Raw genomic sequence first — 144,179 nt, 5'->3', positions numbered from 1 at the left:
CTGTCCTCCGAGGTGTATTTGTCAGTTTCATTATGATTGTCTTCAAGGGTAGGAGGAGTTACTCATGGAGAAAGTGTTTTTTTCCCCTTCTATTTTGAAGGCTGCAATTCATGACTGCTGTCTAATTAAACGCTCACTGCTTTGTGTAATGGGAGCAGCGTTCTTTCAGTTTTATTTTGGCTTTTGTCCTGATCCCGCTTGTCTTACAGGCTCACAGACGTGAGACAAGATCGGGTTGGCTGTCGGGTAGACATACTTTGGAGAATCTTGATCCCATTGCAATTACAGGACCGTTTGGTCACTGAGGAGTTCTATGGTAATTTATTCACATGCAAGAGTCCTGTCACTTAGCTGTTTGTCTAACAGAATCCATTGAGTCTTAGGATAATGGGTTGTGCCCTCCCAAATGACGAGAATAACACCTTAATGCACTTGAGGGAAATACTGAATTTTATTTTGAGGTTTTGGTGGTGACTGCAGTGGTGTTTGCTCCTTTCTCTCACATTTCCCTCTCTTCCCCCAAACACTTCTACTGCCTCCAGCCCAATGGTAAAAAATGCCTGAACATCCAAATTCTTTTTCTTAATTATCCTCCTGAGGAAAGCAGGCCAAGCACCAGGGTGCAAAAAATTTAAACCATAAATAACAAGCCGAGAGGAAATAAAAGAAATGACACCAGAATAAACTGAGCTATTAACTGAAAGCTCTACATCATCGTCCTCCCTGGGCCTGAAAACACATAGAAGGGAAGGTGGTTAAGTACTTATTTCCCAAAGAATGTAATTATAATCTGCTGCAATTAAAAATGGATGAAGGAAACATTTCCTCATCATTTCCGGCCGGGGTTGGGGGCGGGTACTTCAGACACTGGAGCAGGAAACATTTTGGAGAATGTAGTTCTACTCCTTCCCTGAGGTCAAGTGAAGCTGAAGGACAGAGCTGGCTCGTGCCAGGGGCATCACTGCTGCCTGGGTCTTAGGGGTGGGGGCAAGGATGGGAGAAAGGAGGTGAGCAAAAAAATGGGTAGTGATCGATTTCCAAGATGAATGAGGGTCCCTCTCTGGGCCCACTGCGTAATTGTTCCATTCGACTCAGTACACCTGGTGTGAAGAACTCCAGTCACACCTGCAAACCTGCCAGGTTTTCAATGAGTGGCTTGAGTTTCAATTTCCTGGATGCTCCCTGAATCTTGGGGATGGGGAGAAGTTGTGAGTATACTGCAACACAGAGCACTGAAGATGAGGGATGGGGGCGGGGCATGGGAAGTGGGGCTGCTGGCCAGGCTGGCTGACATGTGAAGAATCACACTCCCAGCCACTTTGAAGCCTGCGAAGTCCTGGTGATGATTTCTCCTCTGTTTTGCCAAGGGAGCCAGTCCTGCTTTGGCAGCGAGGATTAGCAGAACCCCTGAGGACATGTTGCAAGAGGTGCATACCTTCCAGTGATGTGGTCTGTCTCCTGCCAGCCCACCAGGCTAGGGGCAGAGTGGGGATAAGTGGGAAATAGAGTCAGAAGGCTCTGCTTTCTCATCCAGCTTAAAGGGAGTTAAGTGAGAAAAGCAAGGTGCAGGAGAGCGTGTATAAGAAGATCTCTGTTTTGTAAAACGGACCATGACAAGCTGCTCAAACTCCGCGTGTGTGTGTGTATATAAAGGGCTGTACTGGATTATACAAGCACAGATGAAAATCTGGGACACAGGCGGAGTTCTTAAAATGAGTTACTGGGGTGAGGGTATGCAATGAGGTGAGGATGCTGATGGGAGAGGGGTAAGGTGTCTATGCTAACAGCATTTATCATAGGATCCCATTCATGTACAACTACTATTTCTATGTGTATTACAGTTTACCAGTTTCACCTACTCTGCTCACCTTTTCCCCAAAAATGCCCTATCTGAAAACATCTGCTGCCAGATACTGAGGGCTCAGTGTTTTGCAGGCTCTTTCCCTGTATTCCGGGTCAGTGCTGTGCAGCTTCTTTTTATGGTGTGAGCCCAGTGTGAGCAGAGCCACTTTGCCTCAGGGAAAAGCTGTTATTAACTGCTCCTCTGATCCAACCTCCCCTCTGTCCTGATCAAGGGGACAGCAATGAGAACGAGTTTCTCAAAGAGGCTGACTCCTCTTAAATGGATGTGGCGCCCTTTGGGCAGACAGATTTGTAGGAAGGAGACCTCAGGAGAGCCAGCTGGGAGTGTCTGGGCTGCGGGAGCCCTGGGGCTGGCTGGGCTGTGGGATTTCTTTCATCACCCCATAGGGAGGGGGACAGACTCTGGGAAACATACCTGGGGTATGAAGATGGAAAGGACAGGGCAGTAGTTTTCAGCTCAAGACAAAGGAAAAATTTTCTAACAGCCTGAGCTCATGACTGGCTGAGCTGCCTCTGGGGAGGAGCAGGGGCCTCATTGCTGGCAGGCTTCAGAGCCTGTTGTCAGCTTGGACTATAAGACCTGTGTCTGTGCTGTGAGGTAGCCTAGTCACATGTAACAGCTGAGTAGTTGAAATGTGGCTGGTGCAACTGAGAAAATGAATTTTTAACTGTAATTAAAATTTAAAAACTGAAGCAGTATAAAAATTTTTTTCTATTAAATAAAATGAGTATTTTATTGTTCTAGTAGGACTTTATAAAAAATGTTTTTGTTTTTGTTTTTTAGAAATTGGGGTCTTGCTATCTTGCCCAGGCTAGTCTTGAACTCCGGGCCTCAAGTAATCCGTCTGCCTCAGCCTCCTGATTAGCTGGGATTACAAGTGTGAGCCATCACCCTCAGATATTTCTCTTTACCCATCAAAAATTTAGTGGCAGAATTGAGATGTGTAAAATACTAGATCTTGAAAACTTAGTATGATAAAGGGGTAATATGCTGCATTAATAATTTTTACATTAGTTACATGTTGAAATAATATATTGAAAATACTGGGTTCAATGAAGTACATTGTTAAAAATCAATTGCATGATTTTTTAAAAAATGTGGCTAATAGAAAAAGGGAAATTACACATGTGGCTTATGTTGTATTTCTATTGGATGGTACTCTTCTAAGTCTCTGTGAGCATTGGGAGTTTGTGATTCTATGTAATTGTTCTTGCTCCTGGTATGGATTCTTGCCTCCTATAGATGGAAAGATACTCCATGAACACTTGTGGCTTCCACAATGGTCACCTGAGACAATTTTTGTTGGTGACGGTGGTAGGAATCATGTGACAAGTACCCAGACTTCAGAGAAATGACCGGAGCAATTGTGTCTGGAGCTCTGGGAACTTCTGGTGAAATTTATTACAGGAGAGTTTAGCTTACATGTGCAAAAGCTGCTATTTAAAATAATAGGAAGTTTCTTTTAAAAACCAGAATATATGACCTGACTTTTATTCACTGCTTTTCTCAAGCACTTAAAGTTGAATAAAAATCTTTCACTGTTCTGTATCATTAAAGCATATCCTGAGAAAGGCCTAGAAACACAGTGGTAGACTCTAAATTAAGCAATAAGATATGCACTTTTAGTTTCCCTAATTACCTACCATTGAAAGTGGGTTGGAACTAAAATAAACATGCCGCCTTGAAATGAGAATTAATATGTGCTAGTGCTGCTGGGGAAAAACCCTATTAAACAATTGAATTTTAGAAGATTTTGCTTTGTCAAAAAACCTAAAGGCATTCCTCCCTTTGGAATTGAATCTTCATTTTGAGTTTTGAAAAATCACTTGTTCCATGTGTTTTACGAAATGCCTTTAAGGAGCTATTATGACATTCTGTTCATTACATTTTGAACTCTGTCACATGCTGTGAAGGAAACCACCCTCTCTGTTGCTCCTTGAGAAGGCAAGCGTAAACAGTGCCATGATTCCATGGGGAAAGAGCTGTATTCATTATGGAACATATTGTTGGGAGTTGTGGAAAGACACTTCTTTGTCATTCCACCAGGGGCAGGTTAGGGGAGATGGGAGAGGGGAAATGGAAGCGCTGAGGGCAGGAGGAAGATGGGGTGGGGTGGGAGGCACGGTAGTATTTAAAGCAGATGTCACTCAAATTCCCAATCTAGGCTTTCAGTTTAGCTCTGCTAGACCTGTTAATCCTGGATCATATGTTTTTCCAATTAGAGGTGAATTCTAATCTTATTGTCTAAGAAATATATTCTCAATTTAGAGTAGGGTATATTACAGACTAATCTCATTATAAATGGAGGCTGCTAGAATCATAGTATAAATTCATATCCTAGTTCATGATCCCCACAATAAGAAGAGGTCATGATCTGATGTCGCCTCTTCTAGGGGTGAGGATGAATAGACTGGAACAGAAACAAATCTGAAAGAGTCTTGAGCAAGTCTTTATTTGGGAGAAGAGGAGAAGGAGAAATGCAATGCAAACACAATCCCAGACCTTATTATGAGGGCTGGAATGGGGAAGGTGTGGATGTTAGGGCTGAAGGAAGGAAGACAGTTTAACTATCACCTTTTGCCATGAAAGTTTAAAAAGACAATTTAAGTATCGACTTTTAAAATGAAAATGCTAAACAGTTTAGCCTAGGCTGTTATCAGGACCACAAGTGACATCTCTTTTTAAAGAGATGAAATAAAAACACCGGTGCAGAATACCTGACCACAAAAATAATCATGTAGCTCAAATTGTGACCTCGTTCTGGACAGGCTAATTCCCACAGAGGGAGTCTAACAGCCTCACCCCGAGCAGCCCTTAATGCTCTATTACACAATAAACATGAAGGATCCAGTGGCCCCATGGAGGTCCTGGAACCCATCCTCTTGTTTTAAGCTAGGGTTCTTCTAAACAACTGATGTTCAATCTAACTTTGAAAACTGCAAGAGGGATTTTCTTTAGTTCTGTGCTGATTTAGGAGAAGTAACTACTATGTGCCAAAGGCTTTATATGTTCTGCTTTTTATTTTTTTGAGAAAGAGTCTGGCTCTTGTCACCCAGGCTGGACTGTAATGGCACGATCTCAGCTCATTGCAACCTCTACCTCCCAGGTTCAACCTGAGGCCCAGGTTCCCTCAGCCTCCTGAGTAGCTGGGATTACAGGCTCATGCCACCATGCTCGGCTAATTTTGTATTTTTAGTAGAGAGGAGTTTCACCACAATGGTCCGGCTGGTCTTGAACTCCTGACCTCAGGTGATCCACCTGCCTCAGCCTCCCAAAGTGCTGGAATTACAGGTGTGAGCCACCGTGCCTGGCCGTGTTCCACTTTTTAAATCTCCATGGACATATAAGGTAGGTGTTATTATGTTCATTCTAGAAATGAGGACACTGAGCTATAAGAGCATGCCCAGAGTTAAACAGTCATCGAGCAGAGGAGTTGGGTTCTATAGTCAGGTCTGTATGACTCCAAAACCATACTCTCCCACTATAGTATGTTGCTCCTAAGTTTTTTTCAGTATCTAATCAGTATCTTTCCAGCTATAATTTAAGCACATTATCTCAGTGCTTGGTGGAAATGGAGCAGTTGTTCTCAATTCTCCATCCAAAACCCTTTCATATGTTTGAAGATGGTTACCTCAGCCTTCTTAAAATAAAATTTCTTATCTGTTGCACAAGAGCTAAGGAAGAGTGGCCTTCATGCCCCTGAAATAGCTTATTTTATTTAATTGACATTTCATGTGTAAAAACAGGTCCTGCTTATAGGCAAGCAGCTATATGCTCTGTTTCATTCCTTCCTTCATCGGATGAACTCAATGGAGTAGAGACTATGACTCATGCACTAGGCTGGATGCTGGACATCCAAGGAGTAAGATCTGTGCTAAGGGATATACAGGGGAACACCTGGCTCTGAGCAGGATGGAGAGCACCTCATGGGGGAGGTGGCAGTAGAACTGGCATTGAAGGACAAGTGAGAACATTGCTAGCAGACGTGGGGTTCTTGAGAGGCAGGACAGGCCACATTTGACTATGTGCAAAGTCATGGAAGCTGGTCACACTATTGTGTGGCGAAGAGGAAGCGGTTTGATATGACTGGAGTAAACAGGGTGTGCAGAAAAGAAGATGATTCAGGGCAAGCATCAGATCCCAGAGAATTTGTATGTCATCTTCAGGAGCTTGTAGTTTGCTTTTAATTTTAAGAACTTAAGAAATGCAAGAAAGTATAAAAAGTAATTTAATAGGTACTCATAGCTGTATTCCTAACACCCAGAATTAAAAATTGTTGCAATTTTGCTATTTTTTCTAGCCTCAAAAAAAAAAAAAAAATCGAACACTACAGATTCACTTAAAGTCCCCTTAATCATCGTACCTGGTCTAACCCCTTTCTTTATACCCCTCCTCCAAGGCAATTATTGTTCCTTTGGTGTTTATCCTTTCAGATCATTTAAAGCACAGTTTACACATATATGTAGTATACTGTGTAACGCACTATTCTGTGTCTTGCTTTCCCCCCTCAACATTGTTTTTGAACTCTATCCATGTCGATAGATAAGCCTTGTTTATTTTAACTATTGCATAAAATCCCATTTTGTAAATACCTCATTTTATTTGTTTCCCAGATGATGGAGATGTTGGTTGCTTCCAGTTTTGTGCTATCAAAAAGAATGTGGCAAACAGCACCCTGACCCTTATTTCTCTAGAGCAGTGTCCAGTTTCTCTTGATGATGAATTAATCATGTTGGAGAGTGGGGGGATTTATCAAGGAGGACAAGAATAATGAAACAAGAAGGAAAAACAGCTTCTGCCCCCTCAACCCCACCCCAGGCCTTAACTCTGGAGATGCTCATTCAGAAGGTCTGAGTTTTAGTGAGGGAGTGTTTTGGTAACAAGTTCCCCAAGTGAGTCTTTTCTTTAGAGATATTGTGAATTGGATATAGATTACATATATACCCACGTATTCCTTCTCTCTACTGAAAGAGGTGTAGGCACTGTCGGATTTTATGTCAAGAAGTGCCACGATGAAGTTTGTGTTCAGAAACATTACTTTGGTGACAATATGAGCAACATACTGAGGCACAACTCCATTTGGAAGGTGGTCCTCTTTTAGGGACACAAAGTAGAGTGAGACGTGATTCCTTAAGTCAAGCAGCCTGCGATCTGCTGAAGGAGTTTATAGAAATGTGGGCAAATGGGATCCAGAGGCTGGAGGCTTCATATCCATGGATGAACTGTATCTTGGTGGAGGTTCCTGAAAGCAGCAGGGCCTGGCTCACAGCCTCCAGGCCTGGCTGACCACCTAGGGGCTGATTCTTCAAGTTTTCCATATCTTTCTTCTTCCCCTAAGTTTCTTTTCTGGTGCTGTGGGAAGCTGTTTTACCTACTGTATTGGTTTCCCAGGGCTGCTTTAACAAATTACTCCATGAGATGGGGTTTCGCTCTTGTTACCCAGGCTGGAGTACAAGAAACAAAAAACAAATTACTCCAAACGTGGTGGCTTAAACCAACAGAAGCTTAGTTTCTCATAGTACTTGAGGTCATAAATCCGAAATCAAGGGTTGGCAGTGCTGTCTTCTTTCTGAGGACTCTGTGGGTGAATTCTTTCTGCCTCTTGTACCCTCTTGCCACCCCTGGAGGCTAGAGGTCCCATGTGTTCCCTGACTTGTGGCTGTATTACTCCAGTTTCTGCCTCTGTCTTTACATGGCGTTCTTCTCTAGGTCTCTTTTTCTTTTCTGTTATTAAAGACACTTGTCATTTGATTTAGGGCCCCACCCTAATCCAGGATGATCTCATCTCAAGATTCTTAACTACATGGGCAAAGAGCGTTATTCCAAATAAGGTCACATTCACAGGTTCTGGGTGAGCATATCTTTTGCAGCCATGATTCAATCCAGTATATCCACTGAAGAGAACCAGTGGTGACACTGGTGTTTGTGGGGTAGTGGGAGAGACGAGGCTCTCCTGACTCGATAGTGGGAATTTTTACTTCTTGCTGGCCAAGAAATAAGAAGTGGGAGAGGTGAAAACATGGGATCTAAGGTGAGCGGATGTGCTAGTAAACAATTTGATGGGGATCTTTAGTCTCTCACCTCTGCTGTAGTTTTGGGGCCCCCACATTGCTGATTTTTTCTGCCCTCTTTTCCATTTCTCTGCCTGGCTTCCTCTGCTCATCATGGCTTATGTAGGTCTTGCCATGGTGCCAGGTCTAGCACCAATTTCACATGATACCCATCCACTGACAATATACAGTCTCTGCGTTCCTTGGCTCTGGTCTTGGAGCCAGTCTGACTGGTCACTGACAAACCAATGGATTGCCTTTCCCTTGGCTTAGGTCTCAAGCCTTGATTCAGTCTGCTATGGCCAAGGTCACATGATATAAAATGGCTGCCTGGCATACTGCAGTAGGTTGAAGAATGGCCTCCCCTGAAGGTACCCGTACCTTAGTCCCCTGAATCTGTGCATATATCATTACCTAACATGGCAAAAGGGACTGTGCAGATGTGATTCAGTTAGGGATAGTATTCACTGCTCAGGGCTGCTGTCGTGAAGTACCACAAACTGGGCGCTTCTAGAGGCTGGAGGTCCTGAGATCAAGGCTTTGGCAGAGTCAGTTTCTTCTGACAGTTGTGAAGGAGACTGTTCATTGTCTGTCTCTTAGCTCCTGTGGTTTGCTGGAAATCTGTGGCATTTCTTGGTTTGTTGGTGTGTCATCGAAATCTCTGCCTTCACGTTTGCATTGTGTTCGTGTATGTAAATTGTGTGTGTTCAAATTTCCTCCTTTTATAAGGACACAAGTAATTACGGATTAGGGGCCCACTCTACTCCAGATGACCTCATCTTATCTAATGACATCTGCAAGGACCTTACTTCCAAATGAGGTTGCATTCTGAGGTACTAGGAGTTGAGATCTCAACATATGAATTTTGATGAACACACTTTAACTCATAACAGATCTTGAGATGGGGAATTAGCCTAGGTTATTCAGGTGGGCCCAATGTCATCACAAAAGTCCTTATAAGAGGCCAGATATGGTGGCTCATGCCTATAATCCCAGCACTTTGGGAGGCTGAGGCAGAGACTGGGAGTTTGAGGCCTGCCTGGGAAATGTGGTGAAACCATGTTTCTTCAAAAATTTTTTTTAAACGTTAGCTGGCTGTGGTGGTATGTATCTGAAAGCTTAGCTAATTGGGAGGCTGAGGCAGGAGGATGGCTTGAGCCCAGGAGGTTGAGGTTGCAGTAAGATTGTGTCACTGCACTCCAGCCTGGTTGACACAGTGAGACCCTGTCTCATTAAAAAAAAAAAAAAGTCCTAATAATAGAGAGGAAGGAGATGAAAATTAGGTGGTAGAATGTGACATGGAAGCAGAGTTTGGAGTGGTGTGCTTTCAAGATACAAGAAGGGATTATGAGCTGAGGAATGCAGCAGCCTCTAGAAGCTGGTGGAAGCAAGGAAACAGATTCTCTCCTAGAGTCTCCAGAAGGGATGCGGTCCTGCCAACACTTTCATTTGAGAACTTCTGACCTCCAGAATTATATGGTAATAAATTTATGTTATTTTAAGCCATGAAATTTTGTGGTAATTTTTTTAATAGCAGCAATAGAAAACTAGTACATACCTCTCTACCAGAGGCTGTAGATGAAGTTACCAGAGGAACAGCCATGTACTGGGCAGACTGCCCCAAATTTGACCACTTGTATTAATTAAGGATCTTGCATTCACTGCTCAGCGCTGCTGTAATGAAGCACCACAAACTGGGGACTTCTAGAGGCTAGAGGTCCTGAGCTCAAGGCTTTGGCAGAGTCGGTTTCTTCTGAGAGTTGTGAAGAGGTACACAATTTCTTCTTCACAATGGGAAGAAAGTTGGAAGAACTACTTAAAAGGGGTCTGTTATATATATATTTCATATTTCCCCATTGCCTCTGAATATTAAAATACAGATCTGTGATGGTTTTAGGAAGTTTCCAATTCACCCAAAAGCAATAGAAATAATTCAATTCCTTTTTTAAATGTTTTATTAATTCAATTCTTAATACTATAACAATTCATTTTGATATCAATACATTTTTTTTGAAGCCTAAAGAAATGTTATTTCTAACCTACTGCATGAGGGCAGATATTAGGGATTATAATCATAGAACAGGTGTCTTAGAGGCCACCCTGTCTCAACTCTCATTTTACCAGAAAGAAAGCTAATAGCAGCACAGGCTTGTCCAAGGCCACTCAGAGGGTTAGTGGTAGACCAGGACTGGAACGATGGTCTCCTGACCTCTGTGCCATTGTTCTATCTACATCACATTTGCAAATCACCAGTAATTTTCTGCTTCAACAAATAAGCCCATTTCTAAAAGACAGTGGTGGAGAAGTTACTCTGTTACCTTCTGGATGAACGTGTAGTAACTCTGATATCATTCTCCACTCAGAAAGGGCCCAGGCAGAGTTCACCAGACTGCCTGAGGCAGCTCAACGTCTATACACACACAGCTCTCCTGGTAGCCTGTGCTTGCTCCAAGACCAACTAACCATTTCTCATCATGTTCCTGCCTCCTGTGGCTAATGGAAGCTCAAAGACTTTTTTTTTTTTTTTTTTTTTAAGTCAATGGAGGAGCTCTGCTCGGAAAAGATTTGAGGGAAATGAAGCAAGGAACTACAGAGAAACAGACCACAACCTGCCAAGGAGAGGGGCTATTTTTAACCCAGGAAAGGAGGCATTACTCTCAAGGGAAGAAATCCTTTGAGCCTTTATTATTGCCTCTTAGAGGACATTCTTTTATGTTGAGTGTATTGATACACATTCAGTGCCCATGTCTAGAACTTATATTTTCAGAGAGCAAAGGACATTTCAGTGTTTCTTTCTCCACTATTCATCATATAACACTAGCCTCTCAGAAAAAAGTAATACTCCGAGTAGTGACAAAGATAATTTATTTGATTTGGCATCTGAAGAAGAGGGCTGGATTCGCTGCTTAATAGATGTGTGATCATTGGCAAGTCACTTCACCTCCCCATATCCAGCTCAGTTTCCTGAGTCTAAAATAGCAGTGGTTGAGACCTGCTCATTACAATTGTTCATTCATCTATTCATTTGTTTATTTACCTGCTATCCTAGGCACTATGCTGTGTGCTAGAAATGTAAAATAAGGCATGGTCTCTGCTTTCACAAGGGTACTGTATAGTGAGAGAGACTGTTTTAGTCCACTTTGTGCTGCTATAACAAATACCACAGACTGGGTAATTATAATAAATAGAAATTTACTGGCTCATGATTCTGGAGGCTGAGAAGTCCACAATCAAGGGGCTGGAATTGATGAGGGCCTTCTTACTGCATCATCCCATGAAAGAAGGGCAAAGAGTGGATGAGAGAGAGCAAGAGATCAAACTTAAGCCTCCAGCCCTTTTGCAAGCAGCATTAATCCATTCATGAGGGTGGAGCCCCCATGACCCAAACGCCTGCCGTGAGGTCCCACCTCCCAACAGGGTTGCATATGTGATTAAGTTTCCAACATTTCCAACACATGCTTTCTGGGGGACACACTCAAACCATATAGCAGAGACAATGAAGGAATCACAGTAATGAGGGCGTGATTCTAAACTGAGTGTACTTCCTAAGGGTTAAGAGCATAGCTCTGTGAGAGAGTACAGTAAGGCAGTCTGACCTACATGGAAGGGTGGAGAGAAAGTGGAGTGGAAAAATAGTTTAGGGAAGGGTTCCCCGAGGAAAAGAAATTTGACCTTGGAGCAGGTAAATATCACATTTAAGAGCGGGTTACATTAAGGGTTAGTGTGATCACATTCAGGGTTAGTGTGTTCCTAGTATAATAAACAGCATGTGCAAAGCCCTTTGGTGGGAACATGTGCAGTGCATTTTGGTCAAGGGGCTGAAAACAGTGCCAGCATGACCGGAGCTGAGAGAGTGAGCGAAGAGTAGAATGACAGGAAGCTGGGAAAGCAAACTGGGGCCAAACCAGATGGGGATTTTCAGGACACAGCAAGGATGTTGGTGTTTATCCTAATAGCAATGGGGAGTGACAAAAGATTATTAAACTCTGTGTGTGTGTGTGTGTGTGTGTGTGTGTGTGTGCGCGCGCGCGCGCATGCGTGCATGCAATGACTACAGATGAGGATTGGTTGAAAAGGAGACAGCATACATGTTGAGAGGCCATTGCAATGCGTTGCAATAGTCAAGGCAAAAGATAACAATATGTTGAACTTGGTCGGTGGCAGTAAAGAAGGTGAGGACTTGATGCTTTTGAGATCTCTTGCTTATCTACTTAGGAGATAAAATTGACTAAGCTGAAAGGTCAACTAGATGCAGGGGGAGATGGGAGGGACAGCGTCCTTGGTTTCTGGTTAGTGGGACAGGATGAATGATGGTGGCACTGTCTGAGATGGAGAACTATGTAGAGAACCCAGTTTTGCAGTGGGAAAGAGAGATTTTAAGTTCAGTCTTAGGTATGTTGGACTTAAGAACTTTTGAGACATCCAAGAGGCAGTGTTAAGTAGGCAGGTGGAAACGAAGGTCCAAAGCTTAGAAGTGAGGTCTGACCTGGAGATGTAAATTGGAGAGTCAGGAAGTGGTTATGGAACTCATGGATGTGGATTGAGAAGGAATGGTCAGAGATAGGAAGAAAGTCAGGCAAGTATGTTTCACAGAAGCTGGGGAACCAGTGTTTCAGAAAAGAGGGCATGGTTAACAGGGTCAAATGCTGCTGGCAGGTGAGATAGGCTATGTCTGTTTGATGTAATGGTGGTGATAGTTTACGTTACTGACAACTATTCTAACACATTTTTGTGAATGTAACTCATTATCCCCATTTTCCAGATGAGGAAACTGAGGCACAGGTAGCATACATTACTTGCCCAAAGTCACACAGTAAATAATTTGAATTGAGGGAATATGGCTCCAGATCCCATATCCTTAATTGCCACTGTCTGCTGCTCCTTCCTAGTTTCGTAGAGGTCATTGCTAACTTCGTTGAGAGATTTTTAGGCTGCATAAATTGGGAAGATGCTAGACTGAATTCCCCAAAGGCCTTCATGCTGCAGCCTCCTTTTTCATGAGTTTGAGGCCCTTCCAATCTGCTAGATCATATAAAATGGCTCTGACATCTTCCACTATGTAGGAGAGTATTTTATTGCTCCCTGAGCCCTGGTAAGGCACAGGGAAGTCTGTACGGCAGATTTTGGTATCCCAAAGATATGATGATTCTGTGTTTCAACTTGCCTGTGACTGAGTTCATCGTTTTCCTGGCATTATTACAAATAGCTCCCCCTTTCATTCTTAAGAGTGTCTCAGTTTGAATGGTAAATTATATGGTCTCCCATGATGGTCAGTTTTATGTATCAACTTGGCTATAGTATAGTGCCCAGTTATTCAGTCAGAGACTGACCTAAGTATTGCTGTGTAGGCATTTTGTAGGGGTGATTAAAGTCTATAATCAGTTTACTTTAAGTAAAGAAGATTATCCTAGATAATCTGGATGGGCCTGATTCAATCAGATGAAAAGCTTTAAGAGCAGAATCCAGGTTTCCCTGAAGAAGAATTTGTCTGTGGACAGCAGCATCAGCTCATCCCCAAGAATTCTAGCCTGACCTTCCTGACAGGCTGCCCTGAGGTTTTTGAACTTTCCTCGCCAGTCCCTACAGTTGCAAACACCAGTTCCTTGAAATCAGTATCTTAACATGTATCCCCTGGTTTTGTTTCTCTGGTAGAATCCTGACTGACACATCTGCCTCCCCACAGAGCCATCCCTGCCTGTGCCACAGTGGTCCAGGGAATTGGGGTGAGCTGGGGTTGCTGTCTTCCAAGGCTCTGGACTGGAGGCACCTGGAATTTGGAAGTTATGGGGGTTGTTACGATGATGGAGGACACTATTGAGACTTAGTGCCCAGGTGCTAGGATGCTAAATGCCCCGCTCTGCACAGCAGCCCTATGCAACAGAGAGTTGTCTTGCCTAAAATGCCAATAACACTCCACTTAGAAACATGGGAGATTTTGTAAAATGGGAATGGTAAAAAAGAGAGGGACAAGGGAATAGAGGGCTCTGGCAGAGGGTTGCTGACATGAAGGTCTATAGACCCTGGGTAGATTAGGAGGGAAACGAAGAAAAGAAAGCACTCAGAGGGGGTGAATGAACTGGAGGTCCTAATGAGATTGACAAATAAACAAGAAAGAAAATAAAGCAAATGCAGGGGAAAAATCATAGTAGAGAAAAAATAAAAGCTACACACACACACACACCTTAAACTAAACCTTTTCTATGAGTATAATGACATAAATTAAAAAAAATCGAAACAGTTTGATTTGCTGGGGGTGGCAGGATTGTGGGTGAATTGTGGGGAGCCCATAAACAAGAAAGGTGGTTGGAGAGGAGGTTGTCATCTTGGAGTAGGATGCTGGAATGAGTGATTGTGTAGGTGAAGCGGTTCCCATTGGTGACAAAGTCCATGTGTGACCCGGGAGCTGCTGGTCTCTCACAGCACTCCTCTGAGTGACAATGAGGTGATATACTTTGTGAGCTCATGGTAGAGAGTCTAAATGTAATTGTAATAAAGTTTCCTTCATGGCAGCTTAACATACTAAGGATAGTAACATCACTTCTCAGCTAAGGAGCTAAGTGCAGAGAAGGCCATTGTGACTCAAATGAGTTCAACAAGTCAGTGGCTTGCGCTGGCTCTGAAGTTGCAGTTGTTGTCTAAAGATAATGGTATTTGAGTGTTTACTATAAGTGAGGTGCTTTGCATGGTTTATTATTATTTTTTATAGAGACAGAGTCTCACTCTGTCACTCAGACTGGAGGGCAGTGACGTGATCATAGCTCACTGAAACCCTGAACTCCTGGACTCAAGATCCTCCCACCTTAGCCTTTTGTGTAGCTAGGACTATCAGCATGTGCCATCATGCCTGGCTAATTAAAAAAAAATTTTTTTGGTAGAGATGGAGTCTTACTATGTTGCCCTGGCTGGTCTCAAACTCCTGGCCTCAAGTGATCCTTCCACCTCAACCTCCCAAAGTGCTGGGAGTATAGGTGTGAGCCTCCACACTCAGCCAGCATGGTTTATTTTTACCATTCCTAACAACTCTCCTATCATCATCATCACCATCATCATAATCAACTCTGCATACTACGGGACAAGAAACTGAAAAACAATTGAAATTAATTTTCTTGGAGTTGGATAACTGGCAGATGGTGGGACTTAAATTCAAACCATCTGGCTCCAGAATGGGCGTGCTGAACTCTTGTCCTGTGCTGCTCTGCTTTGTCCTGTCTGCTTGTGCTAATTCACTGCCAGTCCATAGCAATTCCCCTCTGCTAGGTGCTGTGTTGGGATCAGAGTTATGAGCATCAGCAAGGTACCAGATAAAGTGATAGAAATTGATGGGCACAAATATGGGAATAATGCCAGGTTGCTGCAGTGTAGCCACACCCAGTAACTGCACGTGAGCCTCTTTTACGTGAATGTCAAGATTGTGTCATGGGGTGTTCTGATATGGCTGCCTTGTTGGGGCCTGTGAGATTAAGATAGCCCCCTCTGGGTAGGCATGACCTTATCTGTAGGGAGAAATTGTTCCTGTGTCTATCATTTTGGAAAGAAATAGATTCTTATGAATCAAACCATGGGGATGGAGAGAACTCCACTCTGTCTTTTTGCTCATACGCTACAGACTCTGAGGAATGACAGTGCTGGGAGTACACCCTGCATGGGAGATGTTGAGGGTGGTGGCTTTCATGCTGAGGTGAGGGAGAGAAGGGAGGAGGTGAGTGCTATGGTGCTTGCCAACTGAAGAGGAATAAGCAGTATTGTACCAGAGGGATGACCTAGATTTTTTTATATGCTTTGTGCTTTTCCATTTTGTGACCCCCAGTCATTAGTAAAGACTTTTTGATTATTTCATCTCAGAGCCAGCTGTGCTACCATGTGTAAGGGGAAGAGGTAACTTATGAACACTTGGGTTTGACATGAACAGCGGACTGCAGTGCCCCCTTGAAACAAACATGGGGCTTGTTTGGAAAGCCCAGGAGGAAGGTGCAGGTCTCTGCATAGAGTCCCAATGTCCTAATAAGCGTTCCCTCCAGAAGTGGCACCTCAAGGGTCACACCCGGAGGTTTGGAATTTTGTGTGAGGGTGGTGGCATTTCCTTCATCCTCCAGACTAAGCCCTGTCCCTCTCGATGCCTGACAGTTCTTTGGGAGGAGTGAGCTGCCCTGGAGCTGTAAGGGCAGAATTCTATCATGATTCATAAAATCCCATAGATGCCCACCACTCACACAGCTCTCCATCACTGTTGCCATCAGCGAGAGTTGTTGCAGAGAGAGTTAAAAAATGTAATTACTTTCCCATACAACTTCATAACAACATGAAAAGATTGAAACAGAAAAAAAATTCACCCACAATCCTGCCACCCCCAGCAAATCAAACTGGTTTTTAATGTCATTATATTCATAAAGAAGGTATAGTTTAGGGTTTTCGTGTGTGTGTGTGTGTGTGTGTGTGTGTGTGTGTATGTGTGGTGTTTTTGTTTTTTTCTTGACTGTGATTTTTTTTCCTCCCTGTATTTGTTTTCTATACAAGAAAACATCTCTATTTTTGCTTTTTTCTCACATGTTCCAGATTTTCTGGAACAATCCATCCTCATTTATTTCAAATCATTAAATGTATAACAAAATGTGAATTAGTTGTATATACCTCTGTAAGGTGACAGAAATAAATTCATTCATTAGGAAGAAATTTTTTGTCACACTCTTACTTTTTTATTATTGAATTTTTCCCATATTTCTGCAAAGTGTTTATAATTAGAGTGCCCAGATTCTTAACTGGAGGGTCATATTGCCCTGCAGGGGACATCTGGCCATGTCTAGAGACATTTTTGGTCATTGCCACTAGGGAATGAAACCCTACCGCCTAGTGGGCAGAGTCCAGGGATGCTGCTAAACCATCCACGGCGTCCGCCAGGAAGAATTTTCTGGCTCTAAACGTCACTAGTGGTGAGGCTGAGAAATCCTGTTGATTTCTCAACGTGAAATGGTGACTTCACTGAGCTAAGAGAGAGGCCTGCTTTACTTCAGATGCCTCTTTCCTCCTTGCTGGACATTAGTTGTCTCCCAGTTTTTCAGTGTTGTAATGAGCATATTCGTATGTGGAGTTCCGTCTTGCTTTGGAATTGCAGTGGATTATTGCAAAGGGGATTGCCAGCCACCACCTGGCTCCTCTGAGGGTGGGACTCAGACCAGGTGCTCTGGCTTTCCTACAAACAGCTCAGACCGATTATAATTTCAGTTACTGAAATCCAGAGGAGCACATTCCCAGGCAGCAGGAACACAGTGGTGCAGGAATGAAACTGGGAGGAGAGGCAAAAGCTGGAAGGCAAAACTTTGGGAGCAGTGGGATTCAGAGATTAGGAAAGTGAAATGGATTTACACTGATTCTGAAAGCATTCACTTAGGGAAGTCAGTGCAGGCCTACCAGTGCCTCGCTGCACCCAGCTAACATTGCAGCTTTCTCTCTCCACGCTTCTTATCCATCTTTTCTGTTTCATTTTTCTCTTCAGCAGTCACTGCTATCCGCATGCTATCTATTTTGCTTATTGATCTGATTTATCTTATGTCTGCTTTGTGTACAGCTGTTTCCCAGCACCTAGGCAGCACCTGGCTTATCATAGGATCTCAGTGCCTACAGGGTGAATGAATGAATAAATAATTCACAGACACATGGAAAAGTTTTGCTTTTAAAAGAGCCTCACCACACTGCTCACTCCCAGACCTGGTTTCTGTCTTCACTTTCAGTGGGAGAAGGATCAAGAAAAAGACTGGAACAGGGATCCCAGGTGGCAGCCCCTCGCCCTCTCTGGGGACCAAGGCAAGTGAGGCCATGAGAGGGCGGTGCAGGTGGGAACAACTGCAGGCTGGCAGTTGTGTACCCTCATTCCTGAGGCCCTGTTCCTCCATCCTGGGAGCTGTGTCCAGTGTCACAGGGGCTGCCCTGGCCCTTCCTTGTCAGGTCATCCTGGATGCCATGATTACTTGTAGCCCTGTCCAAAGATGGCAGCCCTATTCGCCAATTGTCTTGTGCCAGCCTTGGGGATCCTCCCTTGGACTCATTATGGGCCAGATTCCAGGGACCCTCAAGCTAGACATCTCCGGCATCTGTGTGAAGAGTGGTTCCTCTTAAGTGTTCACAATCACGCTTGATCTGATGTTTCTGGAATTCTGTACATTCTTGGCTCATTAAGAAAAAAGGCTGCCAACCACCTCTGAGCACATGTAGCCACATCTTTATTAAAACGTCACCACTCCCAGGTAAACAGGGGTGGTGGGAGTGGGATGGGGAGAGGCCATCTGGAACCAGTCAGGTGAACGGTGGCGGCCCTGCCTTGGGCCTCTGCAGCCTTGAGGTTGGCAGCTCTGGAGGCCGGCATAATGTTTCACGTCACTCAGGGCAGGTGAGCTGAAGCCATGTCTTGCTGGCTGCCTCTGCAGCTGCTGCTCCAATCAGGTGGTCCTGCCTGCCTCGGCTTGGCGGCTCTGGGTCTTGAAAAGCGGGTGACAGGGGCAATAATATGCACTTGGCAAAGCAAACCCGAACACACTCTGAAAGGCACAGCTGGGCCAGGCTCAGCAGCTTGATTCATTAGGCAGTAATCTCAAGGCTGTCAGCCTAGGCCAGAAGGGCAGGCCCAGGCGGGGGAGCTGTGTTTTCAACAATTCAATCTATTTCCACAAATATTATGGAGCCAGTGTAATGCATGAGGCCTGGCGAGGGGCTGCAGAGGAAACAAAGATGAGAAAGGGACAGTTTCTTCTTCAAGGACCTTACATTCTAGCTTCTCTGAGAGCCACAGGAGAGAGAAGACTGAGGGTGGCTGGGTTCAGAGTTGGACGAGAGAACAGACAGTTGAAAAATCAGGACAAACGTCATGGAGGAGGAATCCTCTGTAGAATTTTTCTTCCTTTCCTCCATCCTTCCTTGTGGTAGACAGAATAATGCCCCCTTACCCCCCACCACGCCAAGATATTCACATCGTAATTCCTAGAAGGTGAATATATTACCCTATATGGCAAAGAATCTTCACAGATATTATTAAGCAAAGGATCCTGAAATGGGCAGAATCAGGCTGAATTATCCAGGTGGGCCCCAAATGTAATCACAAGTGTCCTTGCCAAAGGGAAGGTGGAAGACTGGGTGTGATGGCTCACATCTTTAATCCCAGGACTTTGGGAGGCCAAGGTAGGTGGATGACTTGAGGCCAGAAGTTTGAGACCAGCCTGGTGACACGGCAACATGGCAAAACTCTGTCTCTACCAAAAATACAAAAATTACCCTGGCCTGTAGTCCCAGCTACTCGGGGACTGAGGCAGGAGAATCGCTTGAGCCCAGGAGGTAGAGGCTGCAGTGACCCATGATCATGCCACTCCACTTCAGCCCGAGCAACAGAATGAGACACTGTCTCAAGGAAAAAAAAAAAGCTGGAGGGGTCAGAGTTAGAGAGAGGTTTAGAGGTTTGAAGGTTCTGCATGGCTGGCTTTGAAGATGGAGGATGGGGCCATGAGTCAAGGATTATAAGCAGACTTTAGAAGCTAGAAAAGGAAAGAAAATGAATTATTCCTTAGAGCCTCCAGAATGAACTGGAGGAATTCTCCTGCTGATCCATTTTGGACCTGTGATTTCTAGAACTATAAGGTGATACATTTGTATCTCTAAGCTGCCAAGCTTGTGGTAACTTGCTATAGCAGCAATGGGAAACAAATGTACTTACTTTGTCCTTCTGTCCTTTCTCTCTCCTTCCATTCATCTCCCCCACTTCCTCCTTCCTTCTCCTTTTATCCCCTCTTCTATCTTGTCTTCCCTCCTTTCTTTTCCTCTCCTCTCCTGTCCTCTTCTTTGAATCTATATATACAAACAATATAGGTGGGCTTGTTTTTACTAAGACAATGTATTATACATATTATTCTGTAACTTTGACAGAATTATTTTAGGTAGGGTGATGGGTGAGAAGGTCATTCCAGGTGCACAGGTGCCTGAGCAGAGACATGCTGATGTGAGATTGTTCAGAAGAGAGTAAATTGAGCAGTTTTATGAGACAGAGAGAAGAAGGAGAAAGAGGGGAAAAAGAAAGAGCAGCTCCTTAGGCTACTGAGGACAGAGGAGGGTCAGGATGCTGTAGAATGAAAGATAGACAAGAACACAGTGGCAGCTTGTGCTGAGGATGCAGGGAAAGGAAAGCGAGGACGGCTTTACAGACAAACATGAGAGTATCATTTCTTTCTTTTTTTTTTTGAGATGGAGTTTTGCTCTTGCTGTCCAGCCTGGAGTGCAATGGTGTGATCGCAGCCCACTGCAACCTCTGCCTCCCAGGTTCAAGTGATTCTCCTGTCTCAACCTTCCAAGTAGCTGAGATTATAGGTGTGCACCACCATGCCTGGCTAATTCTATACTTTTAGTAGAGACAGGGTTTCCCCATGTTGGTCAGGCTGGTCTTGAACTCCTGCCCTCAGGTGATCTATGAGAGTGTCATTTCTTGAACTATAGGTTGGTAGGGGTTGAGGGAAGAGGAAGTCAGCATGGCTTTGAGATTTGAGCACTGGGTGCCTGGAAGAGTGGTGGTGCTGGACTCTTGGGTCTCATGCTTGACTTCTCTTTGTCACTGCCAACCAACAATCAATCAATAGGAACTATCAATACGTTCTGTCTACTAATGCCCTTAGAGTTCCTCCTAATCATGTCTTTATACTTATTCTTCAGAACTTAATTCAGACATCCTGTCTTCTGAGAAAGCGTCCAGGTTCCCTCTTCCCCAGTCTGGGTGGGGATTCTCACTTAAGTGCCTCTCTTCAATGCACTCATAATACTTGTGTCTTCTCTCTCTGCATTTTCACATTGTCCTAGAATTGCCTGATTATAAGTCTGTCTCTTCCACTATATTATGAAGGCCTTGAGGGCAAGGATTGGATCTTATTAATCTTTGTATTTTTAGTGCTTAGCCCACTGCCTGGCATCTGGTCCACACAAATCTGTGCTGAAGAAAAGCCTGGATGTTGAATGTGCTACTGAACATGTTTTGAATGTGTTTGACTAGAACATCTTGATGGGAATGTCCATGAGGCAGCTAGAAATTGGGATCTGGGGCTCTGGGCAGATGTAGGAGATGCAGAGATAGGCTGTGGGTCATCTGCAAAGAGATGAGGCAATGAGCCTCATCTAGAGGAGAGGACTGAGGGTAGGATCCTGGGGAGTCCTCAGATTTAGAGAGTGAGAAAGAGACACTGGTGAAAGCACCATGAAGGAGCAGTCAGAAAGGCGGGGGACACCCAGGCTGCTGAAATGGCAGAAAAACCAAGAACATTTGAAGAAGTTAGGATGGTCAGCAGGTTCAAAGGCTGCCTGGAAGTCAGAGGGATGAGTGAGGAAAGGCCTTTCCTATAGCATTTGGGAGATGGTTCCTGAGCCTTGTGAGATGAGGCTGGTGGACAGACAATAAGGGTTCAAAGAAGACTGAGTGGGGAGGCAATAGACACAGTGCCTCTTTCAACCTATGTGGAAGGGAAGGAAAAGGAGGCACATGAAAACAGGACCTGAGCAAGTAGCAGAGTGACATCACCTGATTGAAAGGAAGTGAGGGGGCTCATTGTGGAAGTGACTGAGCATGGACTCCAGGCTGGGCTGGGGTTAGAAGGAAAATGAGAGATGAAAAAACAGAGAGGGCTGGTACCTGAAGATCATGAGAGGTCACAGCAGGTCTCCATGGCATGGGATAAATCTCCTTTAGTGCACTCCACCCCAGCGATCTCATTTCTCCTGATTGGTTTGGAAGGAAAAAGAATGCTTGCTAGAAAATGTCTGTGGGCCCTTTGTTTCCAAAAGAGCCTCACAACTGCTGTTCCCTGATGGAATTCAGGTCTTAGGGACCTGAAGATCTCTAAGGGGAAATTCTAGCCTGTCTACATCCATGAGCCCTTGCCCATGTTTGAGTCTGGAGGATTCCAGTACTGTCATTTCTCTGTATCTGTGGGTTCTGCATCTATGAATTCAACCAACTGCAGATCAAAAATATTCAGAAAAATTTCTGCAAAATTCTAAGAAGCAAAACTTGAATTTGCCTAGTGCTGAGCACTATGTTGAATCCATGCAAATGAAGTGATGTGTAGGCATTGTATTAGATATTATAAGTAATCTAGAGATGATTCAAAGTACTTGGGAGGATGTGTGTAGGTTATATGCAAATGCTGTGCTATTTTATATAAGGGACTTGAGCATCCATAGATTTTGGTACTCGCAGGGGATCCTGGAACCAATCCCTCATAGATACAGAGGGATGACTGTACTCAGATTTCTCTCTGTGGCTTATGCTTCAGTATCTGCAGTTTCTTTCTCCTCCTTCCCATTTCATTACCATTTGTCAATAAAATGACTCTAAGGGTGGTACAGGAACTCAGAGAGCTGCTCCACACATCTGGGATTGTCAGTCTGGAAGGCATGCATGGTGCAACACCATGGTCTGAGCAGCTGAACAAAGATGGCCTTTGTCCATTGGTAACAGCTGTTAGAGAAGCTATTTCCTTTTTGGGGATTTGGTAGTGGGGCATCTGGGGGTCTTTGAGGAGCCTACAAATGTCTGCCTCCAAGGGGCATCTCTAGTTGGCTGATTAACCTGTATGGGTCAGGAAAACATATACATGTGCATTTTCCCCACGGAGGAAGTCAGGTCATTGACTTCAGTCCATGAATGCTGTCCATGGTTATATCATCTGGAGTTACACATGCCCATGAGTGCCAAGAGGCAGTCGGGTGGAAGCTCCACAACATTCTTACCACCCCGCTGCTCTTTGGGCCTGTAGCTGCTTCTCACTCTGATTTTTATTTTTATATTTTTTCCTCTCATGCTTTTACATTCTTTCTGGGCAAGGGCTAAGCCATAAGCATTAAAGCCAGGATCATATTTGTGGAAGCTTTTGCTTAGGAAGTTGCTTTTGGGGTGGAGGTAGAAGGGGAGGGTCTGCTCTAAGGGTTCAGGACCCTACTCTGTATGGGGCCCTCCTCTTCTTGTCCCATAATTTGGCCATGTTCCAGGCCTGCCATCCACTTGAACCAATTCCTCACCTGAGGTGCAGACACTTGTGGGATTGGAAACACCAAACTCTGGTTTTAAAATATGCTTCCTTCCCAGAGTACAGATGACTCAGATAAAGCATCTACCTGGAATTTTTCCTATTCTCTCCTTTTCTATTGATTCCTTACACTTCACAGAGGGGGCTTATTTGATTTGGAGAAGGATTATGCAATTACTTTACATTTTATCTGAGCAACACAATACAGGCAGAAGTGAATTTTATTTATAAAGTCTGAATTGTCAGGATGATGCCACCCGTGGAGACCTAACTTTGGAGAAGACAGGGCCGTGGGGGACAGGCAATGAGAACCCCAGTTCTCTGTGTGCCAGGGACCCTGTCCTGGCAGGAGCTTGGAGAGCAAGGCTTGTATTGCAAAACAAGGGCTTGTCTTTCCTTCCACCTCAGCCTGATCCATTTGTCACTTTGGATTATTTCTCTGATACCTGCCTGCCCAGAGCAGCAACGTTGTGAATTTCGAGGATTCCTAGCATGCTTTGTTGTGTCACGAAATGCAAATACCATTTTCTTTCAGCTCTGGCTTTCACAGGGTCTGACCGAATACAGTTGTGTTGTCTCCAAACCTGGCACTTTAAAACAAATGAAAAGGCCCCTGAATGACAAACACAGCACACACAGTGGGAGGGCCATTTGCAGGGAAATGGTTGCAAGGAGAATCGGTACTTTATGAATATTCACTGAAGTGTAAACCTGCACATTGCTCATACGCTTTTCTGCATTCTAATTTGCCCATGAATGCAAATGAGTCCTGTGTAAAATAGAGAGGGGGAGAGCAGGCTCCTCACAGAACACCTAATTGAAAGATGTTTGTACATCATGTTTGGTATTTAGTAAACAGAGGGAAAAATCCAATCGTTTTCCAAATGAAACCTCAGAAACAATAAAAAATAATGATCACAAAAACCTGGAGAGTAGAAATGTGCAGAACTAACTGCTTTCCTAAAAAGGGGGACGTAATTACCCTGTCTCACAGTGCAATTAGTGTCCTAATTACACAAAGGTGTATTCTGCTTAGCTCTCCAGTAGACCCTTTGTCAAGATTTAGCTGTCTCCAGGAGCCATACCGAGAGCGGATGGGTTCTGCACTTGGGTAGGCAATGGATGTACTGTGGGAGAGAGGCCAGATAGATGGTACTTTGAGAAGTACCTTTATCTTTCTTTTAGACTGACAGATGGTTTCAGTCCGGGTTGGACTGCCTGCTGCTGCTTTCAATGCAAGAGTGTTACCTTTTTGGATTCATGAAAGCTACTCAATCAAAGATAAAAAGGCAGGCCAGTGTGGGGAATCAATAAAATCTCCACTTTCAGCTGGAGTGTCTAATAGTAATTCTTCTCGTGTCACTGCCTGGTTAAACAGTCATACTCCTGCTAAAAGCCCTATAAGACATAATAGATTCATGTGGCTTTGCTCTATTGTGTTGCATTTGGCCTGGAAAAGGGGAAAGGGGCTCCTGTTTTTCTAAAACAAACCAGACACTGAGGCATTGTGTAGCAAAATATATTCAGCCATTGCAAATTGTCTCATCAGAGCAGAGGGGATTTCTTTGCATACCTCTTGTGGAGCTATTTCCAGACATCACATGTATTCATTGCAAACCCTCCCTTGGAGATGTTTTAGTACCAATTCTAAGTCATTCTGCTCACGTTTAAATGCATTTTTTTTAGTGGTAGTGGTAGTTGTTCTGGAAAAATCATAAAAATAAGTACTTTTGATTTCAAATGGCTCCAGTTGTGCACATTGAGATCTGTCCCTGAGAAGTGGAGAGCAAATGTCACCCATCTCAGAGCTGGACTGGACAGCACCCATGGCTGAGTCATAGCAGACAGTCTCAGGAAGGGCCTTTGGTGATGGCTTCTCATGAAACAAGTTTACCTTGGGCTGGGAGGCAGGGTTTTCCTTAGTCTGTGAGTGGCAGCATGGTCAAGATCTGTGTGTAATTCTCTCACCCCAACCCAGCACACTTGTGGGCCCTTGAATGGTCCTGAACCCATGGCCAATATGGCGGTGAATCATGGAGATGTCGGGTGCTTTTCCTTCCAATCTTTCCTCCTTCAGTCTTACAGAGAAAAAAAATGCCTGAATTGAGAGGCATTAAATGAAATTGGCTGGGTCACCACCCACACATTGGTGTCTGGGGATTTTGAGTGAATGAGAATCACAGAGCATGTTATTCACCATCTGGGGTGAGAAAGAAGTGATGGGACAAGTGACGCTCTGCTGGCCATTCCAAGCAGGCCCTTTGATCGGGAGTGTTCTTTGTGAAGACTTCTCCTAAACCCTCCTCTCCCACGTTCCTCCAGACCCAGGCCCCCCCCCCACTCTGCTACTATCCTCGGGACGTTTGTTGCCTGCTGTTTGGTCACACCTGAGCCCTTTCTGGCATATCATGTGAGCCTGCAGAAGAGAGGAATATATCGAGCGTCTTTCCCTTGGCTGCCCCCTCAAGCTCCTCACCAGGAAAACTTCAGCAGATGTAGACAAGATTTTAATAGCTACGTAAAAAGAAATGCATGACAATCTCATTAGGGGAGCCATAATGGGCTGTTGGAAGATCTCAGAGCGGACAATAGATCAACGTCCAGCTTGCTGCGGCATCCCTAATGATGGCAGTTGGCCCCTCCTCATAATGGCCCATTCATCACCCATTTGACCTTGTTTCCAATAATACTTTGCTCTCACTTGCATCAGTCTCCCTTTGAGGCCCTCCACAATTGCTGCCACCACTCTTTAAGTGGGGCTAAGTCAGAGCCAGTAAGTGACAATCATAAAAAAGCAGTTAGTGGGCCACCCCACGGCTTTCCCGATACGGCACATTAGGGCTCTTTCTTTTCTTTTCCCAGCAGTCTTCGTTTGCACCTCATCCCAAGCCTAGCATCTGTAGGAGGCCAAGGCTGGTGGACCGGGTGTCTGGGGATTTCCAACCACCTGCCAAGGAAAAAGGAAGTCAGTGCTGGAGGAGGGAGGAGGAGGAATCTAAATATTCTGCAGGCCTTCTTAAAGTTATTTATTACGAACAAGGGCAGGAGAATCGTTATTAATGGTATGGGGCCATTGTCTTTCTTATGTGCCTCTGAGGGCAGCGGACATAATTAAAGTCTAAGCTGAGTTCATTTTTCCCCCTGGAGGCTTAAGTGGCCTGGAGTCATTTTCCATTCTTCCCTTCCCACTAGCGGCAGTCCTCCCTGGCTGCTGAAAAATTCAACATTCCTATAAACTACAGTAGTTTGTAAAGGTCACGCGCCAGTTAATCTGAACCTAGGGTCTGGCACCAGCCCTGCTCACGGTGGCTGGGACAACGGCCACGCAGCCCAGTGACGTGGGGCCCGCCTGCAGAGAACAGAGAGGGGCACGAGGCAGGCATGCAGAGCTCTTTAAATATTGCTGAGCATTTCCTGGATCAGCATGATATTTAAAGATTTTTGTTCCACCTGCCTGCGAAATATAGAGTCCAGCCGAGAGGCAAGAAAATGAATATGGATTTCTTGCCCTTTCAGTGTATTCACTCCAGAAAATAGCCACTTCTTTTTTCCATTTTGCTGAGCCGGGGACTACAGTCTTCAGGCAGCCACGATTACAATCGTGCATCATGAATGAAATGTGCCATTTGGAGAAAATCAGCCACTCATTCCATTTCAAAACTCTACACAAATCAATAGCGCTAGCGGAGTTTTCAGGCTGAGCTGGACATTGTGCTTGAACTAAAGCACTTTCTCTACATACTTCTTATACTCAGAGCAGCAGCCAGGGGCAGGCTCTGAGCCTGGGGCTCCATTGAGTGGAATATCAGCCTCGAAAAGCTGGGTCTGTTTGGGCACATGATGCAGAAGGGAGACTTAGTGCTGATGGATGGAACTCCAGCAGGGCCAGAAGAAATGCTTCCTAGCTTGAGTTCTGCCTGAACTAGCTTTCTAGTCACTCTTCATTCAAAAAACATGTACTGTGGCCAGGCACAGTGGCTTATACCTGTAATCCCAGCGTAACTTTGGGAAGCCGAGGTGGGTGGATTACTTGAGGCCAGGAGTTCGAGACCACCCTGGCCAACATGGTGAACCCCCCCCCCCCCACCACTGTGTCTCTACTAAAAATACAAAAATTGGCCAGATGTGGTGGCACACAGCTGTAATCCCAGCTACTTGGAAGGCTGAGACACAAAAATTGCTTGAACCAGGAGGCGGAAGTTGTAGTGAGCCAAGATTGTGTCGTTGTACTCTAGCCTGTTCAATAGGGACTCTGTCTCAAAAACAAAACGAAACAAAACAAAACATGTATTGTATACTTTCTGTGTGCCAGGCACTGTGCTAAGCCCTTGGGATACAAGAACACCTAAGATAGACACAAGCTCTGCCTTCATATGGCTCTAGAGGTTAATGAGGGAGATGGAAAAATTACTGGGCAGTTATGAGGCAGTATGATAATCTTAGGACATTGGGAAAATTTTCATCTCTCTTTGATTCCCCATTTTCTTATAGGTGAAATGAGGAGGTTTAAATAGATAAATCCCCAAGGCATTCTCCCATTGCAGGATTCTAACCAATCATTAGGGTAATTAGACAATTGGGCATTCTGATCTTACTTCTGCTCCCAGTGCTGGACAAGGCTCTTGATGTCCTTGTTCTCAAGGTCACCACAACCTAGTTACAGACATGAAACTCATGCAAATGAAATGTAAATTCACAGTTGAGGTGTCAGATAAATGTTAGGGACTTTGAGAAGTTTTTGGCCATCCAGAGTGTTTCCTGGGATTTCAGAGGAGAGAGAGAAGGTAAAGCACCTTATCAATGTCAGACATACTTTTCTCTGTACCTTCTCTGTGTTTCCTGGGAGTTCAGAGGAGGGAGACACTCCCTTGGCTCCCATGACTTGTATTACTTATATATAGCCAAGACTCCTAAATCTGTGTTTCCATAGATATTTCCCACGAGGTTTTCCCTTGGCTAATTCCTTCTCATTTTTCATTTCCCATTTCAGTACTGTTTGCTCCAAAAACCTTCTTCATTTCCTTGGACCAAGTTAGGTCTCCTATCACATGTTCCTGTGATACCCTGGTTTTTAGTAGAGTACTTACCACAAATTTTTGTGACGATTTAATCAACTCTCTCTTCCACAAGCCTGCAAGATCCTCAAGGGCAGGACCATGTATGTCTATCCAACTCACTGTTTTTTTTCCCTAGGCTTGTCATTTTACCAGTGTTTGGTAAGGACTTTGTTATACAAATGAATGATGATCTAATCCTTCTAGAGGTGTATTTACCTTTCTTTAAGGCACGTATCCAGGCCATTTCAGCGTATTTGGGTGGTTCATGCCAGAGTAAAGTGAAACAAAAGTGGCACTGTACCAATATATTTCCAACAGAGTGTGGTGTCTTAGGGACAGTTTCCCAAGAACCAGAGGTTGAAACAAGGCTTGGTCTGGGCACTGTGGCTTACATCTATAATCCCAGAACTTTGGGATGCCTAGATGAGCAGATTGCTAGACTCTAGGAGTTCAAGACCAGCCTGGACAACATAGGGAGATCTTGTCCGTACAAAAAAACACAAAAAACTAGCTGGTGGTATGTACCTGTCGTCCCAGCTAGGACTCAGGAGGCTGAGGCGGAAGGATAGATTGAACCTGAGAGGTCGAAGCTGCAGTGAGCCATGATTATGCTACTACATTCCAGTCTTGGCAACAGAACAGGATGCTGTCTCAAGAAAAAAAAAAAAAGAAATGAAATAAGGCTTAAGTGCTAATGTGTTATTTGGGAGCACAATCCCAGGGCAACAGAAATGAAGGAAAAGAGAAATGAAGTAGGCAAGGACAGGAAGAGATACAAAGTGTTGAGTTGCTGTGTTGGCCACTGCTTCATGGTGTGTATGTGGGCACATATACACACAATGGCAACAACAACAGGAACAACTAAACAATAACAAACCCCACAGCCAGTTGCTCAGCCACGCAGAAGGTTTCTAGACAGACCAGACAGGAAAAATGTGCCTCAAAACAGTCCTTGAGAGGAGGAAAGGAAGGGGTTTTGTCCTCCCATTGCTACCTCTATCAGTCAGAGTTAAGCCAGATGGGGAGAGAACTTCCCTGTATTTATGATCTGCTTTAACTGACCCTGTTGAAAGCCACTCAAGAAGTCTAAGCCCATGTGGTATGAAGTGACATTTCATCCAATTCACACGTATGCAGAACAGAATAAATATAGCAAGTCAGAGACAGTAATCCTTAAAAAGCCCTGCTTATAGTGTTGACTGTTGGCTGGCATCTGGGATCTTAGATTTCAGGAGGATTCTTACTATTCATTGCTAAGAATGGCTCACCATGCCTAAAATTTTGGGTGCATGCCATGCACTTTACACTGAACACCTGCTTTTCTTCTGGGAGTCTGGAATTTTGGTATTCAAAAGTGCTGGCAGAGGGTACTTATATGGCCAGTCCCCACTAAAAGTCCCCAGGCACTGAGTCTCTAAGGTACTTCCCTGGTAGACATTTTTCACGTGTCATGTCACAACCTACTGCTAGAGGAATGAAGTGAGTCCTTTGGGACTCCATTGAGAGAGCACTGTTTGAAGCTTGTGCCTGCTCCTCCCTGGACTTCACCCCATGTGCCTCTTTCCTTTGTTGATTGTGCTTTGCATCCTTTTGCCATAGTAAATCCTAACCATGAATACTATATATGCGGAGTGCTATGAGTCCTCTTAGTGAATCATCAAACCTGGGGGTGGTCTTGGGGACCCCTAACACAACTTATGTGGCTGGTTGACTCAGGTGGAAGAGCCAAGCAGGCCTTGGGGAATTGGTTTGCCAAGGCAGTGACTGAGACGAAGCAAGAAACTGAGGGTCAGGGAGACAGCCAAAGCTGAGGAGGCACAAGGTATGCCTGATGCAGGCAGAACTAAGAGCCCCGATGGACTTGGCTGCTACCAAACGTGCAAACTGCTGAGTTGGTGTTACTTTGATAAAATGGTAACAATTTGATCTGTCTTGCCGGGTTGTAAGGATTTGCCTAATGTATGACTTTCTTCAGCCTGTTGACTTTCAGGAAAAAGCATCTCGATCCCTTACCTTTAGGCTGTAGTGTTTGGATGGACAACGTGGAGTTAGGGGGAGGAGGATGGAGAGAGAAAACATGCAGCAGGGAGTAAAGATTGCCGCTGTGTGTGAGAACTTCATCTGCGTTGGAATGGAATGTCTGGCAAGATGGTGCCAGTTTCTAGGAGATGTACTACTAGGTTTTTCTGGATATAGAAGTGTTCCCAAGAGAGTTCTCTTGGAGTAAGTCCAGCAGATTATTATATTGCCCAGTTGCCACTTCCAGATATTGGCCATCTTGGACTTGACCAGCCCCAAATCATACAGTACATTCTTATCAGGCCCACATTTCATTTGTCAATGAGTAGTGGAATTATTTAGCTGCAAGCAACAGACTTCAACTAACTTAAGCAGGAATCCATTATTGGATGGCTTTAGAGTGGCTTGCAGAGAATAGTAACTGAACAACTAGGCCTCAGGCAGGGCAGAAACCAGGGCAGGTCTTGGTCCCTCAGCAGGTGGATAAATCCCCTAGAGAACAATCCTTGGATGACAGCTATAATTGCCTGGATCTCCTGCTTGTCAAAGCTCAAGGTTCAGATTCCCTGGAGATGGGCTGTGATTGGCAGCTCAATAGAAATACACCATAGGAGAGAGATTTCTCCAAAGGAAGGAGGATGCCATTAACAGGAACAGGTAAGATGTTGACTCAGACCTGCTTTTCTGGCAGGGATTCTGCCCTATGTCCAAGCTACCAGGTCACTCTGCTTCTGTGACATCTGAAGCCTGATGCTATGAGGCTGCCTTGGGACTTTGTCAGATTGGATCTTTATTCTTTTCTTTTCTCTTTCTTGATAGGGTCTCTGCTGCCCAGGCCAGGGTTCTGTGGCACAATTATTACTCATTGTAGCTGCAAATTCTTGGGCTCAAATGAGCCTCCTGCATCAGCCTCCTGAGTAGCTGAGACTACAGGGGTGTGCCCTGTAATTTTTTTACACCCCGCTAATTTTTTTAAAAATTATTGTTTGTAGAGATAGTATCTTGCTATGTTGCCCAGGCTGGTCTCAAACTCCTGACTTCAAATGATTCTCCCACCTTGGCCTCCCAAAGTGTTGGAATTATAGGTACTGTGCCTGGCAGATTTGGGCACACCTGAGTGTTTGCCTTGTCTTCTTGGTTCCTCCATGCTTGCCAAATCTATGCAAAACATGTTTTGGGGAAACCCCCTATGGATGGTACCGATCTCTTGTTACCCAAGGGTATACCTTTGTAGAGCCTCAATGGCATTGTCAACATTAGTGCTTATATTTTTCATGCCTTTCTAGGCCTTTGAGGATACACTGCCCTCTGCTTGGGGTGCTTTTTACTGTGCTACAAATGCCTACTCACCTTCAAGCTCAAATGTCACCCCTTCTGTGAATATCACCCTGCCTGAAATTTGTAGTTTAATGGCAGAGGCTCATGTAGAATCCAGATGCCCTGGCTTTCAGTTACAGTCATTACAATACAGGGGCTAGTAATTAGAGCTTTGAGGTCAAATAACCCTTGGTTTGAATCCCAATTCTGCATTTATGTTTTGGTAACCTTGAAAGTGTTCCTTACCATCTTGGAGACTTGAATTTCTCTTCTTCTAAGGGGATATTAACAGTACCGACTTCTTGCGGTCAGGGGAAAATTAAACAAGGTAATGTATGTAAAGTGGTTTGCACAATGCCTGGCACGTAGTAAGTGCTCAGTAAATGTTAGCTATTATTATTGTATTGTGTTTTGGTACCAGGAGGATTATGTAAATGAATTAAAGTATAGAAAGCTTTAAAATCCTTAGGGACAAGTAGAGTAACTATAACATGCAAAGACTCAAAAGCCCCAGGGAAGAGTCAGCATTGAAAGTCTGTTATTGCAAAAGTTGTAAACAAACCTGAAAATACTAATTAGGCAACTGTATAACTCACTATCTTAAATAATGGAATATGTGTAGCTGTTGTTCATGGTTCAAAATAATAAATTCTAAATAAATCACTCAGAGCATTATTAATAACTAAACACAGTCTGCAAAGAAGTTAATGTTGTATTTTTTAAATGCTCATGAATTTTATAAAAAGAGAAAATATAAAAATCAGACCCTTTTGAGATTATAATGGATTGCTAAGATAGTCTGGTTTTGTAGGAAGATTATTGGAGTTAGAATTGGAACACCTGTTTGAGATCTGGCTCTGCTTGGTCATTAGCTGTGAGATTTTGGGGAAGACAGCCTTTCTGTGTATTTCCTCACATAGGTAGTCTACATGAAAGGACCTTAACCATTGCAAAATGCTTTTTAGATGATAAAATGCAGTTTGATTCAAAAATATGAAAACAAAGCATTCATTCATTCGTTTCTTCCTTTTTTCTTTCATTCATTGATGAACACCTATTACAAGCTTAGCATGGTAGAAGTTGCAATCTGCGATCAAAAGGCAGAAAAATGTTACGTCCACTCTTAAGAAACCAGTAGGCTAGTTAAAAAGACAATATACATACAGCATGTCTAAGTAAATGCATCCTTCTAAGCTTTTCCTGCATTTAAATCCAGGGAAACACAAAGTGAGTAGGAGAAAGTTTAGGACTTACTCAAGGAAAGCCATTTTGAAGGAGGTCTTAGATTGTGTCCTGTAGTACAAGGAAGAGGGTGGGAGTGGAGAGGAGGAACAGTTTACATGGCTGGATCACCATGACTCAGACAGTTGGGGAAACAGTGAAGACAACGTTGGGTAATGGTCAGTCAATAATAAATCACAGGACACATTTTCATTGGGTATGGTATGAGTCTAGCACTGTCCTAGGTGCTGTGGGGAATGTGGGAGGAGGAAGAGGCTCAGTCTCCATCCCCTGGGAATTTTAGCCTGAGGGGAGGTGAGATAAATACTGGCAAAGCCCCTGAAAAAGAGATAGGGCATGAGTTCAGTGCTACAAGTTGTGAAACTGAACCGCGGGGCTAAGCCATCTGGTAACGTCTGGCTGATATTTTTCCATAGAGAAAGACTGTACCTTTAAATCCACAGCTCAGGAAAACATGTCAGTTTGCCAAGTTTCTGCTAAGCCATCCTGAAAAAAAATATTCAACAGCTTTCACCAGCCAGAGGCCCCAATATCCAATCTCTGTCTCAAATGATAAATGACATTTGTCAGTTGACAAAGCAAATGGCCTCGACCATTTAAGGACATGGTCCTGCTGTGCATAGCACTCCTGTTGAACCAGCCAAGAGCACCTTGAGGTGAGAAAAAGTCTTTTTGTGCATGAACCCTTCAGAGATGGTCTGGAAACAAGCAGCCATTGTCACTCCGGGGTCAGTTCCTCATTAGGAGCGGAAACCCTGGTAGGAAATAGCTATCTCGGCAGAAGAGGATTTCTCAGGTCTGGTGGCTGGACTGGCCAGAGGATGGCCTGGAACCTTGCTGATGGGCATGCACTTTGGCTAAATTTCTGCTGAGGTCTTTGTCCTTCTTTTATAGTATCCCCTGGATCCTATTGCTTTAGAGCAGAAGTTAATGTTGTTATTGTGAGACAACATCCAGGGGTGGTGCTCACATTGATACTAACAGCACAGTTGATGGTGTTGTGCATGGGGTGGTGCAGGTGTAAGGTAAGCAATTTTGGCATTGTGGATGGTGGTGCTCTCAATTTCCAGGTGTTTAACCTCCCTGGTTCCCACCTACTGAATGATAGCGTCATCCCCAGTCATATGACTGTTAAAACTGTCTCCACATTTCTAACCTCCACTGCCAGGGTTTGTGCAGAACCCAAAAGCACATGGGGTGACGGGTGCTTATGGGAACCTGTCCTCCACCTGGTGCCAGCCTGCTCTGCTGTTCTCTAGAAGCCTGGAGCAGGGTTGGATCTCTGCCTTTTAAAACGGATCCCTGGGGGCTGGGGTATTGGGGGTGGTGGACTGTGAGTTAGATTTGGTGTGCTCCTCACTTTGGTTTTTGAGCTAGGTGTTTACTCCATGTCCTCTGGAAGAATCCCTCAGCTTTACAGAAGGAGGTGAGGCCATGGCACCCAGCTCAAAGGAGCTGGAAAAGCAAATGGAGGAGGTTGATTGGGTAGATATGGGAACATTACTGAGGTCTCACTGAAAGCAGTTCCTAGCAAGAAGGGCTTTCCAGTTTCATCCAGTCCAAGCTGAGGGCCAAGCAGGGAGAGAACCCCAAGGTCAAGTTTTTTCTAACGTGTGGTCCATTGATGATTCACATTAGATTGACCTGGGGTCCTTGTGAAAAATGCAGATTTGGGGCCTCTACAGCCTTCTATGTCAGATTATCTGGATTTTGGGTTGAGAATCTGAATTTTCGAAAGCACCCCAGGTGATTCTTCTTCAAGCTGAATGTTTAGAGAACTAAGGATCTAGTCAATGCTTGAGATCCTTAAGAACTCTTATTAATAATAGTCCATCTTTGATTATCTTTAGTGGAGGAGGCCTCATTTTCTTTGGAGACAGCCCATTGCCTGTCTGGATAGCTCTGGTCAGCAAAACTTCCCAACAGGAAGGATATGATCTCATTGATGGGGAACCCCAAGCCCAAACTGTATGTGTGAATACATGCGTTTCAAATAGTCTTGAAAGTATACATACTTTTAAACTAAGTGTGGCTCCTTATGGGAGGGAGGGTGAAATGTGGATGAGTGGGGAAGTTAAATGGGGAACTGTGACTTTTAATTTTGTGTATGTATGTATTGTTCCAATTTTTCTTTTATACTGTACATGTACTAGTATGTAATTTAAAAAATAAAAGACAAAACAACACCAATATTGATGTTTTTACACTGAGCCAAATCTATTCCCCTCTCTATCTTCCCTTCCAGCTCTAAGGGATCGTGTAGAATGCCGTTTCTTCCCCATCTGCTAAACGTTTTGGAGGAGCCAGGCTCAGTGGCATACTCTTGTATTTCCAGCTACTTGAGGAGATCACTTGAGCTCAGGAGTTTGAGACTAGCCTGGGCAACATAGCAAGATCCCATCTTAAAAATTTTTTTTATTTTAAAAAAGAAAGTCAATGGAATTTTTAGAAAAAGTTTTAAAATGCTGCTAGCTTGTTTCTTTTGTGGCACCAGCTCTCTAGGCCAAGTGGTCCTGGTTCCTTGACCCTTGCACTGTGACCTGGAACGTGAGCCTTCCAGGAAACTGTCCCTATGCTTGGTGATGCTGTTCAGCTCGACTGTATTCTGTGAAAATGATGCTCTGTGCCCTGTACTGAGAGCAGCATCCTGGGTGTGCTTGGAGCAGTATGGAGGGAGCAGGACAGTCATTTTCTTCTCTTCTGTCTTTCCATGGATGCTGTTGCAGCCTTCTTGGCAGCGGTGTCACAGTGATGACTCCTACTGAGCAAAGAGTCAACCAAAACCTCTCAATCTTTTTCACACTGGCTGCTGCCAGGGCTTATTTGCTCCCACCCTTATTTGCTTCAGTTGGCTTTCTGGACCATATTGGAGAACCTTAAACTAATTCCTGTTAACTTCATCTTGTTAGGCTTGGCTCATTGATTCAGGAGGCTGAAGCCAATCTTGAGTTTGTTCTCAGCAGAAACCTCTTTTTGCAAAGTATTTTTTTTTTTTTAATTTGACTGCCTGTGTTGGGGGTGCGGGGAGAAGCTCTCTTTGTTTTGAACAGGAGACTCTTAGAAAATCAGCCTGAGCTTGGCGTTTACTAGTACCCTGAACAAATGCAGAATTTGCTGTCAGTCTGATTAGACAAGGCTCCACTTCAGGGTCTGCTACCTGCAGGCTCCTAAGGCAGGTCCCATGACATATGCTGCCAGGCTAGAAGAAGCTCCGCAGACAGCAGGTCCCCTTCCCAGACAGATGGGGGTCTCTCTTTTTCTGAAACATCCCCTGGGAAGGCTTGATGGGGAGCATCTTCCCAAAATGGGATGTCTGTGTATTGTGAGTGGCTTTATTGCTCAGAGCATCTGGATATGTTGTGATAAACAGCATGATAGATGATTTTAATGCTTCTGGAATGGGTTGCCCAGACAGAAGGAACAGAACAGAGAACATTTGCCTCCCTATTGCTTGGAACAGAGCAGGGTTGCTCACAAAAACTTCGTCTGAGAGGCTTTTCTGTTCATTGCAGTACCAATTTCAGCACTGTGGGCCCAAGGGGGGACTTAGAGAAGGGGATATTTACTTGAGGTAGTGAGCTGGATGGAGAGAGTGTTCATTTATTAGTTCAGCAAAGATTCTTTGAGGTTTGAGGGTCACTGTGCTAGGGCACTGGGGATAAATGGCAAGAAAACCAGACATGAGTCCCGTGCTCACATGCTCTCAGGTTAGTCAAAGAGGCATATGTTAATGGAATGATCGCTCAAGTACAAGTATAATTACAATGGTAAATGAACAAAGCGAACATGTTGTTCTTCTGAGTATTCTAATTTCAGTCTAGAAGGTCAGGGAAGGGTTCTCTGAATAGGTGACACATCAGCTGAAATCTGCAAGTTGAGTGGGAAGTAACTTGGCAAAGAGGTGGAAGGCATGACAGCTCTATGCTAAGCATGTGCTAAGGCCCTCTATTAGTCTGTTTCCATCCTGCTGATAAAAATATATCAGACTGCGTAATTTATAAAGAAACAGACGTTTAATGGACGCACAGTTCCATATGGCTAGGGAGGCCTCACAATTATGGTGGAAGGTGAAAGGCACATCTTACAGGGTGGCAGGCAAAAAGAAAATGAGAGCCAAGTGAAAGGGGAAGCCACTTATAAAAACATTGGATCTCATGGACTTATTCACTATTGCAAGAATATTATGGGGGAAACTGCCCCCAGCTCTCTCCCACTGGGTCTCTCCCATAACATGGGAATTTTGGAAGCTACAATTCAAGATGTGATTTGGGTGGGGGCCCAGCCAAACCATATGAGGCTCTGTGGCAGATGGGGGCATAGGATGGTTAAGCACAGGAAAGAAGGCCAGTGTGTCTGGGTAAGGAGAGCAAGGAGGGATCATGTTGCAGCATAAGGTTAGAAATATTAATACAGATTATGGTAATAATCATACGACAATAATCATGTTTTTACTGAAGGTTTATAGTGTTCCAGGTACCATAAAATACTTGCTATGTATTAATTCATTTATTGTCTCTGTCAAACTTATATGTACTCTTATTTCCATTTTACTGAAGAGGAAACTGAGACACAGAAAAGTTAAGTAACTTCTCTAAACTGGTGAGGAACAGTGCTCTGCAAGGTCTTAGGGTTCCCTTTTGGGATTTATTCTTGATCTTAAGAACTATGGAAAGTTATTGAAGATTGTAAGCAGGGTGGAGAGATGATAAGATTTGTGTTTTGAGGTTGCTCTGGCTGCTAGGTGGAGGATGGATGAAAAGGAACAAAGGGGGAGCTGGGGAAAGCAAGAAGAGACAGCTGTCACCAGGGTTCAAGTGAGAGATGCCACTAGCTCATGCTGGCATCGGGGCCATGGTGTTGGAAGGAAATGGACTAATTGGAAAGGTGAAATGTTTTTAAAGTAAATCAAGATCTGGTAAGGGATTGGACAGAGGATGAAAGAGAAGAAGATGTCAAGGATGACTCCTAGGTTTCCATCAAATCTAACTGGATGGAAGGGGAAGATGAGGAGTTGGGCTTTTGGCACAATTGATTTGATCAGCTGAGAGACAGCCAAACAGGCAGTAGGGCATGAGCTTCTATTGCTCAGAGAAGAGGACTGGACTCTGATTCTGGGAGTAATTAATGAATAGGTGGTAAATGAAGTTGTGGCTTGGACGAGATGGCTTAGGGAGAGAGTAAAGAGGGAGAAGCCTAGTGGGCCTGGGGCAGACCCAGCCTTAATTAAATCTAATGTGCTAGTCAGATAGAGGAAGGTAAGCTTACAGAGGGGACAGAGAAGGAAGTGGCCAGAAGATGCACACCAGGAGAATGTATGGGCAGTTTTTCTAGGAGAGAATGCATTTGTAGGAGGAAGCAGGGTTGCTAGTGCTGTATGCTGCTGAGATGTCACATAATATGAGGAATAGACATTGTCCATGAAATCCAACAAAAAGGAGATTGTGTTCATTTTCTAGGGCTTCATAGCAAATTACCACAAGCTAGTGGCTTAAAACAACAAGAATTTATTCTTCTACAGTTCTGGAGGCAAGAAGCCTGAAATCAAGTTGTGGGCTGGGCTGTGCCCTCTCTACAGGCTCAGTGGGAGGATCCTTCCACTCCTCTTCCAGCTTCAGGTGGTTGTCGGTGGTGTTTGGCATTCCTTGGCTTGTAATGCATTGCTTCATTCTCTGCCTTCGTCTTCACAAGGCCTTCATAGGCTTCTCCTCTGTGTGTCTTCATGCCTTTCTGTCTTCTTATAAGGACACCGCTCACATCAGATGGGGACCACCCTGCTCCAATATGACCTCATCTGAACTTAATTATGTCTGCAAAGAACATATTTCCAAGGTAGGCCAAAGTCTCAGATCCTGGGGGTTAGGACTCAAACACAACTTTTTGGGATACGTAAGTCAATTTATAACAGATTTCATCCATGACTTTGAGAGCTGTTTTTGTGGCAAGATGAGGGAAGATGACCAGAGCGTGTTGAGAAGAGATTGAGAAGTGGAAAATACGGGCTAGCACAAGAAAAACAACTCTTTTAAGAAATTTGGCTACATGACTGTTCACAGTAGCCAAGGTTTGCAGCAACCTAAGTGTTTATCAACAGATGAACGTGGTGCAACTTCTCTGTAAGTGGGAAAAAATGCGGTGCATGTACATAATGGAGTACTATTCAGCCATGAAAAAGAATGAGATCCTGTCATTTGCAAGAACATGGATGGAACTGGGGTCATTATGTTACATGAAATAAACCAGGCACAGAAAGACAAACATTGCATGTTCTCACTTATTTGTGGGAACTAAAGTTCAAAACAATGGAACTCATGGACATAGAGAGTGGAAGGATGGTTCCCAGAGGCTGGGAAAGGTAGTGGGGGGTGCAGGAAAGTGGCAGTGATCAATAGGTACAAAAAAAATGGGAAAGGATGAATAAGATCTACTACTTGATAGCACAACAGGTGACTATAGTCAATAATAACTGTACATTTAAAAATAAAGGAGTATAATTGGATTGTTTAAAAAACAAAGGATAAGTGCTTGAGGGAATGGATACCCCATCCTCCCTGATGTGATTATCATGCATTGCATGTATCAAAACATCTTTATAAAAATGAAACCACAGAAATGAAAAATGAAACATTAAAAAAAAAAAGAAATTTGGCTGCCTGGAGCACTAGAGCGGTAGACCAGTGTCAGAAAACCTCTGTCTGAGCACCAGCTCCACCACAACCAGTGTGACCTTGGGTCAACCACTTCGCCTCTCTGAGCCTTGGTTTCTCATTTGGGGTATGACCATGTTCAATTGAGAGTGAGTTGGAGCTCTTGTGAAACTTCAAGGAGATGAGGTACAGTAAGGTTTGCAGACTCTGAAAGCAATAGGAGATGCAAGTGATTATGGTTATGTGGTTTTAGGGAGACACTAGCCCATATTTGGCAATATGTATAAGGCAGGAGGCTGAGGTAGAACATCGGGGTTGGGTACTTCCTTCCTTCACTGGGTCTTCTGACCCACACAGATGACACGAAGACCTCCCTGTTGAGCAGGGTGGGCTTCCTGGCTACACTCAGACAGTCTTCGTGGAGGAACTGTGTGTGTGTGGTTGTGTAACATGGTGTTCTACTGAGACCAGCTCAGTCGTGGAGACCTCCACCCAGGCGGTGCTGAAGGAACTAAGAAGCAGACACCCAGATAGAACAGCGGAATTATCGGGGGCCTTCCGAGCTGAGAGCCTGGAGCAGACGCTTACCCACGTATTTTTTTTCTCTCTGAAGAGGTGATTATTATTAACAAACAGGCGTCCTGTGTTTTCTCAAAGAACCAAGATAAACTAGGTAGGCAGCTGGTGCCTGCTTACCACTGATCAAAGACAAACTAGAAAGCATCCTCCACGATGGAGCCTCAGGGCAAGGTCACATATCCCGTGCTCAAAGAATTGTTTTAACCTGTGTTAAACAATTTACCATCTGTTTTCCTACTCTAGAATGTCCCAAGTAGTTTTCTACTTGGGGGTGGGGTGCAGTTAGGTTTTCCTTGCTGCTGCTCTTGACAAACAATATACATACGTATACATATATATATGTATATATATATATATTTTTTGAGACGGAGTTTTGCTCTTGTTACCCAGGCTGGAGTGCAATGGTGTGATCTTGGCTCACCACAACCTCCGCCTCCTGGGTTCAGGCAATTCTCCTGCCTCAGCCTCCTCAGTAGCTGGGATTACAGGCACATGCCACCATGCCCAGCTAATTTTTTGTATCTTTAGTAGAGATGGGGTTTCACCATGTTGACCAGGATGGTCTCGATCTCTTGACCTCGTGATCCCCCCGCCTCGGCCTCCCAAAGTGCTGAGATTAGAGGCTTGAGCCACCGCACCCGGCCGACAAACAATATATTTTATCATACACTCAGCATTTTTCAACAGTGTTTCTTTGTCATTTCCCATAGGAGGCTTCCCATCAGTCCAGTATCTTCCACACTCAATCTTGGAACCTCTGACACAGGCAGAGAAGTTGCAGCCTAGAGTCTTGGCTCTCGGGTGTCGATGGGGGCCTAGAGGACTCTACATGCTTAGGTCCAGTGTCTGCCATTGGGCTTGCAGCTGAGCCTCAAGACCTTCTTGTGGGTTGACAAAAAGGGGGACACTTTGCCCCAGGGGTTGGGGAAACTGGGCAGAACCTGGTTCTAGAGGTTCCACTGAGTAAGCTGAGTCCAGGCGGGACCCATGGCCTTACGAGTAACTGAAGAGTCCCCTGCAGGGTGGAACCCAGTGGCAATGGGGCTGCAGGGAGCAGTCCCCCCACCCCCTGCCCCCCACTCAGGAGTCAGGGAAGCAGAGAGTGGTGTATACTCTGTGAGGAAGGACAGATCATCCTTCCAAGGAAGAGGCTGGTTAGCTAGAGGGGCTCAGTTGCTAGCAATGATTAATTTACTCCTTGCTGCATTTTTTGGATGTCACACCCAGGTGCTGAGCTGGGTGGCTGGGGAAGTGTCAGGGCTGAGAGGCTGCAGCAGGCACGGGGCCTACCAAGTGCAGGGTGTCTTTATAGGAAGAGAAACTCCCTCCAAAGCAGCCCTCCTGTGCACGTCACATGGAGATCTCTTTAAAATGCAGATTTGGATACAGTAGGTCTGGGGTAGGGCTAGAGGATCTGCATTTCTAAAACATTCCCAGGTGATGCCCATGCTCCTGTCCCACAGACTGCACTTTTGGTAACAAGGGTAGGGAAACGGGGTTTAAGTGTCAGCAGTCACGGGAATCTCATGGTATTCAATTGCAGGGGCTGCAGCCAAGTTTCCCAGGAATCAGGAGTTGTCAGCAGGGACAGATTCTCTCTCTGGAGCTGCGTGGTCTCTGGTCTGCACATCTGCTCTCTTCTCCTCTAGTCTGGCTTCCTCTGTAAGTAGTTGTAACGTGGCCTGTCCTTGACTATCCTTACCGTTACAAGGATTCTGACCTCAGCCTCACAGCACCAGCACCAATCTCCGTAGGGCTGTAGCTTTTTTTGTCTCTTACTCCACACTTGTTGTTCCTCTCAAGATTCTGATCGGCTCAGCCCTGTCAGGTGTCCACGCTCAGTCAAAGCGGCTGTGCTAAGGGGCCAACATGCAGGGCTTCTCCAAAGCCCTTTTAAGCAAGGTTGGGGGACCCCACTCAATGGGAAGGCTCGGTGAGGTGGGTTAAAGAAAATACAGCCTTGACAAACTTGTTCAAACATTATCAGAAACTTGAAGAAAAAAATCAAAGTTTCAGGATATATTTTGGCTGCTTTCCAAAATGCACATTATTTTGGATTATTCATGGAACGAGGTGGGTGGGCACCATAATCTTTTTCTTGCTTAAGGTCCTGGAAGGAGCAAGGGCTTGGCATGAGCCCCAAATATGCCCCAGAGAGAAAGCAACAGGGTGTGTGTAGAGACCAAAGACCTGTAGATTGAGACATATTAGGAGGTGGGGGAGGACAGAACCTGAGACGGGGCTGTTTGTTTGTTCATGTGCCCCAGGTCAGATCAACTGTGAAAGGTGCTGTAGCATCTTTGTAGCTCAGGAACAATGACCCAGGCACCAGATCCCAGGTGCAGGAGGAGGGACTACGTTTTTTTTTTTTTGAGATGGACTTTCCCTCTGTCACCCAGGCTGGAGTGCAGTGGCACAATCTCAGCTTACTGCAACCTCCGCCTCCAAGTTCAAGCGATCCTGCTGCCTCCAAGCTCCAGGTTCAAGATCCTTCTGCCTCAGCCCCTCCAGTAGCTGGAATTACAGGCACATGCCACCATGCCTAGCTAATTTTTGTATTTAGTAGAGACAGGGTTTCGCCATGTTGGCCAGGCTGTTCTCCAACTCCTGACTCAGGTGGTCCACCCACCTCAGCCTCCCAAAGGGCTGGGATTGTAGGTGTGAGCCACTGTGGCTGGCTGAGACTAAATTTAAGTGACAGCAATAGGGTCTGGTGATGGGGAAGCATTATGGCTCTTTCACTTGGGTTTCTTATTTCCAGATATGGAAATAAGACCTACAGAGATTCTGATTCACTCAAGGTTAACCTCCCAGTTGTGGCTGAGCCAGCCAAGAAAGTGTTCTGACACCCAGCAATGAGCTTTTCTGGAATTGAGGGGACTCTTAAGAATACATAATACTACCAAGTTTTCATTCACACAGAGTTTGCAAAGCAGTCGTGGAGGACTCTCTTAAGAAGGGCAAACGGTCCCTGAGGGGGAGGAGCTGCTTGCTGCAGGAGCTGCTTGCCAGCGATTATTAATTCATTCCTGCTGGATCCGTCTTGTGGGCCTCCTGCGCACAATCACATTAGGAGAGTTGGCAGCTGCAGAGGGAGAAGCCCCACTCAGAGGGAAGAAGGTGGGACTCCTCACAAGGTTACTCTGCTCCCAGTTCCCGCTCTTGGGAGAAATGCTCAGTGTTTTTGGGCCTGGGATCAGGCTACTGAGGACACAGTGTTCCGGGGTTGGTGGCAGATCTTGGAGTAGGGACAGGAACTGGGCCAAGAGACTGGAACTTATGCAAATCAGGCTGAGGATGGCTCAAGGAGGGGGCAGCCCCTGCCTCATGCCTCCTCCCTCAGTATACCCAGAGCCAAGCACCTCAGGAAGGAGGAAGAAGAAATCTTCAGGAGGAGCTTTATCTTTCATCTTCAATGCTAAGCTTTGTAGGAGGGTGTGGAGGTGTGGATGTGTGGGGAGAGCAGTGAGCCCTCCTTTTCTCTTGAATCCTTTCTTGCCAAAATAGTCCATGTGTTTAAATGCCTATGGGGCAGAGAGGGTTAACAGAAAGAAAACTTGGTGGTTCAGGAAGGAGGAGAACGGGGTTAATAAATGCATTAGGTCTGGGAGCAGCCGAATGTGTCTTCCGGGGTCTGGAGGTCTCCAGAGCTTTTTTTTTTTTTTTTTTGAGATGCAGTCTCACTCTGTTGCCTAGATGGAGTGCAGTAGCTCAATCTCGGCTCACTGCAACCTCCGCCTCCCGGGTTCAAACAATTCTCTGCCCCAGCCTGTCAAGTAGCTGGGATTATAGGTGCTCACCACCACACCCAGCTATTTCTTTTTGTATTTTAAGTAGAGAGGGGGTTTCACCATGTTGGCCAGGCTGATCTTGAACTCCTGACCTCATGATCCACCCACCTCAGCCTCCCAAAGTGCTCGGATTATAGGCGTGAGCCACCACGCCCAGCCTAGAACTTCGTATTTTTAAAGGTCAGGTTTCTCAGAGAGGTGTATACTGTTGTGGGGGCTGTGCACTGAACAGTGAATATGGAGCCCCCAGCAGCAGGCTTATTTTGTGTAAGTTAGTAAATTCAGGATGACCTATGGCAAAACTGTGACATTTAGCAACAGTGTCTTCTACCCTGTTCTCAGTGCCTGCCCCCCTCCCTTTTTCTGTTTGGCAACTCATGTTCTAGCAGTTGCCTAGCCAACACTGTCTATTCCCCAGTTTAAACCTTTCCCTTCCTTTTTCCCTTGCAAATCACTCCACTTCCTTGATTTTCTCAGCGTGACTGACTCACAGAGGAAGTCCATCTGACAAACAGCATGCTAAGGGAAACAGTCATAGAATCATAGAGCTTGGCGGGGGAGACGGGGCAGGCCATTCTGGTCAGAGATGACAAATCCTGCACTAAGGACTTTGATTTATTTTTAAATTCAAATGTGGAAGCCTTCCCTTTGGGTGTGGTTTTTTCTATTTCTCCCTAACCCTATGATTCCTTGTCATTTCACAACTACCTGCTTAAATCAGTTATGTTACCTCTCTGCCTTGAGGAGGATATTTCTGAATTTACTGAGCCCCCAGTCAATGCCCTCACTTTAGAGATTAGGAAACTGAGGCTCAAAGAGGTGGCATAACTTTCTTTCTGGTTTTTTTGTTTCGTTTTGTTTTTTGAGATGTCGTCTCTCTCTGTTGCCTGCGCTGGAGTGCAGTGGCGTGATCTTGGCTCACTGCAACTTCTGCCTCCCAGGTTAAAGCGATTTTCTTGCCTCAGCCTCCTGAGTAGCTGGGATTATAGGCATGTGGCATCATGCCTGGCTAACTTTTGTATTTTCAGTAGATACTGGGTTTTACCATGTTGGTAAGGCTGGTCTCGAACTCTTGACCTTGTGATCTGCCTGCCTCGGCCTCCCAAAGTGCTGGGATTACAGTGTGAGCCACTGTGCCCAGCTTAGCTTTCTTAATATGTTCAAACTGTAAGGTGTATTGGGTTTTTAAAATATGGGAGCTGCAGGGGAAATGTGAAGGAATAAATCTCAGATGGGGGAAAACTGCCCAGGGTCACATAGTTTGTCTGCTGACTGGACTCCCTAAGCAATGTGTTGATGGTTTTCCTAAGTGTAAAATGAATGCATGGGACTACTTGATCTCAGATATTTCTCTTGCTCCTTCATTCTCGATTCCTTCTCTAGAGAAGTTAGGAGGATTCCACTGACAAAGGTTAATGGTGCAAAGTGTGTACAACTGGATCAAAGCAGATTAGAATCATTTTCTCACTTGTCTAATAGTTAATACCTGAAAAACTGATTGGATGGCTGTATGATCCCTCTAGTTTAGGTAAGATGGCCTAAACGATTAGATCGGCCCTACAGTAGTCACTAAATTGAATCAGCACTGGCTTCTCATTTTGGCTGTGTTATCACCATGTGATCATATGATTTCTAGAGAGGTGTCTATTGCCCTAAATTCTGCATTATAGGTGTGTAATAAAGAATATGGCTGACCTCTATCTTTGGTTCTAGGAAGGTAGTCTGTAAACTTTTGGAGTTTCTCAAGTGGGAGGGGTGTCTTCGTTATTCACAGTGGGCCCCCTTGACCACACCTGATAGTTTATGGAAATGAAATGACTCAAGGTGGGCCCCTGAAGAGTTTATGCTAAGGAGACAACCCAGGATGTAGGCTGACTGTGCCAGAGAGACCAAACATGTGATGAGAAAGTTGGAGTTTTGAGTCAGCAGTGTTAGCTCAACTTCTGGGAAGAGATGAAGGGAAAAAATGAGTTCAGTAACAGGGCTATGATTCAATTAATTGTGCCTATGTAATGAAACCCAAATAAAAACTCTGGCCGCCAAAGCTTGGGTGAATTTCCCTGTCTGGCAATGTGAACACAAATTGACACACACTGATGTTGTAGGAGGAAAAAGCTTTGTGTTTGGGACCCTCCCAGACCTCCTATTTCTCTTCCTTTGGCTGGTTCTGATTTATGTCTTTTTGCTGTAATAAAACTATAATCATAAGTGAAGGGTGGGCATGGTGGCTCATACCTGTAATCCCAGCACTTTAGGAGGCTGAAGTGATCTGTTCACTTCAGCCTCCCAAAGTGGTCAACATGGTGAAACCCTATCCCTACTAAAAATACAAAATTAACTGGGGATGTTGGCATACACTGTAACCCAGCCACTTGGGAGGCTGAGATGTGAGAACTTCTTGAACTGGGGAAACAGAGGTTGCAGGGAGCTAAGATCTCACCATTGCACTCCGGTCTGGGCCATAGAGTAAGACTCTCTCTCTAAAAAAAACAATATGTCCTGCTGGCAAGATGGCCAAATTGGAACAGCTCCGGTCTGCAGCTCCCAGCAAGATCGACACAGAACATGGGTGATTTCTGCATTTCCAACTGATGTACCTGGTTCATCTCACTAGGACTGGTAGGACAGTGGGTGTAGCCCATGGAGGGTGAGCCAAAGCAGGGTGGGGTGTTGCCTCACCTGGGAAGCACAAGGGGTCAGGGGATTTCATTCTCCTGGTCAAGGGAAGCCGTGAGGGACCATATAGGGAAGAAGAGTGCATTCCGGCCAGATACTGCACTTTTCCCATGGTCTTCACAACTGGCAGACCAGGAGATTCCCTCCGGAGCCTATCCCACCAGGGCCCTGGGTTTAAAGCACAAAGCTGGGCAGCTGTTTGGGCGGACACTGAGCTAGCAGCAGGAGTCTTTTTTCATACCTCAGTGGTACCTGGAATGCCAGCGAGACAGAACTGTTTACTCCCCTGGAAAGAGGGCTGAAGCCAGAGAGCTAAGTGGTCTGGCTTGGTGGATCCGACTCCCACAGAGCCCAGCAAGCTAAGATCCACTGGCTTACAATTCTCACTAATAGCACAGCAGTCTCAGGTTGACCTGGGACACTCAAGCTTGGTGGGGGAAGGGGATTCCGCCATTGCTGAGGCCTGAGTAGGTGGTTTTACCCTCACAGTATAAACAAAGCTGCAGGGAAGTTCAAACTGGGCAGAGCCCACCACAGCTCAGCAAGGCCACTCCTGCCATACTGCCTCTCTAGATTCCTCCTCTCTGGAGAGGGCATCTCTGAAAAAAGGGCAGCAGACCCAGTTAGGGACTTATAGATGAAACCCCCATCTCCCTGGGGGAGAGAATCGGGGGGAAGGGGTGGTTGTGGGCACAGCTTTGACAGACTTGCCTCACAGCTCTGAAGGGAGTAGCAGATCTCCCAGCACAGCATTCAGGTTCTGATAAGAAAGAGACTGCCTCTTCAAGTGGGTCCCTGACCCCTGTGTATCCTTACTGGGAGACACCTCCCAGTAGGGGGCTGACAGACGCCTCATACAGGAGAGCTCCAGCTGGCATCCCAGAGGTATGCCTCTGGGACGAAGCTTCCAGAGGAAGGAACAGGCAGCAATCTTTGCTGTTCTGTAGCCTCCATTGGTGATACCCAGGCAAACAGGGTCTGGAGTGGACCTCCAGCAAATGCTAGCAGACCTGCAGCAGAGAGGCCTGACTGTTAGAAGGAAAACTAACAAACAGAAAGGAATAATATCAACATCAACAAAAAGGATATCCACTCAGAGACCCCATCTGAAGGTCACCAGCATTAAAGACCAAAGATAGATAAATGCACAAAGATGGGGAGAAACCAGTGCAAAAAGGCGAAAAATCCCAAAAACCAGAATGCCTCTTCTCCTCCAAAGGATCACAGTTCCTCTCCAGCAAGGGAACAAAACTGGATGGAGAATGAGCTTGACAAATTGACAGAAGCAAGCTTCAGAAGGAGAGTAATAACAAACTCCTCTGAGCTAAAGGAACATGTTCTAACTCAATGCAAGGAAGCTAAGAGCCTTGAAAAAAGGTTAGAGGAATTGCTAACTATAATAACCAGTTTAGAGAAGAACATAAATGACCTGATAGAGCTGAAAAACACAGCATGAGAACTTTGTGAAGCATACACATGTATCAATAGCTGAATCAATCAAGTGGAAGAAAGGATATCAGGGAGTGAAGATCAACTTAATGAAATAAAGTGAGAAGACAAGATTAGAGAAAAAAGAGTGAAAAGAAACAAACAAATCCTCCAAGAAATATGGGACCATGTTAAAAGACCAAATCTATGTTTGATTGGTGTACCTGAAAGTGATGGGGAGAATGGAACCAACTTGGAAAACACTCTTTGGGATATTATCCAGGAGAATGCCCCAACCTAGCAAGGCAGGCCACCATTCAAATTCAGGAATGCTGCTGAGAGATCATTCAAGTGCTTAAAAATTGCCCAGAGCCCGTGGAGAAACAGGAACACTTTTACACTGTTGGTGGGAGTGTAAATTAGTTCAATTATTGTGGAAGACACTGTGGCAATTCCTCAAGGATCTAGAACCATAGATACCATTTGACCCAGCAATCCCATTACTGAGTATATATACCCAAAGGATTATAAGTCATTCTTCTATAAAGACATGTGTTCATGTATGTTTGTTGCAGCACTATTTATGATAGCAAAGACTTAAAACCAACCTAAATGCCCATCAATGATAAACTGGGTAAAGAAAATGTGGCACATATACACCATGGAATACTATGCAGCCATAAAAAGGGATAAGTTCCTATCCTTTACAGGAACATGGATGAAGCTGGAAGCCATAATGCTCAGCAAACTAACACAGGAACAGAAAACCAAATGCTGCATGTTCTCACTCATAAGTGGGAGTTGAAGAATGGGGACACATGGACACAGGGAGGGGAACATCACACACAGGGGCTTGTCAGGGGATGAGGGGCTAGGGGATTGAGAACATTAGGACAAATACCTAATGCATGTGGGGCTTAAAAGCTAGATGATGGGTTGATGGGTGCAGCAAACCACCATGGCACATGTATACCTACATAACAAACTTGTATCCCAGAGCTTAAAGTTAAAAAAAAAAAAATGCCCAGAGCATGGGAAGGCCTCCATTAGTTATTCTTATTCTCCATTGAGCTCTGTCAATAGAGGCAGCATAATGTACTCTAAAATGCATAGGCTTGGCATAGGGACAGACCTGAGCCTTAAATTCTCTCCCTGTCACTGCCTTGCGAGATGTTTAGCTTCTCAGTGCTCAATTTTCTCATCAACAAAATGGAGCCACTGACATTTGCAGTATTATCCCAAGGCATAAAAACTATATAATTTAAGTCCCTGACCCATGGTAAGTGCTCGGTAAGAGGTAGCTATGATTACTGGCTCTGCTGGTTGATGTTTATAACCAATGAGCTGCCTGCTAAAGTGCATGAGTCAGAGGAATGAGGGTGGGAATGGAAGTTCAGTAGTGGTATTGGTGAGCCTGTACTTGGAGTGCCTGAACCTCAAAGAAGTCCTAAAGGTTAGGTTTCGTTGCTAAGGGATTGGAAGTAGGGAAGAAGGGAGAGGCCTCGTGCCTTTCTTGAAGATGCTCCCACAGAGCAATGTGGGTGGGCAGGGGGAGGTGGCTAGAACCAGCAGCTCAGGGTTGTCTCCAGGAAGGTGAAATTCATTGCTATTCTCTACAATAGGCTTTGTTATTTATGTGTCACACTGTTTGTTTATTGAATAGGTATTTGACAGAAGTATACTCAGCAGAGCACATCAGCGGGGATGGTGTTTTACCAGCAAATAAATTAGAATCATGGAGTTAGCTAAGGCATAACTAAGTACATGGCATAAATATGTCATTTGGCCATTATGAATTCATTCATGTATACGAATCTTTAATGCAGCTCTATCAAAGCTTTAAATGAAATATTCTCTTTATATCAGGCCTGTATTTTAATTACAGGCAGGAATAATATTAGTGCATCCTCCAGGAGCTGTGAAAGTTGGCTAGTGCACTGTGTGACAGCTTCTCTCCAAGGCCTCAGAGCATGCCCAGCCCCAGCGCAGGCCAGCCCCCAGCAGCACACCTGACCTCTCCTTTTCCTTCCTCTCTCAGCCCTGCTTCTTTCTCCTCCTGTTGCAGTAGCGCATTGGAAGGCAGAGGGAGAAATGGGAGTGCAAAGCAGGGGAGGACAGACAGCAGGCTAAGGTCCTGGGGCTCAGCCAAGGCATGCGAGGGGAATAAGGTGCTGGGATCAATGGAGTCCCCTGGGAGTCCAAGGCAAACATTTCCAAAGTGCTCTTGACTGACACTTCAATTCCCCATTCCCTGCTGAGAAAGCTTGCTTTCTAAGACTTGCATTTGAAAGGACAGTTACCCCCTCCCACTGACCTTTGCCTACTTTTTTTTTTTTTGCAGGGAAGAAAGGAGGAAAAAGAACTTAAGAAAGTAAAGAAAGAGACTGTCACAGTGACCATTCCTCTGCTATCAATCATTGGTGGCGGTGGAGGAGGTGAGTGGGGAGAGACCAGGAGGGGTGCAGGAAGGTCCCAAGCTGCTTGTGGAAGAGCTGAAAGTTTCCATTTCTATTCAAATATTATTAGCATGATGGGAAAGAGCCATTTCCCAAGCTTTCTTACAAGTGATTTTCACCAGGAATGCAGCTTCATGTGCTGTTTCTTTTCTTTCTCTCTAACTCTCACTAGTGCCACACACATCTTAATCATGTATCTTGTCGCCGGCAACCTAGGATTATTATTTTTTTTCTTGACCAATTTATACTGATTGTGTGGGAGGTTCACAAGATATGGTGGATGGGGGGCGGGGGGTTGTGGCCGTGGGTGGATTTTCAGAAATCCCTACACTAAATGCCTCATCTCTGATGTAGGTCTTCAAACAACTCAAAGGTTCTAGGGTCAAAGAGTCAAGTTTGCTATTATTTGGAATCAGTGTTCTTAGGAATCATTCTCCCCTCCCTCCTGGATCCCTCATTTTCAGATAATGTAAGATAACTTGAAGGCTCCCAGAAAAAGAAACCATCTCTAATAAATTTCTGTTACTCAACGTTTTTTTTTTTTTTTTTTTTTTTTTGCATGTAGGAAGTAGAAAGAAAGCAAAACGTATTTCAATAATCACCATGGTTTGCCTGGAACCCAGGGCTTGCTGGGTGAGGGAAGGCAGAGAGGGTTGGGAAAAAGGCACCTTGATCTTGGTGGCATCAAACCCACTCATCATCACACTCTTCCATGTCCCAGTGGAATGATTGTACCTATTTTATTTTTGACACTGGACATGGCAAATGTATTCTTTTTCGTATCTTGTATTTATAGCAACATGTTATTTACATGATATTTAAAAGGTGTTTCGAATCATTGAGTGGGGAAGTTTTAGAATGGAGTATGACCTTAGACGACATCTTGTTCACTTCTTCACTTTCCAGAAGAGGAAACTAAATATGGAGAGCATGGTCTTAAGTAAGAACAGATACTGAGTGAGTGGCAGAAAAAAGGAATAAGCTCAACAGAGAACAGACAATTGCCCAGAAGACTACTATAAACGGGCACGTGGTAAATACCTACAGATGACCTTGCCCACTCCATTATTTTAATTCATCAGCAAACACACTCTTTGTAGCAGGGCCTGGGGACACAGAGAGCCATCCCTGGTGGATTTCCGGACGTGTGTGCTTAGAGGAAAAATGATAGGCGCAAAGTGTCATTTCTAGAAGAGAAAAAAAGATGGTGATTTTTATCATTCTTGTTTTCTTTTTGCTTTTATTTTTGAGATGGCGTCACTCTGTTTTCTAGGCTGGAGTGCAGTGGCATGATCATGGCTCACTGCAGCCTCAAACTCCTGGTCTCAAGCAATCCTCCTGCCTCAGCATCTTGCGAGCTGAAACTACAGGTGTGCACCACCACTCTTGGCTAATTTTAAAATGTTTCTTTTGTAGAGACGAGGTCTCACTATGTTGACCAGGCTGGTGTTGAACTCCTGGCCTCAAGTGATCCTCCCAAAGTGTTGCGATTACAGATGTGAGCCACCGTGCTTAGCTATTCCTGTTTTCAGATGGGAAAACCAAGGGTCAAATTGTCTTTTTTAGACATTCAGTGGAACTTAATATGGACTGTAAGTTTCTATGAGTCTGGGTTATTTGGGGTGCCAATGCAGAGAAATGTGTTAACAACGCTCTGTAGTTTCCATTTCAGCCTCGTCTATCCAGGAGCAGTTAGAATCTAGGGCTCCTCTGAGTGCCATGGTCAGATGGGGATGGGGAACAAGCTAACATGAGGGAGAAGATCTTAATGAGAATAGAGGGAAGAGAGGCAACCCCTGGCAACCACTGTTCTGTTCTCTGCTCCTGTGAATTTGACTTTTTTCAGATTCCACATGGAAGGGAGATCTTGCACTATTTGTCTTTCTGTGCCTGGTTTATTTCACTTAACATAATATCCTTCATGTTCATCTATGTTATTGCAATTGATTGGATTTTCTTTTTATGGCTGAAAAACATTCCATGGTTTATAAGTACCATAATTTCTTTATCCATTCATCTGTCAGCGGCCACTTAGGTTGTTTCCGTATCTTGGCTATAGTGAACAATGCTGCAGTGAAGGTGCGAGTGCAGGTGTCTCTTTGATGCACTGATTTCATTCCCTCTGGGGTTATACACTTCTGGGTGTACACTGGATTGTTTGACAGTTCTATTTTTATTTTTTGCGAAAAGTCTGTACTGTTTGCCATAATGCCTGTAAGAGGAAAAGATTTCTAAGTAAGCCTTAGAGTGAGCAGCTCATGTCTCCCAGCAGCCCAAGCCTGTATCTCTCCTGGAGGTCTCCAGCCTCTAGCATTTCACACTATGGGTAACAAAGGAGAGGGCAGAGGTACTCAAGGCGTTTCAATAGGGGCTTCTGCAGTGTGTGTGTGTGTGTGTGTGTGTGTGTGTGTGTGTGTGTGTGTTTTGAGTGACAGCTGCTAGCTTAAAGAAAGAAAGTTGATTTCAATTTAAATTTCTCCCTGGGGTTACAGGAAGCTTCATTTTTGGTAGTGGGTGTGGCTGTGCCACCACCGAGGTTTACAATTGCCATAGATCCAATTCTAGTGTAAACCACTGAGCTCTGGGGGTTTTCTCTTGCTGCTAGATTGATCCAGTGACCTCAGAGGGCATTGTGACGTGGAGAGTGAGCTGTGAAGTGAGACTTGACCAAAAGTTGCTGATGCTGGTTCTGCTGACAGGAGACTGTGTTCACATCTCAGTGGATGAACTCAGGGAGAGGAGAGCAGAGCTGAACTGAGATCCTTTACAACTTGCAGGCACTAAACCTCTTAAATCATCATTGAAAAGTCATTACAAATCTGGCAGAAGAGCATGGTACGGATTGCCAAGAGACGGCACAAAACCCCATTTTCTCTCCACAATACCTGTAATGAACTGGAAGGGCTAGGGTGGAGCTGAAAAACAGATTTCCTGCCATAACTAAAGTCTCTTTTCAGCCTGGTTTGCCACAGTTTTATAATGTGTTAGAATTTACATTCACATGTTTGTTAACCATTCTTCAGCGCAGTGAAACGTTTTATCTGTCTGACCTCAACCTTTACCATATGGTGCCACAAACTGTTGAGCTGCAGTCACACCGTGGGCGGTGGGGGCTGGGGGTCAGCGGGCCTGCAGCAGCACATTCAGTCCAGGCCTCAGTGGGACTCTGTGACAGGAGTCCTGTCCCCACTTCAGGGAGGCCATTCCCACAAATTCGTTTAAAAGGCAAAAATGCCCTTCATGAGCATGTGTTTTTTGCAGTTGCTAAGATCTGTGTCACGACTGGTGCACATTTTCATTGGAAAAGTTAAAGGAATATGTGGGTCACTTGCAGCAGATGTTAGATCTATCACTTGACCATTTTTCAGGACCAGAAGCCTTGAGATGTGAGCTCACCTTGGGATTTGGGACAGCGCCTTCTACCCTCTGAGGCTTAGTACATATTAGCTTTCTAGAACAATGAGAACAAGTGTCCCGAGACAGGAGCAGCTGGCTCACCTGTTTTGAGGAGCAGGAAGAGGACTTAGGGAGTCAGTCTCTCAATAGTTAACCCAGGCGAACTGTCCTTGATGCAGGACAAATTCAGTTAGGGAAAATTAAATATTTCCTTGAGTGTGAAGCACTGATGAGGAAAGAGAGAGATAATTAATTATTTGATTATTTGAGGCCAGGGACAGAGTGGTTTTAGAAGAGCTCTAAGTCTTATTGATTCATTACAAGGCCACGGGGACAACCAGAGACGCTTCAGCTAATGCCAGTATGAATGTCCTATGAAAGACACACCCAACAAAGCCTTAGAGTCACAGGCCATAATATCCATTCATTTCCTCCCCAGTGTCCTACCTGGACAGGGGTATACTCAAACTGTCACAGGAAGATTTTATCTTATTCCCAAAGATCTCCCACAAGAGACAGACATATAGATTCCTTTCTATCCTTTTCATCTTAATTGTCTTTCTCTGCTGGCATTTATTATCTTGACTCTGCTCAGGTGTGGGGCAGTGCCACCACTCTGTTTATTAGTGCTGAGAGTTTAGGGTAACTGACCTTTGGAGATGGCTCTTAGTCTTATAATTGTAGGTCTCTGTGGCTATGCGTTCATTCGACAGGTCCATGTTGACTGCTTACTAAGAATCAGGTGCTGATGAACAGCAATGCTTAAAATGGATCAGAAGCCCTGACTTTACGTTCGGGTGATATGCTAGGCTTCCTGTAGTTTGAACAAAGTACAAGCCATCTTTGATTTCATAGCAAGAGAATTTTGCGGCATACTGTGTGAATGTATGCACCTTTCCCTATTTTCTTAAGGGCACTTAAGAAAATTGGCCACTACATCAGCAAGTATGTATCATATACTGACTATGCGCATGATCTAGGGACTTTGGAAGCATCTGTGTGGTGCTACGTTGGGCCCACCAAGATTACATAAAACCCTCACGATCTCCTACCCTCTAAGGATGAACACAGACAACAGAGCTCAGGGCCCACTATGAACTCACACATCAGTTCCTTAAGTTAGTTCAAGAACTCTACTTGTTCCATCTTTTTTCAACAATTTCCTTCACTCTGGCTTGACTGAAGTGAACACTACTCTCACGGCCTCCAAGCTGGAATCTAACTTCTTATGTGGAACTTTCATTAGCTCCCAGCAGGAGCATTGCCTAAAGCTTTTTTTTTTCCCTCCCAGTGCTTGGCTCTGCAAACCTCTTTTTCCTTTAATTGATCAATTTTCCTGTTCAGAAATAGATATAATCAGATATATGGCTTAGTAGCCTCTCTGAAAAAGCATTAGCTCTGTCTACTTAGACAGGCATTAGGTTTGACACCCTCGAGGTTGCTTTTCTTTTTCAAGAAAAATTAAGTGACTAAGTAAGAGGGTGCTAAAACAAAGTTGTATTACTGCTTGGCATTTAATTGGGAAACTTGCTAATGTGTCCTTTGAACTCCTGGTTTTCCCTTTCCCTGAGGAATTGCTGATACTTTGCTTTAATGGCAGCATAAAAATCTCAGTTTGACTCCGGGTGGCATTATTTGGGCTTTAAGAATGCAAATTGTACAAGAGCGAAACTCCGTCTCAAAAAAAAAAAAAAAAAAAAAGAATGCAAATTGTTGTTTTCAGTGCATTCATTGGTCTAGTGATTCTGACAGCCACCATATCCAAGTAACTGACTGTTCAGAGAAAGTTTCTAATTTGGAGGGCTTCTTAGCTTTTGGGATCTTGAAACGTTCTATTGGTGGTTGCTGTTTATAACTTTCATTTCATGAGGCTGATCTGTAAGGAAAGTCAATGCTTGCCAAAAGGAGGGGTTGGGGGAGATGGGCAGAAATTGCTCTCCCTGAATAAAGAATTATGGTAGAATGGGAAGCAAGTTGGCTTAGGAGCAAATAGACCTGCATCTGAATTCATTCTTCCCTTACTTATTTTCGTGCAAGATTCAACAACTCCCCAAGCCTCAGTTTTTGCATTTACAAAATGTAAGCAATAGATATAAATCTTGTATCATAACTCAATCTTACAAAAATATAACTTTCAAAATTCTTTGACAACTGAACTTTACATGTATTGTAAGATATTTTGGTCAGGATATAACTGAATTCCAGCCAACATAGGGGCCCTTCTCACTTTTCCTTGTGTCTTGTAGACTCAAAGCACTGGGGAGAGCCAGTCCTGACCTTGCTATTATCTGTCCACCAAAATCCAACACAGTGACCTTTGACCCTTCTGGATCTTGGTCATCCATCAAATTGAGGTTGCCCCCGAGGCACCCCTTGCCCCATCTATGTGGACCCATCAGGTCTTCTGATTCGCTCTTCCACTTTCATGTTATGCACGAGACCTCTGCAATAATTTTGTTGTTTTCAGACAACAGCAGGGCATAAAAAATCTCTGGGGCAGCTAAGGTGCCTTTGTTTTGACTCACTGTACATTTCTCTCTAGAGGTCTCGCTGCTTCTCTGGGGCTCTGCTGGTCAATAGGTGCAGGGTTCCCTCTCTGGAGTTCAGCAACATCCATTATATCATCCCTTTCCCTAGCAGAAATAAATGGTCTTGTCTCCAGGGAAAGCTCTGCTCTTAAACTTCACTTAGTTCGAGCGTTTAACCTATGCCTAAGGTCCTTTTGAGTCTTGTAAGACCATTGAATCTTTGGAATGGAACGCCAGAATATTTTTTTCTTTTCTTTTATTTTCTCTCTACCTGTTTCATCTGCCCCCGAATGCAATAAGTATTGACTAGTCCAGACACTTGAATTGGGAGCAGTTGAAGAGGTGAAAGAAAGCAAACTATCCAGGGCAAAGCAGAAAATCAGTTAATAATCCCAAATATTATTCTGCCCTATGGGGATAAGAACATCCTCCCTGTAGAATTGTTGTAAAGTTCACATGTGAATGTGAAACACTTGGTCCTGAGATGCTCAAAGAATAGATAGGCCCCATAATCCATGCCATCCCCACTTCCCCTCATGGTGCTAAGGGAGGGTGAGCATGAAGGCTGGGTTTAGTGTCCTTCCTGCCACACCACTTTCGCTTTTCGTTTTCCTCAGGTCAGTGTTCTTGGTTTACTCATTTGTTTATGTTGGGAACTAGGGAATTATCTTCAACACCTCTCCTTTGCCTCCCCTTTCCTGCTCATGTTCCCAAATCCAGTCATGGCAAAGTCTAAGCCTAGATTATTCTCTCTCTGTCTCTCTCCCTCTTTCTCCTTCTCTTCCTCCCACTTCTTTTTTTATTGCATTTTAGGTTTTGGGGTACATGTAAAGAACATGCAAGATTGTTGCATAGGTACACACGTGGCAGTATGATTTGCTGCCTTTCTCCTCATCACCTATATCTGGCATTTCTCCCCATGCTGTCTCTCCCCAACTCCCCATCCCCACTGTCCCTCCCCTATTTCCCCCCAACAGACCCCAGTGTGTAGTGCTCTCCTCCCTGTGTCCATGTGTTCTCATTGTTCAACACCCGCCTATGAGTGAGAACATGTGGTGTTTGATTTTCTGTTCTTGTGTCAATTTGCTGAGAATGATGGTTTCCAGGTTCATCCATGTCCCTACAAAGGACATGAATTCATTGTTTTTGATGGCTGCATAATATTCCATGGTGTATATGTGCCACATTTTCCCTGTCCAGTCTATCATCGATGGGCATTTGGGTTGGTTCCAGGTCTTTGCTATTGTAAACTGTGCTGCAATGAACATTCATGTGCATGTGTCCTTATAGTAGAACAATTTATAATCCTTTGGATATATACCCAGTAATGGGATTGCTGGGTCAAATGGAATTTCTATTTCTAAGGCCTTGAGGAATCGCCACACTGTCGTCTTCCACAATGGTTGAACTAATTTACACTCCCACCAACAGTGTAAAAGTGTTCCTATTTCTCCTCATCCTCTTCAGCATCTCTTGTCTCCAGATTTTTTAATGATCACCATTCTAACTGGCATAAGAGGGTATCTCAATGTAGTTTTGATTTGCATCTCTCTAATGACCAGTGATGATGAGCATTTTTTCATGTTTGTTGGCCTCATGTATGTCTTCTTTTGTAGCTTCTTTCTTTGTCTTCTCTCTTCACTACTCTCCCACCCCTGCAGGCTTCTATCTCTTTCCTTAACCACTATCCTATTCTCCCCATTGGTATCCCAATAGCTATTCTTGTCCACCTTTAATTCTTTCAGCAGCCAGAGGATATTCTCTCTCTCTCTCTCTCTCTCACACACACACACACACACACACATACACAAACACACCCCTCTGCTGACTCGCTTACTTCCTGTTGCCCAATGAGAATAAAATCTAAAGCTTGCTCACATGTCCTACGAGGCCCTGCCCCACCTGGCCCTCAGCCTCATTTTATTTCACCCTGTTCTGTATAGATGCACAGCTCCAGAGCCAGCACATCCTCAGTGCTTTCGGCAGACCTCTTCCTCAGGGATACTCCCTTCCACTCACCACAGTTGATGATTCTAGCTTTTACATCTCCCCATCATATCTCCATGCTGACCTCTGACGTGCCCACTCTCTGCAGATGACCTGTTCTCCAGCTTCAAGAAAATAGAGGACATGATTTCAGAGCTCCCTACACTGAAATAGTTTTTCCTTCACTGCTCCTTCTTTTCTTTCCCATTTCTCAGAGTGGACATACCCCACATCCTTTCCTAGGCTTGTCTTTCTTCCTTGGCTCCTGGTTCCCTGCTTGTTTGCACCGCCTAGGACTGCCTGACAGAATACAGGACACTTGGTTAAATTAGGATTTCAGACAAACAGTGAGCAGCTTTTTTAGTATAACTATGTCCCAAATATTGCACAGAGCTAAAAATTATTCATTGTTTATCCAAAATTCTAATTTAACTGAGAATGTCTTGTATTATAGTTTTTATTTGCAAAATCTGATAAACTTATCCTTAACCTCTTTAAAAGTTTCTCTTTTTCTTTCTCTCTATCCACTGGGTGGGCTCTCATGCAGGTTGGACATTTTTTGCAAGCTTCTTCTACTGAAAAACTCTTGAACGCTAGGAAATCATTCCCTTGATTCTGTTCTCCTTCAAGCTATTACCTTACCTCTATAGCCTGCCATTGATTCTTCTTTACTTGCCTTTCATTCTCTTGGTCTTTGCAATATGATTTCCAGTATCGCCACTTCATACTTCTTAGCTAACACAAATGCTTTCTAAATTCTTTCTTTAGAAATCTTCATATCCAATTACACTTTTCGTCTGGGTGTCCCACAGATATTTCCCCTTACACACTCTGTGCTCCCAAGTGTCCACAGTTAACTTTTAATTGCTCTCGTAATTTCTCCCTCTTTCTGCTCCAATTGTTGTAATTTTAGAGTATCTACATAGGTTGAGTTACCTAGGTTACCACCCATGAAGTCATATTTAATCTTTTCTTTAATTTTTCATCCCCAATACAATTGATTACAGGGTTTTATGACTTGTCTCTAGAATAAACTTTTCTCAGTATTGTTCTTTTATTTTTTTAAACCATACTGTCCCTATCTTAGATTAGGTTTCTATCATTTCTCATTGGATTAGTATCATTTTCAGGTCAAAAAGGATGCAACATTTTCTGTGTTTGATGGATATACCAAATTAGCCTCAGAGATTATACCAAATTTCATTCTTGTCAATAAGGGACTATTAATTTTAAGGAATCCTTCCCAAAACTAATTGTTGTCTTCAAAAACAACTGCAGCAATCCTTTCAATAAAAATTTCATTTTGAAGTTCTAATCATATTACCAATAATGTTGAACACTTTTTAGCCTCCGAATCTTTATGCAACTCAAAGCTTAATCTAAATCTCCTGCTTAAAATCTTTCATGGCTTCCCATTGCCATGAGATGAGATCTGAAACCCTTGCCATGATATTTAATGCTCTTCATTATCGGGCCCCCAAATGTTTTTTTTCCAAATTATATTTCACATTATCCCCCATCCTCCTCCATGGAGTAATAGGGAGTGCAGGAGGGTTATATGGTAAATTCTTTGAGGTCAGCAGCTGTGCCCTTTCTCTCTCCTACCATGTAATCCCAACTCTAGTCCATAATTGGTGCTTAATGAGTAGAAGGGTGATGAGTGAGAATGAGTGAATGGGGGTGAAGTCTTTGGTGGAGAAAGGCAAAGAGAAATTAGGGACAAGAAACAGCTTCAAGTGGTAGATTGGGTGGATAGTGTGTCAGAGACATCCAGGGCTTATGGTTCCAAAGTGGCTGTCCTCCATAATGCCACCCATCCATGGAGGCTAGGATATAAAAGTATATCATTTAGGATAATTCACAAAAATGCACATACAACTGTACATGTTAATCTTGGGAAATGTGTCTGGAAAAGTGAAGAAGTCATTTTCTTGAGGCTACAACAGCAATCCCTGTACCAGCAACCTTAGGACAGGACTTATGTAGCTGGCTGCAGTCCCACCCCTACTCTGAGCTCCAAACCTAGTAGCTCCCTGGTAGGGATTTGCTGACTTTTCTCTACCTCTACCCAAATGGCAGCATCCAGGCACCACAGCTTTGCACAGCCCCAGTTACCTGGCTGCTCCTTGAGTTGCCCCTCTTCACCCGGGTCACTGGACAGCTCCCTTTCTGTCACCACCGCCGGTAGAGGGCAGCTCCAGCAACATCCCTCCTGCACCCTCTAGTGGCTGTTAGGATGTTGCAGAACTTGAGAAACAGCTTTCCAGCTATCACATATTCTCACTTTTATAAGTTTTCACTCATAAGTGGGGGCTAAGCTAGGAGTTAACAAAGGCATAAGAATGATACAGTGGACTTTGGGGCTTTGGGGTAGGGAGGAAGGCTTGGAGGGGGGCGAGGAATAAAAGACTACACATTGGGTACATTGTACACTGCTCAGGTGACGGGTGCACTAAAATCTCAGAAATCACCACTAAAGAACTTACCTATGTAACCAAAAACCCACCTGGAACTTAAGAACTATTGAAACACAAATAAAAATCTGGAAAGGAAATCTGGAAACAACCTATGTGATCCTACAATATCACAAGGCATTAACTCTGCCCATCTATTCTCTGAGACAAGGCTCCTATTCCACATTTGGCTCAGGCAGAGTCTGAATCCGTTGTGGAGGGGGCTTGGCAATAGCGCCAATATCCCCATTTGTCTCAGGGCACAGAGTCTCATCTGTGTATTGAATTCCAGGAACATCTTTATATAACCCCAGAGTTCCATAAAGGCGATGTGTAAATTCAACTCCAATAATGACTCAGAGTTCCGTGGATAATTTATAATCTATGTGGTAAGACCACCAATTGGTATTATGATGTTACATGTTTTCATTAATTTCAATACAGGGCAACACATAGAAATTCAGAATGGTAGGATTGCCACTGACAGTCCTATTCTTAAGAAAATAAAGAGCAATGTCAAGAAGCCATCTAGCCCATGACCTTTGTATTCAGATGCTGCTCCTATTTTTAGACTGACTGACTCTCACGGCTCATGCTCATTTTACTTAGGGGAAAAAACTACAACCCTCAGATACTAGAGAGTCTTTCCCTAAACTCCCAGCTTCACTGCAGTACAACGCATGCTCCAGCTGTCAGTCTAAAGCCCAAGTTGTCATTTTCTTCCTGCGGCTCCTCTCCCCAGAGTCTGATATGGAGTCTCCTTGAGGCAGCTGAAGGAGTGACAGATAGACATGTCGTATAGTGGGGCCATTTGCGGCAGCCACGTGAGGTGTGGAAATGTGATTTATAGGTATTTTTTCCCCAAGGGAAAATGGATTTCATTATTTTCCACCTCAGGTAAGGGGCAAACCTCTGGGCTTGACCTTGGAAGGTTGTGCCGCTAGAATAGTTCTGGCTGAAATGCTGATATAAAGTAAAACCTCATTAAATCAATATTGGTTATTCAAAATCATGCTTGATTGGAGGCAACTGATTTTCCTCAGCAGCCTGATGCCCCATTGTTTCTGGAGCAAAAATATGAGCCACTCTAAAGTGAGTTAAGTGTTTAAGTTTTTTTCTTCTCCTTAGAGTTTCAAATTAATACAGTTTTATTATTTTTCAAATGGAAGACAGTTCTAAAACACCAAGTCCAATACTGGTTATAATCTATCACTATCATATGTATGTTTATTAACAAAAATCCTGTCTGTTTCTATAAAAAGTCATGCATTTTCTCTTCCCATTTATATAGGTGCACAATGTCTGGTTATTGGAATAAATAAGCTGTGGGTCCCTAGGCAAATTGAAGTTATGTAAATAAACAGCCAGTGGCTAATTATCCATGGCAGTGAGCTACTGGGACAGCTGATGGATAAATTCTGTTGTCAATCTTAAAGTCTTCTAGCCATACTGAAGCCAGGCTGAAGGAAATGGGAGAAGGTATGAGATCCCAGGTGACCTTTGACAATTTTATGTTCCATCTTCTTGCCAAATCAAATCAGTGGTAGCAGACATTATCACTGGTCATTTGGGTTTTCATTAAAAGATATCAAAGTGTCTCAGAAGAGACTAGGCAGTCAATTAGAGGCCTGGTTCATCTGCAGATTATTAAGTAGCAGGTGTATGTTTATCTTCATGATCACCCCAGAAAGTCCTGATTGTGCCCACAGTGTGCAGATGACCAGAAGGCTGGGTACTCTGAGGCCTTCAGAGGCAGTACTGTATATTTGTATGTTTGCCATTCATTGACTAAAGAGTTTTTAAGATTTAATTGAGGCAGGGCATTGGATTGAATTTCTCCTTCATATCATTCCTTCCTTCTTTCCCTTGCTTCTCCCCCTGGTTGAAGCCAGGATAGTTGCTATTGTTTATGTCTTTATTTAAGTTTTTGTTTTTTTTGAGATAGGGTCTCATTCTGTTGTCTGGGCTGGAATGCAGTGGCACAGCCATAGCTCTCTGTAGCCTTGACCTCCTGTGCTCAATCGATTCTTCCATCTTAGCCTCTCTAGTAGCTGGGATTATGGGTATATGACACCATACCCAATTAATTTTTTTTGTAAAGACAAAGTCTTGTTCTGTTGCCCAGGTTGGTCTTGAATTCCTGGGCTCAAGTGATCTCCTTCCTTGGCCACCCATGTGAGTGTGGCCTTAGAGACACCATACAAGCCAATTAAAAAAAACCTGCTACATGAAAAATGGAGTCTATAAACAAGGAAATGAGGGCATGGACATTCTTTTGACAAAAAGGATTCCTTCCAGATTCCTGTAAATCATGAACTTTCCTAAGAGTATTTCTGAGGTTTTTCAATCTCCTCATTGTTCTTTTTAGGTGCCTCTCTATGGAGTGACCAAGGAAGCCCTTAGGTAGCACAGGGGGACACTTGGGTAGGGAAAGTTTGGGGAACATTAACACGGCCAGGAGGCCTGTAATCCGGGGTGGCTGGTTTGGAAGAGCAACTGAGGACATTCTGCAAATTAGACATTTCTCTTTTATCTACCCCTTGCCCTCATTAATTTTCCCCAATGCATTGTTTTCCCAGATTGCAATGAAATGAACCTTGCTCATGATTTGTCTAGTCATAATTAGAGTCTTCCTTTCTCTTGTTAGACAGTAATGCCAATAATGACTGCAAACATTTTGTCTCCTTTTAGAAAGGCACAGAGCCAAAATCATTATATCTGGGAGTTGATGTCAGATTTATAATGCAGAGATGCAAGCTTCACATGCCATATGTGTGCCAAATTTTTATTAAGCCTTTGGAAGGTTTAAACTATGCATTAAGAAAAGATCCTGGTTTTTTTCCCCTGATGATTTCTTTTTGGGTCTTATTTATTTGTACTGAAAAGCCAGAGCTTTCTGTTTACCATGACTCATTTTTAGAGGAGGTGAGTGGGAGGAAAGAGAGATTCAGGGAAGAGGAAAGGGAGATTCAGGGAAGAGGAGTGGTAGTGTGAAAAATGAAAAGCAAAGATGGGTAAGGAAGGGTCTTGGGAAAATTGTAAAGGGAGAGGAGGGAAAGGTTAAGGGAGGAAGGAGGAGAAACCCGGGAACAAAGACAAGGGTGTGTGTGTGTGTGTGTGTGTGTGTGTGTGTGTGTGTGTAGGAAAAATAGAGAGAGTGTTTAGAAAGAAACAGACAAAACAGACGGAAAAGTGAGCTTGATTGACTTGTTTTGGCCAGTTATCTTCACCTGGGCTCATACTTAGACGTGCCAGAGAGAATAGTTTAAAAATAGACTGAATTTATCACATGTGGCTGAGCAGATTGCTCCCGAGGGAGTGTTTTCCTGGGCCCAAATTGTAGGATCCCAACCATTTTGCACTGCAGAAGAGGTAATTTATTTCACACAGGTGAGCACTTGGCTTCCCAGGAGAGTATTTCTTCCTTTCTGGCTCAAGACAGAATGGGGTCCAATACTCCCAGCCTTGTTGGTGGGAATTACAAACCCATAAACCAAGGAAGAGAGAGAATGAATGGATCTTGATATTACTTGGATGTGAGACAGGCAGCAAAATCTTTCTAAGACTCTTGACTTGGGCACTCTAGCCCACCCCCACATGACAACTCGAAAAATGTTTAGGAAATTGTACATGAAAACTACACATTTCTTTTTTCAGATTTGGCATTGATGATTATTTAAGTGTTTAATCACCCAGTGTTCACCCCAACGTGCAAAATTCTCAAAGGCACTGGGAAAATAGGTTTGGAGTCTGATGAGCTGCCTGCTGCTGGCTCCCCTGTTTTCTGGCATCAAAATTCCTTAACGGTGGATACAACGGTTCCATTTTTTTTTTGAAATGGAGTCTCGCTCTGTTGCCAGGCTGGAATGAAGTGGCGTGATCTTGGCTCACTGTAACCTCTGCCTCTTGGGTTCAAGCAACTCTTATGCCCCAGCCTCCTGAGTAGCTGGGATTACAGGCATGTGCCACTACATCCAGCTACTTTTTGCATTTTTAGTAGAGATGGAGTTTCACCATGTTGGCCAGGATGGTCTCGATCTCCTGACTTTGTGATCCGCCCACCTCGACCTTCTAAAGTGCTGAGATTACAGGTATGAGCCACTGTGCCTGGCCAACAGTTGCATTTTTCACCTGATTTGCTATTAGAAAACCAGGCGGCAGATAATTGTATTTCATGAATCGATGGTGAAGGTACTCAGTTCCAGCCAAGGTCCAGAGGCTGATAATGTTCAACCAGGAGAAATAGTTTGTGTGAGAGAATTTCCAGGTGCTCATTTATACTGGTGGAGAGAATCTCACTTGGATTTCTTTGTATTCTTCTCCAATATGCAATCAGAATGTTCAGAATCCTCAGCCACTCTGGGGACCCCTGTTGCATTGGTGTGAGTGCAAGACTTCTGGGAACACTAGAGGCTCTGGCTTTTAGGAGGAGGCTCAACTTTTATGGATCTCCTCAAACCTACTAGGAAAGAAAGTAAAAGTACATGTCTGCAAATATTCTCCTTGATGGGCAGCAAATGTACTGGCACCTTGCCACCTGGTCGTATTGGACAAGGAAATGAGTGTCACCCTCTAATCACACCCAGGGCTGCTCCCGCCTCCGTCTGGAGCAAAATCAAGATGCTCCCTCAGAAGTGCTCCAGCTGCCCCATGTGTGTCAGGCTTAGCCTTCTAACGTTTGTAAATATCCAGCATTCATCCCTCTATATTATAGATCAGCATTGTGGTCTGTAATTAGCTATCCACCAGGATGACTCTGCAGTTTTTTGGGATTCCTCTTTTGATCATTTTCTGTTGGAATTTGAGGAAGAAAGGAGAGACCTAGACTCCCTTCCTTGCTCTAGGAAAAAAAAAAAAAAAATGCACCAAGACAGGGTGAGAAGGAAGGCAAACCTGTGAAGCCTGTGCATCTGTGAATGCTGTTCTACCAGCTTGGAACACCCTTCTCTCTCCTATCAGCTCCCATTTCCTAAATTTTATTCACTTGTCAAGACTCGTTAAGTTTCATCTGCTCCATGAAGACTCTCCTATCTGCGTGTTCTCTCCCTCCCTAGTCTCCTACAGTACCTACAATCTGTACCAGAATCTAATGTGAATATAGACCATATCTTGTATTTCTTCTCTCTGCCTCCTTCCTGTGCCACACACAGTGCTGGTCCATACGAAGCTTCAAGCAGTGTTTGTTAGTCAACACACTAAGATGAGCTCATTCTCCTTTATGTAGCAGGAAACTGGAGCTGAAGAAGTCATAGTGCATGTCTCATGTGTGAGACTATCCCAATGTATTCCTGGGTCGAAAGAATCTTCCCCTGTCCCCATCCCTTTTTTATTTTCTCTACTATTATTTTATATAGACCAGGCCAAGATAAAATGATGTGACATGGGAATGGTAGGGCCCCAGGCAGGGGGATGGTTACCAAAGGTGAAGCTTGATACAGTGTGTGGGGTCCAATTTGTTGAACTTTCTGGTGATAACAAGTGTGTGAATGTTTCTTGGGATCAGGCTTTTCAGAGGTTACTCTTCAGTCCTCCCAGAGACCCCTAAACAAATAGTGTGATTACAATGAGAACCTGAATTGAATACCAGGAGGACAAAGAGCAGGGGCAGCCACTTTGCTGTTAAGGTTGGGGATGGTGGGCTGGTCATGGAAAGATTCACAGGGGAGGAGACCTTTAAACTGGATTGTAAGACTGTGTCAGAATCATGAACTTTTAGCCTCACCCATAGGAAGGGCTCCTAAAAGTGCTACAGATGGATGCCTTCGTTCCAGGGCCCTGGATAGTGCACACCTGGGTACCTGTAGCACAAGTGCTCTCTCCTGGGCTGCCACAGACCCGGTAGCTCAGAGCGAGGCGGTGGGGTGCTCCTGTGATTCTGCCATCCTGTTCCCCAGACACACAGAGCTGCCTCAGAAAGAGTTTTCCAGCTGCCTTGCCTTGGGACAAGAATGGGCAAGGCTCACAGCTTTCTCTTATGTTGAGGAAACAGACATCGGCTCTGGAGATTGAACTGAAGCTGCAAGCGGTGGGAACTGAGGGCTCAATCCCAGAGCGCTGTTGTCAGGGATGTCTGTCAGAGTGAAGATCCAAGTAGGCTGCCCCTCTCTGGGAGTCGTCAAGTCACTGCTCATCAAGCCCATGAGTGGGGACAGCTTGGTGCTGAGAGGCAGTGGCAGCATGATAAGAACCATGCACATCACCATTACTTTAAACAACTAGAACGTGGCTCCTGTTCGGATGCTTGCCAAGCATTGTTTTTCAATACCACTGCCAGCATTTGCTGGAAACCTGTTCACTTTGGCAGCCCTGGGTAACAGTTTGGCCCTGGAAAGCTTTGTTTAAAATGAAATGATCTGAATTGAAACCAAGGAGAGGTGTTTTGCTGTGGTGCGATCACAGGCTGCCTTCTGTCTTTGGACACTGTTGAGTGAAAAGGCACCAGAAGAGAGCTCAGAGTCACAATTGTGGTGCTGCGGGCTCTGATGGGGGCCGTGCGGGGCATGAGGTGGGACTGCGTGATGTGCCTGGGGAGCATCGCTGTATGATTTTTCTCTATGGTGTGACGTTCTGAGCAGTTTGAAGGTTGATTATTACTGACTCATCCATCCATTCACTTGAAAATACTTATTGAACATTTCAGATGTGCAAGGCAGGTCTGCAAATGCATCTTGTGTTCCCTGGGGTTCACAGTCCAATCATAACCACTGATACCTGAGGAGAAGATGGAATGACTAGTGTGGATGCGATCTGGTCTAAGAGAATGACTGGAATAATGAGTAGCAATTTGGTCATTCAGCCAATCATTCTTTCATTTATGTGATTTAACCTGCATTCATTAAGTAATTTCTGATAGCTGAGGAAGTGTGCTGATATTTTTTAAAAGTGCTCAGCTCTTCATGGAGGTGGCAGACACATCCCTAAAGAAACAGTGAGGTTTTGATGAAGACGTCCCATGAAGGCCTGGAGGACTCAGAGCAGTCAACTTGGCTGTTAGGGTTGGTGGCAGGCAGCTGGGTCATGGAGGCTTCGCAAGGGCAGGAGGCATTAGAGTTGGGTCTTGAGAGAGGAGAATTGTCAGAAAAAGAAGAGGAGAGGGGATGAAAGCCAGAGTAAAGGTGATGTAGGCAGAGGCCCTAGCATGAGCAAAGGCACAGAGAGGTGAGGACGCTGGGCAGGCAGCACGGCCAGAGTCCACATGGGTGGGTGGAGTGATGAGCTCACCTTTATTTCTTGGTGCTCTGTCTGTAAATGTTGAATTAGTATGCTGCTGAAATGAAATCTTAGAAGATTCAAAATTCTACAATCTGACTTTGAACTGAAGCACTAAAAATGTAGCAAGACACAGCCAAACATTGAAAATGCAAATTCGCCTTCATGTTTCAAACTGGAAGCCTAAATTAATGTTGTTTGTTTTTCTAAATCCTCTACTTGTTATTGAGAAAAGCCTCCAAATTTCCCGGAAAGGTGATCATAGTAAGAATGTCACGGATATACTTTAAAACATCTGCTTCATTCTTTGTTTAGTTCTGAGGGTGAAAGCAGCTTGCCTATAGCTAAAGAATTGGTGATGAAGGAAATGCTTTTATTGGCTGGATCACCAGGACTGCTAATTCCAATTCTGAGAAGAGGATTTTTTAATGAGAGCTATTGCTATTCTGGATTTCTAGAAGGTAAAATTTCAGGGACAATCTGTATGTTTTAACAAATTATGCTATCATGAACAAAGATAGAATTGCTTCTAATCATTTCACAAGGGACATTTTAAAAGTTGCAGACAATTTTGCTATTTTGTCAGTGTGGGGAGGATCCCTTTAAACTTTCCAGCTGTATTAATTTTTAATTTAAATTTAATGAAATTAATTCAAATTAAGAAGGTGACCATAATCAATTTCATTTTCTATTAGTTCCTTAATGCTTTGGCAAATTGCATTCTAAACTTCTCCTTCAATGAGCTAGATACATATTCATGGGTTTCCTAAGAAAAGATAAATTTGATCTTGATATGCTAATCCCATAGCCATGGCAGCAATCAAGGAGCAGCTAGGGAGAGAAGTGCATTCTGGTATTAATTATGAATCAGGCATTAAGAACTGGTAAATAATTAAAGCTTCATGTGTCACAACACAAGTTAAGGATCAGTGTGTTTTCCATTACCAAATGCATTTTTGGGGCTACTTCTAGTCCCATTTCGATACTGCTGGAACATAAAATGAAATGTAGATTGGTAACTCTCATTCGTAGTAAACTCATAGTATAAATTTTGAACGTATTGAACCGCTGGTATAGGAAACATTTTATTTCACAAGCAGAGGTCTGGTATTTCTGGGAGATTTTGGGCCATTAACCTTCCCCACTACTCCTGAGTTTTTTTCAGTCTTTGGAGAGCCTGTGCAAAATAATCATGTATTGGGCAGGAGGCTGAAGTAGATGTTCCTGAGGGTTTTGCCACTCAAAGTGTGGTCCACAGACCAGCAGCGTCTGCATTACCTGGGAGCCAGTTAAAAATGCAGAGTCTCAGGCCCATCCAGACCCAACGAATCAGAATCTTCATTTAAGCAAGTTTTCCAGATGATTTGTTTGTACAGTGAAGTTTGAGAAGCTCTGCTAGGGCACCTTTCCTTTTGGGAAACTTCCAGCTTCCTGTGTTTCTTCTTCTACACTGGAAAGGACACCAACTTCTACTTCGTCCCTCCCAGGATTCCAAATGACCACCACTGTCCCCATCAGACTGTGAGGGGTTGGTTACCACTGAAGCCCATCTGAATGTCTCCAGGATGTGAGAAGCACTGGTGTTGGGTTTGAATCCTGGGTCTGATCTTAACAATCTTAAGCAAGTTACCAATGTCTTAGAGGCTCAGCTCCAGTGAGAGTAGCACTGTCTGCTGAAGAGGGCTGCTGTAAGGGGTAAATTAAACAATGTATGTAGGACATGATGCCTGTTAGCACTCTGCAAATGGCAGTCCTGATGGTGACGACGATGATGATATGATGGCACTGAGGAAAAAGTAACTTCTAAAAGAATGAATTGACAACCAGGAAAGAGATGATTAGATCATTGGACAATGAAAAGAAGCTTTTAAACTAACCATAGGCTACTGCAGTGGTTCATACCTCTAATCCTATCACTTTGGGAGGTTGAGGTGAAGGATTGCTTGAGGCCAGGAGTTTGAGACCAGCCTGGGCAACATAGCCAGACCTCATCTCTACAAAAAATACGTATAAAAGACAATTAGCTGGGCATGGTGGCACACACCTGTAGTCCCAGCTACTCAGGAGGCTGAGGTGGGAGTCACTGAGCCCAGGAGGTCAAGGCTGATGTGGAGTATGGCAGGACCACTGCACTCCAGTCTGGGCAACAGAGTGAGATCCTGTCTCAAAAAAAAAAAAAAAAAGTAATTATACACTGCATCATGGTGGTCTCTGCCAGACAGCCTAGAATGAAAGCTTAAAAGAGAAAAAAAAATTTTTTTTTGACAGAGTGTTGCTCTGTCACCAGGCTGGAGTGCAGTGGTGCAATCTTGGCTCACTGCAACCTTTGCCTTCCAGTTTCCGGTGATTCTCCTGCCTCAGCCTCCCGAGTAGCTGAGATTACAGGCATGTGCCACCACACCCAGCTATTTTTTTTTTTTTTTTTTTTTGGTATTTTTAGTAGAGATGGGGTTTCACCATGTTGGCCAGGATGATCTCCTTATCTCATGATCCGCCCACCTTGGCCTCCCAAAGTGCTAAGATTACAGGCATGAGCCACCATGTCTGGCCATGAGAGGGTTTTTTTTTTTTTTTTTTTTTGGCATGGGTTTTGGAAGAAAAGAAGTAGTATTTTCAGAGAATGAAACTTACCCAGAAAGAGAGAAGAGAGTTTATAGGGCTATCCCAGTGCTGTCTCTATTTTGACCTCTTTACTCTGTTTTGACTTTCTCCATATCACAATTCTGTTCCAATTCTGCCAAGTACACATTTGTCCCTTCATGAGGATTTCACACTCTCCTCTGGAGGAAAAAATAAGTACCATTTTTGCTTTTTCTGAAGTTTAAAGAGCAAGGACAAGTAAATATGTGAGATGCTGAAGTCTAAAACCTCAATTAAAAAATTTGGATGTTATGCAGTTTCCTTAAAATGATTGTTCTCAGTGACTCCTGTTACGGCCCCAAACACAGTGACTATCCATGGGAGAATTCAGCTTCTCTCTTATCTTCCACCCTATCGAACCCCCTTTCTTCAGTTCCCCTCAGCCACTCCTATCCCCAAGAAGTATGAAAATGATACTTATTACAGTAATAAGTCTTGACCTCATCAAAGATAGAATGAGCTGTTGGTAGGATGGGGCTAGGGAGACCAGATGCCCAGGAATGTTTTTATTTTCTTTTGAAAATGCTGAGGGAAGAGGAGAATGAGCAGGCTTTAGTATTTCCCATTAGCAGCTGCAGGTCACAAGGTCACAGGCTCTGGCCCTGCAGGAACAGAATACTGAATACGAAGGAGTCCTTTCTTATTCTCTATAAGGCACACTGTGGAATTACCCATATGGCTGTGAATTGCCACTTTATTTTCAAAGCCATGTAAGATAAGAAAAAGCCAAATATTAAAAAAAAATCCTCATCTTAAACCTTTTCAATTTTTAAGTCTATAAATATAGGGATCAGGATAAGAGGCCTCTCTTTTAAAACATACCTTATGTCAGGTTGCGCCATTATGTAATATTTAGCAAGCTTCTTTTCTCTCATATGGGAGGTAAAGGATTTTTACCAATTCTACTCACAAAGCAGTTTATGGCCACATGCTGAAATTTATTAGAATTAGGTCTTCAGCTTTCCATTTACATCTTGGGCACTGAGTTTGATTGGGTGTTGATTGGTTCTGAGGCTTTGTACTTGGTTCTAAAATTGGCTGCTTGCAGAATCTATGAAGGGGGGAGAAGGGTGAGGGGATGGGGGGAGTTGCTAAGGTCTGACCTCAGAATTTCCTCGACTGGAATTAATTTCTCCCTCCTGTTTTCTGGAGCACTGTGTACCTCACTTTAGGCACATGTTGGGCATGCCTGGCACTGTGTATTTTCCTCATTTGGGGACCTGAGAGGCAGCTCAGCAACGTGCCAAGGTTGTTAAAGATGGACTTGGAAGCCAACTACCTGTGCTTTACCCTGCCTCTGCTGCCAATTAGCTATGGAAGCCTAGGCAAGATATTCTCTACCTCAGTCCCCTTATTTGCAAAATGTAGATGTACTACCATCTACATCTACCCTACCTGCCTTGTAGGGTTATAGTGAAAATTCAGTGGTTGAGTTAATATGTGCAATGCAATTGAGACAGTGCCAGGTGTATAGTAATTGGTATGTGTTTGCTTGCTTTTTCTCATCCCAGCTGCCTGACCCTGAACTCAGGGAAAGAATACATCTTTATATTTTCATAGTGCCAGGTGTAGTGCCATTCTGTAGTACACATTTACTCATTCCACAAATACTAATTACATGCCTACAATGGGCCAGGCCCTGACTGACAGACATGATTGCTACGAAATGTGTGGCCTTGCTGGAGAGATCAGCAAGTATTACAATAATTCTAATTGGGGAAGTGTGGGATGCAATGGAGTATGTATCAGGGGTGCTTGTGTTGAACTTATGGGGGGCAGGCTAGGTTTCCTGGAGGGAAGTGATGTGTCAGCAAGGTCTGGGATGAGCAGGGAAAGAGGGGAGAGAGTTCTGGGTGATGAGAAGTGCCTATGAGAAGGTGTCCTATGAATAACTCAAATGAATGAAAATAAATTTTGGTTGGCTTTTGAGAAGACAAGGGAATCCTAATGTCCTCTTAAATTGTTTTGGTTGAATGAGGAATGCCCAGGCCCTCCTAATGGTCATGTTTTAATTTCCTGAGTAAGGATGAATGATGGAAGAGGGCCTTCTGGAAGGCCTCCTGGGGCAAAGGATTTTGTGCTGAAACCAAGACTTGGGCACATCCACGTGCTTTCTGAAGCACATTGCTCCCTTAATTGTTTCCTTATACAGAAGTTTCTTTTTAATCCTGGGGAATATGTTCCAACACCCCCAGGGGATGCCTGAGACTGTGAGTAGTACCAAAGCTATAGATACTATGTTTTTTTCAATCTAATAACCACAACAGCTACTAAGTGACTAATGGACAGGTAGTGTGTAGAGCATAGAAATACTGGCCAAAGGGATGATTCATGTTCCAGGCTGGATGGAGGGAAATGGCACAAGATCTCATCACAAGACTCAGAATGGTATGCAACGTAAAACTTATGCATTGCTTATTTCTGGAATTTTCCATTTAATGTTTTCAGACTGTGGCTCACTATTGGTAGCTGCAACTTTGGAAAGCAAAAGCATAGAGAAGAATGGACTGCTGAATATATGTTTTAGTGCCCTCTCATTCAGAATCTTGCAATGTCCCTAGCAACTTAACCTGAGAGTGTTGGCAGGCATTTTGACTGCAGATGAACAAAAAGTTTATTGCAAAGAAAACATAGGTCAAGCTTCTTTCCTTGCCTGTTCAGAACCTAACATTTTGAAACTCTGTCATCTTTGGAGGGAGTTTGTTCCTATCTGGGTTGCTGTGGATGCCCCTCCACTTCCAAAGACACTCATCCTTTTCTTTTTCTATCTTCCTCAACATGTATCCATAGGACAAAGCTGACTTTTGAACTGGAAGACAGTGGGTTTAACTTAAAATAAGATTGACTAGTCATTTAAAAGCTACAGAGACTGAGAGGTAAAACTTTCCAAACTCTTATAAGGTCCTCTCATTGAGAAGTTTTGGCATTGGGCAGAGGTGAGCCACTGCCTCCCTTTCCTTTGAGAATGGAAGTAGTCCTTGTCAATACATAGCATCTTTCTCTGAAAATAAATCCCTGATTGAGTTGGAAGCCTGGCTGCTTTTCCTGCCCCTTCGTAGCAGGGTCCCCTTGACTCTCAGTAACCTTTTCAGCATTTCACTCAACATGATCAATAGCTTTCCATTAATGCTTCTGGGCCTGGAGGAAGCAGAATAGACGAGAGAAGGCAAGTGAGTTGATAGATACCTTAGAATCACCCAAAGGTAAATGGTTTTTCGTATATAGAATCCAAGAGAGTGATTCACTCTAAATCCATATCTTTCCCCAAGACAGGTGAGTGACTGCATTGCTTTCTGGAGGGGGCTGAACTGGCCATCAGCATCTTGAGAATTAGCCTATCTTTACTTTCCTTTCCACGAAGAAGGAAGTGTCCTTAGGACAAATCTTTCCTAGGAGAACTTTCTGTAACAATTGAACATAACCAGTGACTTTACCAAAAAAGCCTATGTTTTTGTTTTTCTAGTGAGTTTATCATTCTGCAAAATGTAGGTGCTAGAACTGGATTATATAGCAGTTTTGGAAGATAGAACTGGATTATATAGTGATTTCTCATGAGAAGACAACAGCAAAATTAGGTAAGTGGCAGGGTTTATGTGCCAGCCTTTTTGCCATGCCAGCTTGTGTGTTTCACATTTGGACAATGTCCTCAGAGTTGTCTAGCTCATGAACAGAGCAGTTATGGAAGTACAGCAGAGCAGCTACTCTTAGAGCCTTGGGGCTGAGAAAATCCCACCAGACAGAAAAGCACCCAGTGAGTGGAATCCCATGTCTCTCAGTGAAAATGGAAATGGTCACATTAGATTTCTCTAGCTGGGGACCCACACACGCTGATTTCTACAGCAGGGTTTTCAAATAGCATTTTATGGACCCATGCATCCTTTCTTCTAGTCCCTGTTGTATCTCCCTAATAAAACCATGATCACATGTTATTGCTTATTTATTTATTTATTTATATGCTGCAGCTTATAAGATTATATAGCCCTTGCATTGTAATAGTCTCTCTTAAAATAGCATTCACTTAAAAATAATCAAAGTACAGTTGATCCTTGAACAACATGGGTTGGAACTGCATGGGTTCACTTATATGTGAGTTTTCTCCCACCTCTGCCACCTTCAAGGCAGCAAGAACCATTCTTTCTCTTCCTCCTTGGGTTATTCAATGGGAAGATGATGAGGATAGAGATCTTTGTGAGGATCTGCTTTCACTTAATGAACAGTAAATATATTTTCCTCTTCCTTATGGTTTTCTCATGAAAATGTTAATTTTCTTTTCTACAGCTTAATTTACTGGAAGAATACAGTATATGATACATATAACATGCAAAATATGTGTTAACTATTTATGTTATCAGTAAGGCATCTGGTCAATGGTGGGCTATTAGTGGTTACATTTTGGGGGAGTCGAAAGTTATAAAGAGTGAATTTCTGACTGCTCAGGGTATCAATGCTTCTAACTCCCATGTTATTCAAGGGTCAGCTATAATAGATGAATATCATGAAAAACAAACAAAGTGTACAAGGCAGTAGGAGTTGCCCCACTCACCATCTCTCAGTCTCACCTCATAGAGGCAACCACTTTGAATTTGAATTTTTTTTTTTTTTTTGACACAGAGTCTTGCTCTGTTGTCGAGGCTGGAGTGCAGTGCCATGATCTTGGCTCCTTTGCAGCCTCTGCCTCCTGGGTTCAAGTGATTCTCCTGCCTTAGCTTCCCAAGTAGCTGGGATTGCAGGTGCCTCCCACACCCTACTCAGCTATTTTATTTTATTTTTAGTAGAGATGGAGTTTCACCATGTTGGCTAGGCTGGTCTCAAATTCCTGATCTCAAGTGACCCACCCGCCTTGCCTTCCTAAAGTGCTGGGATTACAGGCATGAGCCGCTGCACCTGGCCTAAAATTTTTCTAGCTGTTTCTGTGTATGGTAATTGTTATTTATTGGTCTACCAATCTTAGAAATTATTTATTCTCTTTCTACTGTGATCATTTACCACTTATACTCTACTCCTCAATCCTTCACTTTCCCTCCTTTGAAAAGAGCTTTTTTATGTTTTAGTAACGAAGTGATTACATTATGAGTATCTGCATATCTTATACTTCAGAGTCGAGTAGCGTATCATGATTTGGTTTTCTTTCTTCAGCAGCTGTTGTTTTTTCCTTCTGTTTCCGACTGGCTTTGTTTTTTCTCTGTGTACTGCTTGCTCTTAAGACATCCTGTATTATGCCAGATTTTAAGGATATGTCAACCCAGAAATCCCCTAATTTCTTCCTCCTTCCTGTCTTCCAAGTGACTTCTTTCTTTGTTGGCTAATTCATTACGTAACAGCAAGATCCTTGAGGGGAGCACCGGATCTATTCATCTGTATGTACCTCTTGTCTGTCACATTGTCTGGCACATACTAGACATTCATTTAATATTTGATGAGTACATGAATTACTATATTTCTGTGGAGTGTTGAACAAATAAAGTTAGGCTTTATGTGCTTGAGTGAAATTACTTTCAGATGTTAAGAATGATAATATAAAATCTATATTAGTTTGTTTCCACACTGCCAATAAAGACATACCCAAGACTGGGTAATTTATAAAAGAAAGATGTTTAATGAACTCAAAGTTCCACATGGCTGTGGAGGCCTCATAATCATGGCAGAAGGCAAAGGAAGAGCAAAGGCATGTTCTACATGATGGCAGGCAAGAGAACATATGCAGGGGAGCTGCCCTTTATAAAATCATTAGATCGGCTGGACACGGTGGCTCACGCCTGTAATCCCAGCACTTTGGGAGGCCGAGGCGGGTGAATCACGAGGTCAAGAGATCGAGATCATCCTGGTCAACATGGCAAAACCCTGTCTCTACTAAAAATACAAAAAATTAGCTGGGCATGGTGGCGCGTGCCTATAATCCCAGCTACTCAGGAGGCTGAGGCAGGAGAATTGCCTGAACCCAGGAGGCAGAGGTTGCGGTGAGCCGAGATCGCACCATTGCACTCCAGCCTGGGTAACGAGAGTGAAAAAACTCCGTCTCAAAAAAAAAAACAAAAAACCATCAGATCTCATGAGGCTTATTCACTATCATGAGAACAGCAAGGGAAAACTGCCCCCTTGATTCAATTACCTCTCACTGGGTGCCTCCCACGACACATGAGAATTATGGGAGCTACGATTCAAAATGAGATTTGGGTGGGGACACAGCCAAACCATATCATCCACCAATTTTAAATACACCATCTTTTTGTCATTATTTTTACATTTTATTCTTCAGTTCACCATGTAAATACTCATATGTTCCCAAGTATACCCTGAATTGAAACTGTAAAGTACATAGTCAAATATTGTCCATCATATAAAAACATTGGTTATGATCACTGAAGTCTAGATAAGAAATAGCTGTTATTTGTTCAATAGTTTAACACACTATTTACTCACCTAACTACTGTATACTTGTTTACTATTATTGTCTCATATTTCTCCTTTGTGTGATTACTGATTATAAACCATATGCAATTTCTACTGTAGTGTATTTGCATTATCTGGTCCTTTTGCCTGTAATTTTCTTCCCATCATCTCTCATTGCCCCCTCTCCACAACATGCATGCATAGATCATGCCTACTTTTTCATTTCTCTTTATTTTTATGCTCTCACAATCTCCTGTGGTGTTTATCTCCATCATCTTCACTGTGATCCGAGTGATTTCTTGATTAATGACTGTCTCCCTCACTAGACTCTAAGCTTCCTTTAAGTGTGGGACCCTGTCTGGTTTTGCCTGCTATTTCATCTCCAGCGTTCTGCATAAAACATGGCACAAAATTAGTGTTCAGTTATACCATGGAAAACCTTGCTCTATGATTTGAATTTTCTTGAGGGTTCTATGACTTTGGATTTCTGGCAAATTTCTTTCTGAATATGTTTGTGAAAAGTTCAGTTCTGGGCAGGGTGAAGGACAAAGGGGAGAGAGAGTAGGATTGAGAAATCCATATTCGTGAGTTTTTGAGAGATCCAGGTTATTATATTAGTTTCTTAAAAAGATTAGTGTTTTCCAAAGTGGAGGTGCTTTCCATTGGATGTGGAAAAAATGATAACTTTTATTTATAATGAATTTATTTTAAACACTTCATCTGTCATCATGAGTATTGAAATGTATCTACATAAGTGAATTTTCTAGACAACTAACACTTATTCTATTTAGCACCCAAATATTTCTTTTTTTTTCTTTTTGAGACGGAGTTTTGCTCTTATTACCCAGGCTAGAGTGCAATGGCGAGATCTCGGCTCACTGCAACCTCCGCCTCCTGGGTTCAGGCAATTCTCCTGCCTCAGCCTCCAGAGTAGCTGGGATTACAGGCACGTGCCACCATGCCCAGCTAATTTTTTGTATATTTAGTAGAGACGGGGTTTCACCATGTTGACCAGGATGGTCTCGATCTCTTGACCTCATGATCCACCCACCTTGGCCTCCCAAAGTGCTGAGATTACAGGCGTGAGCCACCACGCCCGGCCAATATTTCTTATATGTACTATTTTAAAGAAAATATTTACAGTACACACACAGACCTATCTGCCTTCTTTGAAAGAACACAGTGGCCTTAACTCACTTCTAGGAGGCTCTGCCATTGATATTAGAGAGTGAAATGTACTTATGATTGATTTTCATCAGGGTTGTACAATATATTGGTAGAGAAATGGGTTAGATGTGAAGGCCTTAATTTTTTGTAATATAAGAAATCAAATATTGAGTAAATGCTAAAGTAACACATATAATAAGTGTAGAGTAAAAGGAATAACAAAAAGGAGCTTATGTATATTCACAACCCTGTTTTAAAAACTGAGTATTTTAATGATCTCTAAAACCCAGAAGTGTTGCTGCCTAATGCTTCTTTTTCCCTCTACGCTTAGATACAACCATGATTGTGAATATTGTGTTCAGGATTATCTTGCTTTTTTATGGCTTCAAAATGTGTATTTGCAGCATAAATAATATAGTACTTAGTTTTGCATGCTTTCATTGTTTACAAAAGGAGTCATACTGTAAGCATTTGGCAATTTGCTTTTTTTGTGGCTCAATTTTACGTTCATGAGATTATTCCTTGTAAGCAAATAGGGCCGTCATTCATTCAGTTTCACTGATGTATAACATCCAATTCTGAGACTACCCCACATTTATCTATCTATCTTCGTGGGTTGTTTCTAGGTTTTGCTCTTACAAACAGTACTGTTATGAACGCACTTTGTATGTATCCGCTGTGCAAATGTGCAAGAGTTTATCTTGAGTATGAATCTAGGGCTGGAATTGCCAAGTCTTAGGTTATATCCATCTTAGGTTAGAAAAAGCCAAACGTTCTTCAGAGTAACCATACAAATTTATGCTCCCAGAAGCAGAGTTTAGTCGTTCTACATCCTTTCTAGCACTTGATGTTGTCAAAACTTTAATTTTTGTCAATCTGGCATGTATGAAGCAGTATTTCATTATAGTTTGAATTTGCATTTCCCTAATTACTAATGAAGCTGAGCATTTTCCCCACGTGTTTATAGGGTATTCAAATGATCATTTCTGTGAAGTATCTGTTCAAATATTCTCTCCATTTTTGATTGAGTTCTATTGGCCTTTGATTGTGTGTTGATCTGTAGTTCTTTATAGTATATTTCATTGAATTTAGGCGAATACTTACTGTAAGAAGTGCTATTTTATTTACACTAAGAAAAAAACCACTAGCAATTAAATTGTGACACAGTGTTGATTGTAAGATGCATCTTAATTAGAGAGATGCTAAATATGAAAGAAAAGTACATTTTATAATGATGAAATATTATATATTGGAATAGTAATTCTTTGCAAATTAAGTATATTTAAAAGTGTAGTCTCTCAATTTGCATTTTGTTTCTTTACTTTCCTTATATTGTTTCTTGATGTAAATTTGTTCTTTTTATTTTATTTTATTTGTGAGATGAAGTTTCACTCTTTTTGCCCAGGCTGGAATGTAGTGACGCAATCTCGGCTCACTGCAACCACCGCCTCCTGGGTTCAAGCTATTCTCCTGCCTCAGCCTCCCAAGTAGCTGGGATTACAGGCACCTGCCACTATGCCCAACTAATTTTTGAATTTTTGGTAGGGATGGGGTTTCACCATGTTGGCAAGCCTGGTCTTGAACTCCTGACCTCAGGTGATCCACCCACCATAGCCTCTCAAAGTGTTGGAATTATAGGCGTGAGTCACTACATCAGGCTGCAAACTCATTCTTAACATAGTCCAATTAAAAAAATATGGATTCATGGGTACATGTGGAGGCACATTACATGAGTATATTTTGTGATTCTGGGATTTGGGGTATGACTGATCCTTTCACCCAGGTACTGAGTAGAGTACTCATATAGTCAAATTTTAAAATTATTTTTTACATATTATGTTTTACGAAGTCTCTTCCCTGAGATAATAACAGTAAGTTTTCAATATTTTCCTCTCTATGTGTTATGTGTTTGCCTCCCACATCTAACTTTTTAATTATCTGGAATCGATTTTGGATTATGGTATAAAGAAGCCTCCAGAGTAATATTAATAATTATTCCAGCATTAAAAAGTTCATCCTTTCTCAACTGATCTAAAATTATATCTCAGTCTTGAATTAAACGTCCATATATATATATGCACAGGTCTTTTTCTGGGCTTTCAAATCTGTTTCGTGGGAATATTTGTTTATTCCAGCATGATTACCATGCAGCTGGATGTTGATTTACCAGAAGCTAAAGAAGCTTAAACCTCAGTAACTCCTCACTTCAACACCTCTCATTTGCGTAAATTCTGAATCTAGTATTTATAATTTTGTATTATTTTACATAGCTGTATGCCCAAGTTACATACACTTCAGGCCTTATATAATCAGATTCCACTCTTGCATGCAGACTTAATTATATAGTTTTATAATAATTCTTGGTATGTGTTACATCAGCTCTCCCACTTTGTTCTTCTGGGATGTCTTGCCTACTCTTTGGTTTTTGCGTTTCCATATGCATTTTGGAATCTGTTTGTCAAGTTCCATATTTAAACTGTGGTAAGTTTTAGTAAAATTTCATCTTATCTCTAAATCAATTTGGAAACCATTGATATCTCTGCAATATTGAGTTCTTCAACCCATGAACATGGTGTCTAGCCACCTTTTTAAGCTCTTCTTTAATATTGTTCAATAGAGTTTCATAATTTTTTGGTAAATATTTTGCATAATTTTATTGGGCTTATTTTTAGTACCTTATATCTTTGGGGGGGATATTAGAATGAATATTTGTTTTAAAAATCACATTTTCCAAGTGTTATTGATGGGAGACAGAAATTCAATTGGTTTTTGTATACTGATTTTGTATTCAGCCGCTTTCCTCCCTTTCTTTCTTCCTTCCCTTCACTCTTGTTATACTACACTGCCTGAGGTCTTCAGTACAATGAATAGATGCTAGGTACGAGGCCTTTTTTAAAAATACAGCTGTATTGAGATATAATTTACATACTATACAATTTCCTCATTTAAAGTATATGATTCAACTTTTTGGTGTACTATATTCACAAAATTGTGCAACCACCACAATTTAATTTTAAAGTATTTTTATTACCCCCCAAAAGAAACCCTGTATCTGTAAGCAGACATTTACTCCGCATGCTAACACTCCCCTTTCCCTATCCCTTGGCAACTATTGATCTCCTTTCTGTCTCTGTAGATTTGCCTATTCTAGACATTTCATACAAGTGGAATATGTGGCCTTTTGTGACTGGCTTCTTCCACGTAGCATAATGTTTCAAGTTTCATTGTGTTGTACCATGTTCCTTTTTATTGCTAAAGAGTATTCCATTGTATGGATGTGCCATTTTGTTTAACCATTCATCCTTTGCTGGACATTTGGGTTATTTCCACTTTTTGACTACTATGAACGATGCTGCTATGAACATTCATGTGTAAATTTTTGTGTGGACAGATGTTTTCAGTTCTCTTTATTATACGTCTAGGATCAAACCCTGGGTCATATGTTAACTCTACGTTTAATTCCTTGAGGAACTGCCAGACTGTTTTCCAGAGCAGCTACACCATTTTTATGTTCCCACAAGCAGTGTATGAGGGTTTTCATTTCTCCACATTCTTGCCAACACTTCTCATTGCCCATGTTTTTGATCATTACTAATCTAGAGGGCATAAAATGTCATCTTACTAGGTTTTTGCATTTCTCTGATGGCTAATGATATTGAACATTTTTTTCAGGTATTTATTGGCCATTTACATATCTTCTTTGGGGAACTGTTTATCAGATCCTTTGCCTGTTTTACAATTGGGTTATTTTTCTTCCTATTATCAACTTGTAAGAGTTCTTTAACATTTTAGATACAAGATCTTTATCAGATATGCGATTTGCAAATATTTTTTCTCATATGGATTGTCTTTTCACTTTCTTGGTGATATTCTGTAAAACATAAATTTTTTCTTGGCCTACAGAGGACAGAAGGAAAACACTAAAAAAAAAGCTTTTAATTTTGGTGAAGCGCAGCTTTATTTTTTTTTGTCACGTGTACATTGGGTGTTAGATGTAAAAAGTCTTTGCCTAACCAAAGAACATGAAGACTTACGGCTTTTCAGTAAATGCCCATTATCCAGCTAATAAAATTTCCTTTTATTCTGAAAATATTCACAATCTCATCAAAAGTAAAAGTATTTTCTACATTTATTGAAATGATCATGCCTTTTCCTATTTCATCTTTTAATATGATGAAATACATTAAATTGATTCTTCAATATTCAACCAAACTTTCAATCCTGGCATAAATCCAACTTGTTCATGACCTATTTTGTTTTCACAGGTTGCTGGATTTGATTTGATAATGTTTAATTTAGGATTTTTGCATCAATGTTCATGAATGAGACTGAGTATGTAATTTTGTTTTCTTAAGCTGTCCTTGCCAGGTTTCAGAACTGAACTTATGGTGCCAACCGTATACATTGAATTAAGGCGTATTTTCTCTTTTACTTAAGTCTGAGGTAGATGTTTGTAAGGTTGAAATTATTTGTTCCTTGGATATTTGGTAGAACTTGCTGGCAAAACCCCCTGTGTTTTCTGCGTGGGAGGATTTTAAACTGATGATTCAAGTTTTTTAAAAAAGGTTTTAAGATCATTTAAGTTTTGATTTCCAGAAACTTTTCTAGGAATTTGTTCATGTTATCTCAGTTTTCAAATTTATTTGGCTTAGAGTTGTTTATAATATTATTTATTTAAAAAATATCTACTGCATGTAGTTATATCTTCTTTTTTATTCCTAAAAATGTATATTTGTGCCTTGTCTTTTTCTTGTTGAATACTGCTACTACTTTGTCAATATTGTTCTTTCAAAAAATCCACCTTTTGGTTTTGTTAGTAATCTCAATTGTATTAACTCTTTCAGTGATGAACTCCCAATTGCCCCAAATCCTGTTTCCCAAGCAGTGCTACAACATCCACCCTGGAATATGTCTTCTTATATATCCGTGTGGGGTGTACACTCACGAGCAGAATTTCTGGGCCATGGGGGAGTGCATGTTTCTAGTTTGAGTAAACATGGCTGATTTTTATCACTACTCTACAGCTTTACCCACAGTGGATGAGTGTTCCTGTGTCCCAGTATCTCCACCTAACACTTAGATTCATTCATTTACCTTTCCCATTTTGGCATTTTAATAGGTATGAAGTAATAGGAACTTTTTTAAAGGTTGTGTTCTTGGGTTACCATTTTGGTACATTTTATCATGTGCGAGTTGCCTTTTTGAAGTGCTCTTCTGTATTATTGCCTATTCCCATATTTTGCCTGTTTTTTTCCTATTATAGTTTCTGTCTCTTGATCCTTGACTTACAGGTATTTCTTAGATATTCTATTTATTAGTCCTTTGTCAGCTTTAGACATTGCAAATATCTTCTCTTATTTTGTTGGTTATTAATTTTTCCCTTGGTTTATTTTACTGAACAGAAATATTTATGTTGAATGTAATCAAATTAATCAATTCTTTTGCCTAATTGTTTATGCTTCTAAAGTTTTGTGAAGTCTTTTCCAACACTAGATTACAAAGAAAATCTGTTTTCTACAAGAAACTATCTTTTTACCTTTTATATTCATGTCTTTAATTCATCTAGAGTTTATTTCTGCATGTAGTGTTAGGAAAGAATCCAGTTTATTTTCCTCTATATAGCCAGGCAGTTTTTATAACAGTATCTACTGAACCATCTGTATTCCCCATTGATTTTTGATGCCACATTTATTGCATAATAGGTTCCTGTATGTCTATGATTCTGTTTCTGAGTTCTTGAACCCAAACCATATTGGGTTTAAAGAGTGTGTGAAGTCTGCTAGGTCAAACACTCTTTCTTCAAGGTCAACTTAATTATGCACAAACATTTACTTCTTCACCTAAATCTTAGGTTACATTTGTTGAGTGTCTCAATCCAAATGGAATTTTGATTTGGATTGCATTATATTTATTAATTAATTTGGGGGAAATTGACTTCATCAAAATTAAAAATTTCTATTCAGACTGCACATATCTTACAAAATACTCATATTCAGAATATACGAAGACAGAAGGATAATACTACAATGAGCTAAAAGGAAATAACAAGCAACCTGGAGGCACAGAGGAGGCACCCGCACCTGCGCTGGCCAGCACCCCACCCCACATCAATACCAACTCCCGAGCAGCAACAGCACAAACCTTTCCCTTTCTCTCAAAGCCTGTGGATGTACCACAGAACAAGGGAAGCTTGCAAGGCCTCCAGTCTGCTGGAATCTTCAGCCTTCTTTCTTGTTTTCCTATTGTGGGGCAGAGTCTAGGAAAGTTGTGCAAATATGACTTGTTATTTTTAATTTCTTGAAAGATTCTTGAGAGCTTCCTGGGAAGTATGTTCACCTCTTTGAGGTGATGGCTGCTTGGCATTTATTGTCCTGTGTATTCCATGTCTAAGGGACCTGTGATGCTATGAATGACCTGACCCTTTGGTACGGTACTGATATTCTATACAAAGCCAGGAGCTTAAGTGGCTGTGCCTCTTCCCCGCCTCCAACACACTGCCCCTGGCTGGTTTTACTTGAGACAAATCTCTTTTACTTTAAAGAAGGTTTTTGTATTGGAGCTGAGATTTCTGAAAGAGAAATATCTGCTTTTGTTTGACTGTTAGGATCTTGGCAAAGAAGGTTCATTTTACCAGTTGCTGGCTAATGTCCTAGCTTGGGAAGAGCAATAATCTCATTAATGAATTATCTCTTACTTACAAGACAAACTGGACTCATTTGTTTTCTTAAAAAGATGGTGTCATTGATTAAAGATGCTCATTAATGACTGCTAATAAATGCATGTGTTCACCATTCAAAGATTGACATTTGAATTTAATGCTAGGAAGCAAATAGACAGTTTTCTGGGTAAACCATACATCTCCAAGTTATCTTAAGGATGGCCTCACAGTTCTAAGTGATAATAGTAAAAAGTATTTAAATACACCTGAACTGAATACACAGGTATAAAGGTATCCACTTGTAACCCTTAAATTGGGAAGCAACCCTAACTCTTGGCTAAATTATATGCAGAGCCTACCGGCAGTGATCATGCTATTGAGAATACAGTTCACAAGCATGTTGATATCCAAGATAATGAATCTGACTATAACAAAGCACTTAACTAAAGCTCCACAGCCAAAATGGAATCTATCACGCCAATTCAGGAACCTAAAACCAAAGTCGAATGCTAATTTTTACAAAAGGCATCAAAGTTTCATTTTCTAAAAGTCGACTGAACTGGGTTGGATTGAAACCCAAGCCTATGAATTATTAAAATAATTGAATTGGCTCTCAAAAAAAATCAGACTGAAATTGAATCACAATTCCATATGTTCTTGATTATAGATAACAGGTTCCTCCTTTATAAGCTAAATTGGGGTTTTTGAGAGGGAATGGCAGTTATGCTATCAGACAATGAAATGATGGGACTCAATGCGATTAGGCTTCAGAGGGAAGGCACAGATGTGCGGAGAATGACAACGTGCTCCCTGGCCCTCCTGTGGTGACCGCGAGTGTCCCTGCTTCCTTAGCATGCCATCTATGTGTCTGTCTAATAGTCTACAAGATAACGTTGGCTGAATTCAGGGTTAGTCATTGTAGCCTGGCTGGGACTGACCATATGGGGACCAAATTAGCTGGACCGACTGAGTCACAGGCCACTTATTTGGGGGCATAGAGCCACATCCTGCTGGTTGTACTTTTCATGAATGGCTGAGGAAACATTTGCATGATATGGCTCCAGAACCCCCACCGGCTGTGCTATCTTTTCCGGGTGAGCCTGATTGCTTTTGGCTCTACCCAGTGCAGCATTTTCCATCAAATCAGTCTTCCCTCTGTGTGGGTATTTATTATGTGCCATTTTGAAAATAAAAGGGACGTGGAGCAATCATCCAGCAAAACCATAAAATATTTTATTATCCGAGACTGTGAGGGGACAGGTTTGACATACAACGCTGGGAGCGGTGATGACCGAACAATGTGGTGCTAAAGTGTGATTTAATGAGGCTTGGAGGATTTAGTTCCGTCAGAAAAGTTCCACTCTGTCTTGGGCAGAGGAGAAGCTGAGCTGGCGTGGTCAGCTGACCTAGCGGCTCCTCACCAGGTAGGCCTCTGCTGGCAGTCCCTGTTTGTTCGGATCCGAGACACTATCTCCTGTCAAGGAGACTTGAGTGCTGGAAACTTCGGATAGTGGACCCCAAGTGTGGCACAGCTTCCCTGTTGCTTCTGTTTTACAAGGCCGGCAGTTAATTCAACAAAAGCCTGAATTCATTTTCCTCTATATCTATTGACTCTCAGCTAAGAGCTGGCGACCATCAACTTCATAAAAAAAAAAAAAATCCCATTTCACTGTAATTGAGGGCCTTTGCCCTCTGACACATAGCAGTGTGCTCTCTTGGGCAACACTTTTCATTTCCCACTGTTCCAGGGGAAAAACTCATTAGCAGATAGCGGCTGATCATCAAGTCATTGTATGTAATCATATACATCATTCTGATCCAGCTGAACTAAATCCACCTGTTATACTTCATTATTATGTTGGCAGAACCTCAGCCTTTGAGTTATGCACTAAGACAATCATGGACAAGTTCAAGCATCCTTTTGTTACCTTCTTCATCGAAGCACATGTGTTCATTGACTGTTTATCTGGTAACTATGGTATGCTTGGCTCCATGGGGATGAACTGGGTGTGTGGAAGAGTTGCAAGGCCTGCTTACTGTCCTGAAAGGGCCGGCGATCTAGAAGGAGAGCTGGAGCACACATGAAGAGATAGGTAACGTTGCACGGTTACCTAACCTGCGGGTTCGGGGAGATGTCTTTGGCCTAAGATAATATGGTAGTTATCAAGTGACACTGCATCACAGAAGCTTTTATAAGGAAAAATGTTTAGGTTCCCTGTACCAGAGACCTTGACTCAACTGATCTGCGGCAAGGCCTGGGCAGCAGTACTTGGAAAATCACCCTAGGTGATACCAGTGTGCGGTTGGGACTGAGAACCACTGGTCTGGGAGAGAGATGGCTCGGTTTTTGGTCTATTTTGCTTTTTAAGATTTAGGTTCTGTGCTGGATTTTGTCCCTCTCCAGGTAAATAGGTGCTTCCTCGAATACATCTCAATTATTGCCTCACTATCTCTCTATAACAATCTCTTTACAAATCTATTCATCCAGCAAGCCTGGGACTCTCTCTGAGGGAAAGGACAGAGTTCTAGTCAATCTTTTATTCTCAGAGCTTGGCACAAAGAAGATGCCCCATAAATGCTTGTTGAATGACCTGATGAAGGAATGGGCCGGTTGACCTTGAACATGATACATCAACTCTCTACTTAGGAGCTTTTGTTTCCTGGTTCATAAAGACAAAGGGAGGGAGGGGTTTTGCTCTCCTTTACCTTATAAGCATTCTGCACAGCTATATTAGAGGTAGGTGCCTTCCCCTGATAATTCTGAAGCCCTTTTAGAATAAAGGTGCAATGTAAATTCTGGGCATTCTCATGGATAATTGACCCTGCAGTGGTGCTTTTGTTCTCTCATTTTGTATAGAGACACAGGTGAATTTTGATGAGCTTATAGAAATGCTGCTGCTGGTACAATGGCCTACTAATGTCATCTAGATGAGATGGCTGACTTTTAAAATATTTGTAATATATATAGCTAGGGCCCAGAATGTGAGGAAGAAATAGCAGTCCAAGAGGGCAGTCACAAGACCCCAGTAATGACCCAGGGAGAGGGGGTGGGGGCCGGTGATCTCCCCACAGCCTTACTGTGTCATTGACATCATTGACCTCTAAGTTATTCCTCTTTTATTAAAATGCTCTTTTCAAACCCTATTTGCGAAAGCATTTATTTATTTGTGGGGGAGGGGTTCAGGAGTGAGGAGGTTAGTATTTCCAAGAACATGTTTAGGACACGAGTATTTCTAAGAGACCTGTGGTTAGAAGTCATCTGCAGTGACAAATTAACCATTGATGTCTTTTTTTCCCTGTGCATTAGTTTAACTGCATTTACAAGGTCCTCCCTCACTTTCGCTTTCCCGCAGCCTTTAGTGTGATAAAAATCAGCCCTCAAAGCTTTAAGCCACATATACTAGCTTACAGGAAGCCTTCTGCTTCTCAGAAAACACGCTGACCATTTAGGTGCTGTAAATAGAGTGCTATGGGTTTCTGAAATCCAGGCTTCATTTGTTCATTTGGGGTTTAGAACCCAGAGACGAGCCTCTTGCAATGTCTTTATCTCACCTCTGCTCTCTGAAGGCTGAGCTGAGGGCTGACCACCCTCGGCTCACTGAGGAGCTGGCCTTCTGCCTTATATTTAATTAGCAGATTATTTTCTTTGAGATCAAAATGCCCTTTAAAAAATTTTCAGGTGAGAAAACGAAGGTCCAAGGACATCAAAGGTCACCCTTGAAGTTGTTTTGTCTCTCTAGAGTGCGTCTTTTCCCATGGTGCCTCTCGTCTATTTATTTTGGAAGAAAACATGAATTCAGACTGTCATTTGGGAAATCGGTATTATTTAAAGGTGAATTAAATATTTCCCTCTGCTAAACTGCTCTGGGAAGAGAACAAAGGAAGTGTCACATGATGGTGGTTAACACAAAGGTGTTTTTTTTCCTCCTTTTTTCCTGGTGTAATGGTAAGTGTGTCATGATGAAGGCGGGTTTGGTCAAGACAGCAGGACATAATCAGTGACAGTAATTTCAAGGACTTCAGAGTGAGCTGTGTGGTTAGACAGAAGTCAGTCCCCTAGAGCATCAGGCTGGAGTCAGTTCCTAATGTCACGGCACTTCAACTTCTACCTTTAGATCAGGGTGATTCTGCATGTCAAATGTTGAATTTAAATGAATGTGAAGCTCTGTTGGTGAAAACTCACTCCTCTTTGCAGCCACAGCTGGGCGGCCACCAGAGAGTTTTCTGGCTAGACATGTTTTTCCCCAACATCTGTCAGCTTAGCTAAATCAGAGCTCCAAATGAACAGTGTAATACCCAAGATCATTATCTGGATTTGTGACACTCCCTCCTACTTCTCTCTGGAGATTTGGGATTCAAAATGAAAAACAACATTTGTAAGGGATCAGGAGGGGGAGGATTTTCATCTTTATTATTATTACTAACTAATAATACATTTTCATTAACATGGTTTTAATAGCATGAAACAAGAGAAATGAAACATGCCCTCTCCATATCAACATGCTCCCCAGTGCCTTTTGCTTAAGGTACTGTATCTGCTACTCATTCAATCCCAGATAAGCCTATTAATTAAGCTTGAGTCTACAGGTGCGGTCTACACAGCTGTAACTTTCTGCTCTGAGCTAATGGAAAACTTGCAGATGGTCTAGCAGTTTAGCACGTTTTCACATCAAAAAGATGTGTTCTGTGCTCCAGGTAGAAGGAGAGAGTTAATCCACTAATCAAGTCAACAAATATTTATTGAGTGCCTATTTGATGCTCAGCTAGGTGCTAGTGTTGTGGGGGATACATGATGAGGAGAGCTTTCACTTTTAATGAGGAAACATGACTCACATTCAAAAGGAGCCTGGCATTGTGGACAGAGCACAGCATCTGAAATGAGGCTGACCTGGTTTGGAAATCCAGGTCCACAGCTTAAAAGTGGTATGATCTTGGAAATTTCCATTTCACATTGCAGATACCTCTTTTCTTTATATTAAAATAGGGATATTAGTACCTTTAGGGTTGTCGCAAGCATTAGCAATAACATTTGTAGCAGAACTGCTGCATTGGAGACACTCCAAAAATATTATTCTAAGATGCTATATGATATAGTATGTTATAATTTAGCCCTTAATAATAGTTTTATAAAGACTCAGAGGTTAGAGAGAACAGTTCCAGCCAGATTAGATGGGTAAGCATTGAGCATAACTAAGACAGCACTTGGAAATGACAGAATCCAATTCCCAGAAGGGATCTTATAGGTTAACTGGCCCAGTCAAGTCATTCTACTAGTTCAGAAACAGAGACTCAAGTAAGTTCACTTGTCCAGGCGACTCAATATACTGGGAGCAGGTGCTGGGTTGGACTACACATATGACCCTACTCTGGGAGGTGGTGCTATAGAGTATGGTGGTTCCCAAGCCTGGTGGAATATCAGGGTATCTTATGATCTTTTTAAAAAATTAACTTTCAAGTGAGTCTGATTCAGGAGGCTTGGAGTGAGGCTCAGGACTGTGTCTTTTTCAGTGAGTTCCTGCCAGTAGATTCACCCACTGGTGTAGCATAAACAGCCTTGAACAAGGAGTCTTAGTCCTAGCACTTCCTCTGTTTGGCTGTGTGACTTGGGCAAGCCAACCTTTCTACTCCTTGCTGTCTCTTCTGTCTCTCGAAGGGATTGCCTTGGTTGACTTTCTGGTCACCACCATCTCTCATAACTACTCCATTACACCATTTCAGCTCAAACTGAGACTGAAGTTTGAAAAGGATTGGGCTTGGAGATAAGGAGAAGGCTAGCATTAGTGGTATATGTTAGGTGAGACTGAGTGTAGCCTGGCTGGGGAGATTTCCTATAGGGAAGGAGAAGAAGACTTTTGGCCACGTGGATGGAGGAAGTTTTCAGTCTATAGAATTCTGCGGGGTAGATATGGGTTTTAGGCATTGTATTACAGAAGAGCACTTTCCAATGTTGTTTTTCTGGAACAATTAGGCCTTTGAGATGCTCTGAAAGAGAGCTTGTTGTCAGAAGGTTTGGGAGATGCTACTCTCCATGTCTCTCCATGAGATTAATGATGGATATTGAGGGCTCTGAGAAGTCAGATTAACCTTACTGAGCCTGGAATGGTTCAAATTTATTTTTCAATACAGCACTTAAAAAACAACAACTATTCATGAGTGTTTCAACAACTATTATTTAGTATATTCGGAAAACACTTAGAAATGTCAGAATCAAATTTCCAGGCATGTGACCCTTATAGAAAACAAGGAGTCATAATAAGTTCTGTGCTCAGTTTTAGAGAAACGGGGGACAGATCATTTGAAAGGATGCTTAAGGAGAACAGGAAATGAACTGGAATTTCTCAGCTTAGAAAAAAGAAGCCTTATGCACTACATTTTTAGTTTTATGAATTGGTATAATGAGGGATATGATTGATTGATCTTCATATTCACTGAGCATAAAGCCAGAAGAAATGGGTTTAAAAGTCAGGACAAGAGATTTAGAAGTAAGAAAAAGGAAATCTTTCTGATAAAAGATATAAACTAGAGTAGTTGATCTAGGAAAATTATGTAATTTCCAGAATCTCATTCATTGTCAGTAATAAAATCAGGAGGATAAACTAAATACCAACTCAAGTTTCCTGTACCTTCTTGCCTATCTTTTGATATTCAGGGACCCATGTACTTACTTGGGAGTCACAGAGCACCCTGCGGTCTAAACAGAGATCCAGCAGCCTATAAACCTTAGATCTGAAGAGAACTCAACGTCTGGTCCAACTTCTTACCTAAGTAGGAGTAGTTTCTGCAGGACTCCTGCCCTGTGGCCTTCAGGAATATACTGGGAACAAGTCCAGTGCTTGGAAAATCATTACTTTTCTAGACAGCTCATTTCATTTATGGATGGTTTTAATTGTTAGAAAGGCAACCTAGTTATTTGTGTTGGAGCTGCACAAAATATGCTTATTCTCATTATTTTTTCCCCATGGCATAACCATTGAAATGTTTGGAGATGAATGTTGCATGTACACTAATCTTTCTCACAAATAGTCCAAGCTTTTTGGCCATTTCTCCAAACATGTGGTCTCTAGGACCTTCACCATAGTCTGTAAGTATATTCCAGTTTGAGAATGTGCTTATAACAGTGTACCTAGAAAATAGAAAACAGGTTTAATCTTCATGAACCACACCTGGGTTATGACTGCTTTTGATCTAAGCAGAATCCAAATGCAGAGAAGCCATATGTGCAGGGCAAGTCCCTCAGAGTTCATACTCTGAGCTGTAAGACAAGTCCGATATGTCCAGAGGGCTGGGCTGGAAGATCCATTTGGCCTATTTACATAGAGGATCAAGAGGCCACAGAAAGAAAGCCACTGCAATGTGAAAAAATGTTGATGAGCACCAGTTTGGCAGGATAATGGACTCTCAGCAAAGGGCATCATAGGAGGGAGTTAGGAGTTAGAAAGGGTTGAACCTATAATTTCTCTAAGTCATCAAGTGTAATAGCCAAAGCTGCTTTGTCAACAATTTTAATGGGGTGAAAAGTGGGATTCAGGAAGTGTTGCAGCAGCCTCTGTGACATATCTTCCCAGGAGTTACATGACCATTGCTATGAATGGGAGAGGAGGTGTCAAGGGGAGTCAATATGAGGCATCCCTTTAAGAAGACTCAGTGCCTTAAAGATACACTGCTTCATGACTTACTGGGACCACCCCTAATCCCTTCAGACTTCACTAGCCTGGAAATATGGGCCAGATTTGATTCATTCATTTTTCTTTCCTATTTCCAATAAAGAATTATAGTAGTTTTTGTTTAGCAATCATGTCACATAGTTGAGAAAAATACTTTTTTTCACATGAACCACTATTAATTAAATTCTCTCACCTGTAAATTCTTTGAGCCAAAATACAGAATTTTACATTTGTTCTAGCTACATTTAATTTTATTTGTATGACTTTATTGATGTTTAAATTCCCTTTAAAAGTATTTATCTTATCTTGGTGTCATCTTCACTTTTGATAAGTATAAGCCTTCAGTTTCTGCCTCGAAGCCTTGGAACATGCCCATAAGAAAGGGATCAGGGAGGGCTGTGTACAGTGGCTCAGGCCTGTAATCCCAGCACTTTGGGAGACTGAAATGGGTGGATCATGAGGTCAGGAGTTCAAGACCAGCCTGGCCAACATGTTGAAACCCCATCTCTACTAAAAATACAAAAATTAGCTGGGCATATTGGTATGTGCCTGTAGTCCCAGCTACTTAGGAGGCTGAGGCAGGAGAATCACTTTAACCCAGGAGGCAGAGGTTGCAGTGAACCAAGATCACACCATCGTACTCCAGCCTGGGCAACAGAGCAAGACTCTGTCTCAAAAAAAAAAAGGGGATCAGGGAGAGAAAGTTCTGTGGCATGGTACTAGAGCCTTTCCTTGAGTAAGGCATCAGGCCTTTAATCAACTCTTTGAGTAAAATGTCCAGCCAGGTATTCATTCACAGAGTAGGACTGTTTTCCAGCCTGTGTTTCTTCATCTTGGCTCACAGAGTAATCAAGAAGGACTATCAAAATGGTTTACTGAAATCAAGATATATTATGCAGTGGCTTGATTGTTTCTCTTTCTAGTCGATATTAGTAGGAATTGGGGCTTGATGTGAAACTGAAAGTGTACCCTACCAGACAAAGATGTTACTTCTGGGTTATATAGGACTAGCCCTTCCAGTCACAGGCATGTTCGGCAATTCATTTTGTAATAAGATACATCTCCCTTTCACAGCATCAAGTTCAAATTCTTTAAGCAGTGTACAAGGCCTTAGCTGGCTTATATTTTCCTCTTTATTTTTATTTGTGTTCTAATCCTGCTCCAGTTTTCTTAATGGGTCACACTCTCTAAGTCATTGACTATTGACACCCTGTTTCCACTTACTGGACACTCTGCTCTCTTTACTCTGTTTCACTAGCTCTTACTCATCCTTTAGCTTAAGTCCAACTTCCTTGAGGAAGCCAATCCCACTCTTTGAAGGCTGGATTAAATATGCTTCCCATGTACTCTCTTCCATATGGGGCTTACCCCTGTAACAGCACCTGCCACTCAGGTATCCTTGCCTATGGACGTTTTTTTCTCCCCACTTGGTCATAAACTCCTTGACAGCAGAGACTGTGTCTGGTACTTAGCAGGTTCTCAATAAATCAATTCAAGAATTACCAGGTGTGAGATCATAGGACACTATGACATATTAGAGGTCTCTGAAAGATCTCAAGGTCCTTTGTCAAAATTTGGATTATGGTTTTGAACAAGTTGTTGCCTCTGGAGTTTTAGTTACTTTATCCATGAAATGAAAATGATCTCTAAGGATCTAGGTTAATGCAAAGAGCATTAAACTGGAAGCAAGTAGCCTTGACCTGGATCCAAGGAGTGACTTGGGAAAGGCATTTAATTCATACACTTTTCTGAGTCTCAGTTTATTAGATTAAGAGGCTGAGCTCTGTGTGTAGTACATGAACATGGAATAAAGTCAGAGAAAGAATGGATGCTGTTGAGTAAACTACTTTGTGCCTCCGTTTCCGTGTTTACAATTTCTCATACTTGGTGATATGGTTTTGCTGTGTTCCTACGCACATCCCATCTGGAATTGTAGCTTCCATAATCCCCATGTGTTGTGGAAAGGACCTGGTGGGAGGTTATTGAATCATGGGGGCAGGTTTTTCTGTGACATTCTTGTGATAGTAAATCTCCCCAAACCTGATGATTTTATAAAGGGCAAGTTCTCCTACACATGCTCTCTTGCCTGCCACCATGTAAGACGTGACTTTGCTCCTCCTTTACCTTCCACCATGATTGTGAGGCCTCCCCAGCCATGTGGAACTGTGAGTCCATTAAACCTCTTTTCCTTTATAAATTACCCAGTCTTGGGAATGTCTTCATAGCAGTATGAAAATGGACTAATATACTTGGTGGCATTCTAGTGAGGACTAGATGAGCTAACTCCAGTAACTGGTGAAAAGATAAAAATAGATTGAATATCCACTATATGTTAAGTGCATTCATAATGTCATAGCATTTTATCCTCTCAACAACTGATACAGTAGGTTTTGCAAATCTCCATTTTGCAGAAGGAAAAAATGGCTCAAGGTCACACTGCTCATAAATGGCAGAACTGGATTCTCAATATGACTCCAAGCCCATGCCAGTTGCATTTTACTCTGCCACCCCTGCTTTGTTCAGCACCTGGCTTGAGACCTGGCACACAGGCTCTCTGCACCACTCCAGGTCTAAGTCTGGCTCTAGGACTGGTACTAAGATGAGGCTCCCTGGCCTGCAGATGGAGCAAGGTCTGGCTGGAGCCTGCTGGTGCTGTTGGCATGGCTGGCTTGAAGCCCTGCTCACGCACTCTCTCTGGAGGGGGAGGAGCAGGCACCGAGGCATCCAGGCAGCGTGCATGGTTTATAAAAAGCCATCAGGAGCACTGTCCTGGGACTGCAGTCATTTATCCGCACTTTTTCCTTGTAAAATGTTACTGACTGTTTTACACCAAGGGCAGTTTATCCTGAATGGGATGTGCAGGCATTCAATTCACCTCTACTTTTTGCCAACTCTGCTTTTTTCCCCCTTGCTTTTGAAGTTATATATGGTTCTGAGAGAGGAAGCCATTTTCTATCTGGGGGAAAAAAAGAGCTGATGGCTTTAAAGAGAAACCTTCCATCATAGGAAAGAACATTTGGTTGAAGAGATAATGCCTTTGTTTTTAAAAATGGAATCCTGCATCAGTGGCATTACATTCTTCTAAAATTGGTCCCCTCTTCTGGTCAGATGCTGAGACTTTTACAGAGGTGATTGGTATCAGTGTACTTTTCTAGGTTAAAATGGAGGATAGATATGATCAGTTCCATTTTTCAAATAGGAAATTGAAGCTCAAAGAGGTTAAATCTCTTGTTTAAGACCACAATGGAAGGCTGCTGGAGCAAGCAATTTGCCCCAGCTGCTAGGTTAGTTGTGGGGGTGGGGGAAGAGAAAGCCTCTTCTGAGCCAGGTGGCCCCTCTCGCTCTTCCACCTCTACCCGCCAGCTGTCTCCTGTACTTCTTCCCTAGTTTGTGAAACTGGTATTGTAGTGCTCAATTTGCAGATGAGACTTGAGTTTCTGTGACATTAAGTAATTGGCTGAAAGTCACACTTAGTTATTGCAAAGCAGGTCTCAAACCTAAACCTTCTGAGTCTGGGCTTGTTCGCCTCCCCAGACCTTCCAGCTGCCTTCATTAGTATCCACCACTCGCCTGCTCTGGCTTTTGGAGAGAATCTAAATATAATGGATTGCTGCTGTAGAATGCCAGGATATTTTAATTTATAGAAAAGAATAATGGGGTTCAGGTGAATGCCCCCTTCTGTATATTCTCTTTGGAATGAGGCTTAGCTTTATTGTCCTTTCACTTCCCGTTAGTTCTAGCTAAAGTGATTCCATAATGACATATAAACCCAAACATGAGTAATTGATGGCAGCCTCAGGAGCTTGAGCAGGATAAAACCAGACTGACTAGAATCTCCAGGGTGAAGAATTAACATTTATTGGTTTAGTGAAATGAATTTATGTCCCAATAAAGCCAGTTACGGACTAGACAGTGATTTAATGAGGTGCCTTTTGTAAAAAGAACAAATATGAACTTCTGGGCCTGGGTTAGATTGTAACTAATATGTCACCCACCAACCAGTTTTACAGATACGTTCAGAAAAATCTATGATATTCCATTAATTCATGAAGTTTGGCTTTTAACCCATTCTGTCTAGAGAGTTGAAAGTTAAAGAGGAATAGAATCAGCATTTCTGAAACTGTGAATGGTACATTTGTTCATCACTCTGCAAGATCAGAACTCCACATGCTCCTGGAAGCTTGAAGAATAAAGATTAGGACAAATACCACCATAAAAGAAAAGAAATACTGAATCTAGATATTTAAGACACCCTTTAGGTTCAAGGTGCCCTAGGTCTGCAGGAAAGGGAGGAAGGGCAGAGGGAATAAAGGTCCCTGGTATCTTCCCTGGGGTGGTGCTGCAGGCACAATAGGACATTCTTGTCTGTGATCTCTTGGTCATTGGACAGCCCATAGCTGCCATTACAAGCCACGCCAATCCCTGCCTGCCATTGCTTTCTTTGCTTCTTTATGAAAAGAACTGAGGAATTGGTTGTCTTTGATAATAAAATGCTCAGGCTGAAAACCTCAGAGTCATCCTGGAGTCTTCACTTTCTTTTGTATCCTGTATCTAAGTCATCAGAATATTCCATAGACTCTACTAGCAAAAGATCTCCAGAATCAGGCCACTTCTCACCCTCTCTGCCATTACCTCCCTACTTCAGACACTTCTTTGCCTGGGTAAGTTCAATAGCATCCTCATTGACCTTTCTGCTTCTGTTCCTGATTCTCCACCCAACTCCTACACATACATATATAATCTGGTCTTAACATAGCAGCCAGAGGGAGATGCTTTCAATATAAAGCCAGCTCTTGCCTCCAGTCTGCTTGTCTGCCAGTGGCTTCCCATTTCACACAGAGGAAAGCCAAATCCTTTATAATGGCCAACAGTGCCCTACACTGTCAGGTGCTCTCCCACCCACTCCTGCCCTCTGATCTTAGTCCCTACTACTGCTTTCCTGGCCCATTTGGTCTTGCTGTTTCTTGAAGGCAGTGAGCACACTAACCTTAGTGTTTCTGCCTGCATCACTCTTCTAGATATCCAGGTGACACACTCCTCACCAGGGGCACGTGTTTTACTCAGTCTCACCTTCTCAATTAAGTTCACTCTGACTACCCTGTTTAAAACTGTAACCACCCCCCAATCTCCTAGTTATCTTGATCCCCGTCTATTTTATTCAGAGCACTTATTACTTTGTAGACTGCTGTCTAACTTACTGACTTATTATGTTTTAATCTGACCCCATCGTTAGTATAGAAGCTCTGCAAAGGTTCAAGTCTGCCTGTTTTGTTGATGGATGCAGCCCAAGAGTCTATGATGGTGCCTGGCACATAGGAAGTGCTCAGTAAATATTTGTTAAATGAATGAATGAATGAACCTATGAGTAAGAAGTCTGCTGAAAGCCATCCTAAAAGAGATTTAATGCCGAGGTGAGAGGCAGGACTGATTCAATTTTATTCTCATACTCTGATCTTTTTGTAGGCTAATTTTTATTATATGTTTTGTTTTTAACTCTGAAAAATAAGATAGATCATCAATTTGAATGGAATCTGTATTTTTTCTGTCTATAAAGTTTTGAGATCTGTGGAAAAAAATTTCAATCAGATGAATAGGATTTTTACGGGAATAATTATGGTTGAGTTGTATCTTATTGGATCATATTAGAAATTTTGGAATTTGAAACTAAGAGATACAGCATTAGGAAAAATGCAACCTTTTGAAATGTCACCACTGACACTGACAAAATATTTGAGCTGGCGCTGGGTGCAGAGCACTGGGAAAGAACACAAAATCCATTAAATGTGTGGCATATACATCTGTGCTGCTGTGAGGCCAGATGTTCTAGTTGTGGAAGTTTTATGTTCCCAGTACTTCTCAACACGGATGTCAGATTTCATGCATTTAAATTAACTTTGTGAGGAGTGGCTGGCAAGTGTAAAATGTGGTCAACAGCAAATACAGCAGAAAGCAGTTTGGTTCAAGTGGAAATATCCCATAGTACTTGGAATGGTTTTAAAAATTATACTTTATTAGGCAAAACGTAGGCCATGCTTGTCATCCTAATTCACATGTACACAGCATTGTGCAGCTTACAAAGCACTTGCTTATAATAGATCATCTCAAGTGCATCGTTTCTGAGAGAAAATTTGCCAAAATCATTCTCTCTCCTGGCACGGTGAGTATGTAGAGTTGGGTTTTGCAGCTCGAGGCTAGTGTTCAATTTTGCCTGGGTGAAGAGAAGCCACCAGGAGGAGCCTACAGTTGTGTAGCAGGCAGCCAGCCAGCCATGCGTGGTGCTGTGATTGAGAGCACGGACTCCACAGCCAGGCTGCTGGTTTCAAAGCCCATCTTGCTTTGGTGCTTCGATTTCATCATCTGTAAAATGGGGTTAGTAATAGATCATCTCAACTGCATAGTTCTTGTAGGGCTGCTAAGATAATTAAATGTGTTTATAAACAGAGTGTGCTTAGAACAATTCCTGGCACCTGGGAAGCTTCTCATGCACATTAGCTGCTCCTATTAGGGAACAGCGAAAGGACCTGCTTGTCCCTCACCTCTCCCACATTTTCTGGACAGAGGTCAGAGTGTTGGAAAATTTCTCCTTGGGGTCACTCCTTTGGATATTAGTATTTTTGAGAGCTAGAACCTTAACAAGAATCAGATGAAAATGGTGAAGTCTTTCTCTGGAACAACATGCATATTCACATGTATCGGCAATTTTGCCTGTAATTTCAGGGAATTCATAAATTCCTGCAGTCCAAATCAAGAATATCTAGGTTAGGATATTGTGTTTCCAGGAGGCCCAGATTAAATGACCCCTTGTTGGGCCATCAGATTAAACTGTCCATGCCTAAGACCATATTCAGAGGAGTTATGTGACCTGTCGCAGCTAGAACATGGAGCACTGGACTGGCAGACTGGAGGGCGTTCTGACATGTTCCCTGAGGGATATTCGAGAAGCAACTTGATGTCGATAGAGGAGACGCAGACAGTGGAACAGGTGTCTCCAGGGATCACCTTTCTCAGCGCAATCCCTCTCCTGGGGCTCTTGTCCACCCCACCTTCCAGCTGCTTAGCTCTCCACAGAAGCCAGAGTAAATCTGATACGCTCTTCCCTTCTGCTTCTCCCCTGCTCTTAATGTCATTTCTCCCTGGGGGCAGTGAGCCGCTGACAAGCCTGGAAAGGGAGAGAGACTTCCCAGTGGAAATGAAGATGGTCTGAGCGGATCACAGCCAGGCCCAGAGAGCGATCTGACAAAGGAGCTACAGCACAGTAGCAGAGCTGTGTAATTGGTTGTCAATATATGCATTTCAAAACACAGTCTTCAGGTATCCCAGCTTCCCAGGGAGATAAGAAAGAATCTTTCAGTATGAAAGCTCATTATATCTCACAGAGACCGTACTGGTGCTTCCCAAGGACAGAGCGAGGAGGTAGAGTCACTGGAGCTGCAGGGATTTTTTTGACGTCGTCTCCCGCCACAGCTGGAGGGGTCTTTAGACCTCTGTTTTGTGTCCAAATTTCCTCTTTTTCAGCTCCCCAGGTAGGGCTGGATGGTCCAATGATTGGCGTTTGGCTTGTGGGCGTAGCAGCCCCATGGATTGGGCACAGATCTGCTCTGTGGAGGAAATGCTGATTCTCCATGTTTTCTCTGTGGCTAAAAGAGAATAATGAAATCTTTTTTCCTCTTGGGGACTTGGAGAAGATTAATTTATGCTGCCTATGAAGTGTTTTAAGCTCTGGCACAGGAAGGTGCTAAGCATTATTTCTACAGTTAGTTTCTTTAACCCATTCTGTGAAGTAGAGATTGTTATTAATCTGAGTCTCATTCATCAGGGTCTGGTGGAATGCTTTCCATTCTCCGAAATGAAATGTCTGTAGGGTGGTGGTGGTGGTAGTAGGGGTTTGAAGATGTGAACATCAATCAGTTTAATTAGTTGACTTCGAATGGGAGGGCTTTCTATGGACTGTGGGTGCTGCGGAATTCACCCGAAGGAGAGAGCCAGTGCTACCCAGGCTAGCGTGGGCAGGGCCCCCTCTGATGCCTCTCATCTAGGGAGTTGGGGAGGATGGAATTATGATTGAGACCCAGGCAGCCAGAAACCCCAAGATGGGAGTTTCCACATGGCTTGCAGGAAGGCAGAGAGACAGAGCTGGACACTGGACTTGAAATAGTCAGTTATCCTCCTTGGTCAGACCAATTGTTCAAACTCAGAAGTGGGCTCAGGAGTGCCTCCCAGGGTGTCCCAGCATGGGATGAAGGCCAGTGAGGAGGGCCTTCTCATGGATTGCTTCTGGGCTGAATTTCCACGCCTCTGGAGTGAAGGGTAATCAGATATCCATCCTGAACAGAGAATAAAGCCAGTCTTGAATCCAGAAATGTTCTTTAGTTTATTCACTTAATAAATATTTATTGGACATCTACAATTAGTCATAGTTTTAAGTATAGGGGATGCAGCTGTGATCATGATTGTCAAGGTCCCTGTTCCCAAGGAGCTTACCTTCTAGCAGGAAAGACAGTCAATAAGCAAATAAACAAATTCTCCTGTGTATAAACACTAGAATGTGAACTCTGCAAGGGCTGGCTTTTAGAAAAATCTATTTTGTTCATTGCTGTATTCCCAGAACCCAAAATAAGCCCTGATCACCAGATATTAGGTGCTCAAAGAGTGTTTGCTGAATAAATAATGGGAGAGATAATTTCAGATTGCAGTGAGTACAATGAAGGGAATGAATCAGAGCGTGGGTGGGAGATGGAGATGTAAAAATGTGCAAGAGCTGGACGAATATAAGGTCTTGCAGGCTTTGGTAAGAGTTTGGGAAAGAGCAATGAGTTCTAAGCATGGGGAAATATGTGATGAAGCTTCCATTTTACAAAGATCATCCTGACTGCTGTGGATGGGGAAGTGGAGTGATGGAAGCAGGGGAGCCAGGGAGGAAGCTGTTTTTTGGTCCAGACCAGAGGTGCTGATGTCTTGCCCCAGGCAGGAAGCCAGGGAGTTGGTGGTAGGAAGTGGACCAGGTTCCAGTTGTGTTCTCAGGGCAGCACCAGTGGTATTTGTTAATGGCTTGAATGTGGGGATCAGGGGAGGAGAAACGTCCAAGATGACCCCAAGGGTTTTGGCTAGAGCCAGCAGATACATGACAGTGTTATTAACAGAGGGGTGAACACTGAAGCTTCTGGAATGCTGGCCTCAGGTGGGTAAGATTGGTCAGGGAAGGAGGGTGAAGCCCTAAAGGTCGTTTTCCTTGGATGTGTCTTGAGCACATGGACATTTTGGCAAGACTTGTGGAGGGGTTTGCACAGGATAAGAATGAGAGAGATCAAAGCTTTAGAGTCATAGATTAAAAAAATATATTTAGATGCTAAAAGATCTTAGAAATACCAACCTGGTAGTTTTAACCACTTTTCTCCGCTTTTTTTTTCTGGTTCTTTTTTTTTTTTATACTTTAAGTTCTGGGGTATATGTACAGATCGTACATGGGTATACATGTGCCACGGTGGTTTACTGCATCCATCCCCCTGTCATCTACATTAGTTATTTCTCCTAATGCTATCCCTCCCCTATCCCCCAACCCCTTGCTATCCCTCCGCTAGTCCCCCACCCCTGACAGGCCCCAGTGTGTGCTGTTCCCTCCCTGTGTCCATGTGTTCTCATTGTTCAACACCCACTTATGAGTGGCTTTTCTCCACTTTTAAAGGCAAGGATTTTTTTTTTTTTTTGAAAGTGTCTTATTCTGTTGCAGGCTGGAGTACAGGAGTGTGATTCTAGCTCACTGCAGCCTTGAACATCTGGGCTCAAGCCATTGTCCCACTTCTGCCTCCCAAAGCACTGGGACTACAGGCATGTACCACCATACCTAAATTTTACATTTTTTATAGAGAGGGGAATCTTGTTGTAATATGTTCCCCAGGCTGGTCTCAAACTCCTGGCCTCCTCCTACCTTGGCCTTCCAAAGCGCTAGGATTATTGACTTGGGCCACTGTGCCCAGCCAGGATTTTTTTTTTTAACTGGAAACCCATAAGAAAACCAATATATAAGATAATTTAATTGTTCTCTTGACTCTAAATACAAGTCTATATTTGGCTGCCCTTCTTCATGCCTGTCCAGAGGCTCTTTCAAAGGCAACAAAAATGTCTTGTTCCCACCCAATGGTGGATTGATGTTAGAAATTCCACAGGTAGAGATTAATTCCTTTGACTTAACATTTCATTCCCATAAAACACAAAGTCCATAGGGAAAAGCACAGTAGGACATTATTAAGCTTCATCAATCCTTTAAGACTTTAGTGAAACCAGATTTGCATTCTTTCTTTGGAGTTGATGTTGATGGATTGAGGGAAGGTTGCTGCATTATGAAGAGTTTGAGTGTGAGGACAAAGGCTGGGAAGGAGTTCCAGCAGGAGAAGGGGCTCGTTTGGTGGTCTTGCTGAGGCCTGTTGAATTTGTATTGTGTGGCCATTTTTGCCTTCTAGATTTGCCCCCTTACACCATCCTGAAGAAACTTTCAGTGCCTTACCTGCTTTGGTTCTGATACATTTTGCTGAGACTCTCTATCCCCTTTCTTTGTTCCTGAGCAATATTTTATGTTGCTATTCATGGCAGATAATTCAAAAAGGGCCTGGCACCCCTTTCAGGTGAGACACTCCTAAGGGCCAGCTAGACTGCTCCATCCTGTTATACTCCCATCTTCCAGCTGCAGAGATAAGCCAGGGGATTACTGGCAAGAACAGATAATGATTCATTTACTTGGTTAACTGTAATCCCCCACCCCAGGGACCCTTCCAGGCCCTGCCAGATGGCTTTTGCACGTTGTGGACTGGTGATAGATCTTCTCCAGGAAACAACTGCCAACCAGGTGGTTGCCTCACACCACTGTAACATATTCCGAGAGAAGCTGATGAAACTACAGGCATTTCCCTCAGCATATTGCACATCCACACAAAATTGTGTGCTATTCCGAGGGACCCATGGAACATTTGAAGCCTCATTTCTAGTACCTCTATAGGGGTGTCTGGAGACCAGGTTAAAAATCCCGGAAGGAATCCAGACCCTAGAGGTCATCACTGCTGTGGAGACAGTCATTGGTGATTGCCATTATTATCCAAACCAGGCTGACACAGACCACAAAAAAACTTAATAAAAAATGGGAAAGTCATTCACCTCTTCCCCAGGCTTCAGATTCCTCAACTATAAAGTTGCGATAATAACAGTTCCCTACTTAGTGCACAGGGTTATTGTGGTAAACAGATTAGTGTTAAACTGTTACATATTATTTGAGATTTAAAAACCTAAATGTTTCTAGTGGGAGGAATAGGTGAGTAACAAATCTGTTGATTAGGGCCAGGTGTAAGGTAATAGAGAATGGTGAGGCCTGTGGCAAACGGAAACATGCATTTTGTAAAATTCAGTTTATGAAACGATGTGCAGCCTTACAAAAACATCTGAGGGTTGAATCTGGCTTTGGCTTTCAAGTTGTATATTCCTGAAAAATATAATGCAGGGTACTTTATTTATTAGCTATTGTTTTAGGAGTCCAGATGGGACAAACCATGCCTAGTTTTTATCTGCCTAGAATAGAAGACTATTAATGTAGTATAGTTTGGAGGGTCTTCCTCAGATATCACCCGTTTAGGCCTCCCAGGAATGGAAATGATAGCCATTAGGACTTAGAGGAGAGTACGGTCAGAGAGTGAGGTTTAAGGGATTAATAGTTTTCATTAAGATGCAAATGTATTATCTACAGTGGAAAGCCTATTGATTCTTTTCTGGTCATTAACATCTAAGCACTTTAAGACTATAATCAAAGACCTCTGTAAACTGTAATTATACCTTTTAGCTTTAATATTGCTATTGGACTACTACTATGCATGGTATATTGGCCCTTACTAGGGACCAGGATTATATAGATGAACACAATTTGGGCCCTGCCTTCAAAGGCATTTACAATCCATGGGAGACTGGCAGGGCCAAGGTGATGTCTCTCTGTTCACCACTCTATACTTGGGCCCCCCACAGTGCCCAGAACACGGTGGAAACTTAATTAATTGATGGGCATAGGCATTGCCACAACCCTCTGCAGAGCATAAGTGCTAAAGGTGAGGTGTAGCAGGAACCAGAGTGAGTTCATGAGATTAGCTCTAGAAAGGAGAAGAGACAGGGGAGATGGACATCGGTTGGGGGAAACGGGTTGACAAGGAAAGATGGGTCTTGCTGAGTCTCCTTCCTTGAACCTAGCAGGTCTGGAAAGTGTGGTAGGTGAAGTTGCCAGGAGAGGAGGATGTCAAAGGAGGAGAGGGAGCTGGAAATGAGCTAGAAGGTGGAGCAATAGCTGGAGCAGAGCAGGTAGCAGGATGGCCTGAGAACCCAGTGGAAGCTGGGTGGGGGCGGTAGTTGGCTGAGAAGGCATGGTCAGGTGGGCACTCAGCCTTGGAGAACTTTCCATAGGGTCCTGCCTATAGTTGCCCTCATGAGAACATTCTTTGGGTGTCAGTCCCAGGCCTTTCCTTAATCCCAGTGTTCTCATTCTTTCCCTGGCACCTGGCAAAGTAGGTTATCGCATAATCCTCTCCCAGAGTTAAGTGATAATTTTAATAACTGCAGGATTTTATGTTGGTAATTGGCCCCTGATAACAGAGCTGTTAATTGCAGCTCTTATCAATGCCCCTTAGAGCAAGCTGATTTGCAGTGAAAACAATGCTTTCAAGTGTAGCTTGGACTCTTTCCCAGGCTTTGCAACTTGACTTAGTTCAAGGTCAGAATATCCTGTTAGAATCTGGAGGTGAGGATTTGGAAGCCTGACTCAGTTGCTTGTGGTCAACATCAGCAGTTTTTCCTGGTTTTCATAGTTTCACCTACAAGATTTTTTTTTTTTTTTTGAGACAGAGTCTTGCTCTGTTGCCCAGGCTGCAGTGCAATGGTGCGATCTTGGCTCACTGGAACCTCCTCCTCCTGGGTTCAAGCAATTCTCCTGCTTCAGCCTCGTAAGTAGCTGGGATTACAGCCACCCACTACCATGCCTGGCTAATTTTTGTATTTTTAGTTGAGATGGCATTTCACCACGTTGGACAGGCTGGTCTGGAACTCCCGAACTCAGATGATCCACCACCTTGGCTTCCCAAAGTGCTGGGATTACAGGCATGAGCCACTGGTCCCAGCAGACCTACAACATTTTAGCCTCATCTCCTGCCATGTTAACAGTTAGTATGAGGACCCAGAGTATTTGCAGTTACCGGACATGCCTGATGTTTTCATATCTGGAAACAGCCTCTTCTTTTAATCTCTGAAAGCCTTGATTTGCTCATCTTAAAAATGGGGCAATCATCCCATACTCATAATATTGCTGTGTGAAAGGTGGTATGATTGAAAGAGCATGGATTTGAGGGTCAGATAAACAAAGATTTAATTTATTCTCTCCCGTTTACCACATTATTGCGTGGTCTTAGATTGTTAATAATTTCTCAACGAATAAAATGAATATAATCATATTGATTTTATTTGGCACATCAAGGCAATCTTAGGCAATACACCCATGTGTCTTGTCCTGGAAGTCTTAGTTCCCTGGTGGATATGTCATGTGGCTCATCATGGAATCTTATGCTCTTAGGCTACCTGGTCTCTGAGAATGCCTCTCCTCCAGGCCACACTCAAGCAGTTTTACCATTCTCAGCCTACTATTTCTCTTTGCTGCACTGGACCACTCCTCTTGCCCTCATCCCACTCCCCCCGCCCTCATCCCACTCCCCCAAAGAGGTTGATCTCAATTAGTGTTGGGAGGAAAGCAATCTGTTTAGGGAATTCATTATCAATGTGCTAATGAACCATCAATCTTTAACCCATACAGGAATATTTCTCCCATGGGAACATTGCATTTTCCAACTGAATTCCTAATCCATGGAAGAATCACCCTGGTAGAACTTCTGGCTAGAGGACAAAGGAAAGTGTAGAATTTCAGGCATTATAGAAGCGGCATGGGTGATAAAGTTGAAGAGGTAGGGTGGTGCTCAGGTTGGTCAATTATGCCTTGCTCTGGAGCACCTCAGTTCCCCGCAGTGTCTGTACCTAAAGCTATCCCTGGGCAGTGTGTGAACAAAGAACATAGCAGTTCTAGATCTACATCCACAGAGAGATGCTATCTATCTGCGCCCCGATACTGTTCTTCAAGTATCTGAAGGATTAAGATCTGGCCTGTTGTTAAAGTTATTGTTTAGAATTTGCCTGGCCCATTTTATTTTCAGAGTCCTTTTTATTCGTTAATTAATTATTCATTTATTTAATGCAGTTTTTAATTGTATGCTTATTCCATCTTGCAAAGGTAGAATTATTCAGGGGAACATTGAAAAGAAGTTAACAGTACGACAGAGCTTACAATGGCGCTTTAATCTTAAATTAATATTCCTCCTGTTTTCACATTACCAGAACACTTATCCCAAATAGTACCAGAGCAGGAAATTATATATTGCCCTATATATGGCATTCCCTCCCAGAGAGCACGATATTTATCATGGCTTTTTAATCTCCTTCGTGTGCAATGGAAGATAAAACATCTCAACAACATTTCAGTGTTTGGAGAAGATTAAAACAACCGCAAACCTTCGTGTTTGTTTCATTCACTCTCTCCGCTGCATCTAACTGGGTCAGAGTTTAGGTGGGTTCAACAATGTGACTGTTTATTTGGAGTTTCTGGGGGCTCTCTGAAAAAGTCACATAAGCAACCCTAGCAGGAGAAACTGGACATGTGCAGGTTTCTTTCAATATTTCCTTTTCCTGGTACTTCCCCCTTTTCAGACTGGTGCTAGCTAGAGTGTGCCTGGTGACATTCACTGAGATAAGCCTAAAGAGGAAAAGGCCAGCATTTAGATCCCTGGACTGGCTGGGGATTTCTTTTCTCTTAAAGAAGAGCTCCTGACTTCAGGCTGCAGCGCTTAAACTGAAGTGCTTTCTCACCTCATTTGCTTTCAGGAGAGACCTGAGAAAGATGATCTGGGCTCCTGGAGGAACAGTCTATTAAGTGTATTTGGGTTCTCCAGAGAAACAGAACCAATGGAATTTATACATGCCACATACACATGCATACATACACAAGGAATTGGCTCACATAATTGTGGGTGCTGGCTAGTCCAAATAGAGCAGCTTGGAAATTCTGGTAAGAGTTGATGTTGCAGTACTGCATCTGAAGGTTGAAAACTCAGGGAGACTGTCTATGTTGCTGTCTGGGGGTGGAATTCCTTCTCTTTTCAGGAAACCTTGATCTTTGCTCTTAAGGCCTTCAACTGACCAGATAAGACTCATGCATATTATGGAGGATAGTTTGCTTTAAGTTCAACTGATTGTAAATGTTAATCACATTTTAAAAATGCCTTCATAGAAACACTCAGATTGTGTCTGACCAAACAAATGGGCACCATGGTCTAGCCAGGTTGACACATGAAATTGACCATTGCAAAGACCAGTTGTCCTGCTGACTGTGCGTGGTGCTTTCTTCATACAACAAGCAGTGAGCTCTCAGGCATGCCTCCCTCACCCTGACCATGCCTTGTGAGCTTGGTTAGTTGGCAATTTCTTCTGTCAACCAGATTCCCTTCTTTGGAGAGAAGCTGCATGTGCCCTTTGCAGGATGACTGGGGTTTGGGGCTTTTTTTTTCTGTGTTTTCCCTTCTCTCTCTCTCTCTCTCTTTTTTTTTCTGAGATGGAGTCTTGCTCTGTTTTCCAGGCTAGAGTGCAGTGGCATGATCTTGGCTCACTGCAGCCTCCGCCTCCTGGGTTCAAGTGATTCTCCGCCTGAGCCTCTTGAGTAGCTGAGACTACAGGTGTGCACCACCACGCCTGGCTAATTTTTTTTTTTTTGGTATTTTTTAGTAGAGATGCGGGTTTCACCATGTTGGCCAGGCTGGTCTCAAACTCCTGACCTCAGGTGATCAACCCGCCTTGGCCTCCCAAAGTGCTGGGATAACAGGCATGAGCCATCGCACCCAGCCCCTTTCCTCTTTTGGCATCACTTGCTCTCTTCCTATCCAGTTCTCTTGACCTCCCACTCAAACACACAGAGCTCTCTCTTACAACAGCTTTTAAAAAGTACACTTTTTATATTTATTTATTTATTTGAGATGGAGTCTCGCTTTGTCACCCATGTGTCTTGTCCTGGAAGTCTTAGTTCCCTGGATATGTCATGGTGGCTCATCATGGAATCTTATGCTCCGTTTGTATTTGGGTTCATACAGAGTGCAATGACACTATTTCAGCTCACTGCAACCTCTGCCTCCCAGGTTTAAGTGATTCTTCCTCAGCCTCCTGAGTAGCTGGAATTACATGTGCGTACCACCATGCCTGGCTAATTTTTGTATTTTTAGTACAGACAGGGTTTCACCACAGTAGCCAGACTGGTCTCAGACTCCTGACCTCATGATCTGTCCACCTCAGCCTCCCGAAGTGCTGGGATTATAGGCGTGAGCCACTGCGCCTGGCCCACTTTTCGATAAAAGTATTACATATATACAGAAAAATGCACAAACCATAAGAGTGCAGCTTGATGCATTTTCACCAAATTCATTATGAGCCTTCTTATGTAACCAGCCCCAGACCGAGACGCAAAGCATCAGCACCCCCAAAAACCTCCCTCCTGTTGCTGCCCTGGTCCCCTCTTCCTAGCCTGAAGCCCCACCTCTATTCTAACTACTGGCATCAGGCATGTGTTTTGCATTTTCTTTTGTCAAATTTTGTATAATGGGAAAATGCATTCTGTTTTCTTTTACTATAGCATAGTTTTGCGCAGGGGAAAGACCATGCTGGAACTACACTGAGTGACTCTATCCTCTCCTTCCATCTGTCCTTGCGAGTGTGGCTTGTCTATTACACAGGGGACATTGTGCCAGAGACTGTGGACATACACGGTTGCCCAAGAGATGTTACAGAACAGCAACCAGAGGCTCTGTGGGGAAACTGAGAAGGGGCCCTGCCTCAGCCTGGCAGGCTTAGGACAGTTCTCCAAACAGGCCCTGCTGCATCCTCTGAGGAAGACCCTCTAAGTGAGAGCAGTCCTCCTGATCGGCCTTGTGGAAAAGCAGTGCTGCAGGTGCTCGTGGGAACGTTTCCTCCTTGGCAGAGTCCCAGCTAGGTAGCTGTTACCCTTGACCCACCTGTTCTCACCTTTTGGGGACTTCTTTGTTCTCTGTGAGCTGCTGGGTCCTGATAGACTAGTCGCTGATAAGCGTTGTGGTTGATATCAGTTTCCCACATTGCACCCTCTTGATAAGGTGTTGCGAGCCAGTGAGTGTCTCTGTTCCAGTGGCTGCTTGTGGGGTGTGTCTTCATTTCCTTCAGTGCCTTCTTTCCTCTTCCAGGCCCTAAAGAGGTGATCACCCTTGGCTTTATCCTCCATGTCCCTGCTCTTTATTACATTACTTTTGATCACAGATCTTAGTTCCTCTCATACTTCCTACTATCCCAATGCTATCCCAGGCCCAACCTGCATTTCCACTACCAGTGTGACCATTTCTCATAGGCTTCTGGCCAGTGCCTCAGACTCCTGCTCCTAAAACATCCTCTTTTCTCCTGCCATCACAGTACCACTGCCCTTGCCCAGCTCTTCCCAACCCACCAGTCTCTGGTCCTCTTTTTTCTGCGTGGAGGACCCCCCCCATGCCCGCTCCTCTTCCCAGGCCCCTCGCAACCACCCTCTTCATCTCCCTGTGTAGCTTTGTCTAGAGTGCTGACAGTGTTGACTGCCCTTCCTGACTCATCCCTCACCATCTCCAGATTCCCTTCCTCATCATCTGATTTTTTTGGGGGTCAATTGCTACTCAGTGCCTAGGGAAAGTGCCATTTGCTGTCCTGCTGTCCTGAGCCCTCCAGGACATATCTCCAGCCACTCAGCTCAGTGGAGAATCCATGATTTTCTCTGTGGTTCTAGGAAATTCGGTAAAGAGGGCAAAGCTGTCTTTCATGCCTCCTTCTGCCCTCAGAGCCCCTTAATGCCCTCCTGGTCTTCCATTCTGGCCCCTGGTCATTAATCTTTTCTGTGTCATATTCCTGATTTTGTTTAATCTCTGTTAATGGATGATATCTCAAGGTTGGACCCTACCTGGGAATATTTGCGTTTAAAAGGCTAGCTTTGTAGTTATAAACAGAGCTACACTCAAGGGCATTAAGGCATAGCAGTGAAATAGCTAGGTGATGATGTTGATGGTATGGTCCTAACCCTCTGGAGGATAAGGAGACAGAAGACACGGGCCCTAACCTTGGCTTCTCCGCCAACATCCTGGGTGTTGTTAGAGAAACCACATAACCTTTCTGACCCTGAGAAGTGCTCCAGGAGCTCTGCTAGTCTCCTGGAGACTAGCATTATTTCAAATGGTATTTTTATATTAAAACAAACACGAGGCCTCCTGATGCTTGCTACAGGCAGTGTTCTCACACTGACTATCTGAAAAGAGACGGTTGAGTAAACCCACCCCATGTACACCTCAGCTCAGGCCCTGTGCCTGTACTGTGAATGGGGGAACATAGAAAAAGAAAGAGAAGAGAAAAAGGGAAAAAACAAAACTAAACAAAAATAAACATGAGCGCATTCCAGGCAAATTGCCTCACTTGCTGAATTTCTAGGCAGATTGCCCCATCCGCATTTCCAGAGGAGGCCTGGAGTTTCAGCTGGCAGGTCCCAGGCTGATGGCCCTGTCTTGCTTGCACTTACCCTTCTCACCAGAGATGGCACTTCTCCCTTTATACCCCCCAGGCTCAGGCAGGTGAGCAGGGCCCTGGTTGCCTGCTTGTCTTCTGGGACAGCTGTACTCTCCCTTTTGTTCCCTGTGGTTTAGTTCCTCATCCTCTTGCCTCGCCTCCTGGTGTGATCACCATGTTGCCTCCACCTGCTGCAGGGAGCAACGGTGCTTCCCCTTCTGCTCCAACACACCTGGCTCCTGCCACGCGGGCAGTGGAAGGGCCTGGAGAGATCATGACCATGATGGGAGTTCCGGCCTCAGCTCTGCCACCAGCCAGTTGGAAACCCTAAGCGGCTCACCTCACCTCTGTGGGGTTTCGTTCCTCACTGTGACAGACTGGGCTGGAGTAGACAGGCTTAGAAAAGCGAGCAGCCAGGAACCCCGGCTCAGAACTCTCTCAGGACTCCCAGCGCCCTCAGGAGGAAACCCAGCCTTCTCATTATGGCTCACAAAGCACTTCCTGGTCTGGTCAAGCTCTACGTTGAGGGTTTTGTTTTTATTCACCTCTTCAAACTCTATATTCTGGCAAAAATGAATGACTTGAAAGTCCCAGAGCATTCCCTGTTCTCGCTTATTCCCAGGAATGCTCCTCTGTTGCTATCCCTTTCCTTCCTCTCAGTCCCTCAGACAGTTACTTTTGGAGGGCTCCTCAAAGATTTCACTTCCTGAAGCAGTCTTTCTGACCCCCACTGCGTCAGATTTGGTTGGGAGCTACTTTCTTGCTGGCCATGAACTTCAACTTGATTTGGGTGTGATTCTAATGCCCTGTTTACTCGTCTGAGTCCTCTTTACCCCATAGGGCCTATCCATTTTAGAAGGCAAGAGATGTGGTTTGTTCCTGTGGAATCCTCATGCCCAGAACTGCACTGTCCAGTAGGGTCACCCTTAGCTACAGGTGGCTATTGTGCACTTGAAATGTGGCTACTCTGAACTGAGATGTGCTGGAAGTGTCAAATCCACCCTGGATTTCAAAGACTTTGTACCACAAAAAATGTAAATTAATTTTACATTCTCATTCATTACTTTTTATATTGACTGCTTGTTGGAATGTCTTAGGGCATACACACTGTTAAATAAAGTGTATTATTAATAATTATTTCACCTGCTTCATTTTACTCTTGAATGTGGCGACTAGAAATTTAAAATGTATAATCACATATAAGGCTTGTATTTGTGACTCGCATTATGTTTCTGTTAGGCTGCACTGGTATGGCATGTACTGCCTGGTGCAGGTTAATGAACAAACTGGTAGACGGATCTATGTGAAAGGGTAGGTGACTGTCTTCCCACCTCAGGCTCAGCTCACGTTGCTTTGCTCTGAATGTGACCCAAGGCCCTCTCGTTCTCAGTGCTTAGAGCTGGGCAGCCTGGCTATCAGTGGTCAGTAGACCCAAGTCCCCTAGAGATGGAGCAACCTGAGATCAAATACTCACTTGAAGCCTGTGGGCTCTGTGCCTTACCTATAAAACACCCCACTTTGAGCCTATGGGCTCTGTCTTGTAGGAAACTTTTGTACCTTTGTCCATATTTCCGGGAATAAAATATTAACATGATATTCTGAACTGAACAGAATAGATGCTCGTTTTGATCAATTGCAACATTCCCTGATACCGTAAGGGGTGTTCATTCTTACTGGCACTAGGTGAAGACGCATTGCTTACCGTAAATTTCTCATTTTGTAATATTTTGATTCTGTAATCAGATAAGATGTACTGATTAACTTGGGACTTTTTCAAGAAAAGCTCTGCAACCATAAAGGAACAAAGAACCCTTTTCTTAATCAGTAACTGTACCTTTCCTTTGTGTGTGAGACCTCGGCTTTTTCCTCCTCCTGTACTTTATGGGGTCATTGTTAGAAGGAGGTTAGAAGGAGGAGTTTAGAAGACTGCTTATCACCGTCAGGAGTCTTTGAACTCTGATTTCCTGGTGATTTAGTGGTTACTTGGAACAGCTCTGGGTATAGTGAGAACACAGTTTTCTTGAGATGCTGCAGCTCTAACTGGCCACAGAAATTCTTGAGTCTGGTTGATATTTTGAAAGCCATATGCTTAGTATCCAACAAGTCTCAGATCTTACAGTTACACTCAGCATTTACAGAGGGCTTTTATAATTTCCAAAGTGCTTTCACACACAGTATCTCATTTGGTCTGTACCTTCGGTTCCCCTTTAAACAAAACTCTTCTCAGAGATGCATACACTTGCTGTCTTCAATTTCTTTCTCCTGACTCTTCATTAAAACCCCTGAATTGTGCCTCCAGGCCCACCGCTCTGTGGACACAGCTCTCATGAAAGGTCTTCACGACCCACAACGTTGCTAGATCCCATTGTGGATTCTCAGTCTTCTTATCTTAGTTGGCCCAGTTTAGTCATTTGACACAGTTGATTGCTCTCTCCTACTTGAAACTCTTTTTTCATTTGGCTTCAAGGATGTCATGCAGGCTTGGCTTTCTTCTGACCCCATAGGTAGTTCCTCTCCATCTCCTTGGCTGTTAGCTCCACATTCCTCCCCACCATTTTTTTTTTTTTTTTTTGTAAGACAGGGTCTCACTCTGTCACCCAGGCTGGAGTACAGTGGCATGATCCTTGCTCACTCTAGCCTCTACCTCCTGGGCTCAAGCGATTCTCCCAACTCAGCCTCCAGAAGAGTTGGGACTCTAGGGACACACCACCATGCCTGGCTAATTTTTAATTTTTTGTAGAGACGGGTTCTCACTATGCAACTCAGGCTGGTCTGGAACTCCTTAGCTCAAGCAACCCTCCTGCTGACCCTCCTGTCTCAGCCTCCCAAAGTGCTGGGATTATAGGCGTGAGCCATTATACTTGGCCATTTCCCTGACATAATCCTGGAGCCTCCTAGGTCCCGGATCTCAGATGTCTTGTCTTCTCTTGCTATACTCACTTTGTTGGTGATTTCACTGAGTCTCATGGTTTTAAATATCACTAATAAGCTAATAATTCCTAAATATTTTTCAAGAGCCTAGATTTCTCCTCTTAATTCCTGTTTCACATATCCAGGTACCTACATACCACCTCTACTTGGTTGTCTAAAAACATCTCCAACTTTACATTCCCAAACAGATGCCCTGGGCATTCTTCTGTGGTCTTCTTCATTTCAGTTAATGCCAACCTCTTCCTTCCAATTGCTAAGAGCAAAGACCTCAGAGTATCTGGGCCTTCTCTTTCTTCACACCTGACAGCACATGTTTTCCCCTCTAACATCGCCTCATCCTGAATGTGGCTGTGTCTCATCATAGTTTCTACTGCTGTCACCCTGGTGTGAACCACCACCATCTCCTGCCTGAGTTATCTCAGAAGTCTCCGTGCTGGTTTTCCATTTTTCCTCTTACTCAGCACATTCCAATCTCAACGGAGCTCTCAGAGTGATCCTGTGAACATAAGAATCAGATCATGTTGCTCCTTTACTCAACCAGCTCCCACATACCCAGAGGAAAATCAAAATCCTTCCAATGACCTTAGAGGCCCTGTGCAATGTGGCACTCCCCTGACCTCAGAATATTCTCCTCCACTTCATTCCAGGCAGTTATACTGGCCTCCTTGCTTTGCCATTCAATTCCAGGTGACATGGCTGTCTTGGAACTTTGCATTTGCTTTTCTCTGGAACAATTTCTTTTCAGAGAGCCTCACGTCTTTCTCCCCTTCCTCCTTTATACCTTTTACTCAATGTCTCCTTTTCACTGAGAGCTTCCCTGACCACCCTACTTAAACCTGCAACCCCTGCTGCCTACCTTTCCCGACTCCTCTTTCCTACTTAAATTTTTTCTCCATAGCACTCAATACCGTCTAACATACCACATATTTTGCTTAATTTATATCATCAATCATCTGTCTCAATTAAACTGTCAGATGCAAGGGAGCAAAAGTTTTTATTTCCGCTGGTGTATCCCCCAGCAGCTGGAACAGTGTCTTACCTATAGGGCACATTCATTAAGTATTTGTAAATAAATGAACAGTCCTAGAAAATAAGCATTCTTCTTCTTTTCTCCACTGTATGAAGGAATTGGGAGCTCAAGAAGACCCAAAGCTGAACCAAATATTACAGGCATACACAAACACACACACACGCACACACACACGCGCACACACACACAGACACACACAGACAGACATACACATACACATACAAAATAAAACTTAACCCAGCACAGGTATAGCATAACTAAAGTGTTTGACCTGGGGAGGGGGGAAGAACACTGGGTCAAGACAGGGTGTACACTATTTGTGTTTGGTCTGTTTGGTCTGGTTACCAAAAGAGGGTTATAACTAAGCCATAAACTAAAAAAATTCAGGGTAATGTTTCACGAATGTATATTTTAAGATAATTGTGTAAACTTTTCAGTAAATGTTTTCACAATGACATCAAAGCAACAGTCATTCTAACTCTAAGCACAATAGCAAGATTTATATGCCATCACAAAGTTTGAGACTTCATAGCAATAGAAATGCAAAATTCTTAAATAGGAGGATAATTAGAGAAGGCTCAGTTTCTCTCATGCCAATAGTTCTGGATCCTCGAGGTTTCAGCAGTTGATTGCCAAGTATTGCTTAACAGGCACAAGTGACAACTCAAAGGACACCTCTTCCACTGTGAAGATGCAAAGCCCAGTTTTACATAATACAGATGAGAAAATAATGTTTCAAGTCTCATTTTGAGATTTTCCTCATCTTGTTGGAAGACTGTTTTAGCTTCCCAGAATTGATTGGCTGCCCCTTGCCATAGTTAGGGCTGGCTTCATGGATGTGACAGCCGTGAGTCATGCAGGTTCCCATGTTTAGAAGGGCTTTACACTTGATTTAAGGCTTTGCTATGACTGTTTTAACATTCTTAATCATTTCTGAACAAAGGCTCCACATTTTTATTTTGCTCTGTGCCCCACAGGGGCCAAGTCACACCAATAAGTCATAGCTGGGTGTGAAGTAAGAAGCACTAAGGAAGGACCAGGATGGACAAGGCAAGAACCAGCTTCAATTATGTTTAAATGATCATAGATGAGGTCGAGTTATTTGGTAGTTTTATGAAATTTATTTGCATAAATTTCCTGCACATGTTTGGCCATTGCTTCATTTAATGATTCATTAAATTTTGTTCCATTTAAATAGCAGTTTCAAAATTCATTTCATTATGTTCTGATTGTTTTCCAGAACTCATAAATCCAAGTTTAGTGACATGGCATATTATCCTTGGTAATACCTTTTAACATTATGCTATTCTTCTGATGAAAGCGGGGGGAAATGCAATATCCGTATTGCTACATTCTTTTTTCCTTTAAATTTTCTTTGCTTCTGAAAAGCTCGTTTTTCAAATTTGAAATCTTAAAACAGTAATTGCATACCCAAGGGCTTATAAAGGCTCGACAGGTCATGTACTGAAAGGAAAGAGACCAGCTGTGGATGATAGGGACTGTGGCAAATGAGGGAGTGTGTGCTACTCAAAGGGGCCTCTGGTGTCACTCCAGCTCACTGAGATCATGGGTAGTGTAGGCCTGGCATTATGAGATATTTCTTTCTCCAACAAAGGAACCTCAAACATAGAAATTTATGTGAAATCTCTTGCTTTTTAAAGATGTGGGCTCAAGTAAAGCACCATGTGGCTACTTTTGCAGAGGGAATTTTTGACATAATTCCTTCACTTTGTCTCAACTAGCACTGACATATTTTTCATTTCTCTCATATGATAAGGTTTTTAATATAAGAAGCAAAATGTGTCTAATTTCATCTTGAGGATCCTTAGAGAGAACTTTTGTAACATTTGACACTTGTGAAGAAATGTTAAGTTTGAAATCCAATGACAGCAACCCACCAGGTTAGCTAACCTCCTGTGAGTGGGAAGAGACATTTGGTACAACTTCCGACGTTCTGGCAACCTCCAGGAGCTTCTCCATCATAGCTAACCATGCTATGTGCTCTGTGTAGCACTGTGCGGTTGAGACATAATGGAAGACACAAATGGAATTAAAATTTTTCTATAGCAGCCACATTAAAAAAACAAGACACAAATGAAACTAATTTTCATAAAATATTTTGTTTAATTATGTTTCTAAAATATTACCATTTCAACATGTGATCAATGTGTAAAAATTATTGATGAGATATTTTACCTTCTTTTATGCAAGATTAAAAAAAATCCTGTGTATCTTTTCTACTTAAAACACATCTCAATTTGGAGTAGCCATATTCCAAGTGTTCAACAGCCATATAGGGCTAGTGGCTTCCATGTTGTAAAGTTTAGGTCATGCTGTGCCTTTGCACTCAGTCATTCAGCTAGGAAGTTGGTATATTTAATAGTTTTGCTTAGTAATTTGGACCTTTGTACACTCTGCCCTTCTCACTCCATTGACTTGCCCCAAAGTATTAAGTGCAGAATTCTGACACCCAGCTGGGGCTTAGCATTTGCCTGGTATCTTAGTTTGGGCTGCTGTCACAAAATGCCATAGATTGGGTGGCTTATTAATAACACAAATTTATTTCAGATAGTTCTGGGACATGGAATTCTGAGATCAGGGTGTCGACATGGTCAAGTTCTAGTGAGGGGCTTCTTCCAGGCTACAGACTGTCAGCTTTTCCTCACATGGAGGAAATAGGACTAAAAGCTCTCTGGCATTCCTTTCATAAGGGCACCAATTCCCTTATGAGGGCCCCACTCTCATGAGCTAATCATGTTCCAAAGGCCCTGCCTCCTGATACCATCACTTAGGGCTAAAGATTTCAGCCTTGAATTTTGGGGGAACAAACATTCAGTCCGTAACACAGAGTTTGAGAATATTTGGGCAGGAAAGAAACAGCATCAGAAAAATAGAGGGTATGACTAAATTTGAAAATGCTGAAAATAGTTGCAGTGGTCCTATTTAAAATTTTCAGGTGACAGTGTCCTATAGGTGCAGGAAGAGTTTGCCTCTTTCTCATGGTGAGAGGTGTAGGGGGTTAGACACATGTAACTAACTATGGAGGAAACAGGTGTCACTGAGAACCCAGGTGCTGTAACTCAGGTGTTTGGATGGGAGGCAGGCAGAGGCTTCCCATCCTACTGGGGCAGAGGAACAATGGAGGATGCTCTTTGCCTCTGGCTTCAGAAACCAGCTCACCTGGCCTTGGAGGAACCCATGGGTGATTTACAATATCCCAGAGGTATGGGATATGAAAAACCCAGGTAGTGATGTTGGGATGAAGTGAAGGTTTGCCTCAATGCTTAGTCAGGAGATGGCAAGAGGAATTTAGAGGGAAGTCTGGTTCTAGGTCTCTGGGCAGTTTCCATCCAGTGGGGTTCAGAGATAAACCTGAAGTTTGTTGTCTCCTGAGTCCATTCATCCCTTGTGATGGTGGTGGGGAAATACTTTTGGGCACTGTTATGGCTCCTTAGTCCAAACTTTCTCTGTGGAGGGTATAAAGCTTCTCTTTCCACCCTCATTAGTATATGCTACCTTTCAACACTTGGGTTCTTGTAGCCTTTCTGTATTCGCATATAAGTTTGCACTGGTTTCCATTAGTTGCCATTTTTGCTAGTTTGGTTCTGCATTTTGTCAACAGGAATGATTTTGCTGCAGACTGAAAATATAGGTATTTGGCTGAAAATTCTGTAATTGGGGGTTTTAGTCTTCTAAACCACAATAATTTGGCTAAATTTGGGTAGTTCCTGATATGGGATGTGCTTAGGGAGTGAGAATGTTGATTTGGGGTTCAAGTCAGGCTGAAGAATAACCTTGAGAACTTGAGTCCAAGTATAAGTTACTATGGCTATAGAGATTGTAGGCACAGGGTCATAATTATTGTAGGTACAAGGGCATAATCATGACCCTGGAGAATTTGGGTTGCCTGTGTTCTTTTACTTACATAATTTCTCCTGCTTAGAAATCACTCCCTTTTCTTTAACACTAATTTTAAGAATTTTCAATAATTATTTAAGAATTTCCTTCACAATTCTTGTTAATTCAATCTACTCATTCATGCATGCATTCATTTATTAACTATATTCCTCAGTGTACAAATGTTTATTGGACACCAAATGTCAGGCACTGGGCTAGGTACTAGAGATTCAAAACCAATGAAGCCATGGTTACCATCCCTAGGAAGCTCAGCACCTGGCAAATTCTTCACACTTCAACCCACCTTGGGTCACCGGAGTCTATCCAGTTATTTCTCAGTATTCATTTAACTGGTTTTATGTTCAATTTGTGTTTGTTCCTAGTATTTTCCCTGAAGTGACCAGGCATTTTCATTAGCAAAAATTATGCTTCCTCCTTTCCTTATCATCATAGGGCCTGATATTCTGCACAGAGTAAGCTCTAATACACATTGTTAACAGAGGGACCACTTTTCAGGGTAAATAAATGAGGTCAGCTGATTATTACCTTTGCACACGATTACTGATATTGCTAAGAAATTTGAGGGTTTTTGACAATGTAGTCAATTGCCATGAAAAGCTTCTATTTTGAATCTGTAGACTAAACACAGCCTCTGTTGCCCCTGCATACACCAGATACCCCGTAGACACCCTCTTGCGAAAGTACAGCAGTATGTTTGACTTTTAATGACAGGAGGATTAATTTAAAGTTAGATCTACACGGATGTCTTCCTTGTGTGTTGCAACCGTTCAAGAAGTACAGTTTGGGGAGGTCCTCTAATGAAGGGCATAAATAGTAACTTTCTTTCGAACTGTCAGTGAAGGTTGCTGTATTACTTAAGAGAATTTCAGTGACCCCTTACTCTAGAAGGAGCCCAGGGTAGAACACAGTTTTACAAATAATACACTTTGCTTTGCAGCTCTGATAATTTTTTTCTGTCTTTGAGTCTGTCACATAACCAGGAGGCTGCTTGTTTCTTAGGACAAAGGTATTTGCAGGGAAACTGATCAAACCATTATTATTAATAATCTCACGACTGAGGCATCACCAAAGCTTTTGTGCATTTGAGGGTAGCAAATAAATTAAAGTTTTATTCTGGAGACTCTGGAGGCATACGAGAACAAAGAAGCTTATAAGCACAGTGGGTGGTGGTTCTTTCCTGGCTAAGGCACATTTGTGCTTGGGAGAACTGCTGTCCCATTTCTGCAGCAATGCAACCCCATTGGTCAGGGACCTTCTGATGAATTGGTCATAGGAGCCCTTAAAGGTTATCTTGATAACAGGCTATACCATTGTTAATGAGATTTTCTTTCTGACAGGGCACCAACATGCTCCTTGAAAAAAGGTACAAGCAAGGCTCATTACAGCTGCACGCAGAGGCTACTAGCAAATGAGAACAGATTTGCCCTTTGCTTTGGTGGGAATTGGGAGGAAGAGGGGAATTGTGATGGGAGGTAGAGATACACTCTCTGCCTTATGTCCATATTCATAGCATTCAATCTTAGAATATCTTAGAATAATGGATTCAGTCTCCCAGTTTTCATTCTCATACATGCTGTACACATTCCCTGCCTTGAACTGGGCATCTAAGTGGTTAGAACATTTAACCAAACAGGCCAAGGCTGAATTTCTTCCCACAGAGAACAATGAACTTTACAGCCCACATTTCTCCCTATCTGTTCTTCTTCACTCTCTATTCATCCATTTATGGTTTTCCTGTTCCCCCATTTCCCCCTTCCCCACCACCCCGGTATCCGAATAGTGTATCAGGGTTTTAAGACTGTGTTTCTCACATTTGCAGCGTGTTTATTCTGAGAGTTTGTGTGGAGCTCCTGGGGAGGGGTGGGGTGGGAACAGAGTGAGGCATGAACCTTCTCTCTTTGTTTTGCACCCAACAATCTTACATATTGATCTAGTCTTTAGGAGATTAAACAAAAAATGAAAAAGTTGACATTTCTATGGCATGTCAAAGCTTATAAACAACTTCCAAAACAATATTTCATTTAATTCCAATAATATAGGAATTGTCACAACCATAGAGGGGCTAAGTGACATGCCCAAGGCCAAGGCAACCATCTCATTGTGACAAAGCTTTTTCTTTTCTTTTTTTTTTTTTGAGACAGACTTACTCTGTCACTCAGGCTGGAGTGCAGTGGTATGAGCATGGCTCACCATAGCCTCAACCTCCTGGGCTCAGGTGATCCTCCCACCTTCTGAGTAGCTGGGACTACAGATGCATACCACCACACTTGGCTACTTTTTTCGTTTTTTATAGAGACAGGGTCCCAGCATGTTGCCCAGGCTTGTCTTGAACTCTTGAGCTCAAGCCATCCTCCCACCTTGGCCTCCCAAGGTGCTGGGATTACCGGTGTGAGCCAGCATCCCCAGCTCTGAGCTGGGTCTTAATATTTAAACCAACACCTGTGTCATTCTCCAGGGAAGAAGGCAGAAGTCACGAAGGTATGTGAAATGTTGAGCGAGGCAAATGGATCCTGAAGCCCAGGGTCAGGGCTGCTGGGCAAGAGAAAATGCATCCTATTTCTCAGTTTTATGAAGAATAAGCTTGAGATCTTGAATGCCTCGCTGGTTCAGAAGAAGTTCAGGGGCAACGGAGATCAGACAAAGTTTTCTGGAGAGAAAACTGCTCCTGGGGGCCTCCTTGACTGGGTTTGGTGCAGCACCCTGGCCTGGGAGAGCGGGCACTGGGTCATCAGGATCCCTTTGTTTGGGTTTTTTCTCTCTCCTGCATGAAGCATACAGTGGTGAGTGCTTGATAGGGCTGAGTCCTACCTGGTTTGCCAGGGAACAAAACATTACTGGTCTTTCCTTTAGAGGGGGGTTGTTAGATAGCTTTGCCCAGAAACAGTCACTGTAAGGGCCAGGTCAACGACAACTTGGGCAGTAGGAACTGAAGAGGGAGGCACAGTAACTCCTGGAGGAGAGCCACAGTCTCTAAGGTGAGTTTGCTGTCTCTGGAAGGTAGCATTCAGTAAACTGGGGGAGAACACTAGAAGCACTGCAAGGCAAAGGACGGAGGGTCGCTTTTCTCCCTGGAGCCTCCACGCTCTGTCTCATCCACAAAGGCTACTTTGATCTCATCTCTTTCAAGGAAGTACCAAGTGGAAAACCATATATTGGGCTTTACAAAGCACATTTGAGTTAATATTTGGCAGGGGATATCTGGATCTAAGGGCAGCTCACAGAGTGGGCCTCAGTGACAAGGTGTGGGCCATGACTCAGATTCCTGGGTGTCCTGACCCTCCTGGGGCAGGTTATGTGTTCCCTGGCCACTTCCTCTTTTCCTACATGCTGGCTGTGGGGAAATCCCTGCTGGGCCCTATAAGAAGCCGCTGGGCTCTGTGCAGAGCCAGAGGCTCCAGCTAAGAGGACAAGATGAGGCCCAGCCTCTCATTTCTCCTAGCCCTTCTGTTCTTCCTTGGCCAGGCTGCAGGGGATTTGTGGGATGTGGGACCCCCACTCCCTAGCTCCAGCACCAGCTTCTTCCCAGGCGTTGATTCCAGCTCCAGCTACTCGAGCGGCCGCAGCTCAGATGGCAGAGGTTCTGTGTCCCAGGTGAGGAGGCCCCAGATTCTGAATGAGCTGCATTCATTTCCTGCCTCTTGCTTTTGGGGACCTGAATACAATTTCATGCATGGCTAGACCTGGGCACTCTAAAAGATTTACAACTCATTTTGTTAACTATAGGTGCCCTGGAAATGAATTAAAGCGCCAGTAAAATAATTAAATTGTTAGCAAGAGAGAGGACATCTCAGTTCTGTAGCTGGGACTTTTGAGAAAATCTATGCTTTAGCGGAGTTCTCAAATCTGGCTGCACGTTGGGAGGAGTGGCCAGGGCAACTCTAAAAGTACAGATGCCTGGGTTCTACACTTAAAAATATCCTGCATAGATGTGTAGAAATCAGATACTTTAAAAAACCTCTCCCCAAGTTATTCTAATATACAGTCCAGGATGGGAACTGTTGGGAAAGGACTCTGTTAGTTGCAGCTCTGGGAAAGTTTGTCCAATTGATTTGCTGCCTGGCAGGGTCCCAGGATGGTGAGGATTAGTCCTCAAGGGAGTGAAAGCTGCAGTGCTCCGGTTGAAACCCTGATCATTTCTCTTGGCCTGGTTTGTAAAGGAGATGGGTGTCAGAAATAAGGGGAGGAGTTATTGGTCTTTAGCAAAGTGTTACTACTAGTAGACATTTCCCTAGGGGAGTGTTCATTCCTTGCAATCTTCTTTATAGGGAATCTTCAGGGCCATTTTCACCTCCAAACAACAGCAGCAACAGACAAACAAAACCAAAAGTCAGGCATTACAAATAGACTGGTACAGCTAGGCTAAGTGCATAGATGGCATAGTGAGCCCAGTTCCTTGGGGGATGAGTCCTCTTTGGATCTCCTTTAAAGAAAGGAGAATAGGCTGGAGGGCATGAGAGGTTAGCAGGTAAGAAGCAGTTATTCATTTCACTTTGGGCCTTTCGGAGGGAACCCCATGCTGCAGAACTGCCTAGGCTATCCTTACTAAGGTGTAACTTGGAGTTGGGGAGTCTTCTGGGCCAAAGCTCCTCTCTCTGCACTTCTAGGATCTTGACTCAGAGGTCAGGTAGCTGCTTACATGCTCATGTCTGAATGGAAGGGCAAATGGGAGAAGGAGGAGGAAAAGGCTTTTGTTTGTTTTCATTTTGACCATCAGAATATACAGATATTAAAAATTTGGTAATTAACAAATGGTTTGGATAAGGCCTAAATGGAAACAGCAGCAATAACATTTACTGTGTATTGAATGAATGCCAGGACTAGGTTAAGTATATAATATGTATTATCTTACTTAACTTTAAGAGGTAGGTAAAATTAATAGTCCCATTTTAGAGATGTGAAAACTGAGGCTTAGCAAGGTGAAGTCATTGGCTTTAAGTCACTAAGCTAACAAGATATATAGCTCAAAATTAGTCTGTCCATTCTCTTCACCATGTCTCTACATGCAGGTTTCTACATTTCCAGATGAAAATGAATTATTTTTAAGAGGAGGGAGGCTTGGGAATCATAAGTAGGCACAGGAATTCTTTGCAATCAGAAATCAGATATATAATTTTATTCTATGATACTCAGTGATTTCTGAGGATAATCAGAACTGGCTAGCACTTTTTTTTTGGACTGAGGTTAACAATAATAATTTATTATGAAGCTCCATCACCAGTCATAAACCAGCATTTGGGTAAGATTGTCAGCTATAATAATAGAAAATAAAATATAGATCAAAAGGCAGAGAAATCCAGAATGCCTATTGTCTGGTAAAAAGACAAATATTTAAAAGTGGATGAGATATGGTAGTTAAATTGTACTTAGAGATTTTAATTTCCTTTTTGCTTATCTCTCCCTGGTGAGTCAGTATTACAATTCCAATTTTTTTTATAGTGCACTAGGAGTCAATTTCACTATAAACCTAATTTTTTGGGGCTGGCTGTCAGCTTGATGAGCTCTTTGGAGGTGGTGGAAAACCCTTTTATAACTGTCATTGAGTAAGTTCCAAACATATCATTTTCTGTACTTTGAAAATGTTGAGTACTATTATTTTATGCCTTGAATCTTTGCTGACACTTAGGCTTGGCGACTGATTAGAGCCAATAGCAACCTTAAATCACCTTAAATGTGAGTTGCACCTTCTGCTGTAAGCACTCAGAGTACTCTCTCTCCTTCTTAAGGAGGGGCCTCTGCAGGGTTCTCAATTCAGAAGACTAGGAAAAAGCTCAATGCTCTGCTTCATACAGTAACTGGTATAGTCGGAACTGTAATGAGTCACGTGTTTTGTTGTCAGGCCACCAGGCTGGTTGGAAAAACCCAGTAGGGCTTTCATAGTGACAGTGGGCCTGATTCCTGGGCAGGAACTGACTCCTCATCGTCTCCCTAAAGCCAGAGCCTGGCATAGTGTAGACATCAGTAAATGCTAATTGAACACATGCTTAGTGAAAACTTACCAGTATAAGGTGTCTTGTGGGGTACTCAGGGTTCTATTTGCCCTACACAAGGGGAATTGCATATTATTCCAAAGGCAAGGGGACAAGCACTCGTCTTTGTCTCCCATCCCCCATGCTTCATTCACGTAGAGTTTGAGCATTCACTGCAGAGAGAGACTCATCACCATTAGCTTCATTGTCTTTGAATGCAAGGCGCAGAAATATCTCTAATGGGAGACACTGATCAAACTTATGGACCATTATGATGTCAGCTGAGCATGCTGGGCTGATGATAAGCTGGATGGAGGCTGGGGGAGTCCACAGTGTTGGGACAGAGATGTTCAATAGAAACCGATGGAATGGCTGTCAGCAGGGCTCATAATTATTTGCCTGTCTTTCAAGTGAACTTCAGGACTAAAAGTTATTAGCTAGTGATTCCTGGTTGACTGTCTAGAGATTGCTTGATGATATCCACTGTTTCCTGAGTTGTCAGAGCTTTTCAGAGAACTCTGAGAATGGTCCAATCCTGTTTTGTGCAGCTAATTAAACTCCCCTTCTCAAAATGCAATGCAATATTTTTTTGCTAGACAATTATTATAATAAGCTGTTTCTTTAAAAGTCCATGATATGTCAGTTCTTTCTGTAAAAGCCTTGGCATGCTTGAGCTGGAGTCTTTCTATCTTTGGAGAAATGAATAAAGCTGGTTTCAAGGGAAGCCGGCCTCTCTGACAGGTTCCTGGTGTATCTTGCCCAGTCTTTATTCATCTCTGGCAGACTCTTCCCCTACCCAAGCCCTGCTGTCCATCCCCATGTTCAGCATAAATCTGCTTCTTTCTCATCCCTACTCCTGAACTTCTTCCCATGTAGGGATGTGATTGGAAAGAAAAATTGAGGCCAAGGTCATAAAATTTGACTATATACATATAGAGACTTTTGGATACACACACCTATATGTATTTTTTCTGCTCATCTGGAAACTTAAATTGAAAACAACTTAGGTGCAAAAGCCTTGATTGGCCCCAAGGCCACTGATAAAACAAGTCTCCATTATAATAGAAGCATCTAGACCCAGCTTGTTCAGGCATCATGGAGGTTGGTAGCCATTAAATGCACAGGACACATGACACCACCTGCAGCTGGCTGACCTGAACTTTGAGAGACATGGCCAGAGTCTCTTCAAGCTCTGAAGACCATTGCTATCTCCTTTGCGGTTTCATAAAAAGTTCCTTCAGGCTGATGTCCACAGGTGAGCTTTGGGTTGGCCTTCAGTTGAGATCATTAAAAGGCACAGCAAATTGGCTGCCAAGGGTTATTCTGTAAGGCAACAGTAGTAATAAAAAAATGTTAATTGTGCTGGGATCCTCTTGGGGAAGTTCAAAGGGGACAAAAGAAAAACAGAATCTTTCAAACCTGTCATTTAAAAATATGCAGTGGCACTGAAGTGTGAGTCTGAATATCTTAAAGAAACATCAAATATTTTAAAATGACTTTTTCTGCAAATGGTAAGCTGGAAAAAAACTTTCATTTAAAAAAATTTGCACAAAACCTTCAAGCTCATACACTATTCAGTTTCTAACAAATGGCTGCTTCCCATTTTGAAGGATGTTAATTATACAATTTCCTGGGCAATGAGAGGATATGAATTTGCATTGTATATTTTCACTGTAGCCCATATCCCTCCTTCTGATGAAAAGGAATTCGACTTGGGTTGGGGTAAAGGTGAGGAAGAGAAAATGAGCAGTAGAGGGAAAGAGAAAGTGACATTTACTGATCACCTACCCTGTGTCAGGGACTTGGCTCACATTACTCCGTTAATACTGAGGACAACCCTGTGAAGTAGGTTATCTCTATTTTACAGATGAAGGAACTGAGAATTAAGGAGGTTTCACACCTAGCAAATGCTTGAATTGAAATTCGAACTTAGCACTCTCCTACCTTCTTTATTTCCCCTTCGTTGCATAGAGATAGGAATAATCTCCTTTAAGACTCAAGAATGGAGAATCTTTCCTTTGATAGTCTGCTGACATAGTGGTTTTCATACAGCCAGTGGCGATGTGGCTAAATGCTATGTGGTCCCCACCTGTGAAAACAAAGCTGTTCTAGCCTGTTTCTATGATTCTATTCATTTATGTATTGAACTCCACTTACTTGTCTGTAAGTGCTCTCGACAAGCCAATTTCTGTCACTTCAGTTGCCAGAAAGCTCAGATTCCAGCTTGTTACTGATGTTCAACTTGTTATTATTTACAGTTGTTTTCCAATGTCACCGGCTCTGTGGATGACCGTGGGACCTGCCAGTGCTCTGTTTCCCTGCCAGACACCACCTTTCCCGTGGACAGAGTGGAACGCTTGGAATTCACAGCTCATGTTCTTTCTGAGAAGTTTGAGAAAGAGCTTTCTAAAGTAAGTATTTTCCTTTTCTTGATAAGGACAAGCAAACAAAACAAAATGTGTTTTAATTTAGGATTTATAAGTAACCATTCTTCGCTGTGTCAAAGACATCACGTTTTTATTCTATGGGATTTTAGCATTTATTTTATAGGACACCAGTGGAGTTCTTATAGCAGGGAAAATAGGAGCACGGGAATAAAGTGGGGTTGAGACTGTTCATGCTGTAGATACCCTCACATAGTATTGTGGGTACTCATGCAGTTGGAAGGAAGCCTCGAGCTCTCCCTGCAAACCCCAATCTGCAATTTGTATTTTGTTTTAGTGATGCTGCTTTTTCTTGGTCTTCCAGATCTTACCTCAAGCTTTGCTTTCTTTTCTTTCTTCTCCTCTGTCCCCTTTAGTTGTATGCTATCTCCCTTCTCCTTCTCCTTTTCTTCTCCTTCCATTCCATTCCTGCATCCTTTAGTTTCTTATTTCTCTTGTATCAATCCTCCCCCTTGTTCATTCCTTCTAATCTATCTTTTCCTTTCCTGGTTAATTCTTTTTTTTTTTTTTGGGAAATTTTGGGTATTTTTTACTTTTAGATGATCCTTTTTTTCCTCCTTTTTTCCCTCTTCCTCTACTTCCACTCCTTCAAATCCTTTCCCTCTCATCCTCCTCCCCTCCCTCTCTTTTTTCTTCAACTCTTTATCTTTACAAATTGTTGTCTTCATCCTCTCTCTCCCTCTCTCTTTTTATTATTTTTGTGTGTGACAATAAGTTGTAGTCTCTTTTCTCTTTTCCCATTTTCTGCAAGTAAGACCCAAGGTTGTAGTCTTTATTTTTAATTTTTTAACTTTTTTGGTATCTAGTATCTGTATATGTTAATGTGGTACATGAAATGCCCTGAGACAGGCATGCAATACATAATAATCACATCATGGAAAATGGGGTGTCCATCCCCTCAAGCATTTATCCTTTGTGTTACAAACAATCCAATTCGACTCTTTTAGTTATTTTTAAATGTACAAATATTATTGACTGCAGTCACCCTGTTGTGCTGTTAAATACTAGGTCTTATTCATTCTTTCTAACTACTTTTCAGTTTTTACCTTTTAACCATCCCTACTTTCGTGCCCACCCCCATCTCTCTTTCTTGATGGTTATCTTCCATTGTCTCAGCAGGAACATGACATTTGATGTGTCCAACATTAGACAAAAATTGAAGGCTTCCCTGGGAATTTGAATCAAGATTAATAGGTCTCTCAGCCTTGGTAAAAATACAGTCTTGAACTCACTGATTACTGTTTTTTTCTTCAGCCAGAGGAAGTTACTGTAAAGGGTTTGCCTTTCTCTGGGCTGGCTGGAGCAATGTGACTTGGCGTTCTAGTTTTGACCCCTTCCACCTTTTCAGCCAAGTTAAAAATCAATTAGAAAAGTGCCTATTTTCTGCACAGGTGAAGTCCAAGCTAGGCTGTAATCACATTATGCATTATTTAATACAACTCCATTAATTTACAAAGAGCTCTGGCTTTACTGCACGATTCAGAATAAGGTTTCCTAAGAAATTTAAACTTTGCCACCTCAACATCCAACATAGTTATCCTTTAAAACAAAAATTATGATGAGGCCGAGACCCTACTTTCAGCCTGAATTGGTAGATAAATATACTAAGTTTAAATGAGTGTCCAGGAAAATGTGTTTGACTACTCTGGAAACCTAGCTGCTTAAGAAATAAAATGTCCTTGAATTAATCAGCGGAAAAGGCACAGCACTAAATTATAAATTCCAACCATTAATATTCATAGCCTTATTCCAGCATAATCAAGTACAGATAAGAAGTTATGCATAAAAACATAACAAGTAGAGGAAAATCCTAGGTAAAGATCTTTTCAGTTAGAATCATTTGCTTTGAAATAGTGGAAACTACTGATTTGCATGTCGTCTTTGCATGGCAGCAGTGTGAGGGCAGTTTGAAACCTCATGCACTCCAGGGAGAGTATGTGGCTTGCCAGGTTTGTGAATATGGGACATTAAATTCCAGTCCTGTATGGGGGGCTGGTAGCATCTGCTTTGCTAATAACAGGTAGGGAGGAAGTGCAGAATAGGTGGGAAAGTTTTAATTCTGAAAGTGTCAGTCAGTGGCTGCTCTGATCCAAAAAAAAAAAAAAAAAAAAAAAAATCCATGATTGAGGCCTAAGAAAAAAGTTAGCTGAGATTTATACAATTGATTTAGTGTGGCAGGTGATAATAACAACAATAATAGTAGCAGTTTTGTTTGTGCTTTTTCAAATGCTTCCAGTTCTATTCTCTCAAGTAATCCTTTAAGGAAGATAGGCCAGGTGTTCTCTCTCCCATTGCAGAGACAGAAAAACTGCAGTTCGTAAAGGTAAAGAGACTTGCCCAGGGTCATTTCTCTCTTGGCTGGTTAAGCCAGGTCAGAATTCGAGTCTTCAAAATCATCCCAACTCTCTTTCCTCTTGGTCATGCTGTTAGCATCCTCCAAGTGGGCCCAGGAAGAAATGCAGTGGGTCAATAATGCCTTCAAATCCAAAGTTATCTCTGTAGCTGTGGGCTTTTGAATTTCCAGATGAATTATTACAGCTGTCCCATGGTTGCCTTGCAGAACATCATTTATCTGGGGGCCTGGGAGAATGTCCATTTAGGACAGGCCAGTAGAAAAGGTTTTTGACTGCCTTACATTGATTCATTATCTGCCAGTACGCAGAGAAGACAGGGAGCTGCCTCTGCATAAGATGCTGAAAGCATTTTCTGCTTTTCTGTTGTTTATGATATGTCCTTTTGTGACTATACTAGGAAAGGGATGGCACAAAAGGCAGCTCAGGATTTTCTCTTTTCTCTGGAGGCTTATGGTCTTTGGGGTGAGTTATTTAATATGACACATTTGCCAGTAGATCCTCATGCATGGGAAGGTTGAGGCAGCCTAGGAGACATTAAGGCAAATCGTAAAGAAACAACATTGATTGAGCCATATTTTGTGCAGTGAAATACAATAAATTAAAAGGTCAGATTGAAAAACACTGGAATTACTATTTCTCTGTTAATTTCTATAATTCATGGGGCCTCCATTAGCTGGGCACTTAATGTACATTATCTCCAGTCTTTATGATAATCTTGTAAGCTCAGTATCATGACCTCCAGTTTACTGGAAACTGAGGGTTAGAGAAATTAAGTGATTTGCCCGCTAAATACTGAAGTTAGATTTGAGTCTAGGTGGATCTAGCTCCAAAGTACTTTATATGTCTTTACGATCACTTCAGGCTCAATGAACCCTGTTGCATTTACTTTGAAACATATATTGAAAATGGTAGTATGTTGGAAAATCAATTTACTTATTTTCAAATAGTTTGGCCATAGTAATAATCACAGATTTTGAGAGACTGGCAGAAACATGAACCAGATTAATTTGTTAGCTTACTAGCCAGCTGCACCACATCCTTTTTACAAGACCGCATTTATTATAAGGAACAATAATCACCACCCAAAAACCAACCCTCACACAAATTCTTTTCCTCATCAGTGATGCAGTATGTGCATAACAAGGAAAATAAAATGGAAGCTGTGAATGTTAGGCTGGAGGCTTAAAGACAAGCATGGATGGGCCATCTAGTGCTCAGACTTGTCATGATGAGGAGCTTCAGGGTGAAGATGTTGATACAGGATGTGTCCCCTCAAGGCTAGACCCATATTCTTGCTAGAATGTCTAGCAGCATCCCTGGCTTTAGATGCCAATAGCACCTGCCCAAACCCCAGTTATGAGAACCAAAAATGTCTACAGACATTGCTGAATGTTCCCGAGGACAAAATCACCACCACTGCCACCCTCCCTCCATTCAGAACCACTATTCTACATCAAAATACAGCTACAGGTCAGCTAAAGACAGGGACATATTCTGAGAAATGCATCGTTAGGTGATTTTAACTTGGTGAACATCATGATATACTTACACAAAGCTAGAGCGTGGAGCTGACTGCACTCTTAGGCCATATGGTATAGCCTATTGCTCCAGGCTACAAACCTGTACAGCCTGTGACTGTACTGAATACTGTAGGCAATTATGATAGAGTGGTAAGTTTTTGTGTATCCATATGTATCTACATGTAGAAAAGGTACAGTAAAAATATGATATTTATAATCTCACAGGACCCCTGTCATACATGCGGTCTCTCATTGATAAAAATGTTGTTATGCAGCAAATGACTGTATTTTCTAGAAGAATTAAAAATGCACCAAGTGCAGCAAGTGCCAGGGACGTGGGACTGGACGCTCCCACGCAAGCTTGGCTGCCTCTCCCGAGACTACACTCCTGGGAGGAGCTGGCATGCGCTCAGCATTGTCCACGCTTTCCCAAAGCTACAGATTCATATATGTGAAGGGTCATACGAATGATTTACTTAAATTAGTAAAAGTAAAGTTCATACTCTGAAGTCTTTCTGGCCCATCCCTAGAATTCTTTTGTGTCCTCTCACTCCATGGATGATTGCCATTTTCCTGAACACCACTGAGCTTCCTCTAAACATCAGCTGAAGAACCTCGAGCTTTTTTCCTCAAATGGATCTTCACAGACCCTACATTTTGTGTCTGCCCCAGGGCAGGCACACCACAGTTTTATAAGGAATAAACTCCGGAATATGCCTTGCTTTTTTTGTGAGACTCTGGGAGAGCCACATTTTATTTTGTAGAGATGACAGTTGAATCACTCATTTTTGTAGAACGACAGCTGCGATGTGCCACCAAAATGTTCCAGAGAAGCTGAGGGTGTTTCATTTGTTCCAAGAGCTGGCAAGGCCAAATGCCAACAAGCATATTTATTTCTGAAACTTCCATTTCTGTAATGGATTGGCACCTTATTTATTTATTTATTTATTTTTACCATAGGCAAGGTTTTATGCCTGATTTTTGTAGATGCTGAAATCTGGCAGCCCTATATCTGCAGTGCACTTTTGAGGGGGACTTGCTAGATTTTGTATATAGAGTCAGCCCTCCATAGCCCTGGGTTCTGCATCTGCAGATATAACCAACCTCGGATTGAAAAATTTTGGGGAGAAAAACCTAATAAAAACAACAATACAACAACAGAAATCATGCAAATAAAAAGCAATACAATATAACAACTCTTTATATAGCACTTACATTGTATTAGGTATTATAAGTAACCTAGAAATGATTTAAAGTATTTGGGAGGATATGTGTAGATTGTATGCAAATACTGTGCCATTTTCTATCAGAGTCTTGAGCATCCTTGAATTTTGGTATTCTTGGGAGGTCCTGAAACCAGTCCCCCATGGATACTGAGGGGCGGCTGTATATATGTTTTAACCTCTATATCCACCAAAATATTACCCCAGCCTTGTCATCCTCAAAGTTATGGTACATCTGATGGCAGTGAGCATCAGTTGCCTGAGGAGATACACTAGCAGTGCCAAGGGCTGTTTTTTCAACTTTCATTAAAATCCTTTTTGCCTGAAGTCCTAGCCCTTTAGTCTGTGGTCTATGAGTCTACTTTAATTTGCACAATGGGGTTAAGTGGAAGGGCTGAAATGACAGAAGTTAGGATTGCTTTTGGTATTAGAAGGATTAGAGGCCAACATCTGGCTCTAAATTCACCCAGGCACTGTGGATCAGCTACTTGATATTAGTGTAGTTTTGGGGAAAGTATCACTTCTGTTCAAATTTTTAAAAAGCATATAAAGCCAGCAACTTTTAATGAGCAGGTCCTTTAAAAAGCCATGACATTTTCTTTAGAGATCAGACACAGAAAGAACCACCAACTGTGTTTATTAAAATATCCATTTGGAGATTCCAATTATACACTAAACCGCCAAGGGAATTTTTGGAAGTATTTTAACTTAATAATCAGACATTCAAATATATGCAACAAATGTGTAATTTAAAGGTCTGATTGCAATAATCAGTTCTTGGAATAAATGTGGGTGCACTTAATGAAATGCGCACTCTAAAGGGCACACACACTCACATATTGTGTAGTAGGTTGGATCTTTATGCCACTTTGTAAAAGGCAGAGGGGATCAAAACTAATTGCATGTGGTGATCAAAGAAGGAATTCTGTATAGCACATTTCTCCCTCTTCCAGAAAATACTTAGCTTTAGAGCTGTGGTTCTAAATGGAAGGTGGCGGCAATGATTTTGTCCCCAGGGAACATTTAGCAATGCCCAGAGATATTTTTGGTTGTCACAACTAGGGTGTGGGTGGATGCGACTGTCATGAAGAGGACAGGAAAGTTGCTTAATATTCTATAATTCACAGCACAGCCCCCGTAAGAAATGACAATCGAGCCCCAAATGCCAACAATGCTGAGGTCAAGAAACCCCAATTAGAGTAAGTATGTTGAAGGGAGGAGAGATGGCAAGAGACTATGATACAAACCAGTTTAGTTTAGGGAGCGAAATTCTTCAAACATTAAAATGGAGATTAAGAAGAAAGAGCTCAGTATCACCTGATCATGAGAGAAATGCAAATCGAAGCCTCAGTAAGATACCATCTCACACCAGTCAGAATGGCTATCATTAAAAAGTCAAAAAATAACAGATGCTGGTGAGGTTGCCGAGAAAAGGGAACACTTATACATTGTTGCTGGGAGTATAAATTAGTTCAGCCATTGTGGAAAGCAGTGTGGTGACTCGAAGAATTAGAAAGAACTATTACTCAACGTAGCAATCCTTTTACTGGGTATATACCCAAAGGAATATAAATTGTTCTACCATGAAGATACATGGACACTGCAGCACTATTCACAATAGCAAAACATGAAATCAACCTAAATGCCTATCTTGGTAAACTGGATTAAAAAAATATGGGCCATATACACCATGGAATACTTTGCAGCCATAAGAAAGAATAAGATCATGGTCTTTGTAGGAACATGGATGGAGCTGGAAGCCATTATCCTAAGCAAATTAACACAGGAACAGAAAACCAATACCACATGCTGTCACATATAAGTGGGAGCTAAATGATGAGAACACATAGACACAAAGTAGAGAACGACAGAGGCCTACTCAAGGATGGAGGGTGGGAGGAGGGAGAGGAACAAAAAAAAAAATCTATTGGGTACTAGGCTTAGGACCTGGGAGACAAAATAGTCTGTGCAACAAATCCTCATGACGTGAGTTCACCTATATAACAAACCTGGATATGTACCCCTGAATCTAAAAGCTTTTTAAAAAATGGAGATTAGAATATACCTGCAAATGATGATGCTGAAGCAAAATTATTTTTAGTCTAGCAAAGTGTAAAATCTACCTCCCCTCAATTGGAGTAATAAGTTCTTTATAGATGGATTGATTTCAAAAATCTAGTTAAATATATTTTTGATCTATGTTTTTACAAAAAACAATTATTGGTAAGAATCAAACAGTCCTCAAGGCTCAGTAGTGGAAGAAGATGGTGTGCTGCTACTCAGGGAATTGGGCTGAACCTTTTGATTTTCTTTCAGGTGAAGGAATACGTCCAATTAATCAGTGTGTATGAAAAGAAACTGTTAAACCTGACTGTCCGAATTGAGATCATGGAGAAAGATAGCATTTCTTACACAGAACTGGATTTCGCGCTGATCAAGGTAGAAGTGAAGGAGATGGAGAAACTGATCATACAGCTGAAGGAGAGTTTTGGTGGAAGCTCAGAAATCGTTGACCAGCTAGAGGTGGAGGTAAGGAGTGAACTATCTTCCTGGTAAACTAATAATATATTCCCTTCAGTGACTATCAGCAAGTGCTAGGATCAGGAAATGAAACTCTCTCTTCCAACTTGTAATTCTCTACTCTCATGGCCACATGGCATGTCAGTTCTGTTTCGAGTAAGAGCCTGTGTTTGAATAGTAAGTTAAGCACATTCGGAATGTGCTGACTTAGGAGCAGATGTTGTCTTATGGTCAGAATCCTGCCCCAAAGCAAAACGCCCTTTGACCTCCTCTAAAAAGGAGGTGACATAAATTTGAACAACTGTTCATGACCAAGCTAGATGAGGTGTCTTCTCTGGTCTAGATTTATCCTCATGGATCTAGAAATCCACAATATACCTGATTGTGGTAAACTCGTTAGGTTTGTTTCTCATTTCGAATAACCTGGACTCCTTCTCTAAAAACTGGAAGCCCTCTTTAAGAAATTTCTTGTATATTTCTGTGAAGCCTTTTAAGATCTGTGGATAGAGATCATGACATCAATGTAATGGTCAGGTAATTTATATTAACGAGAATTGCACAGTCATGACATGGGTTATAATTGAGATTTCTAGTTACGTATTTTAGAATTTAAGCTTTCTCTGGCCCTCACCATTCATTAGAAACTTAATTATAATACAACCTGAGTAAACACAAGTTTATAGGGAAAGTTTTTGTTAGAAATGAATTTTAATGGACATTTGTGGATGCTGAGAATGAGCTTGGGCTCTATTATTAAAGCTGTTAAAATCTTTGCCATTTTCTTCCTGTCACATACATCTGCCTGAGATCTGACAGGCGTTCACGCTAAACCATAAAATGTATTCTTCCAAATGAAACCATTCAGAGGAATCTCTGGTGTATTCTCTTGCAGTGTTTCACTAAATGACAAATTCAGCCCTGGAATGTTTATGAAAGAAATTGCACCATAATATAAAGTCACTCTGAATTTTTATTTCCTTAGATAAGGAATATGACTCTCCTGGTAGAGAAGCTTGAGACACTAGACAAAAACAACGTCCTTGCCATTCGCCGAGAAATCGTGGCTCTGAAGAACAAGCTGAAAGAGTGCGAGGCTTCTAAAGGGGAAAACACCCCTCTTGTCCATCCTTCTCTCACTCCAGGTAAGCATGCCACTTTTTTAACCACTTGTGCCAGATCCCATAAGGAGCTGTGAGTGGGGTGGGGAAGGGATTGGGGATTGCAATGGTGAAACAGAAGGTGAGATTTTTTCCTTTTTTTTTGGTAGTTCTCAGTTTTCTCTTCCCTGTTTTAAATTCCCTTCCTCCCAAGTATTCTACATGCTATCATATTCTGGGTTTCACAGAGGAAGAGCACAAACAATGAGTTGACTTAAAACAAAACCCACAAGTTACACATAGTCTCTTTGCATTTACTAACAGGGAACAAAAATCTCTATGGTAATTGAGGCACTATTAGAGGCCTCAGGGGGAAAGCCTCTGGAATCTGTGTGTGGCATCCACTTTTGTGGATTTAAGGGCTCATTGGCTCACTTATCTGATGAGCTAGGTTTATACCTTCAATATTCCCATCTTCTCTCTCTCTTTCCCTTTCTCCTCTTTAATTTTTACTTTATTCTTCCTATAAATGTGTTCTGAGCACCTGCTATATTGTGTGTCCTGAGATTCAGTGAGGATTAAAGGAATAACCCCACATATCATAGTGCTTGTGGCTGTGACTTGCTGTTCCTCATGGACCATGAGTTCTTGGAGGGTAAGGGTGGCGTGTTAGTCTCTAATAAATCCTCCTTGTGGTTAAGTACAGCACGGAGGTGGGTGTTCTGTGAATATACCCATGAACAGAGGCAGTGGACTGTAGGGTTCAAGAGCATAGCTTAAGAATCCCAAAGGCCCAAGCTTCCCAGCTGGGTGGCTGTAGCAACAAGGATCCTTAATATCCTCATTTGTAAAATGGAAGAATAATAGTGCCTGCCTTGCAGGGTGGGGAGATTAATGAGGCAGTGCTTGGAAAGCTTGGAGCCTTGTGATTGGCACTCACACACTGGCAATGGGTATTATTAGTAATGTTGATAATTGAAGTGAAAACTTTGCAACAAAACAAAAGCAATGCTAGATTACTGTGCCCTGCAATGCACCCCTCCAGGTGAACAGAAGGCCGCCTCTCAGCCACAGCATTCAGCCCCATCCTTTAGAGACGTTGATGACACAGAGGCCTTCTCTCTGCAGGTCCTGAGCATCTTAGTCTGAATGAGGACTGTATATTTTCATCAAATCATGCAACCCTTTTATTTTTATTAATTCCAATCCTCACACTCGCTTATTTTATTTTATTTTTGGAGACAGAGTCTTGCTCTGTTGCCAGGCTGGAGTGCAGTGGCACAATCTCAGCTCACTGCAACCTCTGCCTCCCAGGTTCGAGCGATTCTCCTGCCTCAGCCTCCTGAATAGCTGAGATTACAGATGTCCGCCACCACACCCAGCTAATTTTTGAATTTCTAGTAGAGACGAGGTTTCACCATGTTGGCCAGCATGGTCTTATCTCCTGACCTTGTGATCCACCTGCCTTAGCCTCCCAAAATGTTGGGATTACAGGCTTTAGCCACCACGCCCGGCCACCTGCTTTCTTTTAGATTGTGTTTCTGGATTTTCGTCAATAACTAATATTTTTTAAGGCTTCAATTATTAAATAGGTATAACCATGGATATAAGCCTGTCGGTCTTGTTCAGGCGAATCTTTTCCCTCCCTCTACAAATGGGAGTCTGTCCTACTAGGACAGGTGTCGTCTAATGGTCAGAATCCTGCCCCAGAACAGAAAGGCCTTTCAACTTCTCCAGAAAGAAGGTGACATAAATTTGAACAACTGTTTAAATTTTTCAGCCTGCAGAGAAGGTTTAGGGCAAAGACCATGGTCTGTCCTCTATAATAAACTGAGTCTAAATTTAGTCTGGGATTAGTGGTGCAAAACATGTAGCGAATGAGAATTGTTTCGGCTGGTCCACAGAGGGCTCACTGAGGCAGAGGTCAAAGCAATGACAACTCCTGATAACACCCGAACTAGCTCCCACTACCCCCGGCAAATCTTCCTTGTGAAATAGATTTTTCTGGCACAATTTCTTATGCATCCCTTAGAATGAGGACTTTTGAGAGCAGGAAGGAATATTCAGGGCCGTCTAACTTAGTCATGTCGTGTCTCAGAGGGGAAGACTTGGCTGGTAAGGACACTGCTTTTCCTGAGGCCACACAAGTAGCTAATGAGAGAGCAGAAGGTGCAATGCAAAGGTCTTTGCTCCCTGGTCGGCTCAGGACTGAGAGTATCAGATGGCGGTAAGCCAAGGACGACAGTGGGGAGGAAATGCATTGCTTAGTACCCAGGGAGGAAAACAAGTGAGACTGTTGGGTCATTTTTGTTGGATTTTCTGTTTTTTCCCCAGAACTTTCCCCTAGGCCCTCACCCTTAGACTTCTGTGATCCATCCTAGCCCAGCTGTGTTGTTTAAGCAAATTGGACCCAGATTTTCACTCACTTTCCCACAACCTTGGCTGTACCTGAATCCCTGCCAAGCCACTTGGCTCTCTTCCAGCTTTGTTCATATTATATTTATGATGTTTATATTAAACTGACTTTTGGCCATGTTTTTAAATCAATTTCTTTCACTTGCTCTCTTTCTGTTTGGATTGGTTGATAATGCAGAATTGGAAAATCCCCAGGCACCACAAACTTGTGAGCCTGCGGAGACTTTAATTAAAGTTACTCACTATTATGGGACTTTAAAATCTGGCCTGTCTGCTTTTTTCACTGCAGAGTTGCACAGAAAAAAGAAAAGACTATATGCAAGTCTCAGCTCTAAAGTCACTCTGGGCTCTCTGGGCCCCCTCCCTTGTAGCTACGGTTTGCTAATCCAGTGGTCAGCTTGAATTTAGAACGACTGAATGTATCCCAGGTTCAATAAAATATGCTTTCCATTTGTTTTTTGCTACAAACAACACTCTTTTCTGCCTTGTTCCATAGAACTTTCTAATCTAAAATAATTGGCCTCCTACTCATTAACTTTTTTCCTTTAAAACTTCAGTCTGTCTCTGTTGTGCCTGTGAATCTAAATGACTGCATATAGGCCAAATGTGATAGGGGTGCTCAGGGGTTGATCTCCATTTTGCTTGGGAATGCAAGGCTCAATGCTGGTTCATAGTGATGCTCAGTAAGTAGTTGATGATTGAATGGGCTCTGAAAGACATGGGGTGACCTGCTAAAATCCCAGGCTTAGGGAGGAGCCACGTGTTGAGCAGCATATTTCTAACACTTCAGAGTCAATTTAGTCTTAATCATTTTGTGACTATGATTGTTTTAATTGCCTAATCTTTATAAGTCAATCATATTCTCCTCCTGGCTCAAAGTTCAGCTGCCCAGTTGAGACAGTATATTAATAGATATAAGATTAATTTTCCTCTGCAGGCATATAATTATTGGCTTTAAAAAATGCTACTAACCATGATACTTCTAAAAAGCCAAGTCAGAATATTTTGAAGTCTCATCATTCTGGCTTCCTCAGATATTTTCAGAATACCATGGTGCCGTCTAATGAATTGCATGATGCCAACCGAGCCTACACTTGTATAAAGGGTTCCTCAAATTATGTTCCATGGAGTAAATACCAGGCTTTTTGGAAAACCAGATATGTAGCAGGTTGGAAGGCTAGTGTCTTACAAATAAGGGTAAGCTGAGTTTAGGTGATTTGATTAGTCTTTCATTCCTTTATTCTACAAAACAGAATTGGTGTCACTGTGCGGCTGGCCCTGCTCTGGGTACTGGGCCAGGATGAATAAAGAAACCTCCAGAAGCCACTATCTAGGAAAGGAGGCATCTAAACCTCCAGTTGTAACATAAGTATATTGAGATATTTACCATTTACTGAGTAACATTTACATGCCTTCTCTGTGTTTTTCATAACTGTTCTGCAGAGTTGGTATTATTATTTTTCTTCTAATATGAGGAAACTGAGGCTCAGAAGGTTAAGAAATTTGCTCAAGTTTATACAACTAGTATTGGAATCAGGCTTTCAATTTTAGAATCTGTCTAGTAGTATTTTCCATACGAGGCTGCCTTCCATAAATGCTCTAACAGAGAAGTACACCTGTGGTTTCTGGAGTGACAAGAAAATTCCAACAGCTCATCTATCTGCTTAACACCAAATTATCTTTGCTTCCTTGCTTGTGGAGTAGCTAAAGGACACTTTGCTCCTGACAGTTCTGTGCTGTGTGTTATCTTCCACCAGAAAATGCAAAATGATTCAATGATCTTTCAGAATTCTTGGGTCATGATTGGGCTATGCGTTGTTGCCCAAGTGTCAGATGAAATTGGGATGGAAACTGGGAATGAAGTACATCTAAAACCTTGACATGAAGGAAGGGGCTGGGAAGGAGTTTGAGATAAGGGAAGGTAGTGAGAAGCTCAGTGAAGATGGGATAGGGAGATGGGGACTCTGAGAAATAGTGGGCACTGGGCTGGCTGTCAGTTTCAGTATTGTGTCCAAGATGGTTTGCTGCCAGGAGTCGAGGAAGCCTGCCACAGCATTTTTCCTGGTCTGACATTGTTGTGGCCACATGTGCAGCACTGGCAACAATGTTGAGTTCTCATTTCTGTTTTTACTTCCTTTCTACCATAGCCAAGGCCCTAAAAATGGCCCTTTATCCTTGCCCGTAGAGGATAAAAGGAGGATAGCAAATGAACAGGAAAGTGTTTAGGAATGTTTGGGAAGTGAGAAAAGGAGTTTCCTACAATTTTAATATTTATACTGGGCAATTTGAATTTTCTGGTCAACTTATGAAATGATAAGCCACTATTATTATTAGTCACAAGAGTAATCGTACTAATACTATTATACTAATAATAGTGCAATTAGTATAATGGCAGCAGTAGTAGTAATAGTAATTTTTGAAAAGTTTTTTTGGTTCCTTCATGTCTAAAAATTTTCACATCTAGGGACAGAATACTTTATCTATAACCTTGTGGAGGTGCTTGAATAAGTTATATGCATCACAAATTTTCCTTAAATATTTTGTTGCTGTTGGTTTGGGATATTTTCTTTTCAGGAAGGCAAGATTCAATGAAGCAAACAATTCTTGTCTTCTAACCTAAAAGAAAAAAAGTGACTTTCCTCTGAATGAAATATAGTTAAATAAATAAGTTCTCAGAAAGACATTTTAACTAGAACATCCAGTTTGTAGCATATGGAAACTTGAACAGTTTTTGTTATCATTAAACTGAACACACCGCTAACTTTATTTTAATAATTCATGCATTGTTTCATAAACAAAAGCAAACAAGCATTCATCTGAGAGATCATTTTTAGTAGAAGAAATAATAATTTATAATTTTATTTATTATTTCTTCAGTGGAGAATAGTCTCTTGGCTGAACACACGTTGCTTTTTTATTTATGAAATGGCACATGCATTATTAAAATAAACCTGCTACTGTGTTCTGCTTAATGATATGCAAAATTATTTGAGGTTGGGTACAGAGTGGTTTCATTTCTCTACCTGTTGTATGGTCGGCTGGCTTTCTCACCAAGTGTGGATTTATGAGAGCATTTAAGGAACACATATTTAATTCTGGGACCAAAAAACCCCAGCAGGTTGGAAAAATAAAAACAGAATTTCTAGTAATGGTTTCACCTTTGAGCAGTCCTTGGGTGAGGAGGTTGGGGAGGGAAAGCATTTAGCTAGCAAAGGAATGGGTCTTTCCATATTGGACACAGCAGAGACCCAGAGACAAAGGCTTTGCTCCCGCTTCCCCACCTCCATGCTAATCTCAGGCAATTCTTTGCAGCTCTGCTTTTGGCTCCAGCTCACCTCATGTTTCTCAATGGCTCTCTGAGTCCCTCCAGGTGTTTGAAACCAGATCCAATGATTCAGGTTCTGCTCCTTTCCTGTCTCAACTGCTCTGCTCTGAGCAGCATGACAAGGGAATATGACCTCAAATATACTTGAAGCTGGGTTTTCTTTGTTATCCAATAAACCATCTCATGAGTTCTTTGAATGTTAAGATCCCAGAAAATGTGTGTTCAACTCTTTGGATACTTATTATAAAAATACTGGAGGAATTTTATTTTATTTTTATAGCTCATAAACTCCTGGGATGGCAGGCATTTCAGAGGGAGTACAATGTGAAGGGCTGATTGCCCAGAATGAGTCATTTACCCAAGTGTTACAGGGAATGTAGATTCAGTGGACCAGTGAATCTGGTCCCAGTTGATTGTACACATTGTGACAATGACAGTGTCGGGATGGAAAGATGAAATGCTTGCATGTCATTCTATGGCACAATATCATATATGGACTCACTGTGTAACTCTGCAGCAGGATGGTCACTAAGTGATTTATTGATGGGCTGTGCATTGGGTAAAGAACAGGCAATGTTGCCCCAAAATAACTTTATGGCTTCTCAAGGGTAAAATCTCACCATTATAGGATCATCTTTCTGGATCTATAAAGCGCTATATTTAAAATGGCCTCTTCTGAGAATAGCTTAAAGCAGCATTGGTACCTGGCATGAATGTGTAGTTGGGGTTCCAGGGAAGGGGAGAACAAGGAAGGGCATGAAGTCTTGCCTGGAAAACCTTTTCCTTCATCACAGTTCTTTCTGGGGTTGACTGACCCTGGTGAATAACATCTTTTGGATTTATAGAAACAGGGTAGGATTGTGGAATAATCTTGATTTCTTGATTTTGCTATAAGAAAAATGAAATAAGATAATTTTTGCAAAATGCTCTCTGATAGAAAGAAATGTATTAAATTTACTAAGTCTCCCTTTCCTCTCTCTGGGCTTTCAAACTTTTTAAATATGGTTCGTGGCAGTTTCATTATTCCTGTTTTCTAGATTGAAAGCCCACCCATGGAAGCAGCAGATGGTTCTCCATAGAGCTGACATCGAGTTTGCATTGAGACTGAAACTAAGAGGAGGTTTAGCCCTCCTTCTCCATCAGAACCACTGCTGTTATTGAACCTTGACAGGAAACATATTTATAGATTCCTTTGGTGCTTAGGATATTAAACTATTTGTATTCCATTATTTCTTTTCGCTAAAAATGCCTCTTTACTTTCTTGTTTGTATAGGGAGCTGTGGTCATGGTGGTGTGGTGAACGTCAGCAGACCATCTGTAGTTCAGCTCAACTGGAGAGGGTTTTCTTATAAGTATGGTGCTTGGGGTAGGGATCACTCTTCCCAGCATCCAAACAAAGAACTGTATTGGGTGGCGCCATTGAATACAGACGGGAGACTGTTGGAGTATTACAGACTGTACAACTCAATGGATGATTTGCTATTGTATACAAATGCTCGAGAGCTGCGGATCACCTATGGCCAAGGTAGCGGTACAGCAGTTTACAACAACAACATGTATGTCAACTTGTACAACAGCGGGAATATTGCCAGAATTAACCTCACCACCAACAGGGTTGCTGTGACTCAAACTCTCCCTGATGCTGCCTTTAATAATCGTTTTTCATATGCGAATGTTGCTTGGCAAGATATTGACATTGCTGTGGATGAGAAAGGATTGTGGGTAATTTATTCAACTGAAGCCAGCACTGGTAACATGGTGATTAGTAAACTCAATGACACCACACTTCAGGTGCTAAACACTTGGTATACCAAGCAGTATAAGCCATCTGCTTCTAATGCCTTCATGGTATGTGGGGTTCTGTATGCCACCCGTACTTTGAACACCAGAGCAGAAGAAATTTTTTACTATTATGACACAAACACGGGTAAAGAGGGCAAACTAGACATTGTAATGCAGAAGATGCAGGAAAAAGTACAGAGCATTAACTATAGCCCTTTTGACCGGAAACTTTATGTCTATAACGATGGTTACCTTCTGAATTATGATCTTTTTGTCCTGCAGAAGCCCCAGTAAGCTGTTTAGGTATTAGGGTGAAAGAGAAATAAAATGTTTGTTGAAAAAATCGTCTTTTCACTTTCTTAGATGTCTGCAGGGGCTTCTAGAAGTGTGTTCATTCTGCAGCAATATCTAGGTGCATAGTTCTACACACTAGAGACCTAGGAGATTTGACTTAATTTGGTGAGTCCTCTCAGGAGCCATCTGCCTCTTCAGATGCATTTCCAGCTGAAGTGAAGTCCTTCTAGGGTGGGATTGTTAGAGGTCGAGGGGCACTGTGGGTCTAGTGAAGCCTACTGTGATGTGGCATCTGGAAATTAAGGAACTTAAGGATAACTCAGTATGGCTTCCAGGGATTCTTTGTACAGGGAAGATTGCCCAGTGACCAGTTCTCTTCCATGTAACCCCACTAATTACTCTGTGCCTGGGGATTAGTTAGGCAGATTAATATCTGGAGCTCCTT

The 144,179-nt window shown here is 42.7% G+C and overlaps 1 protein-coding gene, 1 long non-coding RNA gene and 1 other non-coding gene across 3 annotated transcripts in view; all 3 read left to right on the top strand.

Annotated features, from left to right (window-relative positions):
* Nucleotides 1–41,379: 41,379 nt before the first annotated feature.
* On the top strand, nucleotides 41,380–105,293 carry LOC128931513 (uncharacterized). Its single transcript, XR_013525844.1, has 3 exons — nucleotides 41,380–41,478; nucleotides 50,053–50,146; nucleotides 105,126–105,293. It is a non-coding gene; the product is annotated as an uncharacterized LOC128931513 (long non-coding RNA).
* Nucleotides 105,294–110,617: 5,324 nt separating this feature from the next.
* Nucleotides 110,618–110,744, top strand: LOC118148421 (small nucleolar RNA SNORA51). The gene has a single exon (XR_004735225.1). It is a non-coding gene; the product is annotated as a small nucleolar RNA SNORA51 (small nucleolar RNA).
* An 11,437-nt stretch (nucleotides 110,745–122,181) lies between these two features.
* OLFM4 (olfactomedin 4) overlaps nucleotides 122,182–144,179 on the top strand; it is a 22,186-nt gene continuing 188 nt past the window's right edge. Inside the window, exons 1-5 of the mRNA XM_002742630.6 lie at nucleotides 122,182–122,385; nucleotides 127,019–127,171; nucleotides 134,618–134,830; nucleotides 135,804–135,963; nucleotides 142,932–144,179. The exon at nucleotides 142,932–144,179 is cut by the window's right edge and continues 188 nt beyond it. Coding sequence (XP_002742676.1) covers nucleotides 122,206–122,385; nucleotides 127,019–127,171; nucleotides 134,618–134,830; nucleotides 135,804–135,963; nucleotides 142,932–143,734 — 1,509 coding nt within the window. The 5' untranslated portion in view covers nucleotides 122,182–122,205 and the 3' untranslated portion in view covers nucleotides 143,735–144,179. The remainder of the gene's footprint in view (nucleotides 122,386–127,018; nucleotides 127,172–134,617; nucleotides 134,831–135,803; nucleotides 135,964–142,931) is intronic.

This window comes from Callithrix jacchus, chromosome 1 (genome assembly GCF_049354715.1).
Source record: "Callithrix jacchus isolate 240 chromosome 1, calJac240_pri, whole genome shotgun sequence".
Lineage (NCBI taxonomy): Eukaryota > Metazoa > Chordata > Mammalia > Primates > Cebidae > Callithrix > Callithrix jacchus.
This window is presented reverse-complemented; position numbering and strand designations above follow the sequence as displayed.